The 133,592-nt window shown below is 55.3% G+C and overlaps 12 protein-coding genes across 17 annotated transcripts in view; 6 read left to right on the top strand and 6 right to left on the bottom strand.

Annotated features, from left to right (window-relative positions):
- LOC138732046 (trichohyalin-like) overlaps nt 1-5,580 on the top strand; it is a 13,858-nt gene extending 8,278 nt beyond the window's left edge. Inside the window, exon 4 of the mRNA XM_069878392.1 lies at nt 1-5,580. This exon is cut by the window's left edge and continues 633 nt beyond it. Coding sequence (XP_069734493.1) covers nt 1-5,484 — 5,484 coding nt within the window. The 3' untranslated portion in view covers nt 5,485-5,580.
- Nucleotides 5,581-8,600: 3,020 nt separating this feature from the next.
- S100A11 (S100 calcium binding protein A11) lies at nt 8,601-10,399 on the top strand. Its single transcript, XM_069878918.1, has 3 exons — nt 8,601-8,753; nt 9,734-9,871; nt 10,119-10,399. Exons 1-3 carry the CDS (start codon nt 8,751-8,753, stop codon nt 10,263-10,265), a joined length of 288 nt encoding a protein of 95 aa, XP_069735019.1. The 5' UTR covers nt 8,601-8,750; the 3' UTR covers nt 10,266-10,399.
- A 482-nt stretch (nt 10,400-10,881) lies between these two features.
- Nucleotides 10,882-33,924, bottom strand: COPA (COPI coat complex subunit alpha). The gene is made up of 33 exons (XM_069878705.1): nt 33,833-33,924; nt 33,571-33,684; nt 32,649-32,722; nt 31,774-31,854; nt 31,403-31,479; nt 30,695-30,804; nt 26,482-26,591; nt 25,838-25,937; nt 25,226-25,361; nt 24,711-24,793; nt 23,892-24,042; nt 23,411-23,477; nt 23,226-23,301; nt 21,145-21,227; nt 20,050-20,189; nt 19,117-19,202; nt 18,585-18,723; nt 18,128-18,290; nt 17,878-18,024; nt 17,157-17,346; nt 16,929-17,024; nt 16,496-16,584; nt 16,140-16,263; nt 15,703-15,792; nt 15,503-15,612; nt 15,236-15,313; nt 14,779-14,847; nt 14,429-14,565; nt 14,037-14,223; nt 13,846-13,956; nt 12,816-12,977; nt 12,521-12,715; nt 10,882-11,550 (listed from the first exon to the last, which is right to left on the bottom strand). The coding sequence occupies exons 1-33, from the start codon at nt 33,870-33,872 to the stop codon at nt 11,491-11,493; spliced, it is 3,675 nt and encodes a 1,224-aa protein (XP_069734806.1). The 5' UTR covers nt 33,873-33,924; the 3' UTR covers nt 10,882-11,490.
- A 164-nt stretch (nt 33,925-34,088) lies between these two features.
- Nucleotides 34,089-47,461, top strand: NCSTN (nicastrin). Its single transcript, XM_069878734.1, has 17 exons — nt 34,089-34,226; nt 34,528-34,632; nt 35,602-35,725; nt 36,651-36,769; nt 38,109-38,254; nt 38,529-38,679; nt 38,869-38,978; nt 39,729-39,881; nt 41,214-41,318; nt 41,461-41,538; nt 42,358-42,527; nt 43,728-43,830; nt 44,107-44,202; nt 44,702-44,789; nt 44,920-45,071; nt 46,075-46,287; nt 46,794-47,461. Exons 1-17 carry the CDS (start codon nt 34,112-34,114, stop codon nt 46,914-46,916), a joined length of 2,151 nt encoding a protein of 716 aa, XP_069734835.1. The 5' UTR covers nt 34,089-34,111; the 3' UTR covers nt 46,917-47,461.
- Nucleotides 47,462-60,576: 13,115 nt separating this feature from the next.
- Nucleotides 60,577-61,575, top strand: NHLH1 (nescient helix-loop-helix 1). The gene has a single exon (XM_069878474.1). It carries the CDS (start codon nt 60,634-60,636, stop codon nt 61,036-61,038), a length of 405 nt encoding a protein of 134 aa, XP_069734575.1. The 5' UTR covers nt 60,577-60,633; the 3' UTR covers nt 61,039-61,575.
- Nucleotides 61,576-70,230: 8,655 nt separating this feature from the next.
- Nucleotides 70,231-88,590, top strand: VANGL2 (VANGL planar cell polarity protein 2). Of its 3 annotated transcripts, none has more exons than XM_069878777.1 (9): nt 70,231-70,317; nt 78,695-78,869; nt 80,577-80,844; nt 80,941-81,061; nt 83,370-83,977; nt 85,078-85,214; nt 85,407-85,542; nt 86,254-86,485; nt 86,766-88,590. In XM_069878777.1, exons 3-9 carry the CDS (start codon nt 80,774-80,776, stop codon nt 87,024-87,026), a joined length of 1,566 nt encoding a protein of 521 aa, XP_069734878.1. In that variant the 5' UTR covers nt 70,231-70,317; nt 78,695-78,869; nt 80,577-80,773; the 3' UTR covers nt 87,027-88,590. The 3 variants fall into 3 exon arrangements, with proteins under 3 accessions (XP_069734878.1, XP_069734880.1, XP_069734879.1); XM_069878779.1 differs by lacking the exon at nt 70,231-70,317 and adding an exon at nt 72,112-72,240; XM_069878778.1 differs by lacking the exon at nt 70,231-70,317 and adding an exon at nt 72,309-72,481.
- Nucleotides 88,591-90,756: 2,166 nt separating this feature from the next.
- On the bottom strand, nt 90,757-93,847 carry LOC138732306 (uncharacterized). 2 transcript variants are annotated; one of them, XM_069878875.1, is made up of 7 exons: nt 93,761-93,847; nt 92,936-93,142; nt 92,705-92,806; nt 92,168-92,206; nt 91,921-91,982; nt 91,202-91,297; nt 90,757-91,082 (listed from the first exon to the last, which is right to left on the bottom strand). In XM_069878875.1, the coding sequence occupies exons 1-7, from the start codon at nt 93,819-93,821 to the stop codon at nt 91,023-91,025; spliced, it is 627 nt and encodes a 208-aa protein (XP_069734976.1). In that variant the 5' UTR covers nt 93,822-93,847; the 3' UTR covers nt 90,757-91,022. The 2 variants fall into 2 exon arrangements, with proteins under 2 accessions (XP_069734976.1, XP_069734977.1); XM_069878876.1 differs by lacking the exon at nt 92,168-92,206.
- A 1,247-nt stretch (nt 93,848-95,094) lies between these two features.
- LOC138732277 (SLAM family member 9-like) lies at nt 95,095-103,216 on the bottom strand. 2 transcript variants are annotated; one of them, XM_069878827.1, is made up of 9 exons: nt 103,030-103,216; nt 101,086-101,367; nt 100,116-100,367; nt 99,915-99,941; nt 99,149-99,250; nt 98,913-98,957; nt 97,537-97,589; nt 96,592-96,702; nt 95,095-96,346 (listed from the first exon to the last, which is right to left on the bottom strand). In XM_069878827.1, the coding sequence occupies exons 1-9, from the start codon at nt 103,118-103,120 to the stop codon at nt 96,266-96,268; spliced, it is 1,044 nt and encodes a 347-aa protein (XP_069734928.1). In that variant the 5' UTR covers nt 103,121-103,216; the 3' UTR covers nt 95,095-96,265. The 2 variants fall into 2 exon arrangements, with proteins under 2 accessions (XP_069734928.1, XP_069734930.1); XM_069878829.1 differs by lacking the exon at nt 99,915-99,941.
- A 1,792-nt stretch (nt 103,217-105,008) lies between these two features.
- Nucleotides 105,009-115,929, bottom strand: LOC138732274 (signaling lymphocytic activation molecule-like). Of its 2 annotated transcripts, none has more exons than XM_069878823.1 (8): nt 115,906-115,929; nt 112,293-112,548; nt 109,846-110,172; nt 108,899-109,180; nt 107,773-107,892; nt 107,088-107,188; nt 106,175-106,339; nt 105,009-106,053 (listed from the first exon to the last, which is right to left on the bottom strand). In XM_069878823.1, the coding sequence occupies exons 2-8, from the start codon at nt 112,381-112,383 to the stop codon at nt 105,997-105,999; spliced, it is 1,143 nt and encodes a 380-aa protein (XP_069734924.1). In that variant the 5' UTR covers nt 112,384-112,548; nt 115,906-115,929; the 3' UTR covers nt 105,009-105,996. The 2 variants fall into 2 exon arrangements, with proteins under 2 accessions (XP_069734924.1, XP_069734925.1); XM_069878824.1 differs by having other exon boundaries at nt 107,088-107,161; nt 115,906-115,928.
- LOC138732045 (CD48 antigen-like) lies at nt 114,445-115,951 on the bottom strand. The gene is made up of 4 exons (XM_069878391.1): nt 115,906-115,951; nt 115,107-115,421; nt 114,764-115,027; nt 114,445-114,539 (listed from the first exon to the last, which is right to left on the bottom strand). Exons 1-4 carry the CDS (start codon nt 115,949-115,951, stop codon nt 114,445-114,447), a joined length of 720 nt encoding a protein of 239 aa, XP_069734492.1.
- Nucleotides 115,952-120,581: 4,630 nt separating this feature from the next.
- CD244 (CD244 molecule) lies at nt 120,582-124,960 on the bottom strand. The gene is made up of 9 exons (XM_069878874.1): nt 124,792-124,960; nt 122,914-123,234; nt 122,401-122,679; nt 121,966-122,088; nt 121,405-121,478; nt 121,221-121,286; nt 121,018-121,080; nt 120,863-120,922; nt 120,582-120,760 (listed from the first exon to the last, which is right to left on the bottom strand). Exons 1-9 carry the CDS (start codon nt 124,868-124,870, stop codon nt 120,683-120,685), a joined length of 1,143 nt encoding a protein of 380 aa, XP_069734975.1. The 5' UTR covers nt 124,871-124,960; the 3' UTR covers nt 120,582-120,682.
- Nucleotides 124,961-126,383: 1,423 nt separating this feature from the next.
- On the top strand, nt 126,384-131,890 carry LOC138732043 (uncharacterized). Its single transcript, XM_069878390.1, has 4 exons — nt 126,384-126,425; nt 129,249-129,396; nt 130,321-130,650; nt 131,425-131,890. Exons 1-4 carry the CDS (start codon nt 126,384-126,386, stop codon nt 131,763-131,765), a joined length of 861 nt encoding a protein of 286 aa, XP_069734491.1. The 3' UTR covers nt 131,766-131,890.
- The last annotated feature ends 1,702 nt before the right edge of the window (nt 131,891-133,592 follow it).

Below are 133,592 nucleotides of genomic sequence, written 5' to 3'. Positions count from 1 at the left end.
AGTAGCCGTCAGCCGCAAGAGCCAGCAGGGCCAGCAAATGATCAAAGAAACCAGCGGCCACAAGAAGCAGATAGAGAAAGGAACAATGAGCCACATCAACGTGTATTAGTCAGAGAAGAGAGAAACCGCGACCAACTACGTGAGCTGGAACAAAAAGAAGTTGGATACAGCAGTTGGGAACCACGTGAGCCCGAATACCTCGACTGCAGGTGCTCACATCTGTCGAATCGACAAGAACCGCTAGAACGAGACCTCAGGTACAAAGACACCTGTGAGTCAGAAAGAGATGTCGATGAAGAAGAGAAGAACAAGGAAGAGGAGCTTGATTATCCAGAAAGTGAGAGAGAAATCCATCGGGTTCAGGACAGGGAAGAACGAGATGGCGGGAGGAGGAAAGGGCCCGTGCAGGAGAAGACCATCAGTCACCAACGAGAGCTGGACCTGGAGGTTGTTGAGACCTGCAGACACCAGACACGTGAAAGGGAAGAGCGAGGAGCCACCACTGACCAGAGAGAAGAACGTAAGACACGTGAACATGAAGCACGTGAGCCCCAACACGATGGAAGGAGACAACATGAGCCAGTGAGGTATGAAAGAACCCGAGAGACTGAAGTAGCAGCAGCAGAAGCTGATGAGAAGATTCGACGTGTGTCCCGGGAAGTGCAGCCACGTGAGGACATGGAAAGGAGGGATCATTGCCGGGAGAGGGGAGAACCAGAGGATGAGATAAGGATTTGCAGGAGAAGGGAGACGGAAGAGCCCATGAGGGACGGGACCAGCAGTCGCCAACAGGACCGGGTCCGGGAGGTCATTGAGAACCGCAGACACCAGGCTCGTGAAAGGGAAGAGCAAGAGGCCACCACTGACCTGAGAGAGACGCACGAGAGACGTGAATGTGAAGCACGTGAGCCTCAAGACGATGGAAGGAGAAAACGTGAGTCAGTGAGGTACGAGAGAACCCGAGAGACTGAAGTAGCAGCAGCAGAAGCTGATGAGAAGATCCGACGTGTGTCCCGGGAAGTGGAGCCACGTGAGGTTCTGGAAAGGAGGGATCGTTGCCGGGAGAGGGGAGAACGAGAGGATGAGATAAGGATTTGCAGGAGAAAGGAGACGGAAGAGCCCATGAGGGACGGGACCATCAGTCGCCAACAGGACCGGAACCTGGAGGTCATTGAGAACCGCAGACTCCAGACTCGTGAAAGGGAAGAGCAAGAGGACACCACTGACCAGAGAGAGACACACGAGAGACGTGAATGTGAAGCACGTGAGCCCCAACACGATGGAAGGAGAAAACATGAATCCGTGAAGTACGAGAGAACCCGAGAGATTGCAGTAGCAGTAGCAGAAGCTGACGAGAAGATCCGACGTGTGTCCCGGGAAGTGGAGCCACGTGAGGTTCTGGAAAGGAGGGATCGTTGCCGGGAGAGGGGAGAACGAGAGGATGAGAGGAGGATTTGCTGGGAAAGAGAGAGGGAAGAGCCCATGAGGGACGGGACCATCAGTCACCAACAAGACCGGGTCCGGGAGATCATTGAGAACCGCAGACACCAGACTCGTGAAAGGGAAGAGCAAGAGGCCACCACTGACCTGAGAGAGACACACGAGAGACGTGCAGATGAAACACGTGAGCCTCAACACGATGGAAGGAGAAAACGTGAATCCGTGAAGTACGAGAGAACCCGAGAGATTGCAGTAGCAGCAGCAGAAGCTGATGAGAAGATTCGACGTGTGTCCCGGGAAGTGGAGCCACGTGAGGACATGGAAAGGAGGGATCATTGCCGGGAGAGGGGAGAACCTGAGGACGAGATAAGGATTTGCAGGAGAAGGGAACAGGAAGAGCCCGTGCGGTACAGGGCCATCAGTCACCAACGAGAGCTGGACCTGGAGGTCATTGAGAGCTGCAGCAAGCAGATCTGTGAGAGACGTGCAGATGAAACACGTGGGAGTGAACCTGATAGAAGGGGACAACGCGAGTCAGTGGGGTACAAGAGAACCCAAGAGACTGAAGTAGTAGCAGCAGAAGCTGATGAGAAGATTCGACGTGTGTCCCGTGGAGTGGAGCCACGTGAGGACATGGAAAGGAGGGATCGTTGCCGGGAGAGGGGAGAACCAGAGAATGAGAGGAGGATTTGCCGGGAAAGAGAGAGGGAAGAGCCCATGAGGGACGGGACCAGCAGTCGCCAACAGGACCAGGACTTGGAGGTCATTGAGAACCGCAGACATCAGATTCGTGAAAGGGAAGAGCAAGAGGCCACCACTGACCTGAGAGAGACGCACGAGAGACGTGAATGTGAAGCACGTGAGCCCCAACACGATGGAAGGAGACAACGTGAGTCATTGAGGTATGAGAGAACCCGAGAGACTGAAGTAGCAGCAGCAGAAGCTGATGAGAAGATCCGACGTGTGTCCCGGGAAGTGGAGCCACGTGAGGACATGGAAAGGAGGGATCATTGCCGGGAGAGGGGAGAACGAGAGGATGAGAGGAGGATTTGCAGGAGAAGGGAACAGGAAGAGCCCATAAAGGACAGGGCCATCAGTCACCAACAAGAGCTGGACCTGGATGTCATTGAGAGCCACAGCAAGCAGACCCGTGAGAGACGTGCAGATGAAACACGTGAGCCCCAAGATGATGGAAGGAGACAATGTGAATCCGTGAAGTACGAGAGAACCCGAGAGATTGCAGTAGCAGCAGCAGAAGCTGATGAGAAGATCCGACGTGTGTCCCGGGAAGTGGAGCCACGTGAGGAAATGGAAAAGAGGGATCGTCGCTGTGAGAGGGGAGAACCAGAGGATGAGATAAGGATTTGCAGGAGAAAGGAGACGGAAGAGCCCATGAGGGACGGGACCATCAGTCGCCAACAGGACCGGGTCCGGGAGGTCATTGAGAACCGCAGACACCAGGCTCGTGAAAGGGAAGAGCAAGAGGCCACCACTGACCTGAGAGAGACACACGAGAGACGTGAATGGGAAGCACGTGAGCCCCAACACGATGGAAGGAGACAACGTGAGTCATTGAGGTACGAGAGAACCCGAGAGACTGAAGTAGCAGCAGCAGAAGCTGATGAAAAGATCCGACGTGTGTCCCGGGAAGTGGAGCCACGTGAGGACATGGAAAGGAGGGATCGTTGCCGGGAGAGGGGAGAACCAGAGGATGAGAGGAGGATTTGCAGGAGAAAGGAGAGGGAAGAGCCCGTGCGGTACAGGGCCATCAGTCACCAACGAGAGCTGGACTTGGACGTCATTGAGAGCCGCAGCACGCAGACCCGTGAGAGACGTGCAGATGAAACACGCGGGAGTGAACCTGATAGAAGGAGACAACGCGAGTCAGTGGGGTACGAGAGAACCCGAGAGACTGAAGTAGCAGCAGCAGAAGCTGACGTGAAGATTCGACGTGTGTCCCAGGAAGTGGAGCCACGTGAGGACATGGAAAGGAGGGATCATTGCCGGGAGAGGGGAGAACCAGAGGATGAGAGGAGGATTTGCCGGGAAAGAGAGAGGGAAGAGCCCATGAGGGATGGGACCATCAGTCACCAACAGGACCGGAACCTGGAGGTCATTGAGAACCGCAGACGCCAGACTCGTAAAAGGGAAGAGCAAGAGGCCACCACTGACCAGAGAGAGACGCACGAGAGATGTGAATGTGAAGCACGTGAGCCCCAACACGATGGAAGGAGAAAACGTGAATCCGTGAGGTACGAGAGAACCCGAGAGACTGAAATAGCAGTAGCAGAAGCTGACGAGAAGATCCAACGTGTGTCCCGGGAAGTGGAGCCACGTGAGGTTCTGGAAAGGAGGGATCGTTGCCGGGAGAGGGGAGAACCAGAGGATGAGAGGAGGATTTGCAGGAGAAAGGAGAGGGAAGAGCCCGTGCGGTACAGGGCCATCAGTCACCAACGAGAGCTGGACCTGGAGGTCATTGAGAGCTGCAGCAAGCAGACCCGTGAGAGACGTGCAGATGAAACACGCGGGAGTGAACCTGATAGAAGGGGACAACGCGAGTCAGTGGGGTACGAGAGAACCCGAGAGACTGAAGTAGCAGCAGCAGAAGCTGACGTGAAGATTCGACGTGTGTCCCGTGGAGTGGAGCCACGTGAGGACATGGAAAGGAGGGATCATTGCCGGGAGAGGGGAGAACAAGAGGACGAGGGCAGGTCTTACCAAGGAAGAGAGAGGGAAGAGCCGGTGCAGGAAAGCACCATCAGTTCCCAACAGGAGCAAGACCTGGAGGTCCTTGAGCACCGCAGCCAGCAGACACGCAAAAGGGAAGAGCGACACGGTGTTAGATCCCATGGAGAGGAACATGAGAGAAGCAACCTCCAGGTACTTGAAGAAGACGAGCAGAGAGAGATTCGGTACTGCCGTCAGGTAAACGAGGCACCACATGAGCCACGTGAGAGCACCCCACGTGGACCCTTAGAAGACCAAGAGGGCAAGAAGTACAGGATTTTACCTGAGGAAGAAATATGTGATCCAGACACGTGCCGTGTCCCCAGGGGTGAAGGATCGAGGCCCGAGAGGGGCCTCTACAAAACCGTGGAGGTAGATGACAGCGACCTCAGCCCTCCAGGAGAGGAGGCGTCTGTCTCCGACGTGAGGGTCCGTTACATCCCCGCGGAGCCCGACGTGCGGCCAGAGGTGCAGGTCCTCCCTCCACCCTGCAAGGCTGAGAACGTCGCGTACCTAATCCACGTGATCCAGAATTTGAAAGACTCTGAAGCAACCACCTATGAGATCGTCTGCCACCAGCCCAATGACCAGGGGCCGCCCATCTACGTGAAGAAGTGCTACGTGTCCCCCCAGCCGCTGGCCGTCCCGTGTGACAGAAGCAACGACCCAGAGCCACGACCTCAGAGGGATGAGAGAGAAGAAGGGGAGCCCAAAGCACCACGGGAAGGTGGTACCCCAGCTTCTAGCTTCAAGGAGAAGAGAGGGCTTCTTGATGAGATGAAGGAGAGGTCTGAAACGGAGGCGAAGGAAGGAGCTCAGCAGGCTTCTGCCTCCGAGCTGGATGGTGTTAAGGGTGACCCCAGCTTGGCAAAGACAAAGGAGGACAGGAGCGACGTCCAGCGCTCCAAGATGCCTGACCTGGAAGAGGAACATCAGCCCCAAGGAGATGGATCAGGAGCTGCCAGGGAGCACGTCCCACGGGAGCCTGAATCCAGATGCCTGGTGAGGGAGCATGAGGACAGGGAAATGAAGAGCTGCCCACCTCTGCCTCAGGCTCCGGAGCCTCGGGAAGCTGCAGAAAAGACCCGTCCTCAAATTCCCCAGAAAGATGAAGCCAGCCATGGGCCTGAGGATGCAGAACTTGCCCCACCAGAGAAGGGTCACCAGCTGCAGCAGGAGGAGATCACCAAGAGAAGATCCCAGCAAGTGAGTGATTCTCAGCCTCAGCACGAGGAGGAACCGCGTCGTCACACCCAGCAGGGTCCCCCTGCCCCCCAAGTCTCACAGGAGGCTAAGGATGAGGCCAAGGCATCCTAAGGGGAAGTCCTCTCCCTGGAGCTGGCGGAGCTCCCACAAGTCTTTTTGAGGATCCCTTCTACTCTCTCCTTTCAGTTTAGGATGTTACCGTGTGGTGGCACAAGTGTTCATCACAAAAGGTTTGTGAGGGTGTCAAGTGGGCTTGGGGGTCTTCTAACCAATCCTCGGCAGGTCGGCAGGCAGAGCCTCCACCCAGGATCTGCACCTTCTGCTTCCTGCATCCTGTCTACCCACCTCAACGCAGTATTTAGTCACTTTTCTGCTCTAATTGGATTCCTTGGATCTCTTGGTCCTTTATATCCTTGTCATCCCTAGTACCTTGCGGCACGACCACATCTCACTGCGCTCACATCTCCCTCGCCCCACGCCTGCTTCTCTTATCAGCTTCTGTTGTGCAACACAACTCATTCCAGGGCCTGAAAATCCTCAAGGCTGGAAAAAAAACCCACCTTTGATATTATTCCAGCCTTCTGCTCCCCTAAGAGCTGAGCAGAATCCCAGCTCCAGCCTCATGGAGACTTCGAAGCAGCTGAGCGATGCTGTGGTTACTGCAGGGTAAGGGTGGTGGTGGGTTGGGGGTTTCTTTCTTCTTCACATGGATGTATTGCATGAAAAAATCAGAATAAAGAGCTGATGATTGCACTGATCGCTGCCACGCTTCGTCCTTGAGCGCTCCCGCAGTCAGTTTGGAGACGACATCAAACCGGGTGGGAGTGGGGATCTGCTGGAGGGCAGGGAGGTGTTTCAGAAGGTTCTGGCTAGGCTGGATCCATGGGCTGAAGGACAGGAGGACTCTGCAGAGGCATCTGAGCAGGCTGGAGTGATGGCCAAGGCCAAGTTCCAGGTCCTGCACTTGGGTCACAACAACCCCAGGCTTGGGGAACAACAGCTGGAAAGCTCCCCAGTGGAAAAGGTCCTGGGGGTGCTGGGTGACAGCGGCTGAACATGAGCCAGCAGTGGCCCCGGTGGCCAAGAAGAAGGACTCTCCAAGTAGGAGAACGGTACAGCCAGCAAGAGCAGGGAATGGATCATCTCCCTAGAGTTGATGGGGTTGAGGCTACTCCTTGCATCCGGGGTTCAGTTTTGGGTCCCTCACTCCAAGAAAGACCTTGAGGAGCTGGAGCGTGTCTGGAGAAGGGAACGGAGCTGAGAAAAGGTCTGGAGTCCAGGGATTGGGGGAGCTGCTGAGGGCCCTGGGGCTGTTTAATCTGGAGAAGAGGAGGCTGAGAGGAGACCTCATCGCTCTCTGTAGCTCCTGGAAGGGAGGTTGGAGCCGGATGGGGGTCAAGCTCTGCTCCCAAGTGATGGGATGAGAGGAAATGTCCTCAAGTTGATCTAGAATGGACATTAGAGAAAATGTCTTTAGTGAAGGGAGGTGAAGCCCTGGGCAGGATGGTGGAGTCGCCACACCTAGAGGGGCTCAAACAACCTATAACTGTGGCACTTCAGGCCGTGGTTTAGAAGGTAGGATGGAACCAGTTCCCTCAGCAGCAGATGGGGCTGCAGCTCTGTGAGAAGATAGAGAGTAGGGAGGACAATCCCAGCACCGTCTGTGTTTTGCTCTTAAATGCAACCCACTGGCTGGTAATGGGAAGAACAGGAGCATCTCAGGTCCACACCGAACTCAAGGGGCAGCACCTCACCACAGCCACCGTCCTGGGATGCTTTGAACCTGGTGCCAGAGGGACTCGGAGGGGTCTGGTCCAGCCAGGGGCAGGGATGCTCGGGGCGATGCTCTCAGCGATGTCCTCATGGTGCACGTGACGGTCGCACGTCTTGGTGACCAACATATGGCAGCACAGATGGTCCGTCGGCAATCGGAGCCAGAGCCTTGGCTGGGAACACACACGCAGCAGCGAGAAACTGCAGAACAAACACACAAACAGCCCAGAAACCGAATGCAGGCCAGGCTGCATCCAAAACGGTGGGACCTGTGGGCGAGGGAGGGGATGCTGCCCCTCTGCTCTGCTGTGGTGAGACCCACCTGGGGTCCTGGGACCAGCTCTGGAGTCCTCAGCACAGGGAGGACATGGAGCTGTTGGAGCCCAGAGCAGGGGTGGCTGCCCCATCCCTGGAGGGGTTCAAGGCCAGGTTGGATGGGGCTTGGAGCCCCTGGTCCAGTGGGAGGTGTCCCTGCCCATGGCAGGGGTGGGACTGGATGGGCTTTGAGGTCCCTTCCACTCCAACCCAGTCTGTGATTCTAAGAAAAACAAACCTCCTCAAATTGCCTGCTGCAGCCAGGACCAGGCAGCTCCTCATTCCCTGGGGTAATCAACCTTTGCCCCTCTGACCGGCTCCTATTTTACTGTTCAGGGAGCACAGAGGAGCTTGCAAAACGCTGGTGACAGTGTAAAAATCCAAGGAGAAGAGCACAGGCTTCCTGCTCTCAGCTCCCAGGCTCGGAAAATCCCTTTGATTTACATGAAAGGGACTGTTTCCAGTTTGGGAGGAGCTGAATGGGAGGAGAAAAGTCCTTTTTCCCTAAAATATGGGGAGAAACGAGAGTGTGGAGGCAAGAAACTGGGGCAAGAGAGGAAAATAGATTTGAGACAGTTGCCCCCTGATTTCCTGCTTCTCTTTCTCCTGCTCCGTGTTGAGTCACAGTCTCCAGCAGGATTTCCTGAAGAGCTCCAGCGCTGGAAGCTGGTGCAGATTCCAGCACAAATCCTGGCTCCTGTGCAGCACCAGGGCAGCTCGTATCAACCTGAGCTGCCCCTGACGTTCTCTAGAGCTGGGAGTCACAGGGAAACCCAAGCAAATCAGTTCACGATTCTATCGGCTCCATCTAATCATATTCCTGTGATTCTATTGGCCTCAACTGAAAAGCTGAGGCAGCCCAAATCTCTTCATAGCAAAAGGAAAGGCTGAGGATGCTCCAGGTAGCAGCGAGGGAGCCCAAGGAGGGGGCTTAGTCCTGATCTTAGGGAAGAAATAAAGGGATGAGGAGCAAAGGACTGAGAGGAGAAAACAAATAAGGAGGAAATAGAAGCGTAAATAACTGCGAAGAATAATAGTCAGGAGGGAAAGGGATGGAGGGTCCCAGCACATTCCAGAGTCCGAGCTTGGGACCGCAGGCAGGTCTGGATTTGCCGTTAGAGCCGCGATTGCCCAACGCAGCCCAGAGGCTGAGTCAGGGCTGGGAAGGGCGGTGGCTGCGGGCTAAGGCTCAAAACCACTCGCTGAGGCTCAGACCCACTCTGCCTCTCGCCGTGCCACAGCGCAGCATCGCCCTGCCGAGGAGCGAGCCCTCTCCTCCCAGCCCAGCCATGGTGAGCCAGCCGGGACCCCGCGAGCGGGAGGGAGACGGGGGTCCCCAAGGGCAGAGGAGCTTCTCCCACAAGCTGATGGCAAGATGAGCTTCGGCTTGGGAAAGAGCAGCCGGTGCCAAGAACTGAGCTAAATCTGTGCCAGAGATGGGGCCTGGGTGGGGGAAGAGGGTGCGGAGTCAGAGGGGAGGGAAGAGGGTCCTGCAGGTGTAGAGGACCTGGGGGTGGCAGTTGGGGTGTTCCCACCACCCCATTTCTTCCCCTCCTTTCCTCCCACCGACGCCTCCATTGCCCCTTGTCAGGGTTGGGGCTGCAGCTCTGCCTCCACCACCCCATCCCCCTCATCCCCAGGGCAGGAGGGGGAAAGGAACCAAGAATTAAAGGCAGAAAGAACTCAGCTCCTCTCCTGCTAACCGAAAAAAGGCAGAAGGGAGCCCCAAGCAGGGCAGGGAAGGACAGATTCCTCCCAGCTCTCACTTTTCACCGGAGCCATGGGGTGGGAAAAGAGCCTCACATCCCTCTTGTCCATCCCCACTGGCTCCCTCCCTACCCCAAGGCAGCAGCGGGAGAGCCAACTCCGCCTGCATTTTCCTCTCATGACTCAGAGTTTGTTCTTTGTCCAGGCAGGCAGAGGGGTTTCCTTGCAGAGAAGCAGCCCCAGCCAGGCCAAGAGCATGGAAAAAAAAAACCTAACACTAGCTGTGGGTGCAGCACAAAGCTCTTGCCAGGCCACTCCTCTGCTGGGAGCTGACAGCTCCCCCAGGATTTTCCATGAACCACTCCCCTGGGTTTCCCACAGTGCTGTACAAGACACTAGAGAGATTAATACCAAAGAAAAATGCAGCTGGACAGGTTGGGCAGAAGACATTCTCCAAAAAACAGCAGAAGGTCCCCTCCTTTTCCTCCAGAAATAAAGTCAGGTTGCTCTCTCGGAAGCCTGGAGCTGCCTGCAGTGCTCACCTGAACTTGCTTTTGCTCCTCAGCCCACGGAGACCGAGCGCTGCATCGAGTCCCTGCTCGCTGTCTTCCAGCGCTACGCAGGACGCGAAGGGGACAACTGCACCCTCTCCAAGAGGGAGTTCGTGGCCTTCATGAACACCGAGCTGGCTGCCTTCACAAAGGTGAGTGAAATCCAGGCTGGAAGTGGCTCCTGGAGCACATTTGGCAGCTCTAGGAGAGCAATCAAAGCCTCTGACCCCACCAGCACCCTGGGGTGGGCAATGGGAAGAGCTTGGTCCTACCAGAAGCCTCCCTCTTGCCACCAAACCCTCTCCCTGGGAGCTGCAGTTACCCAGGACAAGTGGATAGAGCAAGAGGCACCTCTGCCTCGAGGTAGACATCAATCCTCATCTCTTTGGTCTCTTGCAGAACCAGAAGGACCCAGCCGTGGTGGATAGGATGATGAAGAAACTCGATTTGAACAGCGACGGAAAGCTCGACTTCCAGGAGTTCCTGAACCTCATCGGGGGCATCGCGGTGGCCTGCTACGATTCCCTGGTTGTTAAGAACCCTTAAGAGCCCAGCCCTGGCTGCTGCATCTCCCCCCACCACTGTGAACATTCCTCAAACAAGACCAAGCCCAAAGCAGCACCCTTAAGACAACCTCATTCCTCATTTTTATGTATAAAATAAAAGGTTTAAAAATCCTAGCATAAGGTATGGTTTTATTTCAGCAGTCAGAAAGCACTAGGAAAGCAAATAAGCCACAGAGGGAGCGGCATTGCAAGGTCCTACCCCTCTGCTTCGTCACTGATGCAAGAACAGGCACGTTCTCATCCTTCTCACCCCTGGAAACTACAATCTGGGGGGCTTTGGAGAGCCTCGAGCCTGTTACATATCACAGGGAAAGGAACAGTAATACTAAGAGGTACAGCTAGAGGGTACATACAGAGATGGAAGCATCACCAACAGGATAATTAGAGCACTGGCACAAACAACTACACATTAATAATTAGGAGAAGCAACCCCCACTGGCATGATAAATTAATTCAGGTCTACAGCCTCCAACTTCAAACCCTCCGAGTCTGGTAGCTTAAGAGTGTAGAAAGAGGGCGGAGGGGGAAGGTGAAAAGAGGAAATTAATCTCTCTTTTCTACCTCACTCAAACCAACGGAGCTGCAAAACAGGAAGATCAAGATATCGGTTTACTTTATTCACGAGAGAAGTGGATTAATGTTGAGAAATGTTGCTAGGACAACAAAACAAAAAGGCAACATCAGAGCCTGAATGCTGAGCTGCTCTCTTGCTGCTGAGGGGAGCGAGGACGTGCTGTGCACTGGCCCCGATTCCAGACAGAGCAGCACTCAGAGCACCAGGCTCGGCCCTTCGTGCTGTCCAGGCTCTTTGAGCTCTTCTTTCAGGAGCTCAACACTAAAGGATGGAAGAGGCAGCTGCTGCCTCTCAAGCAGCTTCCAGGGAGCGCACTGTGGGGTAGCCAGGGCTCTGCAAGCCACCCTTTTCCCTCTGGAAATGACCAGCCTTGAGACAACAGAACACAGCAACTTCACCTCAGCTGGAGCTGGGAAGAGAAGCACAAGTTACAACTACATGGAAGCAGCCAAGAATCTCACTACAGCATTTCTGGGAGGGGAAGAGCAGGGAAGACACCACAGCCCTGGCACAGCTGTGCTGAAAAGACTACGCTAAAAGCTGGAATGGTGGGAGGTGAACAGGTTTCACGCTGTGCTAGGAAATGAGACCATGTCCCTCTGATCTCACACCTCCCCAGGCCAGGCACGGCCTAGCGGAACTGGAGTGGGCTGATCCGCAGCCCGATGACGTCTTTGCCGATCTCTGTCACCTGAGGAATAAAAAGGAGATGATTAATGCCTAAAAGCAACTCAACGGCCCAACCCTACGTGCAGCACTAGGAGCTTCAAGAACACGTCTTGCCGCTCCTTGCAACGGTATCTGAAGGCAGCACCTAAACTACGCAGTATTCTGCAATTCCCAAACCACCTGACATGCCAAGCCCTCCAATGTTCAACTTGACCCAAAATCTACGCTAAGTCAGGGGGCAAGCAAGGGAAAAACTGCTGGAGGGGACTGGGGGATGATGTGATTGAAAGCTGCCCTGAGGAAAAGGACTTGAGGGTGCTGGTCGAGGAGAAGCTCGACATGAGCCAGCAACGTGTGCTTGCAGCCCAGAAACCAACCGTGTCCTGGGCTGCATCAAGAGAAGTGTGGTCAGCAGGGTGAGGGAGGGGATTCTGTCCCTGTTCCTCTGTGGTGAGGCCTCATCTGGAGGATTGTGTCCAGTTCTGAGCATAAGGAGGAGATGGAGCTGTTGGAACAGGTCCAGAGGAGGCTACAAGGATGATGTGAGGGCTGGACAACGTCCCATCAGAGGACAGGCTGAGACAGTTGGGGATGTTCAGCCTGGAGAAGGCTCCAAGGGGATCTCAGAGCGACCTTCCAGTACCTGAAGGGGCCACAAGAAAGCTGGGGAGGGGCTGTTCCCAAAGGCTTGTGGTGATAGGAGAAAGGGGAACGGGGATAAACTGGAGAGGGGCAGATTTAGGCTTAATATAAGGAAGAATTTCTTCACTCTGAGAGTGATGAGGCCCTGGAACAGGTTGCCCAGGGCAGTTGTGGCTGCTCCATCCCTGGAGGTGTCCAAGGCCAGGTTGGGACCTTGGGCAGCCTGATCCAGTGAGAGGTGGGGGGTTGGAACTAGATGATCCTTAAGGTCTCTTCCAACCCAAACAACCCAATCTATGGTATGATGATGGTTTTGGGGTAGGTCTAAACAGAGATGGAGGCTCCCTTACCGTGGTGACACGGCAGATCTGCCCATGGAACTCTGGGCAGTAGCAGGCCCCGCTGAGCGGACACTTCTCCACGGGTTTGCCACGATAGATGGGTCGGTAAGAGGCGGCGCAGATGTCGAAGGGGTTGTGCATGTCATAGTTGAGCTGGTAGGTGTCAGTGGGATTCTTCTCACACGCCGACAAGATCTTGCGAGTCTGCAAAGAGCAACCGTGTTGAGCAGAGAGGTAGGAAGGAATCAGCCCAAAGAGGGTCCATCACAGCAGGTATTGCTGCCCCTGCACCTTCCAGACGTACCTGCTGGGCCACCTCGGGCTTCGGACCCAGCTCCAGCAGCCGACGTGCAAAAGTAGCAGCGGTCTTGAAGTTTTTGAGTTTGAAGAAGAGGTTGAGAGCCGTCCGCAGCACCAAGATCATGTGGACGGGCTGCAGGTTGGAGTGGGTGAAATAGGCAGCCATCTGCGTGAGGGGGAAAGCAGGAAAGCAGGGAGACAATTACCAACCACGTGAGGAACTGGATACACTGAAAATGCTGCAAGAAACCCCTTCCAGGTAATCGCTGCCACACTTGCTCTTTAAAGGAGGAAAAGAGAACTGTTCTGGTTTAAGCTAAAATAGAACCTATTTTCTCACTTTAGCTCGATCATGTCTAACTAACTTTATTTTCTGATGGCTAACTGCATGGTTTTCAGGCAGCGTCTGTCTCTAGAAGTGATCACACAGGGCACTCGGATGCAGAAAGGCCATTGCTTATATTTATTCCTATGGAAAGCAAAACCATCCTCGAGCTGGTGGAGCCATAAGTCAAAGATGAAGAAGGGTGACACCCGCAGGGAGGGGCGGACAAGACAGGGGATCCCAGACTGACCAATCCCACCCCATTTGCATCATATAACTGAGAGATCATGAGGGTCTCGCTCTTCTTTGACGGTCGATGGCCAGTGAGGACCTTGTCTGTCTGCCCCACCAACACATTCCAAACTCCAGTTCCTGAGCCCAGCTCCTTCCTAGCCCGAACCTTTACCCTCATGTCTGCTCTGCAGTAACTGTGGTGACAGTCATCGAGAGGTGGGGGGACAATTTCATATATTTGATTATTTTTATTGCTATTTTTGTTAAAGCTATTTTAGTTCAGTTTTCAACCCACAAGTCTTTTTCCTCTCGTTTCCATTTCCCAGGAGGGAACTGGGAGCCCAACTGCCTGGTTTTAGCTGTTGAAATGAGCCAAAACCAGAGCTAAACTGTGACACGGAACTCAAGATTCCCAATGCCTTTTTGAACCCAAAGGCTACTTCTCCCTCACAGTGAAGGAATTCAGTTTCCATACCTCGCAGATTCGCTTCTGCTGCTCCAGGGTCTCTTTGGGCAGCTTCTTCCGCTCGATCTCCATGGAGAGTCCTACAATGTACTCCCGGCAAATGGCTATGAGCTGCTGGGCCTTTGAGGGGGAGACAAGAGTCAAGCATTCTGCCTCCTGCCCCAGGGGACAGGCAAAGGGCAGAAGAGTTTGCCTCTCACCTCAGCGATCTCCTGTTTGTTGTCCACCACCAGCAGGGGCACGCTGAGCAAGATGGAACGGAACTTCTCCACAGCTTCCTCAAACTTGCCAGCTGTGGTGAGCTGGTAGCACAGCTGCAGGCGCTGGATCAGGTCATTGAGTTTGAGTCCAACAGCAGGAAGGGCGTTCTTCAAGCCAGCTTCTTTCCTGGGGGCACCAAGAAAAGGGCTTGGAGCCCCTGATCCGGTGGGATGTGTCCCTGCCCATAGCAGAGGGTGGAACTAGATGGGCTTTAAGGTCCCTTCCAACCCAACCCAACCCGTTCTATGATTTCTGGCTAAAACTGTTGAGGAGTCTGGGAGGTCAACAGCACAGAGAAAAGAACAGAAAAGGATCTAATCCATTCGCTTACCAGTTGCGATGAGGGTATCCATACATGGTAGGGAGACATGGCAGGGCCTGGTAGGTCGTACGGCCACGGGCGTAGGTCTGCAGGAACAGCTGCTTGTAGGGTCCAAAATTTGTTACTCCTACCTGGTCATGGAGAAGCTGGAAGAGACAAATTGATCTGCTGAGATAAAGCTCTCCAAGGCTGTACAGGCATCACCCAGGCACACAGCAACTCTTATTTTATAACCAGAGAAAACAAGGCACAAAATTACTCACAAAAGGACAGAAAACAAAGCTTCAGACTAGATCAGAGACAAAAATCTATGGGGAGAAAGGACAATCTTTTCCCTAGAAGGTCCAGGGGAAACTTACTCTCATTGCTGTCTCAAAGGAGCCAGCCAGGATGTGGTCAACAGGAAGCTGAGAATTGTTACACCACACCTACAAGAACAGAGATAAGAGGAACTGAGCATATGCAGACATTTCTCTTGTGTATCCTCATCATTCCTAGTTCCCCATAACGAAGCTCCCGTGTTGTGCTCACAGATTGTGGAATCATAGAATGGTTTGGTCGGCAAGGACCTCAAAGCCCATCCAGTTCCACCCTACTGCCATGAGCAAGGACACCTCCCACTGGGTCAGGTTGCTCAAAGCCTCATCCAGCCTGGCCTTGAGCTCCTCCAGGAATGGGGCACCATGACATCTCTGGGCAACCTAGGCCACCACCTTCCCAGAAAACATTTCTTCCTAAGATTTCATCTAAATTGAACCCCAAAAACACACACTAAAGTAGAAAGGTTCTGAGAAAGTCAAAGACTTACGCAATTACCTGAGTTGGGCTGGTGCCCTTGGTGGGTGGTACAAAGAATCCATCCTCTGCTCCTCCTGCTGGACCAGCAGGAACATCCTGGGGGAACACACAGAGGAGTGATTAGGGTGGAAGTTTCCAGCACCCAGATGAAATCAGAGCTGGCCATAGCAGTGGCGACCAAGTCTCAGAAGAAGCACAGAACACATTTTCCTCCTCACCACCACAAGCTGCCACACCAAGTAACTATGAATGGGCTACTTCAGAAGCCCCTCAGAAGCCTCCTACCAGTTCAGGGGGAAGATCTAAGTCTTCTTCAACTTCCCATCCACCTCCTTCTTCCTGTCCTTTCCCTAGACCTTCCTCTCCAAAGCCTTCTCCAGCATCCACAAAGCCATCTGCATGAAAGAGGCAGGGCAGAAAGGGTCAGAGTTCTCACAAAGACACGGATTTACACTTCAGCGAGAAAAACTCTTAGATTCACCCACCTTCATCCAGCTGCAGCTCTGCATCTTCTCCCCAGCCTTCAGTGCCAACAGTGTCGATATCAATATCAGCAGCCAAGGCACCTCCTTTGCCTACAAAAACAGCAGGATCCTTCACTTAGTCATCTAATAGAACAGTTTGGGTTGGAAGGAACCTCAAACCCACCCCAGTTCCAGCCCTGCGATAGGCAGGGACACCTCCTGCTGCATCAGGGGCTCCAAGCCCCATCCAACCTGGCCTTAGTTCACAATAGAACTCGGGGCTCCAGGTTGGGTCTCCCCAGAGTGGAGCAGAGAGGCAGAATCCCCTCCATTGCCTTGTAGGTCCCACACAAACAAATCTGAGCTTAAACGCAACACAGTGCAGGAGCCATGGAAACAAGTATCTCCACATTCTGCATGCCCCAGCTTAATGCAATTTTTCTAGTCGAACGCAATACCTTTGCTAGCGATCGTTCCTTCAAAGAAGCCCTTGGAGACAGTCAGCAAGGGCCAGTTGGTATCCAGAGGCATGACAGGAGCAGGGGGCTGCAGCAGCTTTGCATTGTGATTGATTTCGGGAATCTGAGCAGAGAGGAGGAGAAAAGAGTTAAGGCCACATAAGGCAATTCCTAGTCTTTGACCCATCCACCTCCAGCCAGCAGAGTCTCAAGCCTAGTGGTGGTGACTGAAGCAAAGATAGCTCCTCCCTCCCAGAATGGAGCTGCCCAATAAGTCACAGAACCACCAGATCCTGCTGTTACGTCCTTCCCAACCTCTAGAGCTCTTGTAACAAAGCATCAGTCAGTTTGCTAACCGTTTCCTTTTCAGGATCAAAAGTCTCCTTCAGGCTTTCAGCTTCCTCATCCAGACCATGAGTTGCAGCGGTGAGATAGGCCAGGGACTCTGAAATGAGATACAATTAACACGAGTGTGTTAACAGCCAAGAGAAAGAGGACTTCTCATAGCAGCACCCATGGCCTCACTGTCACAAAGGAATGACTGGCAGTGCACCAGGGGGTAGAATCACAGCTTTAGGGGTGGCACTGGATTCAGGATTGACCATTTGAACATGTTCTACAGCTGATTTGGTCTCCTGGACGAGATTTTTGCTCCTTTCTGCTCATCCCATCCAGTTTCTTAGGTAAGGGATCACAGTGATGTGCCTCCAGAAATTACCGTTCACCCCCAACAACCCCTCGAGCTTCTCCCAAGCCCACAGAGATAAATCTTAGTTGGATAGTACTCACTTTGCCCGCAGTTCCTCAGGATCCTCACTCTCTCTGCCACATCTCCTAGATACAAGGCGTTCTGGTAGTGGCCACTCATATCTTTACGGATCTCAGCTAAACCAAACGAGAAACAAGTCACAATAGCTTTGCTGTTCTTGGCCTCCACTCTGATGCCACTCACTCCCTCTGGGAATGCCATTCAGATTCTCTTATCTCGTTCTTCTTTGCCACCACCCTGGCACTCACCTATCTTCATCATCTTCCGAAGTTTCTCCAGATTGCCAGTGATGAGATAGAGGAAGGAGAGCCTATCGAAGTTCTTGGTGCGCTGGTAGCACATCTCCACAATCTGGTGATTCCCTTGCAGCAACGCCACTTCTCCCAGTTTCTCCCAGCAATTCTTGTCATCCAGAGCTTTGGCTGCTTCCAGAGCAATCTAAAGAGAATCACCATGGTTACAAAGGCTTTGAAAAGAGCAGATTTCGCTGCAGGCTCCTGTTGATGACGCCCGTGATGGAAAGCAGAGCATTACAAGGATCACTGCACTAAATAATTCCACCAGCTGAGGGCCAGCACCTTAGCTCTGGGCAACCTGGGCCAGGGCCTCCCCAACCTCACACCAAAACATTTCTCCCTAAGATCTCATCTCAATCTCCTCTCTTTCTGCTCCAAACTGTTCCCCTTGTCCTGCCCCTGCACTCCCTGATCAAGAGCCTCCCGCCCGGCTTTCCTGGAGCCCCTTTCAGGCGTGGAAGCTGCTCTAAGGTCTCCCCATAGCCTTCTCTTCTCCAGGCTGAACCCAAACTCTCTCAGCCTGTCCTCATACGGGAGATGCTCCAGCCCTTAAATGACCTTCGAGGCCTCCTCTGGACTCACTCTAACACTTCTTCCACATACTCTTCTACTTTACCACAAAAAGTAAAGTTTCTGAGTGATGCCTTTCTCACAGCACCTCCTGCCAACTCACCTCAATGTTGCCACACTCCAGTGCCAGGCTGAAACGTGTCTTCTCATCCTTGACAAAGTGCAGGGCCACCTCGGGGTAGCCCTTCTTCTGCAGGTAGGCAATGATAGACTGCCCCACAAGCTTCGCGTTCCTCACCATGTGCAGCACCTGCAAAGAAAAGGCTCAGACATCAGAGCTGGCACCACAACTTGGAGAAACTTCCTTCGGGGATAGTTCAAGGAAGAGCGTGGGGTTCCTTGTGTCTCCTCACCTCATCATACTTTCTGTTGATCAACGCCAGCTTGAATTTGAACTCGGTGGGATCAATAGTGAGGACCCTGGGGCGGCACTCTCTGTCCAGGCAGTACACGTTATTCCCCTTCACGCGGGTGACGTAGATAGGGAGGTCCAGGGTGCGGATGATTCCATGATCCCTACACCAACACAGAGCACACTTGTGATGCATGAGCCAACACATCTGTACAAGCACAGCCTCCACAGGGAAGTTATTCTAGCCCGTGTTATAAAAATGGGGTCCAAGATAAAGAGTGCAGCCACCCAGCCCAGCAAGAAAATACCAGCAACCAAACATGAGACATTCAAGGCCAGGTTGGATGAGCCTTGGATCCACTGGAAGGTGTCTGGGCCCATGGTGGGTTGGGCTTTGAGGTCCAAATCATTCCACGACGCTACGATTCAAGGGCTCAGCAAATAAGCCCCAGACTCACCCGGTGGTGACAGCGTATTTGATGTGATTGCTGGTGGTATAGATGAAAACGCCGCTTTCATCCCAGGCACCGCTCTTGACGCGAATGTTTTCATGGATATTACACAGCGACTCCAGTTTTCTGTTGCAGATCATGATGGCTGGAGAGTAAAGCCAAAAGAAGTAGGGTTAGGGAACCCTCTACTGTTAAACATCTGCCTCTGAATTATGGTTTCTCTTCCAGCCTCAGCAACAGCAACTACATTCGGTGTCAGACACTATGGAGATGATGGCATCCACAACTAAATTATCACCATCTGCCTGTGTTTTATCAAACAGACTAGCTGGATCATTTTGAGGAGTACAAGCAGTTTTACAAGGTTACAGAAAGGTTCTGCTGAAGAGACAAAGGGGATGGGCCCACACAGTGACTGTTTTCAGCTGCACCCTCACTACCAGCCAAGAATTGGCTGGTTTCTCCCGCAGGAACCAAGCGAGGAAGGAGCTGGTGAGCACAAGATGCAGGTGAAACATCGCACCCCGCCACCGCTTACCGTGCTTAGCCAGCAGAGCTACGTGGGACATGTCAGCCGACCAGATGACGTATTTCACCTTGGAGATCTTCACAGAGGCCAGAGTTCTGGGGAAGAACAGCACCGACATCAGAGTCGAGCAAGACTGACAACAAAGGTGAGAACTACACCCTGAACCAAACTTGCAGATGTTCTTTTTGCAACTCTGGAGCTATAAAACCATGAGGCAGAACTGAGCGTCTCTGCAGTGCAGCCCAGCAAAACAAACCTCTCTCCATATATATGTCCTCAAATATATCTGAGTGATAACGGACCTCAAAATGTTTTTTGCCGAGAAGTTTTTAGGGATGGATTGACCAGAACAAGGGAAATGAGGTTATTTCTGAGCAGCATTTGCTCTGTTACATTTATTTGCAGCTTTCCCAGCAACAGGATAAAGACAAAGGCATAAAAATAAGGAAACAAAACTCATTCTGGGACTTGAACGATCAACATATTGATGATCCAGAACCTTCTCAAGCCTACAAAGACAGCCAAAAGCACCAACTCCTTGCATGTTTCTTTGTGGCTAGCAACACATAACCCAGCACAAAGAGTTTTTGGGCAGATATAAAGCATAAGGGAGAAGATATCTGGCAAGCTTAGCTTGACTGAGTTTGAGATTTTGGGTTCTTTCCACTTTTATTGCCCCCGATTCTGCAGTCACGGGATTCACTAGGGTATGGCTCGCATCACCCCGTGATCAATGGCACGATGCCTGCAGCATAAATTGCACCTTGGCTATGTTTACTCTCTGCTCTCCATAACAGTTGTTAGCCGTGGTTTGGATCGCTCTGACGCAGCCTGCAGCTGATGCTGAATTCTGGAGTGCATTAATAGCCATTAGCCATCCCCAGAGGGCACACGCCAGCAGGATTACGATATTAAAACTGCTCCCGGCAGGCTGGATCTCACCGCTTCTGCTGCACGTCAAAGAGGGTGATGGAGTCTGCATCTCTCAGCAGCAAGTTCCCCGTGCCAGCATAGAAAATCTCATCACAGTTCGGCACCTGCACCTTCTTCGTGATCTCATTCTTCAGGTTTTTGATGAGGATCTGACATATGACGTGAAGAAATGTAAGAGCACAAGGTAGTCAGGGAGACTCTACAAAAGAATTCAGGGTTGTTTTAACTCTGATTTTTTTTTGTGGAGCTAAACCTCAGTGACAAGAGGCCAAAATACAGGCTGCAGCCTTTCCTGAAGGAGGGAAAAACTTTCATCCTGCAAGAAAACCCAAACACAAGTTTGCCAGAGAGCAAACACACTGGTTTTGGTCCCACTGGTGTCACTATGAGCTGGCTGATCAGAGTTTACAAGCCCTTTCTACAATAAAGATACGAATGAAGTAAATATCAAGGAAAAGGGAGAGAGAACATAGTGCAGAAAGAGGAACTGGGGATGTTAAGAGAGGAGAACAGCAAGTGGAGAAGCGGAAGGGCAGATTTAAGAGGATAGGCATGAAAAAAGCTTGAATTTACTAAGGCAAAAATCATCCTGAAAGGAAAAAAAGAGAAACACGACACCCTGCACAGGGTAAAGAGCAAAGCTGTTCTTCCCCTTCCCGTCATGTGAATTCAAGCAGGGAAAACTTTACATGACTGTCTTTGCCCCTTTTTTCTCCTACTGCACCGCAGAAGGATAGGGAGCTTCATCACTAACCTGACCCATATTTTCACCATTTCCCCATTACTTTCACAGTAAAAGAGTGACCTGTGTGGCTTCACAGTCCCGTTCAGGTCAGCTTTCACTCCTGAACACACATCCTGTTCCAGGCTTCCAGCAACTGAGCTAAGATTTATGGTGAAAGGGCTTAAACAACATTTCAACCCATTACTTTTTCACTGCGTTCTACTTCTTCGTGTAGGCCTGCAGCCCACTCTCTGCTGACAACCAGTCTACGTGGATCTCCAATAATTCTGTTAACCCAATCTCCCTGCTCCCCATCCGCAGGCTTCCAATCGACAATGTGCCCTGTTAAAAAGATGCCCCTATTAAGTTTGTTCCCTTACCGAATGCATCCGATCCAGGACGGCGAAGCGGTTACGAGCTACCCACACAGCTGTCAGCCCGGAGGAACGCTTCCCTTCAGGGGCTGGGGAGAGCAAAAACGCAAGCAGTGAATAAAACCTCTGGCAGGCTTTTACGGCGACACGTTACTCAGTCTCGGTTGAGCCCGTCTTGGCTGTTGGAGCCGCTTCCTGCGAATTCATGTTTAACCTGAGGCGAGTACAGGGCTCGTTCCCTCCCTTGATGTCCTCTCCGAGCACGGCGTGGCCAGCGCCAGCCCCTTCTCTCCAGCCAAGGCACAAGACAAGCTGCTGGTTTCACCGCCAACGCCGCTGCCTGGCACTGGAGGGGCCATCCTGGACGACAGCGCCGTCTGTCAAGCTAACGAGCTGAGCCTCGCCGGCCAAACGAACCGAGCAGCGAGGGTCCCGGCTTCGATGGAAGCTCCCCCTCCTTCTCTCTCTCTCTCCCCTACAAACTGGTGTAACAAGCTGGAGGAGAAAGGCTGCGCTCTCCTCAGCATGCAGCTGCTCTCCTGGTTTTAAAATGCTAATACAAACAGAGCTCGGCGAGTCAGACAGCACGGAAAGAGCAGGACAGCAGGATGTGGAGAATTCTTTTTGCAAGAGGGAAGAGTGAAGCGAGAGAGCTGCTGCTGTTATGGTGAAATAACATTTTCTTCAGGTCCCAGAGCCTTTTTTCCCCACTCCTGCTGCTGAACACCAGCAGTTTTGGAGACTCGTGTACCAGACTAAGAGCATGATGCCATTTGTGGCAGTTCTGCATCCTAACAAACGATGATTTAAACCTGATTGCCTCATTCCTCAGCCCTCATTTACCACCCAACACAACACAGACCTGCCTGAACTCGATTCCCGGCTCCAATCTGGGTTTTCTGATGACAACTTCATCCATTCTTATTAATCCCCACAACTCAGCACCTTTACCGGCTTTAAGTCTTCAACGCTGACTGTAGGTCAGGTAGAAAGTGATTGGAATACATTACCCAGAAGACTGTAAAGTGATAAGGAAGCTCAGCTTCACGTGTAGGTCAGGTAAATTGTAGTGATAGGATGAGGAGCAGTGGGGATAAACTGGAGAGAGGGAGATTTAGACTAGATGTAAGGAAGAATTCCTTCACCATGAGAGTGGGGAGGCCCTGGAACAGGTTGTCCAGGGAAGCTGTGGCTGCTCCATCCCTGGAGGTGTCCAAGGCCAGGTTGGATGGGGCTTGGGGAGCCCGATCTAGTGGGATACATCCCCAGCCAACTCTGCTTTGAACGCCTCAAAGTGAACACTTGAAATCTATTCCAGCAACGTTTAATCTTTATAAAGTTACTCAAAAGTCTCCCCTCTCTCTTTGTCTCTTCAAATACTCCTGCTGACCAGACTGAACAAAGGAATCTTCTCTTCATTAGACCCAGAGAAACGCATAAATCTATGAACAAGCGAGCTCAATTCCTGTCTCTCTCATCCATCACTCCCACTCATTTCAAATCCTTTACTGCCATGACGACAGAGGCAGGGGGAACCAGCTGGAGTTTCAGATCCCAAATGGAATTCATAGTTCGGAGAAAGAACTCTCTTTTTTCGTTTCCCTAAATCATTTTTTGACTTGTAAATTGCCCAAAACTGATGTGGAATTTGCCGAGAGGAAGAACAGCTACTGGCATCACTGCGCTGTCACTTTTACAGCCACTTTTCAGAGCATAAAACCTCTTAGAACAAAACATTTCTGCTTAAAATCCATCTCTTTTGACAAGCCAGGAAGGCTGCCCGCTGCGCGGAACGGGAGAACCGAAAGTTCCTAATAACAAAATTATAAAATATATATTTGTAGCAGTAAAAGTTTGAGATGAACATGAATTTTTCAAGTCAATGTAGTGTGATATAGTGAGCAGGAAGCCTGCCAAATGCTGTGTGCTGCGGGGGCATTGGGAAACACAGCGAAAGAGTCCAACGCGAGAGGCTGAGAGAAATGAAGCTATTTTATATATACCATACACAGTGGGAGAGCGGAGGAGGGGACAGCTACAGCGTAATAAACACTCCGAAGGATTAATGTGAAATGAGAAATGCCTACCATCAGGATTCTGGGAGTCTGCGTCCTTGGGAATGGTGTAGAGGTCGTAAGTGCTGTTCTCTAAGTTGCTGGCTCTCTGCAGAGAAGTGGGGGAAAGACCCATTTTGAGAGAGGATTTCGCAGAAGCGACATCCACAGCCTCGTGGTCGAGTTCTGTAACGCACTCTGCAGCGAGACCGACTTACTGTACAGAGGAGGACAGCGTTCTCAGCTGGGTTGTACGACATGTTGAACACAGGGAACTTGGAACCGCTGAAGAAGAGTCACGAAGAAAAGAGAAAGTTAGAAGGGATCGTGATTATTTCTCCTAGAATCGCCCTCTGATAAATACTCTACGTGTTCTGAAATACCAAACAGCAGAAAAGCTCAGTTCAGATGAATTTCCTGAGGTAAAATCACTTGGAAATACTGCAAGAACAACAGTTTCATAAATGAAAAGAGCTAGGATGTCAGTTTGAAACTTGGAACTTAGAAGTTATAGCTATGCCCAGGTAAAAACAGACCTAAAAAACTGCTTGTAGGCTTTTTAAGTTCATCTGACAGAAGAGCCAGTTGAAACGGAGGTATGGAACACAACAATATCAACCTATACATAAACAAGAAACTAAAAAGGGATTCAGGGTACTTGCAACTCCACTCATATCATGATGAGCACCCGACTCTCACCTTCGCAGCTGCATGACAGCGACATCTTTGGAACTGTTGAAATCCAGCTGGCGGAGGAAGCGGTCCTTCACGTAATAGAGCATGTTCCCGTGCACAGCGTATGCAGGCCTCTCGCGCTCCAGTTTGAACACGATCATCCCGCCATCGTGGCCTGAGAAAAGGCAGAACAGAATTCAGATGTGAATTAAATCCTGTGTTATTTCTCTAGATAACTTTCCGATGCCCTTCAAACCAAGAATCACAGAACAGGTTGGAAGGGACCTCAAAGCCCATCCAGTCCCACCCCTGCCATGGGCAGGGACACCTCCCACTGCATCAGGGGCTCCAAGCCCCATCCAACCTGGCCTCGAACACCTCCAGAGATGGGGCAGCCACCCCTGCTCTGGGCAACCTGGGCCAGGGCCTCCCCACCCTCACAGCAAAATGTTTCTCCCCAAGATCTCATTTCAGCCTCCCCCCTTGCAGCTCAAAACCATCCCCCTTTTCCTCTTCCTGATCAAGAGCCAGACAGCACAGTGAGGCTGGGCTGATGCTTGGCCTCATCCAGAGCTTAGAGGCCTTTTCCAACCTTAATGATTGTAGGATTCTCAGCATTAGAGCATTTAGCTCACTAATGCAGAGCTTATCTTGTTCTCACTCCGAACTGCAGCTGATACAAGATCGCACTCCACTAAATCTCTACCCTACAATGCAGATGTTTTTATTAAATGTAAGTCATTGTGTTCTGCTTGAGAAGAGCAGATCCTTTATGTTTTGCTACATGGAATATGTATTTTCTTCACAGCAACCTGTCAGGCACTAAGTAGGAGCTTTTTTTACCTGCAGCAAAGAGGTTGAGGTTGGGATGAGCAGCCAATACCCAAAAGCGATCATGATCACGCCGGAAGGTCTGGACGCCCGTGCTAAATGTGCAACAGAAGGAATTAGGAATATCAGCAAAATGGAAATGTTGGTGTGAACTAAAGCTAAAAGGAACCTCCCAAGCTTTGCTAGAGACCCGCTGCATGGCATCGAGCACAAGGAGCCCACAGAGTTCACAACACAGCATTCCAAGCCTACTGTCAATTAATTCACTCATTTAAGGTATTTTCAGCAGCAATATCACTGAAAAGTCAGCCCTCTTCCACTGGCTTTTGGAGAATTAAAAGCCTTGCTCTTAACACACATCTCAAAGGGAAAGAAAACATGAATAACAGGACTTCTCACTCACAAATTATCAAACACCAGCCCTGATGTTTCAAGAACTACTAGGGTTTGGTTTAATAACTGTGGTTCTTCCCTAGGTGTAAAAGTTTCCATAATAAGACCAGGTCAGATGCTTGACAAGCACTCACCGTTTGGACATATCCCAGACACGGATGCTCTTGTCTTCTGAATTGCTGAGGATCAGCTCCTGCCGAGGGTGAAAGACGGCGCACGAGACATTGTTGTAATGTCCCCGGCAAGTGTCAACCTCCCAGGCCTTCGATTCTAACCACAAGTGGAAAAGAATGAGGAAAATAATGCTTAAAGAGGCTGAACTCTGCCATAGAAGCACAGCAAGTGCTCTATAACAAAGCAAACTGCATCACCCACTGGTTACTAGAGCATTCTCTGAACTGACATTAATGATCAACCCTTCCTGATGGAGGGCTTCTGGCTTTCAAATCATCTCCCCAAGTTCTCATTCCACCAGTCTATACTCAAACAAACTTCAAAGTCAAGTTGTTCTACTCCTAAAGCTTCTGCTCGGCAGCATGTGCAAAGTGAACAAAGCTGGAAGCGTTTGCTAGAGAAATGAGCTCTCAAACACCAAAGCAAACACTGTTGGAATTATTTACCACTCTATCATACAGAAGTGTTTGCAGAGTATAAATCGCCTCCAGGTTCAGCTTACAGATGTTCAAACACCCATTTCAACTCCTAACCCCCTTTTCAATGTGGACTCCCCTGGAGAATCCTCGTACCGTTCATCCTCCAGATCTTCACTTGCCGATCGTCAGCTCCCGACACAATTAGCGGCATCGTTGGGTGGAAGGCGGCCCAGTTCACCCCACGATCGTGGCCCTGCAGGCAACGAGAAAACAATGGCTTGAAGCAATTTGATGACTGAATAGAATCAGCAAAGGAAGGACTAAGTCTGCAGCCAGGCTTGCCAAGACGCAGCTTTCACTGGTTTTACACACCACACTGCTCATACTGAGCGATAACAGAGAGTAAGATTATAGATGCCTCAATAACAAGCTTTGCAGATACCGTTCTTCACCAGCAGAGCAAAGCTGAAGCCCAGCAGCGCTTCCCAGCTTTAACAAGCCGCTACAGAAGGCTGCCTCGCCCATAATCTCCTTGCCTGCTTCCAGGAACACAAGTTAATAACATCTGCTATTTAACTGGGCTTTTGGCTGTTCAGAACAAACAATTTATTTGGTGACAGCACAAACATCTCCAGATTCCAGGTTTTTATGTCTGAAAAAGTAACCCTGATCTACAAGAGCATTTAACTCTGCAGAGCTGAGTCGGGTGTTTCAACTCCTTTTATTTCTGCTGTTTCTCTGGGCTTTTAGAGGATCATTTGTGCCACAAAACTCAACAGGCTGTAGAGAAACGGTACCTCAAGAACGTGCTTCACAACCGCATCTGTTGTCCCAAACAAATCCACCCCCGTTATTCCTCTGACATCCGACTCCACAGCTCCAGGCGACAGGTTCTTCTTCCTTAGGCCTTGTGGAAGAAAGAGGAAGGAGAAGCAAAGGTGGAGGAAGCAAAAACTACATTATCAAGACAACATTTCTGATTTAACAACAAGCTGACCTCTTTCCTGTGCTGTCTACACACATCTTCAGGTGTGCAGCTTGAAAGAGGGTGAGAAACATCTAGGACTCCCTTTGGCTTCCTCCAAAAGCACCAGCTCAGATAGGGATAGCAAAAGGAAAGGCTGCAAGGCAGCACATGGTACTAAGGACATAGAGAACAGGTCCTAAGCAAAGAGGGATTTACATTTCCACTTATCCACTTTTCACTGCTCTGCTCACATGAGCTTGTGCCTTTCAGGGGACCTTCAGCCATGCCACCTTGATGGCCCTTGGTGACACTTGGACAACCTGCCTGGACACAACATGTTTTCAGAAGGTAAAACTGTATGTTAAAGCCTGTTCCTGACCCTGAGTTGGGGTTGTTCAGCCTGGAGAAGAGAAGAATCTGGGAAGAACTTATAATGGCCTTCTAGTACCTGAACACGGCCTACAAGAAAGCTAGAGAGGGACTTTTTACGAGGGCATGGAGAGATAGGATGAGGGGGGATGGTTCAGATTAGACATTAGGAAGAAATTCTTCATGAGGAGGGTGGGGAGACTCAGAGCAGTGGTGGCTGCCCCGTCCCTGGAGGGGTTCAAGGCCAGGTTGGATGGGGCTTGGAGCCCCTGATCCAGTGGGAGGTGTCCCTGCCCATGGCAGGGGTGGGACTGGATGGGCTTTGAGGTCCCTTCCAACCCAACCCGTTCTATGATTCTAAGTCATCCAAGTTCAAGCAGACCTCCGTCTGCTATCCTGCACTGAAACCCAACAGAATACAGCAGGGAAAGAATTCAAAAAAGTTTCTCCTCCAACGGGCTGCAAGGAAATGACTGAATATAGAACATTCTAAAACAAGATTAGAAAATAAGCTTTTCCATGTAAGATTGCTTGGCCCGAGGATGCTGTTATAAAATATATCAAGGATAAGAAAAACCTGTCTAGGATAAAAGTGGAATTACACTGGGATGGATGCCAGGAGTTTAAGACGAAAACATAATACTGAAGACAAAAGTTATTATTTCGATGTTGTAACTGTGATTCTTAAACTCCTCACAGATTAACAGCTCATCTCAGCTTCCTCTCTGTGAAGTTTGGCTAACGAACACAACGCATCAGGGAGCATCTCACCACAAAGCACAAACGCTGGGTGCACCAATAGGCTGGGTAAGCAGTGAAGGACTCGAACGGCTGAGCTGTTCTTTCTGCAAAGCAGACACAAAGCACCCCAAAAAGAGGAATAAAACCAGATAGAATCCAAGGAAGCTGCGTAAAGAACCATTGGAAGAGACGATCCTTGAGTCTTTGACAAGCTGGGGAAACAGGACTGAGACACAAGTGGAATATTTCTGGATAACTGCACAAACCGAGAGGAAGGGCAGGACGTTCCCAGACCATGTCTTGGCTGCTCAGGGCAGGGAGCGGGGATGGAAAAGGGGCTTGAAGTGAAAGGCAGACGTTAGGCATTGTGAGAGGAGCTGTTAAAGCTGGCAAGGAGCCTCAGCTCGACGTGCAAACGAGCACCCAGGAGAAGAGGTGTTAAAATAACCAGAGGAAAGAGGCAGCGTGCAAACTGTGAATGGCAAGTTGGGAGTTAGGAAAGGAGGAAGATGACATGTGGTCCACTGCAAATTTTTTTGCTCTGTTCTGTTCTTCAGTGGAAGCCGAGAAGGGCTCTCAGGTACGGATTCCTTCACTGCTGGGTCCAGGTTCCTCCCTGTCCCTGTAACTCATCCTCATTCAGCAGGCAGTTAGAGAAGCACAGAGGGGGCTGAAGTTGCACCAAGGGTTTCACAAGGATTAAAATGCATCCAGTGAGTCACGGGAGAGGCAGTCCGGGTCCACAGATGCTACCTGGGAACTCAGCTCAGGGCCCCTCAGCATTCCCAGCCCAAACCCTCAAGTGATCCTTGTTTAAACTGGTCACCCAGATCGAGCAAGCAGAGCCCTGACTGAATAAAGGAGCTTCCAGCCAAGCATCAGACACTGACGTTTGCCAGCAACAAGAAAGGCTAAACAGGAGCTGGTGTGTGATGTCAGAGTGCATACAGAAGCACCCCAATCAAAATAAGACTACTAATGCCTTCCTCAGCATTTAATGCTTATCAAGAGACAGGAAAACAGATTATTTTGTAGATCCTGCAGGTTAATACCAGCGTCATCAGCAAGGGCTTCATTCCACAGTGCAGGTGAATAACACAAAACATACTCATGCATTTTAATAGACAAACAAGCTTCTCCTGGCTGCATTCACACAGTCTCTCTCAGGAGATGAGCAGGAATCATATCCTTTCACCTCCAGCATGTTTCTTTCGCACTGAAGATCCTTTATCAGGTTCCAAACCAAGGAACACCATCTGTACAGGAATTACAACCAATTCTGGTGCCCAGGCCAGGTCACATTCCTCATCCTTCACGCTCTCTGCCGAGGCTGGCAGCGTGGGGAGGAGGAGTTTGGAATGTGACCTTTACACTCATTTAACTGAAAGCAACAAGGAACCAGGGCTCATAATCCTAAAATCTGCTGAAAAACAATTCCCACTGAGGTCAGCAGAAGCTGCGAGTTCAGAGCAGCATTTGGAAACGGAGTTAAAGCTCAACACCAAGCGATGCTCCCAGGATTATGTGCACGACAGCCATCAGGCAAAATAACCTTTCCCAGGAGACTGCTGGAACCAGAACAGGATCCTGCTAAAGACATCAGTCATCTGGGGGAAAAATTGGGAATGGAGTTACATTTTGAACCCTTTTCTTGCCTCTCTGCAGGTTTTCCCCCACACTGGAATGCTCAGTGTCGTGTCTGACTGGGGCGACAGCTGAGTCAATAATTCAGCGTCTCTCAAACCCCTCATCACCCATCAGCTGAGGGAGAAAAAAAAAAAAAAAAGCTTTTTATCATCTCCAAACCAATTTGGCAGCTGGAACTCTGCTGAGAGAGACTGTTTGTGGGAGAAGGCAGCAGCAAAGCTTGCTGGCAGAGTAGCTGTTAAACTCTTCGTGCTGGCAGCAGAGAGGACAGGTTTTAAATAACAGCGCTCTCCTGTCCCCAGCCCCTGCTGGTGACACAGCTGGTGACACAGCTGGCCACGGCTGAGCACGGACTGCAAAGAGCACAGCCCTGCCCAACCAAAACTGCAATGGCGAGAGCGGATGAAGTCTGTCCCTAGAAAAGCTTTGCTGTAACACCACCAGTCCCTTATTTCCATTTAATATTTCCTTTACTTCCAGCTTTTCACAAAGGGACCGTAGTAAACCTTGTGAAGTCACTCTGTGGCTAAGGGATAGCTGAGGTAGAGCCCTGTCCTTCCCACAGTCTAGAGACCTTTTTCTCTTTCTGTCAGAACAACTGACTTCTGGCTGCCTCCAAGAATTTTTCAAGGGGACAAAATGCTATCTAGAGGTTTCTAAAACCCTCCTACAAGTCTATAAAGTTGATCAGTTGACAACACCACGTCCCTTCCAACTACAATACTTGTGGGCTGTATTAGCTATCAAACCAGACAGAGATAAGGTTGTAGAACCTCCCTCTTTAGAGGTTTTCCTGGTTGCACAAAGCTGCAGCTCAACTCCTCTGCAGTCACAGAAGACTGACTTCAAGCAAAAGGCTGGAGATGACACCTAGAAGTCCTTTGCAGCCAACTTCCTACAACTTATCCTTTAGATTGGATATCAAGAATAAGTTTTTTTACAATGAAGGTGGTGAAACACTGGCACAGGTTGACCAGGGAGGCTGTAGAGGCCTCACACCTGGAGATGTTGAAGGCCAGGTTGGATGGGGCTTGGACCAACCTGATCCAGTGGGAAGTGTTCCTGCCCATGGCAGGGGTGGAACTGGATGATCTTTAAGGTCCCTTCCAACCTAAATCATTCCATGATTCTACGACTTCATGAAAACCGAGGGGATCAGGTTCTCATCCAAAGGCTGCTTGCCCTGCTCTCAGACCAAAACGCTCTTTCCCATCTCCCTGCGCTCTCAGGAATTGCAGTTTTGAGTGGGCTTGGCCACCGGGTCCCCCTCGGTCTGGGCAGCTCACCAGAAATATCCCACACGCGCACAGTCTGATCCAAGCTGGCTGACACTACCAGGTCCTCCGAGGGGTGAAACTGGGCACACATCACATAGTGGTTGTGTCCTGTCAGCACACTACAAGGAAAAGGATAGAAAACACCATTTAAACATAAGATACATTCACACACATCCCAGTTTGCACCACCAGCGGTGAGCTCAGTCTCAGGAAGGATGATGAGGAACACGGGATTGCAGCAGCACTTCCAGAGAGCATTTGGGGCTCAACTTCCTGACAGCTTGAACTTCACAGGCTTCTGCATCGACACTCAGTCTTAGGAAGGATGATGTGAAATACGGGATTGCTAAGTGCTGCTCCTGAAGAGTTAGCACAGCCGAGCGCATCAGCTCTTAAAGAGAGCATTTCTGACAGCAGAAACTTCACAGCCTTCTGTTCTGACATGGTTGGACTGGATGACCTCACAGGTCTTTCCCAACCTCCGTGACTCTTTGCAGTACGTTAACCTCAAAACACTTCCAACCAGCCAGTGCATGAAGCTATAAATACAACTCAAACAGCATTGGAATAAATGAGCAACAAACAAGGCTGAGGGAACCGTTCCTCAGTCCTCTTTGTCATTTCTAATCCTTCAACCAAGCACGGCTTCCACTGGAAAGCAGGAATGAAGCCAGCTTGCCCCCAAACCACATGGTTCTATAAAGCACACGACGTTACCAAACACAAGTTCTGGACTGCCAGTTCCAAACCCGGATGGTCTGGTCATCGGAAGCACTCAAAATCCAGGGATATTCCTAAAAACACAAAGCATTCTGTGTACACAGTAACACACACCCTAGATGCCCCCTCCCCACACAGAATTTTGCAATCGTCCCCTGGAATGATCCTTTTTAAATCTTATTTGACATCTTGGAGGCAGAATCTGTGCCTCTTGCAGCTCTCATAAAGCCACCATGTCTGGAGGACCCTCATAGGGTGTCCAGGACAATTCCTTCAGCAAAGAATCCCACACAGGAAAGCAAGAGATTTCCTTGCACGGAGAAAGGGAACAGACACCCAGTGCTGGGGTAAGCGTGAGAGGAACTTACGTGGTGGAAGAAGGTGGTGCGGATATAATCCAAGTGCCCAAGGAGTGTGAAGAGACAACGGCGCAGTTTGTAATTCCAGACCTGAATAGCATAGAAGCAGAGCCCTGAGGGTGTGTGCCACCACCTGCTTAGTGTTCGGGAGCTTCCTCTCACCTCAGTCCCCCTCCAAGCCTCTCTCTTCCATTCTAAAACACTTTAATGCAAGCTACAATGAGACTTCAACTGGCTGCACTGAACTCTGAATTACAAAATGGTTTGGGTTGGGAGGGACCTCAAACCCATCCAGGTCCAACCCACTATCATGGGCAGGGACACCTCCCACTGCATCAGGGGCTCCAAGCCCCATCCAACCTGGCCTTGAACCCCTCCAGGGATGGGGCAGCCACCCCTGCTCTAGGCAACTTGGGCCAGGACCTCCCCACCCTCACAGAAGAACATTGCTCCCCAAGATCTCATCTCAATCTCCCCTCTTGCAGCTCAAAACCGTTGCCCCTTGTCTTATCCCTGCACCTCCTGCTCAAGAGCCCCTTCCCAGTTGGTCTGGAGCCCCTTTCAGCACTGAAAACTGCTCTAAGGTCTCCCTAGAGCCTTCTCTTCTCCAGGCTGAACAACCCCAACTCTCTTGGTTTGGCGTCGCATAGGAAGTGCTCCAGTCCTCAGATCACCTCCATGGCCTCCTCTGGACTTGCTCTAACAGCTCCATGTCCTTCCTGTGCTGAGGACTCCAGAATCAAATGCAGTATAAACAGGAGAATTGCGATTCCCATACTCCGTTTCCCTCCCATACACCTTCATCTTTTATCTAGCTTCTTTACGCATTCCACTCCCTGGATGGCGCCTTTTAGAGAACGAAAGCGAAAAGGTTCAAATTATACCTTTATTTTGTAATCGTCACCTCCAGAAACAAAGAGGGGCTGCTGCTTGTGGAAATCAATTCCTCGAACAGGTCCTGCAGGTAGGAGAAGTGGGTTGGACACAGCAAGACAGAGCTGGAACAGCCCCTTCTAACACTTAAAGGCTACAGTTTGCCTTCCTCCTCGCTCCTGCTTTTACGGGTAAACCAAGACCTTTGTAGCAACAATAAATATCATGCAACAGTCCGAGATCCCATTCCAAAACCCATTTCTTTACATCATGACACATTGGAGCCCTAAATCACTACCTAGGGGTTCATTTTTACAGCAGCAACAAAACCAACCCCCCGCTTTATGCACGGGCAAGCAATGAACCAAGCCAGCAAAGTGACCACAAAGAAACACAGGCTGAAACAGAAGCTCTGAAGTCAAAGATCCTCCTCTTGCATCCAACTCTTTGTTCTACATCAGGGCCCAGCAGCTCCCCAGCAATCCTCCCTCACCCAGCAGCTCCCACTATCCCCCCCCCTCCAACAGCTCCCCAGCAATCCCCCCCCACCCCAGCCACTTCCCAATAAGCTCCCAGCACCCTGCTTGCCCAGCAACCCATTCCCAGTACCCCCCGACCCCAGCAGCTTCCCGCTAAGTCCCCCAGCACCCTCTCAACACCCCCTCCCAAGCAGCTCCCAGCAACCCCCTCCCAGTGTCCCCCTCCCCAGCAAATACCCCTTTCCAGCAGCTCTCTAATAAACCCCTCAGCACCCTCCTTCCCCAGCAAGCCCCACAAAAACCTCCCAACAACCCCCACCCCAGCAGCTCCACAGCAAGCCCCCCAGCCCCCTCCCAACACCCCCATCCCCAGCAGACCCCAGCGCCCCCCCCCAAACCCCAGCAACCCCTTCCCAGCGCCCCCCTCCCAGCACCCTCCCCCCTCCCTCCTGACCGTCGTGCTCATCGAACTTGTCGATGAGGGTGCACATCCTGTAATCCCACAGCTGGATGACTCCATTGTGGAGACTGGTGAGGATCCACGGCCGCTTAGGGTGAAAGCTGAGCCCTGCGGCAACACAGACGGAGCTGGGAGAGAGGCCTCTGGGCCCCGGGGAAGCCGCCCAGCCGCTCAGGAAGGGCAGGGGCGGTCGGCAGCTCTCAGTGGAGCCCCCCCAGGTCCCCGGTAGCGGTCCTGGTCCTAGTCCTGCCGTTACCTTTCACCCGCGCCGATTTAGTCTCGAACTTGGTCAACATCGCCCTCCGCCACCGCCCCGGCCTCCACGTCGGCGCCCCGGAAGTGCCGCCGACTTCCGCTTATAAGCACCTCCCCGAACCATAGAGTCTCACTCCTCCAATACCATAGAGTAGCAGTCGCCCCGCCCCCTCGCCCCGCCCCCATAGACTCTCGGTCGTCGCGCACCATAAAGCCGCGGTCCTCCCGCGGGCGTAGAGCGGCTTCCGGTCGCTCCCGTGAAACAGGAAGAGCTGAGAAAATGGCAGCGGGGGCGAGGGGAGCCCGGGGCAGCCGGGGGATGGAGGCCGCTGTCGGGAGCTGCCACGCTTGGCGGGGGCTGCTGAGGGGGCTGCTCCTCGCTCTGCTGGCAGCGGGTGAGGCGGGCAGGGAGTGAGCGGGGTGGGGAACGGCCGGGTCGGCCCTGGGTTGGAGCCGCGGTGGGGCTGAGGCGGGGGCGGGGGGGGCTCGCCTGGGCCCTGTGGGGTAGTGGGGCTGGAATCCTCATCTTTTCCTTCTCTGGGCTGGGGGCTTTCTTCCCTTTCTCCTTTCTTCTCCCCCAGCCCTGCTTAGGGAGGGGGCTTGTCTTTGCCCTTCTAAGCTGGGGAGAGCTTTTCAGTGTGGGGGGGTTTTCTGGTTTGGCTCCTTCTGAATGGGGGCGTCGTGTCTTCTCCGCAGGTTCCTGCCAAGGCAATTCTGTCGAGAGGAAGATCTACATCCCCCTGAACAAAACGGCGCCCTGCGTTCGCCTCCTGAACGCCACCCACCAGATCGGCTGCCAGTGTGAGTACAGCTGCAGGTCCTCGAGCTGCTCAGGGGGTGGTTGTGCCACGTTTGAGGAGCTCTAATGCCTAGAATTGTAGAATCATTAAGGTTGGAAGAGATTTCTAAACTCATCCAGTCCAATCATCACTCTGATCCCACTGTGTTTACTGAACCCTGTCCCAAAGTGCCACGGTGACGTGTGTTTTGAACCTCTCCAGAGATGGAGACTCCCCCACTGCCCTCGAGCCACTTCCTCGAGCGGACGCTGTCAGCTGCCACCCCAGGGCAGCCCCGCTGCGCTTAGTCCATCAGATAACAAAGGGTGCAAGGTTCTCTTGGCTCTTTTTCCTGCTCTGTGCGTGCTGGCATTCGAACAAACAGCATATGCAGTCCTGCCTACCCTCTCGCCGGTGTTTCTGGCTGGGGATGTTGACAAAGTTCTTGTTTTTATTATTACCCTTCATGTGAAAGTGCTTAGGTTTTCATCCATTTTTTTGTGGGATGGGGCAAAATGGACTCAATTTGATGTGATAACTTGATTGTTGTCACAATCTTTTGCCCCTTGTGCTCCTCAGTGCCTCCTGCTGAGCTGTCAGAGCCCTGTGGGGAGGAACAGCGCTGAGCTGTGATCCTCAGGGCTGGTCCTGTCTCCTCGGAGCACCTTCAGGCTCTGCTTCCCGCTTCCCTTCTTCATTCCTCTCAGTCACAAGACACTCAGTGTTTGATCAGCTGAAGATCCTTAAGTGCTTTGATGTAATTAAACAAAAGATGCTTTTAAAGCATGAGTGCTCATTTATTCTTCTGTACTGTTCAGGGCTTTTTTCCCCTAGCAAAGGCCTCTTCCTTGTTCTCTCCTGCTTCCAGCTCTCTAATCCCATGAGCTGTTCTAAAGCCCTCAGTAAGACACTGTCTTGCTGTCCCTGGAGATTGGGGTTGGGAAAGATGTAGATCACCATGAAACATGATGGATGTGTTGTCTTTCCACAGCCTCGATCAGTGGAGACACGGGCGTGATCCATGTGGTTGAGAAGGAGGAGGACCTGAAGTGGGTGCTCACTGATGGCCCGCACCCACCCTACATGGTTCTGCTGGATGGAAACCTCTTCAACAGGTCAGTCTCCGTCAGCTTTTATCTTTCCAGGGTGACTGGATCCCAGAAGGTCCCTAATTTGGTGATGAAAACAGCATTTTTCAAGTGACACCTGGCAGGATCAGCCCTGGCTGCAGTGCAGTACAGTGAGGTTGAAAAGCTTGAGGTTTTACTGTAGTTCTGTGCCTGAATTTATTTCTTCTGCAGTGGGCTGTTTTGCTGTGAGAAAAGCTGTGCTCTGTGTGAGTTCTTGTGCCATGTTCATCGCTGTTGCAGTTACTAAAGTTCATTAAACAGCGCAGTTAAGATTTGTCCTGGGCAGAACCATAGAACTATGGAGGCGTTTGGGTAGGAAGGGGCCTCCAAGCCCCATCCCACCTGGCTTTGAACATCTCCAGGGATGGAGCAGCCACTACTTCTCTGGATGACCTGGGCTGGGGCCTCCCCACCCTCACAGCAAAACATTTCTGCCTAAGATCTCCTCTCAATCAGCTGAAAACAAATCCCCCTCATTCTGTCCTTGCTCTCCCTGATCAAGAGCCCCTCCCCAGCTTTCTTGGAGCCCCTTTCAGCACTGGAAGCTGCTCTAAGGTCCCCCTGGAGCCTTCTCCAGGCTGAACAACCCCAACTCTCCTAGTCTGCCCTCATATGGGAAGTTCTTCAGCTGTTGGATCATCTTCATGGCCTCCTTGGCCTCTTCTGGACTTGCTCCAACAGATCCATGTCCCTCCTGTACTTCCAGAGCAGGAAAAAAGTAGCTGAAGTTCTCTGCTTGTTGCTGTGTGTGTAATCTTGTGCAGTTTTGAGAAGAGGAAGGGATATGTTGGTTATTTTGATCAAAAGCATTATTGCTTGCTCAGCTGTGATCTGTGAGCAATAACATGTCTTGAGTTGTAACTCTTCATTAATGAATTCGTCATTTCAGTCCTATTTTCTCTTTTTCCAGGAGGGTGATGCTGCAGCTGAAAGGAACCTCACGAGTGTCTGGACTTGCTGTGGCCGTTGCCAAACCGAACCCTCCCCAGGGCTTCTCCCCGGGTTTGAAGTGCCCCAATGATGGGTTTGGTAAGGAAATGTTCCATCTTTGTCCTTGTGGGGAAAAGGAACGATGCCTTCCCGCTCAGAGAAGTGTAGAATGGCTGAAACTGCGGCTACACGTCTATGCCAGCTGGTGTTTGGGATGACAGGCTCACTGTGTTCACAGAATGGTTTGGGTTGGAAGGGACCTCAAACCCATCCAGTCCCACCCCTGCCACGGGCAGGGACACCTCCCACTGCATCAGGGGCTCCAAGCCCCATCCAACCTGGCCTTGAACCCCTCCAGGGATGGGGCAGCCACCCCTGCTCTGGGCAACCTGGGCCAGGGTGTCCCCCCTCCTCACAGCAAAACATTTCTCCCCAAGATCTCATCTCAATCTCCCCTCTTTCAGTTTAAAGTCATTTCTCCTCATTCAATCCCTGCACTCCCTGATCAAGAGCCTCTCCCCAGCTTTCCTGGAGTCCCTTTCTGTACTGGAAGCTGCTCTAAGGTCTCCCCAGAACCTTTTCTTTTGACGTAGCTGGTCTGAGCTGGATCTTCATCGTTTCTTACCAAGGGCTGGGGCAGGGGTTGAGGGGAAGATTGAGATAAGCTGCCTAAACCAGCACTGACTCACTAAAGTGTTAAACCTGACCAAAGGCTGTTGTAATGTCTTTGTCTTTAACATTTGAAACTCCTTGTCCACCTGTGATCTTTCAAGTGCCTTGTGTTCACATAGATCATTTGGAATCTGTATTAACCTCTCTGTGGGCCAGTTGCTGCTTTCTAAAGCACCCCCCTGCCTGCCTGAGTTCCCCTTGGGGTTTCAGTTTAGGTTATTTGTGCAGCAAATTTCACGTGTTTTACCTTGAGAGGAGAAATTGCTGCTCCTTCTGCAGTCCACAAAAGCTTTCTGCTGCGAAGGACAGCGCGTACGCTCCTGGGATGAGTCTGATGTGTTGGCATTTGTCCTGTTCCTACCTTCCTGCTGCTTGCGCAGTGTTTAGGTGTTAAAATGATTGGTACTTACGGATCCTTAGGGGGCTTCCAGTACACAATAAGCTCAGAAAAAGCGCCTTTATGCCTTCTTCCTTTTTGAAGTGTAATTTTTCTCCGTGTGCCTTCTCTGCTCTCTCAGCATGTGATAAATGCTCGCTACCTGCTCGTGCCAGCCTCCTGGTGTGGAGTGGCTTTCAGCGTCCGTGTTTCTCATTCTTTCTGCCGCATGCAGTGACCAACTCCATCTCCACGCTTCTGTCAGCTGGTTCCTTGACCCATGATGGTGCTCGTTCTGTATTTGCTGCTATTTTCTCAGCAGGCTCTACCTCTCCCCCACTCTGATATTCTCTTGCAGGCTCAGATTTGCCCATTTCTTTCTCTTTCCAGGTGTATATTCCAAAGATTATGGCCCTGAGTTTGCACACTGCAATACGACTGTGTGGAATCCTATGGGGAGTGGCCTTTCCTATGAGGATTTTGACTTCCCTATTTTTCTCCTTGAAGATGCCAACGAGACTCAAGTTATTAAGCAGGTACTGCGTTTCCTTGACGAGTAGGAGCGGGAAGCCACAGCACAGTGGAGGAAAGAGGGCAGAAGTTTTGCTTTCTGCCAGCTCAGATGTTGAAATCCCACAATGATAGAATCATTGAGGTGGGAAAAGATTTCTGAGATCGTTGAGTCCAGCTATCAGCCTAACCCGACGGTGCTGAGTATGTGAAATCTATAATAAAAAAGCATGGTATGATTTTATATGTTCTACACAATGCAGTTAGAGTGAGTTTTGTAACGGTTTTGTTTCCATCCAGTGTTATCAGGACCATAATATCCCTCGGGATGGATCTGGCCCTGAGTACCCGCTCTGTGCCATGCAGCTTTTCTCCCACATGCACGCGGTCACCAGCACAGTGACGTGCATGAGGCGCAGTTCCCTCCAGAGCACCTTCAGCATTAATCCAGGTGAGCAGATTCCTCTTCCATTCTCATCTTTGAGGTCCCTTCCAGCTCAAAACATTCTGTTTCTATGACTTCATACCTGCTGAGCGTAAGTTTGATAGAACCACTGGTGGGCCCCAGCTGACGAGAAAGCTCGTTTCTCACCTGTTGCTGCTGTAGTCTCAACTCAGACACTGTTGTTTCTCTCCCTAGAGATTGTGTGTGATCCTCTTCTTGATTACAATGTGTGGAGCACCTTGCAACCTATCAATTCCTCTGGAAAGGTCGATCCGGATAAAGAAGTTATTATGGTCGCTACACGAGTAGGTACCTCGTAATCTCACTTTGCAGCATATGGAGTGAAAGGACTCCGGGAAGATGTGGAAATATACTCCTCAGATTTTCATTTATTGCCATGTTCCAAACCTTTTAGATCTTGTTGGCTCTTGTGAGCCTTTTAGTGGTAGGTTTATCTATTGTTTTACTACAAGGACATCTGCATTTTGTTTTGCTGTGTTATTAACGTGAGAGTTCCTTCAGCATATTCTTCTCTGCTAGAAATACACAAGTAAAAATAATGTCTGTTATGCTTTATGAAGATACTTCTCATCCTGGAAACGTTGCAGAGGGAGACTGCATGGTTGGCTCATCTGTGTTTTTGGGGGAAGGCTAAATCACATGGAGATTTTGGTGTGTGTCACACAGTGAGTCAGTGTCGGAGCTGACAAAGTTCGCTTCCCTGTCTAGCAGCCTGTTTTGCACTTTACACCTCCAGAGATGAAGTTTAAAACTTCATTTATCACTGTCTCAGAGGCCCATGCTGAACAGTGGTGTTAAAATTCAGGCACACTCGATAATCTGAGTTTTCGGGTCAGGGCAGCAAGGGGTGGTAGCAGAACTCTACAGCCTCAGCAATGCTGCTTGGTATTTTAGGTTTTGTTAAGCAGGGTGGTTTGGTCCTTCCCTTATCAGTAGGATGAGTGGGTTAGGATAGAGGTGCTAGATTTGCTTTCCCTATACAGTTTTCCCCCATCTGTGTGTGCGTTTCTTACCCCTCCTGTTTGGGCCTGCAGATTGACAGCCATTCCTTCTTCTGGAACATCGCACCTGGGGCAGAGAGCGCCGTCTCTTCTTTTGTGACCCACTTGGCTGCCGCTGAAGCCCTTCACAAAGCCTCAGATGTTCATCTACTGCAAAGGAATATCATGTTCACCTTCTTCCAAGGGGTAAGAGCGGCATCGCTCCACCATTTGGCATGTTCCAGGATAGCCAATCAGCTCTTGGCTCCCTGCAAATGAACTCTTTTTCCCTACTCTTTGTGTGGAGTCGTTTGTCTGCATCCCCACGCTGTGGTTTTCCTCCGCTCCCCTGGTGAGAACAGGATCTTAATTGCACTGGGATAACAGCAGCAGATGGAGCTTCCACTGGGACGACCCATATTCTGCCCTCCAGTTCAATGACTCAAACTTTGCCTACCCTCCTGTATCCCTGTCTGTGTGTCTGACTCTCTCACCCCCATTCGGATGAACGGCGATGGCCAGGCTTCAGATTCTCTGAAACAAAGCCCAGAAAAGGCTAGATTAAAAATATATGTGTTGACAGCAGCGAAATGTAGCTCATTGCTGACAGCTCAGCACTGGAGTTGGCAGCTGTGGAAGAGCAGAGCAAGCTTGGGGAGGGGGGACTGATGGCCAACAGCTGATGTTCCCCTCAAGGCATCTACATTGATGGCTTCTTTTGTGTGGCTTTGTGAAACTGTGTGATTCCTGTTTGATTCCCATCCTTCTCCCTCCTCAGCACAGACACCCCTGGTCGGAATTTCCCTGGGGGAGCTGGGCATACAGTGCCACGGAGTTTTTTGTCTTGCTCCCAGGATGTAGGAGGGATGATAAGACTTGGCTGTAAATGAGTCAAAGGGGAAGTCTGGTGGCTGGCAGACTTCATCACCCTTCTCTGTTGCAGGGATTCTCTTCTTAGGGGCACTGCGTCGTCCCCAGGCAATGCTTGGCTTCTTGCAGCTCCTGTGACAATCTTATTTCTGTCATCAGCCTTCCCTCACTGTTTTTCCCCGGGAAGCAGACACCTCTCCTTCCAGGAAAGCTGCTTACGTTTCATTCCTGGAATGGAGAATTGCCCTTTTCCCTCTCTTGCTGTCCTCCTTCATAATGACTTACGCGAGAATAGAGACTATTGCTACCTCTCTGCTGTTACTCGCTGTATCTTGCTAGATATCTGCGCTTACTTAGGTCTAACGTTGCCTCGGTGCCTTTCTTTCTTGTGGAAATTCACTAGCTGTCCCTTGGATTTTTTGCTCTTCGCCTCTTCTGTCCTTTCCTCCACACCTTCCCAGAATATCCTTGCCTTCAGAGCCAGGCACAATATAATATTTGCACTTTTCAGGTGTGCCAGGCTCTGCACAGCTTCAGAAATACTTGGTGCAAACAGTTGGCCCTGAAACTCTTGGTTTTGCTCGACCTCAGCCTCTCGGATATCACTGTTGGCTGTGCCAGGCAGCTCTCTGTATGCAGTTCATGTATGATTTTGTTTTGCTGTTGCAGGAGACTTTTGATTACATCGGCAGCTCACGAATGGTGTACGATATGGAAAAAGACAAGTTTCCTCTCCGTTTGGACAACATTCATTCATTTGTGGAGTTGAATCAGGTGGGGGATAAGTTAGGGGATCTTTTTTTCCCTCCTTTCTCTGTTGTTCTCCCAGTTTTGACTTTTCCCTGGACCTCCTTGCTCTGCAAAACTTAATGATGATCAGTCAGGTATTCACAGTGGGTTTATTTTTCTCTTGAAGGTGGCTCTAAGGAATGGCTCAGCTTTATGGATGCACACAGACCCTGTCTCTCGGATGAATGCTTCTGTTGGGGTGCAGGTAATGGAAAAAAATCTGTAGTCGTTCATCTAATCAAAATGCTGTGGATGATCAGGATGTTAAGGCTGAGGGCAAAGTCCTACACCTGGGTCAGGGCGATCCCAAGAATCCCAAGCACAGATCCAGAGAATGGATTGAGAGCAGCCCTGAGGAGAAGCATTTTAGGGGTGCTGGTGATGAGAAGCTTGCCATGAGCCAGCAGTGTGTGCTTGCAGCCCAGAAACCAGCCGTATCTTGGGCTGCATCCAAAGCACTGGGACCAGCAGGGCCAGGGAAAGGACTCTACCCCTCTGCTTCTGCCTGGTGAGACCCACCTTGGAGCCCTGTACAGTTCTGGAGCCCCCAGAACAGGAGGGACATGGAGCTGTTGGAGCGAGTCCAGAGGAGGCCATGGAGATGATTCCGAGGGCTGGAGAACCTCCTGTATGAGGCCAGGCTGGGAGAGTTGGGGTTGTTTGACCTTGAGAAGAGAAGGCTCCAGGGAGACCTTAGAGCAGTTTCCAGTGCTGAAAGGGGCTCCAGGCAAGCTAGGGAGGAGCTCTGGATCAGGGAAGGCAGGGATGGGATGAGGGGAATGGTTTTGAGCTGGAAGAGAGGAGCTTGAGGTGAGATCTTAGGAAGAAGTTGTTTCCTGCAAGGGTGGGGAGGCTCTGGCCCAGGTTGCCCAGAGCAGTGGTGGCTGCCCCATCCCTGGAGGTGTTGGAAGGCCTGGCTAGATGGACTTTGTTCCTTCCAACACAACCCATTCCATAATTCTATGATGTTAACCTGTCCAGAGAAATTACACATCCAAAACAGCGCTGGTTTTAATTCTTTCAGGTTAGAAACTTGCTGGATATTCTGAGTAGCAGCAGCGTGGGAGCAAACGTGACTTTGGAAGAAGTTGAATTTTCACAGCCTCTCCCCCCGTCATCCTTCCAGCGCTTCCTTCGGGCCCGGCACATCCCTGGGGTGGTCCTGACTGACCACCAGACTGCTTTCCAGAACAGGTACTTCTCCAGGTGCTGGCTGGGCCACAGCCGAAGGCGCCAGAGCCGGCAGAGGGCACCTGAGCTCCTGCAAGGGGTTCCTGCCCAACATACATGTGGAACGTGCTCTGGGGGGAGCAGAGGAAGCAGACATGTGCCATGTAATTGAACAAGCGCAACATAATTATTCTGACAACCGAAAGAAATCCAGTTTTGTACAGAAAATGTTCCCCACAGCTGGCTGGAAGCCAGAGGTGAGCAAATGGCAACTGAGCGTGCCTAAGCCTCATCTGTTCTTCCAGAAGCGAGCTGCATTTTCTTTTTTTTTTTTTTTTCTAATTCAGCTTTCTATTTGCGATGGCAGAAAGCCCCAGGCATTGGAAAGGGCACTTTAATTTACCCCACATGACCCCACTGCAGCATGTTCCTTGGGGATCCCCTGACCCTCTTCAACTTTGGAAGTGGAAATGTAGGGTAGAGGACAGTCATATGCTACTCCCCTCTTCCCTAAACTCTTCAAATGGTCTCTTTCTTTTCATTTTCTTCCTTTTCTGCTGTTTCCGAGAATCTCTGTAGCAATCAGGGGGGAAGTAGCTTCCCTTTCACCTCTAAATCTGCGCTGCTGTAAAGGGATGAGAAGAGCTGGGGTGGAGGAAGGCGACACTCAGTGCTGCGTGACCCATCTTTAGGCTGGAGGGATTAATCCCAGGGTGGCTGAGAGCGTCAGGTGCAGAGATCTCACACTGGGCTTTCCGCCCAGTTCCCAGTTCAGCTGCATGTGCTGCAGACTCCTCGCTGTAAATCTCTCCTAGAGTTCACTTGGAATTCCTCGCCACCTTCAAGATGAGGCATTAATCAAACCCACTGGCATGACTTGCATCAAAATCCCTCTTCCCGGGAGACCTTCAGCATTGGGTTGTCCTTGCCTCAGTTTCTCTGCCCATTTAATAAATTGGGCTGTCGCCCACCTGAAAGCTAATCACAGCTTGTAAATTGTGTGGAGATCCTCAGATGGGAGAAGCTGCGGAAGGGCCAAGTTAATTATAAAGCCTCATTAAATGGTTTAAGGAGCGTGTGGCAGGGCAGTGCTTTGGCAGGGCTGTGTCTTTGCTCCCAGGAGGCTGCTCCCACTGTTTGCTTTAGGCACAGTCTGAATTGAATTCCATGCCCTGTGGTTTCTTTTTGCCCCTCCCCAACCTCTGTTTGCCTCCTTCTTTTCAGATACTACCAGAGCATGTACGACACTCCAGAGAACATCCGGATGCAGTACCCCGAGGGGCTTAGCCCTGAGGAGACCTTGGAGTACGTCACAGACACCGCTAAGGTTCCTATTTTGTGTTTTCTTTAGCTGCTGTGTCTGGGGTGGATGGGGCTTTGGGTTGGGGCAGAAAGAAGCAGGAGAGAGAGAGAAGGGGCAAAGCTCTTTCCAAAAGGGGCAGGGAGAAGGTTGGGGTGCTTTGTGCGGTGACAAAGGCGATAGGCACTCGAATGCGAGCGCAATCTAAGTGTTTTGATGGATGTGTGGATTCTGGCTCGCTCTCCTTGCTTGTTTTGCTGGATCTGCCTATCTTGATTAACACAGAGCGCTCTTCCTTTGCAGTCCCTGGCAGACGTTGCCACAGTGGTCGCCCGTGCTCTCTACCGGCTTGCAGGGGGAGCCAACAACACCTCTGCTATTCAGGCAGATCCAAAAACGGTACGAGCAGATGGAATTGAGTCCCTGGCAGCTCTGATGAGCCCTCACGTACTTCCCTTCTGTCTCTGTTTATATGTGTTTACACAGCATGCTGTCCTGTCTGTCTCCGTGAGGGCTTTGCCTCCCCCCTTCTCTTTCCCCTCCAGCTGAATGAAAAACCTTTCACCCTTCTCTAGTTCCTTGCCTCTCGATCTCAGGACAGGCATTAAAGCTTCACGAGCCCCCTTCCAAATCAGAGCTCCTTCATCCTCATTCCACAAAGCAGAAACCAAGGTGAAACGACATTCTGTGCCACAGGATCAGCTAAGGAGGCAACAGAGCTGGAATCAAACCAAATTTTCACAGCTCAGTCCTGAATTATATGCGTTTGTGGCATAGAGCCTCTCTTTTTTGGTCCTTATAGTGGGAAACATCTGCCAGCCAAATAATGTTGAGAGTTGTAGCTGTTAAGATGGTGTTTTCGCTCCTTTTATAGAAACCAATTTCCATCTCTTTCCAGGTCACTCGGATGTTGTATGGCTTTCTGATTAAAATGAACAACTCCTGGTTTCAGTCTATCATCAAACCAGACTTAAAAGGAATTCTGGGTAAGAGCAACACAAGGAGGAAGAACACGGGAATGGGTTTGATCCCATGTGGCAGCATTCTGAAGTCCCCTGCTAACATTGTCTGCTCCTGGCCATCTCCTCACCGATCCCATTTCTCTGCCTGTTCCAGGTGATGTTCCCCAACACTACGTCGCCGTTTCCAGCCCTGTGAACACCACCTACCTTGTGCAGTTCGTTTTGGCCAACCTCACTGGCACGGTTGTTAACCTCACCAAGGAAGAGTGCCTGAACCCCGAGAAAACACCCAACGCTGAAAAAGAAGTAAGTATCATTGCTCTCTGCAACTCCCTGAGAGGAGGTTGTGGAGAGGAGGGAGCTGGGCTCTTCTCCCAAGGGACAGGGGACAGGACGAGAGGGAATGGCCTCAGCTCCACCAGGGGAGGGTCAGGCTGGACATTAGGAAAAAATTTTTCACGGAAAGGGTCACTGGGCAGTGTCCGAGGCTGCCCAGGGAGGGGGTTGAGTCCCCTTCCCTGGAGGGGTTTAAGGGCCGGGTGGACGAGGTGCCGAGGGACATGGGTTAGTGACTGATGGGAATGGTTGGACTCGATGATCTGATGGGTCTTTTCCAACCTGGTGATTCTATGATTCTATCCGTGAGAGTGGGATGATAGGCAAGGGCAGATCCGCTATTCAGTTTGCTGGTTTCCATGGAAAGCTGTTAGGAATGCTTTCTACTGCTCATAATGGACAGGCTGAGAGAGTTGGGGTTGTTCAGCCTGGAGAAGGGAAGACTGCGGTGAGACTTCAGAGCAGCTTTCAGTGCTGAAAGGGGCTCCAGAAAAGCTGGGAAGGGGCGCTTGATCAGGGAATGGTTTTGAACTAAGGGAAGGTAGATTTAGTGTGAATATAAGGAAGAAATGTTTTCCTGTGAGGGTGGGGAAGTACTGGCACAGGTTGCCTAGAGAGGTATCGGAGATACCATCCCTGGAGGTGTTCAAGGCCAGGTTGGAGGGGGCTCTGAGCAATCTGATCTGGTTAAAGATGCCCCTGTTCCTGCAGGGAGTTGGACTGGATGACCTGGAATGGTCCCTTCCAACCCAGAGCTTTCTATGGCTCAAATGGGAGAACTGGGAAAAACCAACAAGGGGGCATCTTAGCATCCAAGGGGAGTAGTGGAGTGGGCAAAAGGATCCTCTTGCAGTGAGAACAGTCCATAAAGCCTCTCTCTTTAGAGATACCGGTGAGGTTCTAGAACAAGGGGATAGCCTGGTTATTTCCTCGTGGCTATTTGCAGTCTCCTACTCTCCCATTTCCTTTGCAGATGTATGATTACGCCTGGGTGCAGGGTTCCCTGGACCCTAACTCAACCTCACGAGTCCCTTACTGCGTTCGGTCAACCGTTCACCTGAGCAAAGCGCTCTCTCCTGCCTTTGAGCTGAGGCAGTGGGGATCTACTGAATATTCCACATGGACAGAGAGCCGGTGGAAAGAGATCCGTGCCCGAATATTTCTGGTAGCGAGCAAGGAGCTGGAGGTGAGTCCCTTCTCATGGCAGGGGCTTGGAACTGGATGGGTTTTAAAGTCCCTTCCAACCCAAACCATGCCATGATTCTATGAAATAGAAGCAATTTAAGTGGCACAGAGCCTTTCTAACACTGTCAGGCAAGCACAGTGCACTGACTGTGTCTTGGTACTGGTGTCCTGGAGATGTGTAGCTTAATCCCAGCCATCCCTGAAGTGGTTACCCAATATAAAAATGTTCCAAGAGTGCTGTAGCGGCACGTGAGTGGATGGGGACTGCTCCAAGATGTCCAGGGAGATGGGGAACAGCAGCCCTACCATGCATGACGTGCTGACTGGAAGGAATCTAAGGCCTTAACCTGGTCTGGCACTTCAGGAGAGGTTCTGAGCAGGAGGTGATCTCAGTTACTCCAAAGCTACTGGCAAGCATGACCAAGCTCCCATTCAAGGCAAATTCTACGTGGTGCTGCAGGTCTGTGTTTGTAACAACAATGCTGAGTGTTTCTCATCCCTTCCTAGATCATCACGCTAGTTGTGGGCATCATCATTCTGGTCTTCTCTCTCCTCGCCACATACTTTATCAACGCCAAAGCAGACATCCTTTTCAGCATCCCGCGGGACCCCGGGGCTGTGGCTTACTGAAGATACTCTGTGGGCTGGAGAAGTTTTAGCCCTTGGATTACAGTTGTCAAAGATAAAACTACACTGGAATGCCCCTCTCTCTGCATAGGGACGCAAATGGTTCTCTCCAGAGCTTCCGTGCTTGGGTTCTGGGGGCTGAGCCATAAAACCTAAGAGACTTTCCCAGGAAACTGTGCCGACCGAGCCCTAAAGAAACCATGACTGAGAAGTTCCCAAAGCCTTTCTTTTTAATTTGTCCTTCTGAGCAGCTTGAGAGGATCAGCCACAGAGACAACAATGTGATGGAGGTGTTCCCTATGTGAAGGCAAAGGTGGAAAGGGTGAAGGTGTTTCTCTGGGATGTAGGTGGACCAGCAGATTTCCGTGGTGTCCGACAGCACAGGTTGCCTGTTCACATCCAACAGTTGTGAATCTGTGTATGCTACAAGCCAGGGAGGGCGAGGTGTGTTTGATGGCAAATGTCCTTTTTTTTAATGGTGCAATATTTTCTGGGGTTTGTACATATATAAATAGTTCTGTTTAATTAAAAAAATCTCCACTTACAAATGAGCCCATTGCCTGTTTGGTCTCGGTTGCTGCCAGAAGGACCACAACACTGGGTGTTGTGATACGGTTTGTTCTCGGGAGAGATAGAATTTGTCTCATTTGTGGCTTGATTTGTGTTGAAACATTGAATTCTTCCTACGGCTTGGCAGAAGAAAGGTAGGACAGGGAGTTAACTCAGCAATGTTTTAGCCTGTTAGCTCTCTGAGGATGGGATGGCTGAGCACACCAAACAGTGCTCTGTGCGCTGGGATCCTAATCTTGGCACTGGTATAATAAGCATGGGGTTTAACGAGGTTGCTGACACACTTTTCTTTCCTTCGATGTTATTGCTTTGTGCCCAGCAAGCCTGGGCTCTTCGGGCTGGTGACCGTGACTGTCTGGACACCTGGATACTCCTGGTTGTTGCTTGTGTGTGACAATTCCCTTGTTCTTCAGGATTTCAAGGTACAACGATGCTGTGGTCTGAAGTGAGGAGCTCAGAAATAGGTAGAGAGGATTAACAAAAGCAACAGGAGCTGAAAAGCACTAAAGCAGCCACTGCTTTCCCTTCCTGGAGCATGCTGTGGGCTTGTTTTGTTTCAATCTCTTCTCAAGTGGGCACAGACTGATGTTCTAAAGTAATTCATAGAATCAGAATGGGTTAGTTTGGAAGGAACCTTAAAAGCCCATCCCATTCCACCCCTGACAGGGGCAGGGGCACCTCCCACTCCATCAGGGGCTCCAAGCCCCATCCAACCTGGCCTTGGAAACCTCCAGGGATGGGGCAGCCACCCCTGCTCTGGGCAACCTGGGCCAGGGCCTCCCCACCCTCACAGAAAAACAATTTTTCCCAAGATCTCACCTCCATCTCCCCTCTTGCAGCTCAAAACCATTTCCCCCTCCCTTATCCCTGCACTCCCTGATCCAGAGCTCCTCCCAGCTTTCCTGGAGCCGCTTTCAGCACGAGAACCCCCCAAAGCTGGGGGTTTGGGTCCCTCAAACTGTCTTGGTGCCAGCAACGTTGCTGTGTGGAGAGGGAGAAGGAAAGGTGGCAGCTATGAGTGTTTTCAGCCCTCATGGGATGTTGCTGTGGTCAGTAAATTCGTTTTGTTCAGCAGCTTTGGATGGGGAGGCTTGTGCTGGGCAGATCTGAGCCTTTCCTCCTCTGGGGAATCGGGCCTGAGTGTTGGATGAAAGGGGGTGGGGGAGAAACAGGATTGTGGGATTCATCTGGGAAGTTAATGAGCTACAAGAGTCTGATTCCCTAGGTTTCTCTTCCCTGTCCTTCCCCAGACTGGCTGCAGCCGCTTCTCTTGCAGTGCCCTCTCTCCCTGGTGACATGGACCTTGCGTCCCAGGATGAGGGGATCCTCCTGAGAGCTCAGGGTGAACAGTGCATGGAGCACGACGGGGTTTTGTTAAGGGAAAAGTGATGTTGGTTCAAGGAGCTGCTCTGTCGTGGAGAATGAAATCCTATTTTATAGGGGGAGAAGACCACGCAAAAGGGTTTTCTGTCCACCTCCATCCCTCTCCAGATCATAAATGGGGGAAGTTAGGAGGAGCCAGGATCTCTGTGACCTATTCAGCCCTTTAGTCTCACTCCTGAGCGTCAAACAAAGAGCTGGCAGTGGATTTGGGAGCGCTCATTCCCCTCCGCTGGGACCAGGAAAGCCTTTGCTGCTTTGTGTACAGCAACTAAACCGCTGCCCCTCAGGGAGCTGCTGTCTGCTGCTTTAAGCCTGAGTTTGTGTCTCAGCCCCGGAAAGGCTCCCTCTTAAGCCGCCCTTTCCGTGCCTTCAGTCTGAGTCCAGCGTTCTGGTGTCCCCAGTTTGAAACTGGAACAGGCTTCACCCCTACTTTGTGATACACAGAAGCTGCTTTTGGTTTGGAGCCGAGTTGCATCTCCCGTTCCTCTGCCCATCCTGGTGTGACAGTGCCTGTCCTCAGCTGCACAAACCTTAAAGTTGATAAGTCCCCTGATACCCTTTTCTCCATCACTCCTGAGATTATGTGCATTAATTAGAGCATCCCTAATGCTAATAAGCAATGGGGGATAAGTGTCTTGTCAGTTAAATGGATGTGGAAAGTAGTTTGAGTGTTGGAATAGACGTAGATTTATTTTTATCTCTGCAATAGAAACAAAACTGCTGAGTTTGGAGGAGCAGCTGTGGGGATTCTGCTGTGTCCTGGCTAAATCAGGTAAGATAATAAATAAGGTCTAAGTTGTGCTGGGTGATGGTGCAAACCCAGTGGCCATAGAACGATGGAATGGGTTGGGTTGGAAGGGACCTCAAAGCCCGTCCAGGTAGGCTGACGTGAACAACAGAATTCCCCCCTTAAAACCTGTTCATTTGGATAATTAGAAAAGTTTGCATGGGAAATCATGCAAACATAAGGAAAACAAACAACTTTCCTGCTCCGTGTCTGGTTGCCTTTGAAGCTGCAGCTCAAATCAGAGAACCTTGGCTGGGTCTTGGTGTGGTGAAGGGGTGCAGCAAGCACCACTCACGTCTGCTATACCTGATCTGGGAGGATGCAATCCTGCTGGGAAACAATCCCCAGGGACTCTCGAGGGATATCGAGCCATTTTCTGGCTTTGATTTCTCCTGGGAAACCTTACTGCAGTGGTTTAGGATGCTCTCCCAGCTGACAGAGGCCACCATCTCTCTAGCAGGGTCAGCAGAGGAGACAAAGGCTCGATCCGGTTCAGTTCAATATCGCAGTCAAGTTCAGGTACCATGAAAAATAGTCTTATGACTCTTAGACTTTGGCTCGTTGCTCCAAAGCTTGAGTACTTGAATATCTTACAGATCTACTGCAGTTTGAGGTTGTTTTACATCATTCCTGGTCTAACTGGTTCTTCCTGGTGCTCATACGTGCTGGACGGCTTTGAGTTCTGTCCAAGCACTTAGCATCTTTTGGACACTGAGTTCAGCAGGCTGATTTCTCTGCTGGTTTAACAGAATGAGGGTTCTGCAGGCTCTCTCCCCTGCTCAATACCTGCCCAAAGAAACAGGGAAGAAAATAGAAAGTGCCTGAGCAGCCAAGGGCAAATCCACCCTCAAGGGATGGAGCCTGAAGCAGCAAGTTGTGCAGCCAGGGGAAAAAGAAGTGATGCAACTTCTAGCAAGTCTTGCTGAGCTGCTCCTCAAAATAAACAGGGTGTTAACACCAGTGAGGGCTGGGGCAGCTGCTCCCAGGGGCAGCTCCTGTCTGCACCTTGCATTCTGTTTTGCTCTTGAGGGTAAAGGCTGCAGCTCTGTGTCTGTTCCCATCTCCTTTCTGCACCCAGCTCCGCAGTGAGCTTGGTAGGACAGCCCTGGAGAAGATTGACTGGACACTGGAACCACCTTTCCTGTAGAGTTTAGAGAGAAATAATTCTCTTTTGGCTCCAGTATGCTGGGCCAGGAGCAGAAACACAGGCCTCTCTGCCTCACTTTTCTCCTGACTGTCCTCCAAAATCAGCCGCATCCCTGTACGATGCCTTGAAAAGATCCATGAGAAGTCCTGTCCTTACTCACAACCCCCAAGATTCTCCATGGAGCTCCCCCCCGATGCCACCGGTACTGAGATAGTGCTTGGATTACCCTAAGGTAACTACATAGAAAGATTTGGGTTAGAAGGGACTCCAAAGCCCATCCAGTCCCAGCCCTGCCATGGGCAGGGACACCTCCCACGGGATCAGGGGCTCCAAGCTCCATCCAACCTGGCTTTGAGCATCTCCAGGGATGGGGCAGCCACCCCTGCTCTGGGGAACCTGGGCCTCCCCACTCTCACAGGAGAACACTTCTTCCTAAAATCTCATCTCAATCCCCCTTTTTCAGCTTAAAACTGTTCCCCTCTTGTCCACTCCCTGATCCAGAGCCCCTCCCCAGCTTTCCTGGAGCCCCTTTCAGCACTGGAAGCTGCTCTAAGGTCTCCTTGGAGCCTTCTCTTCTCCAGGCTGAACAACCCCAACTCTCTCGAACAGCTCCGTGTCCTTCAAAGAGCGTGGGTCCCATCAAAGCCCAGTGTGGGGTTTGGGGCACCCCCAGCTCCTCTAGCCGAGGAGGGCAGCTGGCACACGCTGCCTCGGCCGCAGAGCCCCCAGGCAATTTGCTGAGACACACTCTCCCCCCTTCACATAATTTGCAAGCATCAATTTCCTCTCCCCTCTCCCCACGCGACCCTACCAGGGATTTCGGCACAAAAAGAAGATGCCACCGACTCTCTTGACCCCTGAACTCCGCTGCCTCCTGGGAGGACGAGGGCTGGGGCTGAGCCCAGAGAGGAGGGTTTGCAGCTGCCCCTGTGCCCTGAGGGGGGGACATATGGGGGTGACAGTCAATGCGAGAGGGAGAAAAGAGAGGAAATGTGTGTTTTCTTAGCGCCCGGCCTCCCAGCTCCTGGGAACTTTATGGCTCTGGAATATTAAGAGGCAGGAAAGTTAATTAATACTCAGAACAAAGCCCGGGCTGTTTGGCTTCTGGGAGAAGGAAGCAGTGGAGACAGGAAGAAAAGATTGGTGTCTTCTTAAATAATTTGTTCTTTACGTTCTATCAGCAGCTAAAAGAGATGAAGCTCAGGGCGCGGGGGTGAAGGAATTAATTTTTGGAGACCGAAGGAAGGAGAGTTTGTTGGGTGAGAGGTGGGAGCAGCCACCCTTGCCTTATTCACCTGGGGACTGAGTCTGGGACGTGGCAGAGCCGCTCCTGCGGTGCCAGCCTCTCTGCTATTTCTTTAAGTCCCTATTTCTCTTACATGAGGTGATGCTTCTATTCCCCTCGTAGCATCCTTCCTCTCCAGCCTGCCCACCTCCTGCTGCCTCTCTTGTCCCTGGCAGCAGATCCAGATGTAATGAAGGTTTTGTGTGATGCTGGTATCTAAAGGATAGAGAGTCCTGTGTCCCAGTCCGGTGCTCTGTCCCGTAGCCTGTGGTCACTGGTGCCAGGAGCTTTGACAACCGCTTTCTGTGTCCTCTCCTCGAGCAGCAGCGAGGTCCAGCTGAGGGAGGGCAGGCAGCTCAGCTCAGAGGAGCTATTGCAGCGAGCGAGGGCCGTTGGCCGGCACCCAGCAGGCATCTGGATCTAACATGTGTTTAAAATCAGGGTCTGACTACTACAAATAGGAGCGTAGGAACTGCCAGACTGGATCATACCCAGGGTCCATCTCTGCCGCTGCCCTTGTCTCCAACAGAGACCAAGGTGATGCTGCTGGGAAGGCACAGGAGACCCTGGAGTGACCCTGCGCTCCACATTCCCAATAAACTGGTACCCAGGCACCTGGTTCCCTCACTGGATCCCATCGCAGCCCTCTGCCCCGGCTCTCCTGGACTGTGTCTTCTCCCTGTGTGCAGCAAGAACACCTGGTCAGGTCTCCCCACCACACGCCTGCGCTGCTGTCCACCCCTCTGTCCATCGTCCAGCCAGTCCCGTGTGTTCCTGGAGGAAAATAGCAGGGCTGGAGAAAAAGGAAGGATGGTTTGGGGCGATACTGAGTCAAACTTGCTCTTCCCAGCCCCTGTGCTCCTGGCATCCCCTCCTTTTCTCTCCAGCCTTCTCTCCCCGGCTGTCCTGCGTGAGCTTGGAGGAGGCAGGGATGGAGGATGCTGCTTAGGACCTCCAGCTCTCTGCTACCCAGGTGATCTCTCCCCGGTGCCAGCGCAGCTTTCGCAGCGAGCTTTCTGGGGCTAATCAAGATCGACGTACAAACAAAACAGCATCTCTGCATCTCGCAGCCAGCAGAAAGGGAGAAGCAGATGGGCTAGAGGAGGCAGGGAGCTGCTGCTAAATGGATTGATGGAGAGGCCTTTAAGAGAGATGGATTGGAGAGGGAGCCGCTGGAGGAAAGGGCCGGGGCGGCCACGCTGCAAATGGGGCAGGGGCCCAGGGAGATGATGGGAAGGGAGAAAGGCCTGCAGATAACAGATGGATGGACACAAAGACTGGAAGGGAAGAGAGGGACAGATGGACAGGCAATAGAGAGAGTCAGGAGAAGAGAGGGATCTGAACGTAATTAGATTGGATCCGATTATGACAGACTCGATTAGAGCAATATTATGATCAGGAGCTTCTGTCGCTATTTGGCTTTTAGGGGGGAACAAAGCCAGGGAGCACGCGTGGAAGGGGGACGAGCAGAGGCGAAGGGAACGGGGAAGGATGAAAGGAAAGGGGCTCCTTGTGAAAGCTGTCAGGGGTGGTGGTGACAGATTGTCTGGTTATCGAGCACCAGGGCCGTCTGTCACCGACCGCTCACAAAACCTGCACTCAATAAAAGCCGGGGAGACAAAGGCGAGGAGAGGGGCGATCGGACCCCAGAGCTTCTGTCACGAGCCAGGCGAGCGTGGCCGGGGCGTGGAGAGAGCTGTGCCCATCAGCAGCCTTCTGTTGTAGCTCAAGTAAAGCTAAGCGTGCGCACAGACACACGTGCTGAGGGGTGCTGGACCCTTGCTCAGCCTCCCACCTACACGCACGTGCACCCAGTGACCCCAGTGTGCACACACACAGACACTGGTGCCCAAGCAGTTTGCACAAACAGCCTGCACGTGCATGTGAATTTGCATGCTCTAAAACACTTGTACAAAAACACCTTGAGCCCTGGTTTTGCAGGGCATCATCCCCCTGCGTGAAGGTGCACCGGCTGTCCAGGGGCTTCTCTAACACAGATCCAAACATCTCTGTTTCCTACTCACTCTCTACGAAGCCTGGTAGCTGGAGCACCACCTGGCTGAGCAAGACCTTGTGCCATCTGAACCCTCACAGGTGGCCTGAGCTGCGGCTGCTGGTTGCAAGAACGTGGCTGCAAACCAGATGTGGTGGAGTTGGAGCCTCCACAAACCTCATGTGTGCACGGCTGGACAGGACAGCACCAGCCGTGACCCCGGGGCCGCTGCGGGATCTCTGGTGGCTTCGCCGCAGGGAACAATCCAAACAGCCAGGGCTGCTGGAGAAGGCTTTGACAAGATTTTGCACCTACGGGCAAGCTGGGGAGGGGCTCTTGATCAGGGAGTGCAAGGAGAGAACGAGGGGAGTGGGTTTCAGCTGAAAGAGGGGAGATTGAGATGAGATCTTGGGGAGAAATGTTTTGCTGTGAAGGTTGGGAGGCCCTGGTTGCCCAGAGAAGGAGGCTGCTCCATCCCTGGAGGGGTTCAAGGCCAGGTTGGATGGGGCTTGGAGCCCCTGATGCAGTGGGAGGTGTCCCTGCCCATGGCAGGAGTGGGACTGGATGGGCTTTGAGGTCCCCTCCAACCCAATTCCATCATTCTATGATTTTATTAAATCCTCCCTCTTGACAGTGCAAAACGTGGGTGCTGACAGATGAAGGAGCCTTTGTAGCTCTCTGCCTGCTGGAGGAGGAAGGCTGGGAGTCTTCCTCATCCCAGGGCAAAGTCAAGGTTATGGGAAAGGGGCCTTGGGTGCTGGACACAGGCTCTGTGCTTGAGTCCCTGCGGCTGAGCAGAGGGGCTTGTCCCCCGTTAGTATCCCCAGGGGCTCCTTTTCCCCGCAGGGCACCCCAGGAGGATCTGGGACGGGAGGCTGGATCTGCCAATGCCTCAAATTGAGAGAAGGGCTTGAGCGGGAGCTGAAAGCTGGATGCTGCACGCGGCGATGGCCTCGAGGCCAACACAGCCCGGGCTTGGCCTCCCCAGCGAGGATGATGCTCCGGCAGCCAACTCAGCTCCTTCCCTCCTTCCCTCCGCGAGCCCAGCCCGGCAGGATGCCCGGAGCAGCCCAGCATCAGCTGTGGAAAGAGGTGGGGGCCCTGCTGGCGTCCTGGCAGGAGAAGACGAGCTGGCCCCGAGGGTGGGCAGGCGAGTCAGCGGAGGAGGAAGAGGGAGCGCAGAGCGAGAATAAACACAAACAACCCATCGGGCTCTCGGGGGAGCTGGGGGCAGCGCTGCAGCGAGGGAGGAGGGGGATGTGCGAGGGATCCGGGATGGACTCACGCACCCGTGGGGCTGGGGATGCTCTGCTCGTGTTTCCACGCATGAGACAGCAGCGATTCGTGCGCGGGGTGCGTGTGGGATGCCCGATGCGGGTTGCATCCCGTGCCTTATCCAGTCGTGCTGCGCACCGCGCGCGTCTTGCTCTCGGGGCGGAGGAAGCTCCTGCCACGAGCTCATTAGGCGAATCTTGTGTTCTAATCGGTGCCATAGCAATGGTGAGGCAGGCGTCGTGCTGCCACCTGATCCCTCTGCCTCGTCCGCCGCTCGCCCTGCGAACTCCAGGACCATCTGCTGAGCCGAGCCAGGGGCTGGAGGCCGCCCAGGTGCCCATGCCCAGCACCTGAGCTTCTGCAGCGCGTGGGGACAGGGAACCAGCCCCCCGCCAGCCGCAGGGGCCACAACCTCCAGCGCTCGGTGCAAGGAAGGTGGGAGATTCCAGCCAGCAAAGTGCAGGGAGGACTGGGAGGATGCACACGGCTAGAGGAGCTGCTGTGATCTCCAGAGCAGGGAGTTTTCGGATGAGGAGGACAAACTCAAGTGGATTTTTGCAAGGTGGAGTTGACAGAGGAATTGGAAAGCAGAGAAGGGTGAGAGGCAGAGAAAGTCGCGCCCACAACAGGGGCCGTTGTTTCACAGTTAAATAGAGCATCAGTGTTTCCAAGCAAGAATTCCATCCTCAGGGTACCTGCCTTCCACTTTCTTTCTCTTTTCTTACCAAACTTTCCTCCAGATGAATCTCAGGGCCAGCTCACAGGTAGAACTGGTGAGGCGGTGGCTGCGGCTGGTGGAACGTGGCTAGGAGAGGGTCTCCATGGTCCGGGCACCCTCCCCTCTTCACCCACCCCGCTCTCCCCTCCCTGGACACGTGCATCACGCGGCTGTGAGCACACGGACACGCGTGGATGCTGGCACAGCACGGACACCCAGCCCAGCTCCCACACGCACCCACACAGCGCTGGGAGCCGTGGGGCAGCTCTGCTGTTGGCCGCGCGTCTTCTTCTACAGACACTGCTCCTCGTCCCTGGACCTGCCTGCCTGTCTGCCTCTCCCTTTCCCCTTTTCCCTGCTCGCTCCCATCTCTCTATTTCTCCTTTATGAAATATGCATGGAGAACAGATGTCGCCTTCTCCCGGAGCACACCCACCCTCCTCTCTCCATCCCTCCCTCCCTCCCAGCCCACCACCTCCATCCACCCTCCAGGACCACATCCAACCTCCACCTCCCTCCTCTCCCGGGGGCTCCAACCTCCCACACAGCCAATGGCATCCCCTCTCTTGACTTTAATATTTATGAGGGGGGGAGCACCAGAATGGCCAATGAGGCGGCCGGGGTCGGAGCTGGTGTGCGAGGCTGGGGTGTATATATAGCGTGTGGGGCACATGCCTCCTTGGGGTGTCCATCTCAACGCGCGGCGACCCCCTCGTGCTCCTTCCCAGGGAGTAGCATGTCTGGGTCCCAAGGCTGCTGGGGCTCCCCCTGACCCCCCAGGTCCATCCCGTGGAGCGGGACACTAGGAAACTTTCTCCCACCTCAATGGATGGATGAGCCGAGCGGTTCCTCCCTCCCTGGATTACTTTGAGCTTCCTCCTGCTGGAAGAGAAAAGCTGGAGCCTGAGAATGGTCATCGGCTTGGGGGTAAGGGATGGGATGGGATGGGATGGGATGGGATGGGATGGGATGGGATGGGATGGGATGGGATGGGATGGGATGGGATGGGATGGGATGGGATGGGATGGGATGGGATGGGATGGGTGAGCAGCTCTCCTGGATGTCCCTGCGAGGTTTGATGCTGCCAAAACAGTAGCGTTGAAGTGGGGAAAGGGCCAGGGAGGTAAGCGGCATGGTCTGTGCGGGAAGGTAGCTGCACAAAAAGCCCCAGGAAGAGAGCTTGACCTCGGCACGAGGTTTAATGCACAAACCCATGTGCGCATCCTTCGCTTTGGGCTTGGCTGGTGGCACAGGGAATTCCAGATCAGGAAAGAGAGAAGGAACCTCGTTGAGATGGCCTGGAAGTGAGTCCCAGACACACTTTCCGCGGCCAGGGAGGCTTCTGAAATTGTTCCACTGCAGTCTGGAGTGCAAGGAAAAGGGCAAGAGAAGAGGTGGAAGAATTTCTTTCCATTGGAGGGTTTAACCTTCCTGGGGTTGTGCTGAAGGCAGGACTGGAGAAAATGTTGGCTTGAAAGAGCGACTGTAAAAGATGGAATTAGGAACGTGGCATTTTCTGGTTCCTCTGAAGGGAAGAGTCAAGTAGAGTCACTCAGAGCACAGGTCACCCACACGAAGGAAAAGCTGTTTGAGGACTGGGCTGACTCAGCAGAGGAGGAGTGAGAGAAGGAGTTTATTTGGGTCTAGGACAGAAACTTGTCTTCATGTCCATGGTCCAGCGTCTCCTTCCGATGTCCTGAAACTGAGATCCCATGCTTGCTACACCTTAAATTCACTGACGAGGAGCTGAGACAGCGACAGCAGCTTATCCCGCAGCCTGCGGGGTGGCAGAGCCGTGAGTGCTTCCCAGCTGCTCCTGGGACAGGTTTTCATCCCCGTCTTTCCCAGGAGAAGGAGGTTTTGCAGCCACCCCTCTTCCAAGATGAAGTGACATGCTCGTCCCTCAGTGCTGGGGTCTTAGGAGGGGACAGAAGATGCTTGTTGTCCCCCTCCCTGCCCTGGGCTGCAGCGATGGGGCTGGTAGCAGAGCAATTTCTCATCTGCACGCGGACTGAGCTTCCAGCACAGCCCCGGTCGGATGCGGCTGCACCTGAGTTTGCAGAGAGAGAGGAGAAGAGACCTGGATAAGGAGGCAGAAGAGCATCGAAGCCAGTATAAGAGATCCAACACGGTTCTCCATCCCTAAGAGCAGCGAGGAGGATATTTAAGGAGAAGCTGCACATGTGATCCTGGACATCCAGGCGGTGACTTCTCACTGTGGCCACAGGGATGAGCCTCAAGCTGGTCATGAAGGGTTGTCCAAGGCACCAGCCAGACGTGGACTTGCTCTGGGTGGTGTTCACATGGACACGCTGCTCCCTCAGCCACCGAGCACCAGAAAGGAGGTCCTGGGTCTGCAGAAAGTGGAGAAGAGCAGAAAGAGAGAAGAAATCAAAGCAGGAGAGGAAGGGAGAAGGTTAAACAAGGTGTAGAAGTCACAGCTACAGCAGACGTGGTAACTTCAGGAACTTGAGATCCACGCTCCCGCGTGGGCTGCAGTTCTTGGTCCCTGTCTCTGAAGCCAATCACAGGGAGAGTGAGTTAAACCCAAGCTCAGCCATGCTCCAAGAATGATGCAGCTTATCCCAAGCTCCAAGTAGGGAGGGAATCTCCACGCATCCCAAAAGCCACGTTTCCATCAGCCCTTCCATCACCTCCAGGCTAAGGGCTTCACAAGAGTGACTTTCTGTGCAGGATTTGGGTGGTTTGCTTGTACTCTGAAAGGTTTTGTGCTATGGAAAAGGAAGCCCAGGGTCATTTTTAAAGTGAGAATTGCATAGAGCAGTGCAGAGGTGAGTGTGTGCATGCGTGCGTGGTGCCCGACTTGGGGTAGATTTATCAGCGTGGGTGTAAATTATGGTGCATAAATGGATGTGGGACTCTCACAGAGGAGCTTTTGATGGGGAGCATCTGCACATAGGTGCTGGGAAACGTGTATGTGGACATGTGTGTTTGTGGAAGCATGCAGAGAGACAGCCACAGAGGTTTTGGGGGGCTCAGAGCGGCTCTGCAGATGCTTAGGGGGTTCCTTGTGTTCCGTGGGCAGCGCTTCTGTCAAAGCACATCAAGGGCTCTGCCCCCCGCCAGGCTTTTCAAACAGGACGTGGACTATTTCTTCCCAGCCATCACCTGTCCATATTCGTTTAGTTTCCATTTCTCACTCGTATGGCTCATTACAAGCTTGTCAGGCCTGAAGAGGGGTGATGTGTTGTACATCTCTGCCTGGCTCGCTTCCCAGCCGCTCTGCCGGCTCTTCCAGCGTTTCCCCATCTGAAGTTTATTCCCCAGCTCCTCTCCAACCCTTCCTACAAGAAAGCCTCCAGGAGAGGGGCTCTTGATCAAGGAGTGTAGGGATAGGATATGGAGGGAGGGTTTTCAGCTGCAAGAGGGGAGATTGAGGTGAGATCTTGGGGAGAAAGGTTTTGCTGTGAAGGTGGGGAGCCCAGGTTGCCCAAAGAAGAGGTGGCTGCCCCATCCCTGGAGGGGTTCAAGAAGGTTTTGGAGGGGCTTGGAGCCCCTGATGCAGTGGGAGGTGTCCCTGCCCATGGCAGGGGTGGGACTGGATGGGCTTTGAGGTCCCTTCCGACCCAACCCATTCCATCATTCTGATTCCCCTTCTTTGGAGGAGGGTGCACCTGCAGCAAGACCTGCCTTTCCCAGACCTGCTCCTGGGATGCTGGAGGCATCTGTGCGAGCCGGAGAGCCCCTCGTGCCGGAGCCGTGCAGGGGAGGCAGCGGGGGGAGGAGAAGGGAGAGGAGAGGCAGCTTTCCCAGCCGGCAGCGCAGCATCCCAGAGGGAACAGGGAGCCAGCGTCTATTTGGACACATCAAGCAAAGCAGCTGTGTTGGGTTCCATATGTCGGGGGTGCCAGGATCCATGACATACGGGCTCATTTAGTGCACAATAAGCCCCCCTTCCTCTCACCCCCACAGTCTGTTTTTCCCCTTCCCTCATCCACCACCTGTCATCTCTCCGGAGAGCCAGGAGAAACAGCTTCCACCTTCTCCCAGAGCAACCCCAGCACCTCCCTCTCCGCTGCCCACGAGCGGCAACCTGGAGCCCCATCCCAGCCTGTTCCCCATTCCCGTTGGACCCGATGCCGCAGGGCAGGGGGAGCAAATCCAGCTCCATCTCTCGTACCCACCACGAGCCCGGTAGCACTGAGAGTCCTTGTGCTTCTTCTCTTTTTCCAGAACGCGCAGGAGGAGTTTGAATCTGACCCTTGACACCTCCCAAAGTGGGTCCTGCACGGAAAAGCCCGTGGTCTCTGTGCTCAGGTGCTCGCAGAGGATATTTACTTATTTATTTATTTATTTATTTAATTTCTATGCCTCCTGCCACCGTCCTCACGTTATTTATCACGGAAGTTCTTCGGGGAAAAGGGAAAATTTTGAGATTCCCTTGTAGACACTGTGTGTGATGGGGAGGAAGAGGAAGAGAACAACCAGGGGTTCGCTGTGATCCAGAGATCTTCTCTATAAAGAGGAAAAAAAAATAAGTCTGTTCTCCTGTCTCACACCTGGGAAGCCCCCGTCTCTCCGTCCACCCCTCTCGCGCAGAGATGATGCTCAATTCAGATCAGACAGAGATCGACCTCCCCCCGACGCACTCCGAATCTGAATCCGTCTTCAGCGACTGCGGCGGCGGCCGCACGGGCAGCACCGAGGACGCCAGCGGCATCGGCTTGTGCGCTCAGTCCCGCGTCGCCGAGCCCAGCGACGCCGTGAAGAAAGATCTTCAGCACCTGAGCCGGGAGGAACGGAGGCGCCGGCGACGCGCCACGGCCAAGTACCGGACAGCCCACGCCACGCGGGAGCGAATCCGCGTCGAAGCCTTCAACATGGCCTTCGCGGAGCTGCGGAAGCTGCTGCCGACCCTGCCGCCCGACAAGAAGCTCTCCAAGATCGAGATCCTCCGCTTGGCCATCTGCTACATCTCCTACCTGAACCACGTGCTGGATGTCTGAGGCGCCCAGCCCGCATCCGTCTGTCTGTCTGCTACATCTCCTACCTGAACCACGTGCTGGATGTCTGAGGCGCCCAGCCCGCATCTGTCTGTCTGTCTGCCACCTCTCCTACCTGACCATGTGCTGGGCATCTGAGCCAAGAGCTCGAGTCCATCTGTCCTTCTACGAACCGAACCATGTGTTGGGCATCCAAAACACTGTGCCCGTCTTCATCCGTCTGCTCAAAAGGACCAAGACCCCAGCTGTCTGCTCTACCCCCTGTCTGAACTCTGTTCTGTATTTCTCCACCACCAAACCCATGTCCGTCTGTCTTTCCATCCCGCCTGAGTCAGGCTGGATGTTTGGTCCATCAGCCATCTGTCCGTCCTGCTGGATCTGCTGCCTGCAGCCCGTGCTGGCTCTGAACGCTCCCATCTTCTCTCCACCCATCTGCTGCGCATCCCACCTACACCACCCGCGGGATCCTGAGCCGTCAGTCTGTCTCCTATGTCTGCTCCACAGCAGGAGCCACTGAGCCTGAGTCTGTCTTGTCTGTCTGTCTGTCTGCCTGTACCTTCTGCCACCAGCCACCCCACCAGCACGGCCAGTCTGGGGGTTTTGTCTCCTGGCTGCTGCTCTGCCCCTGGTGTCGTGCTGGGCACTGCAAGGTCCCCATTGGTCCCATCGTCTCCGCGGAGGGAGCTCAGCCAGGAGCATCCCTGGGTGTGGGGCAGCTCCTCTGCGTTCTCCCTGGATTTTCACCCCCCTAAGGAAGCACAAAGCGTGGGGCAGACCTGGCAGGACCCAGCAGATTCCCCTTGAGATGGAGCAGAGAGGGGCGTTTGCTCCCTGTGCTGCCCTCACGGTGCCCACAGCAGCGCTGGCGGTGGGTGCAGAGACCCCCCCAGACTCAGGTTGCCCCCAAAGGTGGGTGCTTGGGGGTGAAGGAGCTGAGGAAGGTGATAACACAGCTCGTTGCAGCTCTCAGCCATGGGCTGGGGCACGGCCACGCCGGTTTTTGGTGGGCACAGGTCGTAGCAAGACATCTTTGGGTGAGAGACATGAGCCTGAAAGCCGCAAGGAGCAGAGTGATGAGCCAGAGGAGAACCTGCCCGAGCCCCTGGGGCTGCCCTGGAGCTGGAGCAGCACCCGGTGCCTCCCCAAGCCTCTCCGTTGCACATCTGGTGACCCCACAGCTCATCTCTCCAGCCTTCTCTGCCCAGCCCTCCTTTGCACTAGCGTACGAGCGTGAGCTCCGCTGGCTCTCACTGCACCCCCAGCCGCGACCACCCCTGGGTACCAGGGATCCCCGTGCAGCCTTCATCCCTCCCTACTGCAGCCTGGGGTCAGTTGTGGGCCCCTCCCCACAAGAAGGATGTTGAGGCTCTGGAGCGAGTCCAGAGAAGAGCAACGAAGCTGGGGAGGGGGCTGGAGAAGAAGAGGAGCGGCTGAGAGAGCTGGGGGGGTTTAGCCTGGAGAAGAGGAGGCTGAGGGGAGACCTCATTGCTCTCTGCAACTCCCTGAGAGGAGGTTGTGGAGAGGAGGGAGCTGGGCTCTTCTCCCAAGGGCCAGGGGACAGGACGAGAGGGAATGGCCTCAAGCTCCACCAGGGGAGGGTCAGGATGGACATTAGGAAAGAATATTTCACGGAAAGGGTCCTTGGACACTGGCAGAGGCTGCCCAGGGAGGGGGTTGAGTCCCCTTCCCTGGAGGGGTTTAAGGGCCGGGTGGTCGAGGTGCTGAGGGACATGGGTTAGTGATTGATGGGAACGGTTGGACTCGATGATCTGGTGGGTCTCTTCCAACGTGGTTATTCTGTGATTCTATGATTCTATGATTCTACTCTTCCTCCCTCTCCATTTCCCTGCCCTGAGTGGGGTCACAAGCCGCATCCCAGCTCGTGCTGCCGGGGCTCATGCGCAAAGAGGCTTCGCCCTGGGATGCCGCAGGCCTCCCCGTTTACACCAGTTCAGCACTGGTGCAGCTCTGCTGGGGTAAACTGCACTTTACTTGGCTTGCAGAGGGGAGGAGGCAGGAATGGCCCCTTGGCTCAGCTTCCAGCAGCCGGGGCTCTTCCCGACCCCCCCAGATCAGCACTTTGGGAGCAGGGAGGGAAATCAGAGTTGAGCAGCGTCTTCTCCAGCAAGATCACGCTGAGCCTGGGGAAAGCTCATTGCAAGAGTGAATGTTTTGCCTTGTTTTCTGGGTGTTTCTTTGTTTTAAGGGTTTATTTTGCACTTGGTGGTGGCAAGAGCACAAGCAGAGCCGGGGCTGGGGACGAGGACCACACGGAGCCACCGGCTGCGCCCAGAGCCGACGCTCCGGGTGGGAGCAGAGCCACGGGGAATGAGATGGGGATGCTCCTCGTTGAGTCTCGCCACGAGATCTGCAGGGTGGGTGCTCAGGAGATGGACTCTGGTGAGCCAGAGATGAACCGTTCCTGGTGAAGGGGACGATGCGATGTCCTATGAGCCCTCAGAGCCAGAGCAGAGGTCTCAGCAGCATCCACCATGCTCAACTGTCTGGGTTTCCACTCCTCTTCATACCCTCCTGAGATGTTGGCTGCTCCCCATGCTGAGCATCTGAGCTCCATGAGCCCCACATGGGCACCCCAGGACCTCCCAGCTCCATCCCAGCCCTGTCTTTGCCACCGGCTCCCAGCAGCGCCTCGCTCCGTACCTCATTTTCCCCTCCTCCCTGTAAAAGCAGGGAGAACGATCGCTACCTCTGCCTCAAAAGGACTCACCAGGGAATGTGGGAGCCCTGAGGACCGGAGCAACGGATCCCATCGCCGGCTCCCCTGTCACCAGCAGAGCCAGAGCAGAGCAGCCCCCCCTTCCCTCCTGCCCCCAGCCCCGTCTCTGTGCCACAAGGATATTTATTGAATTAATTTATTGAGAAATGTTATTATTTATTTGCTGTGTTGTGCACTTTTGGGAAAGGAAAAACTTAGAAAACAAACAATAATAATAATAATAATAATAATCACGGCGGAAAAATCAACCCACCCACCCCCGTGCCCCAGCGCGTGTTTGTCTTGGCTGGTCAGACCGTGGAGGGTTTATTATTTATGAGTTCTCAAGGGGAGGGGGAAATGAATTAAACTGCCAGCAAAAAGAGAGATCTTGAACTTGGAGTCCCCAGCTTTCCCTTTTATTCTTTCATATATTACTTAATCTTGTTTTCAATCGTCTTTTCCTTGCCGTGGAAGATTGGAAGGAGGAGGTGGGAAGGAAACCATCACCCTGGCCAAGGGGCTGAGATGTGTCCTCTTGGCACTCAAAGAATCCCACCAGCTTGCTCAGAGCCAGGGTGGACGTTGCGTCTCGGGCTTTGCAGGATCTGCAGGCACCGTTTGAGCCCAGCTGGGTTTTGCTGGGATGAACAGACCTCAAACAACCCAGTCCCAGCAGAGAGAAGAGGATGCCTGGTCCAGACATCAGCACCCTAGTAGGTATCTTGGTGCTGTGTTGATGGTTGGACTTGATTATCAAAGAATCGTGGACTGGTTTGGGTTGGAAGGGACCTTAAAGATCATCCAGTGCCACCCCTGCCATGGGCAGGGACACCTCCCACTGGATCAGGGGCTCCAAGCTCCATCCAACCTGGCCTTGAACCCTCCAGGGATGGAGAAACCACCCCTGCTCTGGGCAACTAGGGCCTCCCCACCCTCAGAGAAACACATTTCTTCCTAACATCTCACTTCAACCTTACCTTAGAGGTCTTTTCCAGCCTTACTGATTCCATGATCTCCAAACACACCCAATAAACCACCTTTCCTCTCCCACACATCCCTGGGAAACCAGTGCGGACCCAGCTCCAAAGTCACCATTGCCCGACAGAGCCCTCGTGGTCTCCTTCTCCGTGTCCCCCATCCCTCTCCCCTCCGAGCAACCCACGTTCTCGCTGTTTCCTCAGCCCGATCTCCAGCTACGCGGGGAAGCAAGTTTGCGGCTCATCTCCTTTGTCTGCACCGCTCGGGTGCCTCCCGGGGGGCCAGGATGCAGCTGTTCGCCGACTTGCTCCAAATTTCTTCATATAATCAATTGGCCTCGGCTGCCGCGCGGCGGAGATGCAGCAAAGGGGAAATAATAAACAGGGGGAGGGAGAGTTTGGACCACGCTGCAGGGGCGAGAGCGGCTGGTGGGGCCAAGGAGGGACCCTCCGAAGGTTTCGGTGATGCTTTTATGTCCCAGCTCAGGGATTTCTCACCGGTGTTTGCACCTTGGGATGCTCAGCATCCCTGCTGCCTGCAGCCAGACCCAGCTCCTCCAAGGTGGGCACAGAATCCCAGAATCACCAGGTTGGAAGAGACCCCCCGGATCATCGAGTCCAACCACAGCAGCAGCTCCATCCCGGCCCCGCACGCTCCGGGAGGTGGGAATCGGGTTATGGAAACGTGAACGTTGGCGGCTCCCAAACCTCTGCGGGGCCCGTTGTTGTTCCCGGCTGCCAACCCCAGTCCCTGACATATGGTCCTCATTGTGCCTCGCACAATGGAAACACTTCATGCTAATTTAGATGCTGGTTCTGGCCTCGCCGGCATCCCCGTCATCTCGACAGATTGGGTCCCTCGCCTGCTCTTTGTGCTCGTGGGCAGGAGGGTATCGGAGAGCTGGGGGGGTTCAGCCTGGAGAAGAGGAGGCTGAGGGGAGACCTCATTGCTCTCTGCAACTCCCTGAGAGGAGGTTGTGGAGAGGAGGGAGCTGGGCTCTTCTCCCAAGGGACAGGGGACAGGACGAGAGGGAATGGCCTCAAGCTCCACCAGGGGAGGGTCAGGATGGACATCAGGAAGAATTTTTTCATGGGAAGGGTCACTGGGCAGTGTCCGAGGCTGCCCAGGGAGGGGGTTGAGTCCCCTTCCCTGGAGGGGTTTAAGGGCCAGGTGGACGAGGTGCTGAGGGACATGGGTTAGTGATTGATGGGAATGGTTGGACTCGATGATCCGGTGGGTCTTTTCCAACCTGGTGTTCTATGATTCTCCTCCTGGGCGTTATCCTAGGCACTTCCCAGCTCTTTCCCTCTTCCCACGGCTCATCCCTTCCCTCTCTCTCCTTCCCCATCATCTCCACCCCTCCTTTAGCCTCTGGAGGCTGTTGGTCCTGGTTCTCAGGGAGGTTCGAGCATGAAGAGTGCCTTTTCATTGGAAAAATACCCACAGAAAACAGTCCTGAAGGTGCAGATAAAGGGGCCTGTGTCGAACCACTCAGCTCCTGCTTCGCGGTGGCTTTTCTGTGTCCCTGCCCCAGGGATAACGAGGTGGGGGTGGCTGCTGGCCCTATTCTGCATCGCCTCCTCGCCTCAAAAAGGAGCAGCCAGGGTGGGATGCAAGCCCCGGGTTTGGGAAGAGGGAAGGAGCCCCCTTGTCTCATCCTCTATGTGCCCAAGTCCCCCTTGGATGTCACCGTGGGCAGCTGTGGTGTCCCCAGCTCACGAGGCAGCAGTGCCATCTGCTGGGTCCCCACAACAGAGCCCTGCACCCCCCAGCCCGGGCACCTGGGGGCAAACAGCACCTGAACAGGAGCCAGAGGTGGCCCAGGTGGCCAAGGAGGCCACCAGCATCCTGGCTTGGGTCAGCCATGGGGCGGCCAGTGGGAGCAGGGAAGGGATCGTCCCGCTGGACTCGGCACTGGGGAGGCTGCATCCCGAATCCTGGGTTCAGTTTTGGGTCCCTCACTCCAAGAAAGACCTTGAGGGGCTGGAGGGTGTCCGGAGCTGGGGAAGGGGCTGGAGAACAGGGATTCTGGGAGCAGTGAGGGCCCTGGGGCTGCTTGGTCTGGAGAAGAGGAGGATGAGGGGAGACCTCATTGTTCTGCGGCTCCTGGAAAGGAGGTTGGAGCCAGGTGAGTCTCCCAAGTGATGGGATGAGAGGAAACGGCCTCAAGTTGCATCAGGGGAGGAAAAGAAGGCTGGGAAGGACTGGCTTGATCTCATCACCAGCAGCCTGGAGCTGCAGGGCTTGCAGACAGGTCAGACAAACCCTGCAGGGACAGGGCAGGTGCTGCTGCTCCTGCCTGGGGCACAGAGAGGCTGTCACCCTGCTCCCTGCTTTCTAGGACTCCTTATCTCCAGAGTTATTCCTCTCTGCGGAGCGGGAAGCCAGGCTGGGACACCTCGGGACCTACCTGGGGTCTGGATGTTTGTGTGCAGGGTCCTGGGGCAGCTCTGGGGCAAGGAGAGGGGTTTGCGGAGCGTGAGGGGACACAGGGGCAGGTCATGAGGACCCCACAAGCCCCCTGGGCCAGACAGAGACGGGTCTGGGGATTCCTTCATCCCCAGGAGATGGGTGGGAAGCACCCACTGATCCTGGGTGCTCCGCGCGGGACACCTCGCAGAGCCAGGCGGGTTCTTCTGTCCGGAGAGCAGGGTGCGGAGGGAGGGAGGGAGGGAGGGGAGCGTCCCTATAAATCACAAGGTGGAACAATGCAGCCCTTCCCAGCTGGCAAGGAGACTCCGGCAACCCCAGCTGGCCAGGAATGAGCTTTGTGGGGTCATTAATCACTCCCAGAGCTGGAGAAAGAGGGAGAGGACAGCCCGGGGCAGCTGGCTGCAGGGAGAAGGGGGAGCAGAGGGAGCCCCACACTCCCAGCGCTCCCCGAGCCCAGCTGGGCCACCAGGACCCAAACTTGGCCACAGCTCCCATCACCCTCTGCCCTATCGCCCCCTGCTCCTGTCTGCATCCCACTGTCCCTGTCCCATCACCCCTGCCTCCTTGTCCCCTTCTGTGCCCCATCACCCCCTGCCCCACCACCCCCTGCCCCTGCCCCATGGTCTCTCACCCCATCAGCCCCTGTCCCTGCCCCACAGACCCTGCTCCATCAACTCCTGCCCTTGCCCCATCGCCTCTTGCCCTACCGCCCCCTCTCTCTGCCCCATCGACCCCTATCCTTGCCCCATCGACCCCATCTCCCCTGCCCCATCGACCCCCGTCCCTGCCCCACTGACCCTCGCCCCATCACCCCCTGTCCCTGCCCCATTGACCCTCGCCCCATCACCCCCTGTCCCTGCCCCATCGACCCCTGTCCCTGCCCCATCGACCCCTGTCCCTGCCCCATCGACCCTCGCCCCATCGACCCCTGTCCCTGCCCCATTGACCCCCATCCCTGCCCCATTGACCCTCGCTCCATCGCCCCCTGCCCCATCGCCCCCACCCCACCGCGCTCCGCCCCATTCATTGCAAACAAGCCATTTGAATCCAGCCAATAGTGCGCTGCGGGCGGGGGGCGCCGCTCGCCATTGGTCAGCGAGGCGGGGGCTCCGCTCGCCATTGGTCGGCGGGCCGGGGGGGCGGGGCCAGCGCGTTCCCAGCCCCGTTCATTGAGAGAGAGAGAGAGCGCCCGGCGCGCCCCGGCTGTTCCGGGCAGGGGGCGCTCCCCCCTCCGCAGGGTCCCTATATTTAGGGGTCCCACGGCTCCTACCGCCCCCCAGCCAGGGGAGGGTTTGGCTTTACAAAGAGCTCTACGGGGGGGTCCCTGATTCTTTTTAGGGGGGCGGCAGGACCCCTAAATGTGGGGAGGTGGGGGTAGAGGTGATTGGAGGGGGAGCAGGTTGGGGTGCTGGGTGCCCCCCCCCCATGAGCACCTCTTTCCCACGCCCCCCCCCGGTGAGGGGATGGGGCTGCTCCAAATTGCCCTGCCCCCCCCCCCATAAGGGACCCATGTGGGGTGCAGGGTCTTATATGCAGCTCCATCCTTCCCCCCCTCCCCAACAACCCCCCCTTTAAGGGGCTTTGGGGGCACCTCTGCGCCCCCCCCCCCCCCCCAATGGCAACGTTCAGGTACATGGGGCACTTGGGGGTCACCCTGACCCCCCCAGGTATGAGGGTCTTGTGGGCTCTGTGTCACCCCACAGAATTTGGGGGGGGGGGGTCCAATAGGGGCTAACCCACCCTTTCCCACCACTGCGATCCCCATCCCCACAGGAAAAAGAGCGGGGACCCCCTCCAATTCCAAGAAACCCCCTTCCTCCCCCCCACCCCAGTCCTGCAGGGATGAGGATGCTGGGGGTGGGAAACGGGGGGGTCCTGAAGTTGGGGGGGGGGGGGTGAGGTGGTGGGAAATGGAGCTTCAGGAGGGGAAAGGGGGGACCTTGGGAGGGAGGTGGGGGTGGGAAAGGGGGTCCTGGGGGTGGGAAATGGGGGGTCTTGGAGATGGGGGGGGGCAGGAGGGGGTGGGAAATGGAGGTCCTGGGGGTGAGGAAGGGGGAGTCCGACCCGGGGGGGGAACACACACATGGAGGTCCTGGGGGTGGGGAAAAAGGGGGGTCCTGGGCGGGGGGGATGCAGGGGTGGGAAAGGAGGGGAGGGGGGCAGGAGGGGATGGGAAAGGGGGGGGTCCTGGTGGTGGGAATAGGGGGGTCTTGTGGGAGGGGAAGGGATGCGGGGGGGGGAAGGGGGGGTCTTGGGGGGGATGCAATGATGGGAAAAGGGGCTTGGGGGGGGGGATGTGGGGTGGGGAAGGAGGGGAGGGGGGCAGGGGGGGCAGGAGGTGGTGGGAAAGGGGGATCTTGGAGTGGAGGGGGGGGGATGCAAGGGTGGGAAAAGGGGGGGTCCTGATGGTGGGAATAGGGGGGGTCTTGGGTCTTGTGGGAGGGGAAGGGATGCGGGGGGGGAAGGGGGTTCTTGGGGGGGATGCAAGGGTGGGAAAAGGGGCTCTGGGGGGGGATGTGGGGGTAGGAAAGGAGGGGGGGCAGGAGGTGGTGGGAAAGGGGGGGTCTTGGGGAGGAAAGGGGGATCTTCGGGGGGATGCAAGGGGAGGAAAGGGGGGTCTTGGGGGGATGTGGGGGTGGGAAAGGAGGGGAGGGGGGCAGGAGGTGGTGGGAAAGGGGGGTCTTGGAGTGGAGGGGGGGATGCAAGGGTGGGAAAGGGGGGGCCTGGGGGGGATGTGGGGGTGGGAAAGGAGGGGTCTGGGGGGGGGGAGGGGAGGAAAGGGGGGTCTTGGGAGGGGATGTGGGGGTGGGAAAGGAGGAAGGGGGGGGTCGGAAGCCAAGGTCTCTCCCCCCCCCCCATAGACAATGGGTCCCGCAGGGGCTCCGGGAACGCGGATCGGAGACAATGGGCGGAGGGCGGGGGGGGGGCTGCGGGCACCGGGGCTGCGACTGGGGGGGGGGGGGGAAGAGCCGGGGTTCGGGTTTGTCTCCTCCTCCTCCTCTTCCTCCTCCTCCTCCTCTTCCTCCTCCTCCTCCTCCTCCTCCTCCTCCTGCGCCGCAGGAACAGCAGCGACCTCGGGATTTCGGTGCTGGAGGAGGGGGGGGTTGAAAAAAAGAGAGGTGGAAACGTTCACAAAGGTGTTGGAGGCGATGGTGAGTGCTGGGGGGGGGATTAGGGGGGCTGGGGGGGGACTGGGATGCGGAGAGAGGGATTGGGGGGAGGTGGGGATTGGGGGGACTGGGATGTGGGGCAACCCCAGATTGGGGGGGGTGGGGGTGGGGAAGAGGGATGGGGGGGCTGTGGGGGGGCTGGGATGCAGGGAAGCCTTGAGAGAGGGGGGACTGGAGGGGTTTGGGGTGTTGAGGGGGGGTGTGGAGAGGATTGGGATGGGGGGGACACACTGGAGGGGTTTGGGGTGCAGGGAAAGCCCAGAGAGAAGGGGGAATGGGGGGGGTGGGGGGGGGGATGCTTGGGGAGACCGGGATGCAGGGCAGCCCTGGAGATTTGGGGGGGGGGGGGGTATCATGGGGATGGGGGGGTGGGGGACAGGGATGCAGGAACCGGTCCCGGAGCTCAGGGCCTGGGAAGCCGGGGACTTTCCTGGCCCGGCAGCCTGGGAGGAGTGAGAGGCCTCTGGGAGAGCCCTGGGCCCGGGGGTCCCGCTGGGGGGAAGGGGGGGGGGGGGAAGACAGGGTTCTGACCCCCAAACCTGAAGCTGATGGGGGTCCCTGGATGCTGAGGATGCTGAGTTTCTGACCCCCTCTCCCTTCCCCCCAAAGCCTGAAGCTGGTGGGGGTCCCTGGGTGCTGATGCTGCTGAGTTTCTGCCCCCCAAAACCTGAAGCTGGTGGGGGTCCCTGGATGCTGAGGGGGACAGGTTTCTGCCCCCCAGATGTGAAGCTGATGGGGGGTCCCTGGGTGCTGATTCTTCTGGGTTTCTGCCCCCCAAAACCTGAAGCTGGTGGGGGTCTCTGTCTGCTGAGGAGGCTGGATTTGTGCCCCCTCCCCCCCTTCCCGATGTGAAGCTGGTTGGGGGTCCCCAAGTGCTGAGGATGGCAGATTTCTCCAGCTGCCCCCCAAATATGAAGCTGTTCGGGGTGGTGCTGATTCTCCTGGGTTTCTGCCCCCCAAATCTGAAGCTGGTGGGGGTCTCTGTGTGCTCAAGATGCTGGGTTTCTGCTCCCCCAAAACGTGAAACTGGTAGGGGGGTCCTTGAGTGCTGAGGATGTTCAGTTTTTGACCTCAGATGTGAGGCTGGTGGGGGTCCCTGGGTGCTGATTCTCCTGGGTTTCTGCCCCCCAGATGTGAAGCTGATGGGGGGTCCCTGGGTGCTGATTCTCCTGGGTTTCTGACCCCCCAAAGCTGAAGCTGGTGGGGGTCCCTGGGTGCTGATTCTCCTGGGTTCCTGCCCCCTAAACACTGAAGCTGGTGGGGGTCCCTGGATGCTGAGGATGACGGGTTTTTGCTCCCAGATGTGAAGCTGATGGGGGGTCTCTGGGTGCTGATTCTCCTGGGTTCCTGCCCCCTAAACACTGAAGCTGGTGGGGGTCACTGGATGCTGATTCTCCTGGGTTTCTCCCGCTGAAGCTGGTGGGGGTCTCTGGGTACTGATTCTCCTGGGTTTCTCCCCCTGAAGCTGGTGGGGGTCTCTGGGTGCTGATTCTCCTGGGTTCCTGCCCCCCAAACCCTGAAGCTGGTGGGGGTCTCTGGGTGCTGATTCTCCTGGGTTTCTCCCCCTGAAGCTGGTGGGGGTCTCTGGGTGCAAGCCCAGGGCTTTCTCCTCGCCTGCAAGCGATGGGGTGACCGCAGCGGTGGCTGGGGGGACGAGGGTGTCCCCCTCTGGGGTGTCCCCCGCGGTGTCCCCCCTGTGCCAGGCTGCTTTGTGGACGGGGAGGTGCCGAGAGCCGATGCTCCCACAGGACCAGCGAGGCAGGATCCAACCAGCACCCTCACCTGCTTCTGGGAGAGACCTGGCTGGATCCTGATCCGGTTTATCTTGGTCCCATCCTGGCTCAGCGCCCTGAACCGACAGGGAGTTCCCTCCGCTCCACACCGGCTGCGAGCTCAGACATCGGGGTGAGAGGCTTTATTTCCTTGGGAGAGGGCGTAGAGTCTGTTCTCCCTCCTCCAGGCCTTGGTATAATAACTGAGGCGGAGGTTTAAAGGCAAGAAAAAAAAAAAGAATTAAATATTATCTTCCCGGAGCCTCTGGAACGGCTGTTGCTTAATCACAGCAACTGGGATTGTGTTGGGACCAAACTGGGCTCGGAGGCAGCCTGAGTCAGACGTGATCTCTGCGCAGCCGGGCTTCTCCTGGGTATTTACGCTGTCTTTGTGCTTGGAGGGAGAGAACTCTGATTTAATTAGCAGACGACTTCGTTGGAGCCGGGCAACGGCTCCTCGTGGTTGTTTGGGGGTCACGGGTCGGTGGGTCCCGCGGGCAGAGATGCGGCTCGGAGGATGGATCTGGGGGCACCTCCCTGGGCACCTTCTGGGCTCCGTTTGGATGATCAGATGTGGCTTTAGTGTTTGATGGGGAGGTTGGACTCGATGATCCGGTGGGTCTCTTCCAACCTGGTGATTCTGTGATTCTTGTTTTCATCTGCTCACAGACAATGGGGTTGGGGTGGAAGCTGAGGAGCCCATCTCCATGGTGTCAGGCTCGGCCCCAGGTCTTTGGTCCCCCTTAATTTTGGATTTTTGAGGGCTGGTGCAGTTGGTAGATGATTAATGGTTTTATTGTTCAGCCAGGATGCTTGGGAGGGGATTCAGAGCAAAGCCTGAGCCTTCAGTGCCCATCGCTGTCTGCATCCAGAGTGCTCAGGACCTGTGGGCATCGTTCTGCGGAGACCTTAGAGCAGCTTCCAGCGCTGAAAGGGGCTCCAGGAAAGCTGGGGAGGGGCTCTGGAGCAGGGAGAGGACAAGGGAAATGGTTTTGAGCTGCAAGAGGGAAGATTGAGATGAGATCTTAAGGAGAAATGTTCTTCTGTGAGGTTGGAGACGCCCTGGCCCAGGTTGTCCAGAGCAGTGGTGGCTGCCCCATCCCTGGAGGGGTTCAAGGAGGTTTGGGATGGGGCTTGGAGCCCCTGATCCAGTGGGAGGTGTCCTTGCCCATCATGGGAGGTGGAACTGGATGGGCTTGGAGGTCCTTTCCAACTCAACCCGTTCCACGATCAGTGGTTGAATGTCTGTGCTTTGCTCCTTGTCTGCACCCAGATGGATCCCGTCTCTCCGCTGCTTTTCCAGGCTCCGAGATGCGGATAATGCTGTCTGCCCACCGCAGCCTGGCAGGATTTAGTAGGGTTAGGTATTAGGCACCAGGAGCTGATGGAGCAGATCTAAAAGCGCAGTTGTTTATGTGGCGTGTGTCCCTTTTGGGGTCAGAAGGGGTCTTTTGGGGTGTCACTGCAGCACCCTGGGGACACAGCTTCTGATGATGCTCTTGGAGAACGTGCTGGAATCCCAGTAATGGCTTGAAGTGTGAGCCTCGACCCCTGCACTCTCTGATCCTGCCCTGTCTGAGCATCCTAGGACACTGCTTGGATGACCACTGGACTCTGGTGGTTGTATCCTTCTGTGTCCCGAGGTGACTGTAGGTTTGTCACTTGTCATGGTGGCAGCAGGAGGGGACTGGGAGATGCGATTTGGGTGTCTGGAGGGAGATCTGGTGGCTGCAGCTCCTCACTGTGGTGCCGTCGCTGTGCTGGGTGTCCAGATGCCATCCCAGTGCCATCCCGGCTCCTCCTGGACCCGGCACCAGAAGCTGTGAAGGCAAAGCTGCTGCAGGAGCAGACAGGAGCCCCGAGTGCTCCCCGTGAGCTCGCAGACAGAGGCTGCAAGGATTCAGGGTGCAGGATGAGCTTCTCTGCTGGGTCCTGAGCCCTGGGAAGGCAGAGACGGAGCAGGGAAGCGTCCGGTGGGCGTCTGGGAACGCTGCTGCTGGCTGTGGGGCTGCAGTTAGGATCCCTTGGTGCCAGCAGGTTTTGCAATGCAAATACCGTTCTCCTTGCCTCCAGCACCGTTCTCGTGCAAATCCCTGCTGGGTTCTGTACATTTTTGGTCTCCCTGTGGTTCCAGATCCCAGCGTGGTCATTTTTTACCTATGTGGAGGCAGCCAGTGCATCCCCACCAGGTGATGCAGCTGCAACCTCCATCGCTCCCAGACACGCAACGGGATTGAGATGCTGGGTTTTGTCCCATCTTGGGACGTCCCCGCCAGAGGAAACTTGGTGGGGACCCAGCGCTGGACGGCCTGGACGTTCCTGTGGATATTGTAACAATCCCGAGTGATCGTAATTAAAGCTGGCAGTTTGGAAGGGATATTAAACCTTCCGCATCCAAGCTGACGCTGAGCAATTTGAGAGCAGAATGAGACCCCATGGGGGAGTTCGATTAAGCCGCTCAGGCTTCCCGGGGGCTTTTCCCGCGTCCATCTGAAGCTCCTGGTCGGGCCAAAGAGCTGGAAGTTTGGGGGTTCCTCCCAGCAGTGGCATCTCCTGGTGCTGGGGTGGCTGCTTTCCCAGGCTGACATGGGTGGATTTGGATGTGGAAGGGAGCGGAGAAGCCTCTGGGTTGAGGGGCGCGCTGGGAGCTTGTGAAGCCTCAGCTCCACCAGCCGAGGTGCAGGGCTGGATGTGGCCCAGGGAGAAAGGAAGGAAGATTGTTGGTGTTGGTGCCTCTGGAGATGGGGTGGATATAATGAGTTGCTGTTGTGGCTTCCCCCAGCTCTTTGGTAGATGATGCTTGGCCATCTTTGGGGTTTGGATAGCTCAAAGCATTCCCAGCTCCTGCCTGGGGAGCTGGTTGCACCTGATCCAAGCAGGAGCATCCTTGGGGTTCTCCTAACCGTGCACCTATCTTCTACGCTTTGTGGGTTTCACCTATGGGCTCGCGGTGCCCGCAGCCTCCTCCGTCCTCTGGGATGTGGATGAAATACAGAGACTGTTCCATTCCCAGCTCCTCAGAGCTCGTGGGGCTGGTGGCCAGCAGGGGAGCACGGTGGTGGCCGCCCAAGGGAAGGCGCCTATTGTGCGGAGGCAGCAAGGCGTGTTTGTGTAGCCAAGCAAGCAAATGTGCTGGGCGCTCGGCTCCGTAAAGCCGTGTGCCGGGGCCAGGAGGTGCCTCCTGTTCCCAGGCTGCTCCGGGAGGCGTTGCCGGCAGCGTCCCCACCGTGAGCATCACCGCTCAGGGGGTCCCCAGGGCAACCTCCCAGCTAGGACAACCTTCCAGGAGTGAAAGGGGCTCCAGGAAAGCTGGGGAGGGGCTCTTGGTCAGGGAGGGCAGGGAGAGGACGATGGGGAACAGTTTTGAGCTGCAAGAGGGGAGATTGAGATGAGATCTTAGGCAGAAATGTTCTCCTGGGAGGGTGGGGAGGCCCTGGCTCAGGTTGCTCCATCCCTGGAGGGGTTCAAGGCCAGGTTGGATGCGGCTTGGAGCCCCTGATTCCATGGGAAGTGCCCCTGCCCATGCCAGGAGTGGAACTGGATGGCTTTGAGGTCCCTTCTAACCCAACTCATTCCATGATTGTATGAGCAATTACAGTGTGAGGCAGGGCTGTGTCTCACATTGGGTTTTCCACCTCTCCAGCTCGCGTTGTGCCTCAGTTTCCCCAGCTCAGTTGTGGGCAGAGCCATGATTCCAACCCTTCTGGGCTTATTGGGAGCATAAACAGGAGTGGAATCATGCCTCAGGAATCCAAGACCCAGGGGGTCCTCTTGGCCCGCTCTGTGCCTCAGTTTCCCAGTCGCTGTGATGCTTGTTGGGTTGAGCAGGAAAACACCTGCCCAGATGTGCCCACATTGATGTTTCCTCCATTTACGTCCCTCTCAGAGCCACCTGAGAGCATCTGGACTTAGCGCTGGTATTTAATGAATTGTTCTAGATCATTAATGCTGGAAAAAGGGTCCTGGTGGGGTAAATCCTTGGGCTCTGACGTGGAAGCAGGTGGATGCAGCCAATCCACGCCAGGGCGAATGCAACCACATCAGTTCCAACTTTCTTGACCAGGAAAGGAGTTATTTGGCCACTGATTTCTCCCTCTGTCCTTTGCTCAGAACAGTTTTTTGTCCAGCAAGCCTCCTGCAAGGTTTTGGCACTGAATAAACCCACGCGGCGTGGGTTTGTGACCTGATCTGAGGGCCACGCTGCACCAGGGATGCGAGGAGATGATTTTCCTTGGAATTTGACCAGGAGGTGTTTGAAATATGAAAGCTTTCTCCTCTAGAATCTTAATTTTTTTTTTTTGAGCATTTGAATGCAAAAGCTGGTTCGTGTTTGAAGGTTCATGGGCTCAAAGGCAGGAGAGACGGCGGCAGCGGCTTTTCTGACCGCCCCGAAGCCCCAGCCTGGCTCTCTCTGCTTTGAACCCTCTGATGTGCTCCAGCAACATCCCGAGAAACCATCCAGTCTGGACTTGAAGATGTCAAGAGATGGCAAATCCTCTCCTCCCCTGGGGAGGTTGTTCTGATGGTTAATCGCCTTGCTATTAGAAATGTGAGTTTTCCTCCTCGTTTGCATGCATCTGGCTCTCCCTCCAAGCCCTCGCGGTTCCTCGGCGTCTCCGCAGGCTCAGGGAGAAGCTGTTTCTCCTGCTGGAGACAAAGCATCCACTTCCAGTCTCTCCACCTGAGCACCTCGTGCTGCTGAACCGGCTTTCCCCACTCTGCTGGGCAAGCCATCAAAAAACCAAATCCCTTTCTTCCCTGCTGGAGCAGCCAGGTTGCTCCACCAGCATTGGAGTGGCCGTGGGACGGGAGGATGAGGAGCTCCAGCGACCTGCAGGATGGCTGCTTGCTTTACAAATTATCTTGTAAAACAACTGGCTTGGGGATTATTCCCCTCCCTGCCAACCCTTGCTGGGGATGAAAACTCGGCTGGTTTGATGTAGGCAAGACAGGGTTCTCATCTCCTGGATGTCTGGATGCAGAGGTGGCCCATGGTTCTTCATGGATGTAGCTGGAGCCCTGAAAACAGGGAGGAGCTGTTGGAGCGAGGCCAGAGGAGGCCACGGAGATGATGCGAGGGCTTGAGAACCTCCTGTATGAGGACAGGCTGAGAGTTGAGGTTGTTCAGCCTGGAGAAGAGAAGGCTGTGAGGAGACCTTAGAGCAGCTTCCAGTGCTGAAAGGGGCTCCAGGAAAGCTGGATCAGGGAGTGCAGGGAGAGGATGAGGGGAACGGTTTTGAGCTCAAAGAGGGGGAGATTGAGATGAGATCTTGGGGAGAAATGTTTTGCTGTGAGGCTGATGAGGTCCTGGCCCAGAGCAGGGGTGGCTGCCCCATCCCTGGAGGGGTTCAAGGCCAGGCTGGATGGGGCTTGGAGCCCCTGATGCAGTGGGAGGTGTCCCTGCTCATGGCAGGGGTGGAACTGGGTGGGCTTTGAAGTTCCTTCCAACCCAAACCATTCTATGATCATGCTGGAGCACCCTGGGAAAGGCCCTCAGTGCCTCTGCCCATAACCTCTGCCCCATGGCCAGTCTGGGGTTGAAGGGCTGGGCTCGCTCTCTGCAACCGTTTCCATGGCTCATCACTCACTCGCCTTGCTTGGACTTGATGATCTCAAAGGTCTTTTCCAACCTAGTGATTCTATGAAATGCCTTGTTCTCCCTCTGAATGGATTGAACTTCATCTCCCAGCTGTTGCTTTGCCTTTGGGAGCTGGGTGGACCCGGGGTCCATGTGCCGCCTCGGGGTGGATTTGAAGTGTGGCTGCTTGCTGTAGGATTGTGGTGGCTGAGGAGCCTTTAAATTCATGGGCTGGTTGCCTCGAATCATAGCATCATGGAAAGGTTTGGGTTGGATGGGACCTTAAAGCCCATCCAGTTCCACCCCTGCCATGGGCAGGGACACCTCCCACGGGATCAGGGGCTCCAGGTCCCATCCAACCTGGCCTTGAACCCCTCCAGGGATGGGGCAGCCATCACTTCATGGCCGTGTGGTGCCAAGGCATGGTTCGCCCTCGCCTTCCTCCCATGCCCATCCTCTCAGGAGGAGGGAGCTGGGCTCTTCTCCCAAGGGCCAGGGGACAGGACGAGAGGGAATGGCCTCAAGCTCCACCAGGGGAGGGTCAGGCTGGACATTAGGAAAAAAAATTTTCACAGAAAGAGTGATTGGGCACTGGAACTGCCCAGGGAGGGGGTTGAGTCCTCTTCCCTGGAGGGGTTTAAGGGCTGGGTGGACGAGGTGCTGAGGGACATGGGTTAGTGACTGATGGGAATGGTTGGACTCGATGATCCAGTGGGTCTCTTCCAACCTGGTGCTTCTATGATTCTCTCCTTGGGTGCTCCCTGGGGCCGAGACCAAGCGAGGAGCTCCCTTGGGTGGGAAGTTCCTGGAGAAACCTGGAAGGGGTTGACCAGCAGGACAAGGACCTTGTCTGGCGGTGCCCGGCGTGACGCGCTGCGGCTCGAACACGTGGCTGGGTGGCTGCTGCGGCACACGCGTGATCCCGCTCGCCGGGGAGGGGATGCCGTGGAGCATCCTTGTGCGTCAGGGATTCCTGTCTTCTAATTCCTTTCTCCCTTGCTTCCCACAGCTCCAGCGCAGACCCCCGGCGCGGCCGCCCGTCCCCTGAGCAGCCCCCGATGCGCAGCCCCCTCTGGCCCCCGCCAGCTGGATGCCGTCCCCGCCGGAGCCTCGGGATGCTCCAAGTGCCTCGGTGACCGCTGGGACGGGGAACAGCAGCCGCTCGCCGCCGCCTCGCCCCACCGGTGAGTCCTCAGCTCCATCCCCTGTCCCCCAGTATCCAACTGGGAACGGTGGCGATGGACTGGACTGGGAACCAACCGGTCCTCAGCCCCCTGTGCTTCCATGGAGGCTCCGGCATTGTTCCCAGCAGAAACCCGATCCCTGCCTGCAAACAAAGCCCAGAAGAGGGGGACAGGCAGGAGGTTGGGGGGGACACAGGGGGGTCCTTTCTCTCCCAGCCCCTTCCCCCATCGCTCGCTGGGGATGCCGGGACGAGCTCCCGGCCCCAGTCCCATCTCCTAGACAACCGGCATGGGGGGGGCTTTGGTTTCCATAGTGATAAATGTGTGAGCATCCAGCATCTGGGACAAAAGGACAGCCCCCCCTTTTTCCCCTTCTCGACCCCATCTCCCCCTCTCAGAGGCTTTAGAAAAGAGGCCAAAAGACATTTGGGTTTTATTTGGTTGCGATGACATTCCCGTGGTAACCCGGCACAGGCCAAGCCCCAGACGCAGCCGGCGTGGCCGCCGGGGCTGGCTGGGAGCGGGGACTTGCGGCTCTGGGGGTCCCCAATGCCTGCAGCCCCCCAACCCTCTTAGGCAGGACCCCTCTGGTGGGATCTGGTGTCCCCAAATGGGTCAAGCAAGCAATGTCCTCTCTGCCTCCTCATCTCTGTCCAGATCCCCTCCGCGATGGGATCACGGATCCAGGAAAATCAGCACAGAACCTACTCTGGGGCTGCAAGCGGCTTGGGAGTCCCCAAAACCAGTGGGGTGACCCAAGCTGGGACCCTGGGAGACCCCAGCCCCTGCCTCTACAGAATGATGGGATGATTTGAGTTGGAAGGGATCTCAAAGCCCATCCAGTCCCACCCCTGCCATGAGCAGGGACACCTCCCGCTGGATCTGGGAGCTCCAAGCCTCATCCAACCTGGCCTTGAACATCCCCTTTTGAATTTAAAGCCGTTCCCCTCGTCCCATCGCTCCAGACCCTTGGAAAAAAAGCTTCCCCAGCTTCTCTGGAGCCCCTTTCAGCACTGGAAGCTGCTCTAAGGTCTCCCTGGAGCCTTCTCCAGGCTGAACAACCCCAGCTCTCAGCCTGTCCTCGTACAGGAGGTTCTCAAGCCCTTGGATCATCTCTGTGGCCTCCTCTGGATCCTTTCCAACATTTCCATCCCCTTCTTCTGTTGGGGATTCCAGAACCGGCCGCAGGACTCTAGGTGGGGGCTCACGAGGTCTCCCTGGCTCCGGCTGCTGCTGGGAGCTGGTGCGAAGCGGTTCTCCTTGGCGCAGACCAGGGCTCCTGAGCTGATCTGGGTGTGAGATCCCAGCTCTGAGCTGGGAAACGTGTCCAGGCAGAGCCCCGCGCGGCGAGATGGGCCTGAAATGTTGCCTGCACCCAATTATTCATTCCTTTTTTCACTTTGGCCCCCACCCTAGGCTCTCTTTTGGCAGTTAAAATAAAGATCGTGGTATTAATTGAAGTGTAAATCACCGAAAACAGAAGCGAATCATGCTGTGTCGTTAATAAAGGGGGAGTTGGCCAGCCTGGGCACGGGATCAAATAGAAAATACCTCAAAATGACCCACATTCCCTTTTCCTACTGAATTCCCGTCCCCATTTCCCACTGGGGCTGGAGCCGCGGTGGGACGGGGATGGGGTGGGTGGTAGGTGAGATGATCCCCAGCGACCAGGATGCTGCTGCTGACCCTTCGCTTTCCTCTCGGCAGGCGGGCGAGCCGTTTTCTCCTGAGACGAGCCCAGCCAGGTGATCAAAATAGAGTCCCTCAAGGTGACGGTCGACTTCTTGAAGGTGCCTCTGGGCCTGAAGAAGCCCCCTCTGAAGGAGGCCCTGGCTGCCATCCCGGGGCCGGGGAGAACCAAGCCCTTTGGTCTGGAGCGGCACAAGTCCCGGCGCTCCGACAACATGGACAATGAGTCGCAGTACTCGGGATATTCCTACAAATCCGGGCATTCCCGCAGCTCCCGCAAGCACCGGTGAGGGACCAGCATGTGCTGGGGGGGTGTTCCTTGGCCTGACTGGGTGCTGCCACCGAAAAGCACCCATCTTACTCCCTTCTTACTCCTTTCTAGGGACCGACGGGACCGGCATCGCTCCAAAAGCCGGGATGGGAGCCGCGGGGACAAGTCGGTGACCATCCAAGCGCCAGGAGAGCCCTTGTTGGACAACGAGTCGACGCGGGGGGATGAGAGGGTGAGCTGGGCATCTCCGCGCCGCCGTCGGGGCGCAGGGGGGTTCCCGGCAGGCCTGGCGCTTCCCGGTGGAGCGGTCGAGCCGGTTGGGCTGCCGGCTGGGCTCCTGCAGCGCCGGCGGGGAGGGAGGGTGGGTGGCGTGGGTGGAAATGAAAGGGGGGGCCCGGCTGTCGAGGGACCTTGGGGAAGCAGCCGAGGTGGGTATGGGCTGCCCAGGGTGGAAACCAGCCCTGGGGATCCATTCCCTAGGGATCCACTCCTTGGAGATCCTAGAGATTAGCTCCTCGCTCGGTGCCAGCTCAGCCGTGCCAAGGCATCTTGGCTTGGATCAGACCCGGCGTGGCCAGCAGGGCCAGGGAGGTTCTTCTCCCTCTGGCCTCGGCCCTGGGGAGACCGCTCCTCGAATCCTGGGGTCAGTTGTGGGCCCCTCCCCACAAGAAGGATGTTGAGGCTCTGGAGCGAGTGCAGAGAAGAGCAACGAAGCTGGGGAGGGGGCTGGAGGTGGTTGAGTCCCCTTCCCTGGAGGGGTTTAAGGAACGGGTGGACGAGGCGCTGAGGGACATGGGTTAGTGGTTGATGGGAATGGTTGGACTTGATGACCTGATGGGTCTCTTCCAACCTGGTTATTCTATGACTCTATGATTCTATGATAACCCCAGCCTGGCTTCTGGTTGGTGCGAGCAGCTTGGTCTGAGGGTGCTCCAGGTCATCCCTCGCCCCCATGAGGGTCTCTCGGTGTGAGCAGCATGGTTGTGCCCCTCATCCTAGATGCCGGTGCTCCTCTAGCCCCCCCCGAGCCTGATCCTTGGCTTTAATCATCTCCCAGCCGCCTACGCAGGCGGCTCCAGCTCTTTTCATCTTCCCCCATCAAGAAGTCGGCACCAGGCAGGGTTTGCAGCGAAGCCGTGGCCAGAGCGGGCCGGTAGCCACGTGGTTTCACCTGGGGATGGGTTGGGATATGGACTGGTCTTCCTGGATGGAGCAAGTCTAGAGGAGGCCACGGAGATGATCCGAGGGCTGGAGAACCTCCTATAGGAGAACAGGCTGGGAAAGTTGGGCTTGTTCAGCCTGGAGAAGAGAAGGCTCCATGGAGACCTTAGAGCAGCTTCAAGTGCTGAAAGGGGCTCCAGGAAAGCTGAGGAGGGGCTCTGGATCAGGGAGAGGGCAAGGGAGAATGGTTTTGAGCTGAAAGAGGGGAGATTGAGATGAGATATCAGGAAGAAATGTTTTCTTGTGAGGTTAGGGAAGCCCTGGCCCAGGTTGCCCAGAGCAGGGGTGGCTGCCCCATCCCTGGAGGGGTTCAAGGCCAGGTTGGATGGGGCTTGGAGCCCCTGATGCAGCGCGAGGTGTCCCTGCCCATGGCAGAGGTGGGTCTGGATGGGCTTGGAGGTCCTTTCCAACCCCAGTCATTCCATACTTCAAACCCGGGCCGGAGGAGGGCTTTCTGGAGCTGATGGGAGAACCGTCTGGATTGCTGGTGACTTTGTCTTCTCTGTCTTGGTGCTGGAGGAGGCAGCAGCCACCCGCGCGGCGAGGCTGTGTTGGGACGGAGCCGGGCGTGTTCCTTCTGGCCCCACTAATGAGGGGGTTTGCCTGGGAGCTGGGTGCTTCCCACTTCCAAAGCTGCTCTCGCCGGTGCCGGAGAGGTGGAACGTGGCAGCACGGAGCTGCACATGGGGGTTTCCTAGAAGGTCCCAGCCCAGTCGTTGTCCCCGCACTTAAGGCTGAGGTTTCCACCGTCTAAATGGGAGTGATGGCACCAGGCAGCACGCCGGGCTTGGAGGTTTGGAGGATGGGAGATGCTGGAGTTTGGGTAGGATGGGAAAGCTTTGTGGCTGGCAGCTCCCCAGGACATGAAGGGGCTGGAGAACAGGCCTTATGAGGAGCGGCTGAGAGAGCTGGGGGGGTTTAACCTGGAGAAGAGGAGGCTGAGGGGAGACCTCATTGCTCTCTGCAACTCCCTGAGAGGAGGTTGTGGAGAGGAGGGAGCTGGGCTCTTCTCCCAAGGGCCAGGGGACAGGATGAGAGGGAATGGCCTCAAGCTCCACCAGGGGAGGGTCAGGATGGACATCAGGAAAAAATTTTTCACAGCAAGGGTGATTGGGCAGTGTCCGAGGCTGCCCAGGGAGGGGGTTGATTCCCCTTCCCTGGAGGGGTTTAAGGGCCGGGTGGACGAGGTGCTGAGGGACATGGGTTAGTGATTGATGGGAATGGTTGGACTCGATGATCCAGTGGGTCTCTTCCAACCTGGTGATTCCATGATTCGATGAAGCCTCACCCCGCGTAACCTTTCCTCCCACCGTTCCCAGGACGACAACTGGGGCGAGACCACCACGGTGGTGACGGGGACGTCGGAGCACAGCATCTCGCACGATGACATCACCCGCATCACCAAGGACATGGAGGACAGCGCCCACCTGGACTGCTCGCGGCACCTGGGGGTCGTGCTGGCCGGGGCGCTGGCGCTGCTCGCCTTCCTCACCCCCGTCGCCTTCATGCTCCTGCCCCAACTGCTGTGGCGGGAGGAGCTGGAGCCCTGCGGGACGCCCTGCGAGGGGCTTTTCATCTCTGTGGCCTTCAAACTCCTCATCCTGCTGCTGGGCAGCTGGGCTCTCTTCTTCCGTCGCCCCAAAGCCTTCTTCCCTCGCGTCTTCGTCTTCCGAGCGTTGCTCATGGTGCTCGTCTTCCTCCTCATCGTCTCCTACTGGCTCTTCTACGGCGTGCGGATCCTGGATTCGCGGGACCGCAACTACCAGGGGGTGGTGCAGTACGCTGTCTCGCTGGTGGACGCCCTGCTCTTCGTGCACTACTTGGCCGTGGTGCTTCTGGAGCTGCGGCAGCTCCAGCCCCAGTTCACCCTCAAGGCCGTCCGCTCCGCCGATGGGGCCAGCCGCTTCTACAACGTTGGCCACCTCAGGTATGGAGGTTCTGGGAGGGGGTTCTTGTGTTTGTGGGTGTCCTGTGTGCATTCATAGGTGATTTGGGGTTGGAAAAGTCCTTAAAGATCATCCAATGTGAATGGATAGAGAGCAGCCCCAAAGAGAAGGGCTTGAGGTGCTGGTGAAGAATCATAGAATGACCAGGTTGGAAAAGATCCACCGGATCATCGAGTCCAACCATTCCCATCAGTCACTAACCCATGTCCCTCAGCACCTCGTCCACCCGGCCCTTAAACTCAACCCCCTCCCTGGGCAGCCTCTGCCACTGCCCAATGACCCTTTCTGTGAAACATTTTTCCCTGATGTCCATCCTGACCCTCCCCTGGTGGAGCTTGAGGCCATTCCCTCTCGTCCTGTCCCCTGGCCCTTGGGAGAAGAGCCCAGCTCCCTCCTCTCCACAACCTCCTCTCAGGGAGTTGCAGAGAGCAATGAGGTCTCCCCTCAGCCTCCTCTTCTCCAGGCTAAACCCCCCCAGCTCTCTCAGCCGCTCCTCTTCTTCTCCAGCCCCCTCCCCAGCTTCGTTGCTCTTCTCTGCACTCGCTCCAGAGCCTCAACATCCTTCTTGTGGGGAGGGGCCCACAACTGACCCCAGGATTCGAGGAGCGGTCTCCCCAGGGCCGAGGCCAGAGGGAGAAGAACCTCCCTGGCCCTGCTGGCCACGCCGTGGCTGATCCAAGCCAAGATGCCCTTGGCCTTCTTGGCCCCCTGGGCCCCTGCTGGCTCCTGTTCAACCAACCCCCCCAGGTCCTTCTCCTCCAGGCAGTTTCCAGCCAGACTTCTCCTAGGCTGGAGCTGCTCAGGGTTGTTGTGCCCCAAGTGTAGGACCCGCCATTTGGCCTTGTTAAACCTCATCCCGTTGGAGTCAGAAGCTCCACGTGAGCTGGCAACGTGTGCTCACAGCCCAGAAACCGTGTCCTGGGCTGCGTCCAAAGGTGTAGGAGCAGCAGGGAGGGAGGGGATCCTGCCCCTCTGCTCCCCACAGTGCCGTGTTCCACCCTCCCCTCCTCGTCCTGCCCGGCTCGGTGTGGTGCTAACCGTCTCCCTGTGCCTCCCCATCCCCTGCCGTGTCTCCTTGCAGCATCCAGCGAGCGGCCGTGTGGATCCTGGAGAACTATTACCATGATTTCCCGGTCTACAACCCTGCCCTCCTCAACCTGCCAAAATCCGTCCTGTCCAAGAAAATGTCCGGGTTTAAAGTCTATTCCCTCGGCGAGGGTGAGCTCCCCTTCCCTTGGCTTCTCCTCTTGTTCTCTCTTCCCTTCTCCATCCCTCTGGTTTCCTCTCCGGAGGCTCCTCGACTCCGGAGAGCCTGGAGCAGCGTCGCCGCAGCCTGGTCGTGGGGCAGGGGGAGCATCGGGCACCTCGTGTCCCCAAAAACCCTTCAAACTTCACTCCTTCTTCCTGCAGAAAACACAACGAACAACTCCACAGGGCAGTCCCGGGCTGTCATCGCAGCGGCTGCGCGGCGGCGCGACAACAGCCACAACGAGTACTACTATGAGGAGGCGGAACACGAGCGCAGGGTGCGGAAACGCCGTGCCAGGTACGGGGCTAGTGGGGGGACCAGGATCCCTGTGGTGTCCCGTCCCGGGTTCCCTGTGAGGTTCCTGTTCTGAGGTCACCACGAGGTTCCCACCTCAGGACACCCATGAGGTTCTCGTCTCTGGACACCCATGAGGTTCCCATCCCGAGATCCCCATGAGGTTCCCACCTCAGGACACCCATGAGGTTCCCCATCCCGCGATCTCCATGAGGTTCCCCATCCCACGATCTCCATGAGGTTCCCCATCCCGCGATCTCCATGAGGTTCCCCATCCCGCGATCTCCATGAGGTTCCCCATCCCGCGATCTCCATGAGGTTCCCATCCCGCGATCTCCATGAGGTTCCCATCCCGCGATCTCCATGAGGTTCCCATCCCGAGATCCCCGTGAGGTTCCCATCCCGCGATCTCCATGAGGTTCCCATCCCGAGATCCCCGTGAGGTTCCCATCTCAGGACACCCGTGAGGACCTGGGCTGTGCTGGCAGGAGAGAGGGTGACTCCTGGGGTCTCCTCCAGCCCCCCAGGATGAGATGGGCTCTTGGGAAGTGTTCCCCAAGCCTGGCTTTTGTGAGGCACAGCCAGATCTTCCCCAAAACTGTCCCCAAACCCATCCCTAGGTGGGCAGGTGCCTCTCCCCAGCCCCAGGGGATCTCCTGCCCGTGGCCACGCGTTCTCCTGCTGCAGCCACATCCCTGGTTTTCCTCCTGGCAGGCTGGTGGTGGCGGTGGAAGAAGCCTTCACCCACATCAAGCGGCTGCAGGAGGAGGACCAGAAGAACCCGCGGGAGATCATGGACCCGCGGGAAGCGGCTCAGGCCATCTTCGCCTCCATGGCCCGGGCCATGCAGAAGTACCTACGCACCACCAAGCAGCAGCCCTACCACACCATGGAGAGCATCCTGCAGCACCTCGAGTTCTGCATCACCCACGACATGACACCCAAGGTGTGCGGGGGGCACCGTGAGGTGGGATGGACCTCCAGGTTTGGTCCAGAGGGTGAGGAATTGGGTGGAGTTTTTTTTTCCACATCCCCTCAGGAGGACGAGGGTTTGGGGAACGGAGCCAGCAGGGTGGGTGGAACCTCAAGAGACCAACATACAGCGATAGGAACCGGCCATGTGGGGATGTTTTTCCTGCAGGACCTGCCGAGCAGCATGAAGGTTCAAAAAAAATAGGTTGAGCTGTAGGATGGTGATGTTCACGTTGTCCTTTCCCTCCTCCAAGGCGTTTCTTGAGCGGTACCTGACGGCCGGACCCACCATCCAGTACCACAAGGACCGCTGGCTGGCCAAGCAGTGGACGCTGGTCAGCGAGGAGCCGGTGACAAACGGCCTGAAGGACGGGGTGGTCTTCGTGCTGAAGCGCCATGACTTCAGCCTGGTGGTGAGCACCAAGAAGATCCCTTTCTTCAAGCTCTCGGAGGAGTTTGTGGACCCCAAGTCGCACAAGTTCGTCATGAGGCTGCAGTCGGAGACCTCTGTGTGAGCTGAAGAGGGATGGAGAGGGGCTGGGGGGGAAGAAGCCCTCTCCAGACCCCTCCATCTCGTCCTCCTCGTCTCCACTGGGGCTCAGGGAGGCCACGGCTTGAGGGAAGAACTGCGATGGGTGCCCAGCTCCATCGCCTACCTGTGACCACTCGCCCTCCGCCTTGGCTTGGCCCCCGTTGGGGTGGGCTGAGCTCCTTCCTCTTCCTCCTCCTCCTCCTCCTGCTCCCTGAAACCCAGGTCTGTGTAGCATCTTCCCAGAAGGCTCAGCCGGTGGAGGACAGCGGCTTTGGTGCCATAACTCAAGGGCTAACTCAACGTGTTCTTCACCAGCGTCTTCAAGCACCACCAGGTCCCAAGGACCTTCTGCGCTCGCCTATTTTCTACCTGGCGACTGTCCCAGCTCTGGCCTTAAACCACCGCCCGCCCTCTGGGGCTGGTTTTTAATCCTAGACGTTTTTTTAGGGGATGGGGAGTATTTTGCAAACACCTCCATAATCCGTGGCTGCTATGGAAACATCTCCCAGCATCCGAGACACCGGAACGGTGACGCTTCTGGTCGTGGGAATGTCCTCCTTGCCTCTCTGCTGATGGTTTCTGTGCTCGGCGTGGAACAAAAGTGAAAAATCTGGGTTTAAAGAGAAGCAGAGGGGGGGTTTTGAAGTGGTTGCCCTGCTCCCGAGGTGGCATCTCCATGGGTTTCCCTGTGCTGGATGGAGCTCTGGCCGGGGGTTGCAGACAGAGCAGCTTAAAACAGCTCTCAGGGTCCAATCCTGGACCTGGAGCCAACGAGGGGGGATGAAACGAGGGGTGATGAAATGAGGGGTTCCCGGTGAGGGCGATGAGTGCTTGTGGCTCAGTGATGTCCTTAATTACTGTCCCATGGTGGCCCCAGAGCAAGTTCTGCTTCGCCATCAGGGACACAAAACCTTTTGCCTTCCCTCGGTTTTTGTTACGGTCACAAATACCTCATGGATTTATTTGAATTATCTCCTTTTTTCCCCCCCTCTGCCTCCCCTTCCTGGGGTCGAGGGGCTCGGAGGGTCCCACCAGGCTGGGTTTGGGGTTGGTTTGGTCTCTGGAGCTGCTGAATTCCACCCCGGTGAGGTGGGTCTTGGCTTTGGTTTCAATTTATTTTCTCCTAAGCACTAAAGGGCTGCAAGTTCAGGGCGCGCAACGATGCTGCTGGCCACATGGGCCACCCCAGTACATCCCAGTAGCACCAGTACGATGCTGGAGGGGGCCACTGCGCTGCTCAGGGCTGGTGTTCCCTGTTCCCAGCTTTCCCACCCAACCCCACCAGTGCTGCTGCCGCTGGGAGCCCAGTTTGGGGGGTTTAACTGCAAAAAAAAGCGACTTTAGAGAGCGTGAGCGGTTGCGTTGCTGAGGGAGGGAAGATTTTCCACTTGGAATTTAAGAATAAACCCTTTTTCATTCATTTTTTGGGGGGGTTTGTTGTCAGTTGGGTTGGTTTTTTTTCCACAGAGCCGAGCCCTTGTGCATGCGTGTAGAAAATTGTAAAGTGTAAAATTGTTTTTTAATATATAAAAAAGCTTGTTTGTTTGTTTTTTTTTTTTTGGTTTGGTTTTTCCAGTTTGCAGTGGATCAAAGCAGTGCAGCAGTGGTAGGAAGTTTGTTTGGGTTTCTGCTTTTCATAGAGGGACTAAAATTGTACAAATTTTTTTTTATATATATAAAATAAACCCATTTTGACTTTTTTTTCCTTTCCTTCACTCCCCTGCAGCTGCTGCTTTGGGGTGAGGAGCAGTTTTAGGTCAAGGATGATGCTGCAATGCAAGGTGCGACCTCGAGGGAGCACTCGGAGAGAAACTCATCTTGCTCTTGGAGGATGCTCGGGGCTCGTGGGGTCGTGGATTTAGGGTCTTTGGGGCCAAGGGTTTGGAGATGATGGAGTCCAAAGCTTGGGGGTTGAGGGCCAAGGGTTTGTGGTTTATAAGACCAAGGGTTTGGGCTTTGTGGGGCCAAGGGTTTGGAGTTTGTGGGGGTCAAGGATTTGGGGTTATGGGTCCAAGGAATTAGAGATGAGGGGGTCAAAGGCTTGGGGGTTGAGGTCCAAGGTTTTGGAGTTTGTGGGGTCAAGGATTTGGGGTTATGGGTCCAAGAAATTGGAGATGAGGGGGTCAAAGGCCTGGGGTGTGAGGGCCAAGGGTTTGTGATCCATAGGACAAAGAACTTGGAGTCTGTGGGGCCAAGATTTTGGGGATTACGGGGCCAAGGGTCTGGATTTTATGGCGTCCAAGGGCTTGGGATTTATGGAGCCAAGGGTTTGGGATCTGGGAGGTCAAGGAATAGGAATTTGATGGGAATGGTTGGACTCCATGATCCAGTGGGTCTTTTCGAACCTGGTGATTCTATGATTCTAAGGTTTTGGAGCTTGTTGAGACTGAGGATTTGGGATTTATGGGGCACAAACAGGTTGGAGTCTAATGGGGCCAAGGGTTTGGGGTCTGTGGGGACAAGGATTTAGGGGGTTAGGGAGTCCAAGGGTTTGAAGTTTAAGGGCTCCGAGGGCTTGGGTTTTGAGGGCCAAGGGTTTGGGGTCTGTGGGACCGAGGGTTTGGAGTTGTGAGGTCAAGATTTTGGGGTCTGTGAGCCAAGGTTCTGGGGTTCATGGAGCCAAGAATTTGGGGATTAGGGGGCCAAGGGTGTGGAGTTTATGGGGGCCAAGGATTTAGGGTCTGTGGAACAAAGAGTTGGGGGGTTGGAGCAGCAAGGGTTTGGGGTTTGGGGAACAAACAACTTGGAGTCTAAAGTGACTGAGAGTTTGGGGTTCATGGGGGCCAAGGTTTGGGATCTGGGGGGCCAAGGCTTTGGGCTTCATAAAGCAAGAATTTTGAATTTATGGGGGCCAAGGGCTTGGGGGACCAAAGGATTTGGGGTTTATGGGGGCGAAGGCCCTGGGTTTTTATGATGCCAGAGGCTGGGGCTGAGCAGGGGCTGCTCTCCCTCCCCTCAGTGCAGCTTGGGGGGGCCAAATCCCCCCCCTTTTTTGCACCCCCAGCTCGTGGGGGGCCCTGCAGAGCCTCCCTGCCCCCCAGGCTGTGGCTTGCGGTCTCCTCGCTGCGACAGCGGATGCGTCGGCACCTGCACCCCCCTGCCTGCACCCCCCCAAGCCAACCCAGGGTGCTGCACCCCAGCTTGGGTCCCCCCCCCACTTCTCTCCCCCCCCCCAGCCCTGATTCACTGGAACCCAGCGTTGGTGTTTCCTTCTGGTTTTTACGCCCTTCTCACCCCCCCTGCCCCCTCCTCGCGCTGCGTTTTGCTCCTTGCACCTCTTTGCTGTGCGTGGGGGGAACACAGAGAGGGGAAACTGAGGCAGGAGCGTGCACAGAGTGGCTTGCCCCCCGCTCTGCTCCGCTGGGACTCCAGACCCCCCCTCAGGCTCCTCTTTTACCAGGAGACTTGCTCTTCCCAGGGGTTTTGGGGCTCCCTGGGGTTGTTTCCAGCCCTGGGATGAGTTCACCAGTCATCTGATGAGCTGCTGGGAGCGAGGGGGGGGGTTGGGGGCAGGTTATTCCAGTCCTATGTAATTTTTTCCCCCCGCCTCTGTGACTAACCGAGCAACTCAACCTCCTTCCCTCAGCCTCCTCGGTGCGTTGGCCCACCGGCCACGTCTGCTCCGCTTCAAGACGCAGGGAAAAAGTGATGGGTGGCCTTGGCAAGGGGGGGGGGGGCAGCTGTCCCCCCTGAGAGATCTGATTCTGGGGTGGAATCCTGCTTTATTGGCTCAGCCGTGCGCAGAGCAGGCTCCCCGGATCTTTGCACACGTGGCCACGTCCCCCGTGGGTCCCTGTCCCACACGGGTCCTCGTTCCCATGGGATTTGGGTACCCCTTCCAGCATCCATGGGAAGGGCCAAGGGGGTGGTCGTGGTCCCCAACCGCCGCGTGGCTCCTGGGTGGGAGCATCGTCCCAGTTCGGTCCCCATCAAGGTGGCCTCGTGCTCCTTGGGGGTCTGGAAGCTCCTGGGAGATCCCTCAGTCGGCACCGGGTTTCTCGGAGCAGCCGGGAGCTGCGGTGGCTGCAGGGGGATCAGGCTGAGGAGAAGAAAATTGGGGGCTGAGGGGGCTCCAAACCCTCCTCTGGGACCCCAGGGGGCTGGGGTTCAGCTGGTGGCACCCCCAGAGCTGTGGCTCGGGGCAGGGGGGCGAAATACCTGGGGCAGCAGCAGCTGGGGTGGGGGGTCCGGCTCGGAGAAGGTGGTTTCAGTGTGGTCTGTGGCTGAGGGTTTCTCTGACCCCTTCCTCTCCTCCTGCATGAGAAGCAGTGGCTGAACATCCTCATCATCCACCACTGCTCCACTGAGCATCTTCATCACCATCCAGCACTGCACCAAGCATCTTCATCACCATCAACTGCTCCACCAAGCATCCTCATCATCATCCACAACTGCATCGAGCATCTTCATCACCATCCACAGCTCCACGGAGCATCCTCATCACCATCCACAGCTCCACGGAGCATCCTCATCACCATCCACAGCTCCACGGAGCATCCTCATCACCATCCACAGCTCCACGGAGCATCTTCATCACCATCCACAGCTCCACGGAGCATCCTCATCATCCACCACTGCTCCACCAAGCATCTTCATCACCATCTACTGCTCTTCCAAGCATCTTCATCACCATCCACTGCTCCACCAAGTATTCTCATCACCATCCACTGCTCCACCAAACATCCTCATCACCCACTATCACTCCACTGAGCATCTTCATCACCATCCACTGTTCCACCGAGCATCCTCCTCATCCCACTCTCTGCACCCCATGGCTGAAGGGGAAACTGAGGCACGGATCGGGGTTTGCCCAACGTCACGTGAGGGCCGGGAAGCAGCTCTCAGGTGTTGCCCTCAAGAGGAACCCCTGGGCTCACCTGGGGCCTGGGGATGATGGGAGCGGTGTCCTGGATGGGGAGGTGGTCCAAGTCTCCCAGATCTGCAATGCAAGGAGCTGGGATGTGATTTACGGCACCAAGACCAGATCAGCAACGGGATAAGGAGATGCTGGGGCCTTGTCAGGCTCCCGTGGTGGGATAAGGAGATGCCACAGCTTCAAGAGGCTTGAACGATGAGATAACAAGATGCCGCAGCTCCATCAGGCTTGGGCTGACTGTGTCTCACCTGAGGAGTTGCTGTCAGGGGCAGCTTGATCCCGGCTCCCTGTGGGCCAGAGCAGATACGGGCTTTACAAAAGCAAAGCTCGAAGGGCAAAAAGCCCAGTGAGATCCTCCTGGTAAGAGGACAGTGGAGTTTTGCTTTGCAGGAGGGGAAAAAGCCTCAAGTCTGAAGTTTGTGTTCAAGCCGCGGTGGAAAAACCCCAGCAGAAAGGGCAGAGGTGGCACTGAGAGGTGCAAAAGTGAGCAGAAAAGAGAGTTATGGGTGAAGCTTCTGGACTTGTAAGGTTCTCAGCAAGAGGGAACCCTCACCATGAGGCTAAAGAGTGGCCAGAGGGGTTTCTGGGGACAACCTGATCCTGCCCCCCCCCCAACACGAAGCCAGGTTCCCCCCCTCTCCGAGCTTCACCAGAATAACTGATGTTTTGTGGTGCTGCTTGATGCTTTGAGGATGTGGCTGCGAGGCGGCTGCCACCCTTTCCTGCTCCCCCGGGGTGTGGTGGAGCAAAGCGGGGGACGCCGGTGCCCCCGGGGAGGAGCTCACCTTCCCCCTTGGTCCTCCGGTAGGTGAAGAACAGCACGAGGAGAGCAACCAGCACGAAAATGACGGGGGACCAGTACCTGATGGGAACAGCCGACGCGTGATCTAGGGAAAGAGACAGGAGCTGGGGGCATGTTGCCCACGAAAAGGGGGTCCCAGGCACTGAGGGGGCTCCAGGCGGGGTGCAGGACCCTCCAGGATGGGGCACATCTCTTCTTTCTCCATGGGACTCACGTGTTTTGTTCCCAGTGGCACCTGCTTGTGTCACCAGGGCAGTGGAGACGGGGTCTGTGCTCCATGGAGAGCTTGGAGAGGCTGTTGGCCACGTCGTCAGCCGGTCCACATCCTCGGTGGTTGTAGTGGAATCGCCTGTGGGGTCTGGGGTGTTATCGTGCTGTGTGATGTTTTGGTGTCCTGGCTCCTCTTCTTGAAGGACGAGAGCTGTGGGTGAGGGTCATTAATTCATATTATAGAACCGTAGAATGGGTTGGGTTGGAAGGGACCTCCAAGCCCATCCAGTCCCACCCCAGCCATGGGCAGGGACACCTCCCAGTGGATCAAGCTCCATCCAACCTGGCCTTGGACACCTCCAGGGATGGGGCAGCCACCACTTCTCTTGGCTTTGAGGTCCCTTCCAACCCAAACCAAGGCCACACTTGGCCAGCAAAGGTCTTGGTAGGACCTGAGGAGCATAGAGCATGGGTTTGAAGGCCACCAAAGGGCTTAGTAGGAGTTGAGGAGCACAGGGCATGGGTTTGAAGGCCAGCAAAGGGTTTGGTAGGAGTTGAAGAGCACAGGGCATGGGTTTGAAGGCCAGGTCAGTGCTAGGAGAGCCCAGGAGCCCCCAGTCCTGCACATGAGCAAGACCCAAGCCAAGCATTAAAGCAGGAACCCTGAGCTTTGCCCCCATGAAACAGCCAGGTGAGCATCCTACCCTGCTGCAAAGAGTCCCCAGGAAGGCATCACATCTCCTGCCTTCGCATCACCTCTTCCTCCTCCTCCTCCTCCAGAGACAAGGGGACACCCCAGACCTCCCAGCACCTCCCAGTCCCCACTCACCAGCTCCAGAGCAGAGGACCACGATGCAGAGCCAGCCCATCCCGACCCCTCTCGGCCCCATCCTCCTCTGACCCACCAAGCCCTCCAGCACCGCTCCCTCTCTTGCAATATCTTCCTTCCCCTTTCTGCCCAGCCAAGAGCTTCCTGTGAGCTCAAAGGTGCTGGCGCAGAAATAGGGTGATTAACGGCCAGAAAACATCCTGGGGGGTCATTTCTGGGGTTGGGTCAAGGGATGGAGCCCCAGGAGCGTGGGTGAAGGAGGAGGTGATGCTTCAGCCCTGCCCTGGCTCCCACCGAGGCCGTTTCTGGTGGTTTATGCTCTGTCCAGGCTGGGGATGCGAGTTAGAAGTTCAGATTTGGTGCCACGTGGATGAATTCAGCCGTGCAAACATCATGAATCATAGAATCTTAGAATCACCAGCTTGGAAAAGACCCTTTGGATCATGGAGTCCAACCATGAGGTTCAACAAGGCCAAGTGCAAGGTCCTACACCTGCACAATTACAGGTTGGGCAGAGAATGGATTGGGAGCAGCCCTGAGGAGGAAGACTTGGGGTGCTGGTGGATGAAAAACTCAATATAAGCCAGGGACGTGTGCTCACAGACCAGAAACCAACCGTGTCCTGGGCTGCATCCAGAATAGTGGGACCAGCTGGACCAAGGATGGGATTCTGCCCCTTTGCTCTGCTCTGGTGAGACCCACCTGGAGCCCCGAGTCCAGCTCTGGAGTCCTCAGCACAGGGAGGGCACGGAGCTGTTGGAGCGAGTCCAGAGGAGGCCACGGAGATGATCCAAGGGCTGACGAGGAGGACAGGCTGGGAGAGTTGGGGTTATTCAGCCTGGAGAAGGCTCCACGGAGACCTTAGAGCAGCTTCAAGTGCTGAAAGGGGCTCCAGGAAAGCTGGGGAGGGGCTCTGGATCAGGGAGGACAGGGACAGGACGATGGGGATCAGTTTTTGAGCTGAAAGAGGGGAGATTGAGGTGAAATCTTGGGGAGAAATATTTTCCTGTGAGGGTGGGGAGGCCCTGGCCAAGGTTGCCCAGAGCAGGGGTGGCTGCCCCATCCCTGGAGGGGTTCAAGGCCAGGCTGGATGGGGCTTGGAGCCCCTGATCCAGTGGGAGTCCCTGCCCATGATATTGGGTGGGAACTGGATGGGCTTTGAGATCCCTTCTGACTCAAACCATTCCATGATTCCTTAGTAAGCCTCGTCACCCACTGAGGGAGATATTTTTAATTGATCAGCATGAATTTGAGGGATGCGAACCCAAGCCCGTCCCACACTGTGAAAATGCAGAGAACAAACAAATCACTCCACGGGCTCGCCGCTAATGGACTGTTTTCACCCCAAATAATATGCAGACAGAAATTGAGCTCGGATGTGCCTCGCATTTTTATTCCGGTAGCTCCTAGAGGGCTCTCCTGCGCCAGGCACTTCAAAGAAATCTCCAGTTTCATCCCTGAATAATTTACTTTCTGCACAGACAAGACAAAGAGCAGGGGAAGCGGCGCACGGGAGGAGAATTCCCAGCATGGGAGGCGTTTGTCTGGCTGGCAGCGCTGGGAAATCGCTGCCAAAGTGAGTGTTTTGCCGGCTCTGAGGGATTTTGGGGAGCAGGGAGGGTGGGGAGGTGCCCTGTGCTCCCCTCGCTGGGCACCCAGGTCCCTCTAAGCTTGGGGTGAAGCTGCTGGGGGACACGCAGCCCGGTGGGACGCAGCCACATCCCAGCATCGCTCAGGGCTCGGGAAAGTGTTCTGGTTCCTAAAGCTCTGCTGAGAAGCTGCCTGACAGCGCAGACACAGCACTTCACGCACAAATATTTAATCCATGCATCAAACCTTATCTAGAAACACATCAAAGGGTGGAGCAGAACAGCACCAGCCGCCTCCCTTGTCCTGTTTTCTCCCCAGCCTGGACCACCTCCTGCCCCTGGACCCCAGCATCTCAAACGATGTCAAGCGATGCTGAGCACGGTTGCTCTGAGGTTTGGAAGGACCTTGGAAGCCCCAGAGGAGCCTCAAAGCACTGAGGAAGCACCCAGCAGCCTGGGTGTAGATGCACGTGGTTCCTTCTTCAGCTTTCAACCGCAAAGTGTTATTTTTTGCCTTCCCTTGGTGGCACAACCGAACGAAGCAGCCAACGTAGTCGCCAAGTTTAAAGGTAAAGCAGAAATTAAGGCAATGAGAAGGCTTGAAGATGCTCCTCAAGCTTCCCTGCCCTCTCATCCTGAGGCTCCGCACCATGAGGAGCATCCCAGGAGCATCAGCTCGTGTCCTTGCACCAGTTTTTAATCCGTGCTCCTTGGTTTGGTTGGAGAGGGCAGGAAAAGGAACCTGAAGCCCACGTGGATGCCAAAACACAAGCAGAGCTCCTGCACTTAGAGGTGCTTCCATCTGTGTGTTGGTGGCCAGGAATCGCTGCCGATGGGTGGATCAGGGAAGGTGGAGATGCTGCAACCTGCTCGGAGCAGGCTCATGGGTTCACCAGAGCCGTGCCGGGGGGTCTGGTTAGCTGACTGATGAGTAGAGGGATTTCTCCTCCTGTTCCTGGCTCCCCAGCAAACCTTTACCCATCTTCTCATTGTCCGTCTGCAATTGCAAAGGGAGAAAAGATTTGCTTCAGCTCCTGGGAGCCGATCCCTCTGTTGGTGAGAGGGAGGGGACTTGAAGTTCTGGACCCCAGAAAAGCCCAGTGAAGACCCCTCTGTCCATGCCCCTTGCTCCAGGGGCTCCGACTCTCATCCAGGGGTCACATCTCTCATCCTGGGGTCTTGTTGATCCCCTTTCTTGGTGCTGGAGCCTCTCTGGGAGATTCAGCCACAGCACCAACTCACCTCGGCCAAAGCCTGGACGGTGAGATATATGGTTTTGGAGGTCTCTGTCTCAGGGGGCAGTTTCTTCTTTGGGTCACCTTGCTGTGCATCCGTGAGAGTCTGCAGATGGACCTGGGGAAAACGTTTTAAAGACTCTTTCGAGGGCCCAGAGCAACGGGAACTCATAGAATTGTTAAGGTTGGAAAAGACCTCCAAGATCATCCAGTCCAACCACCAGCCCAGCACCACAGTAGCTGCTAAACCACGTCACTAGGTGCCACCTCTATGCATTTTTTTTAACTTCTCCAGGGTTTGGGACTCCCCCACTGCCCTAAGCAGCCTCTGCCAGGGCTTCACCACTCTGTCAGTGAAGACTTTTTCCCAGTATCCAATCTAAACCTCCCCTGGAGCAATTGGAGGACCATTCCTCTTGTCCCATATGTGTTACTTTGAGAAGAGACCAACTCCCTCCTCATTCTGGCCTCCTTCCCAGAAGCTGCAGAGCATGATGAGGTCTCACTCAGCCTCCTCTTCTCCAGACTAAGCAACCCCAGGTCCCTCAGCTGCTCCCACAACCCCTGTTCTCCAGCTCCATTCCCTTCTCTGGACGCGCTCCAGCCCCTCAAGGTCTTTCTTGGAGTGAGGGGCCCGAAAGTGAACTGAGCCCAAGCATCCAGGTTTTGTGGGGCTGGGGACGCTGATGATGCACCGAGAAGTTCAAGCAGGTGGCCGTGCTGCTCTCGGGAAGCCCCGATGCTGCTATGTCCCCCTCCAGCTTCCCAGGAGGATCTAACGGGCAGACCCCGGGGCTGCCCAGCTCCCGCGCTTCCTCCCCGTCCCCACGACGTGGTCCCTGGGTCACCCCCCATCGCTCACACCCAGCTCCCCGTGAGCCTGAGGTGAACCCTGCAGACCCCGCTGGGGGACACGTGAGAGGAGGAGGGGGTTGAGCCCCCACAAACTCACCTGCTGGGAAGGGCCAACCTCGGCGTACACCGTCAGGTACTCTGCTTCGGCTTCTGCAAGGAGAAAAAGAAGAGGATGGTGAGCGAGGGAGCCGGCTGTGAGAGAGGAAGGGGCTGCACTGGATCCCCTGGCGTGACCCACAGGGCCACCAAGATGCTCCTCGCCGAGGGGTGGAGGGAATCCTGGCTTAAAGCACACCTGGCTCAGGTAGGAACCCTGAGCTGCAGCTCCTTGGAGCTGCTGGAGGTGGCTGCTGGGAGGCTGGGTCGAGGTGAGCATCATTTCTCATCTCACTGTCCCTCCTGCCCCAGCCACTGTGGGAGTGGGGCACTTGCTTCCAGCTCAAACATCGGCATTGGAGGGTCTTGCTAGTGAAAAATCATCTTGTTTTTACTTAGATACAACATTCTCGGCTGGTTTTGGAGGGCCACGTGCGTTTGTCTCTCCTTCACACACGTTGCCACCGGTGCAGCAAGCTTTGAAGTCCTTTAGCTCCTTGAACAGGGTGGGTAGAGAGGATTTAAATCCTTCATAATCCCTTTTATGGGTCAAAATTTCAGCGCCTTTCATTTGAAGAGCTGCTGCCAGCCCCGCAGAGGAACAGCCCGTGCAGAGAGGAGCACTTTGGAGAGGGATTTTGCCCGTGATTCCCGATAGAAGACCTGGATCCAAGTGATCAGCCAGCAGGAGCCCATGGTCCTGGCTCTGGGTGCGCCCCGATGTCCCACTTGGCCACACGCAAAGGCAAAACACGAGGCAGGGACCCCCCCTGGTTGGTGTCAGCTTTATTTCAGCTTACGGAAACAACAAAACCCCTGAAAAGGAGAGTCAGTGAGATCTCTGCTGGGCGTTGGCTCAGTTATAGCAGCGATGGACACAACACATCCCGTCCAAAAGGTCCTTGAACATCACGGAGAGGAGATCGGAGCTGGTCCAGTCGTCTCTTCTTCCACTGAGTTTGGAGTCGCACTCTAGCAGAGCTGACCCCGAAGCGATGCCAAGGATGTTCTTCACTCCCTGTGGCTGCTGACGTGCTGCTCCACCTCTCCCCTCGTTGTCCCATCTCTTAGCTTTCCCCCAAACCCCTCTTGCTTTGGTGACCTCCCAGCTGTGCTCCCAACTCCTTCTTGGCTGGTCAGCACAATGTTTTCCAGCAAGGCACTGGGGGAAGGTGCAGATTGAGCCACCGCAGCATCGCCTGGCATCGTCCTCTTGCTCTCACCTTTGTGTGCAGGGCGAGGAGGCACCAGGGTCCCACGAGCTGGGGTATCAAGCCACAGTGCTGCAGGATTTCCCTCCTGGTCTTAAGCATGACCAGGCTGTTCCCACCAAGGAAAAGGAGGAGAGAAATGCCTGAGGGAGCCTCAAAGTCCTACCTGTGTTTGTAGTCTTGGTTGCAGGCAAAGGGAAGGTTTTCCAGCCTGGGAAGGAAGAAAAATGAGGCTCCTATCAGTAGTGAAAACCAAAGAGAGCTCCATACAGCATCCTCAGCTCTGTTTGCTGCATCCAGCAGGAGACCAAACACCAGATCTGCCTGTGTCCTCCCTTCCCAGGTCCCATCTCCCACCAGCTGGGTCTGCAGGGACATTTACCTTCAGAGGAAGCCTCTCACCTTTGGATCTCCAGCAGATCACGAAGAAAATCACTGCGAAAAGCACTGCAGCTCCGGCCACCGCTGCGGCCACGATACCAGCCTGCCTGTTGGAGTAGTTGCCTTGAAAGAGAAAAGGGTCCGGTAGCCACGGCCCCAAGCAGGGTCAGAGCAGGGGGAAACGGGCACGTCCCTGCTCTAACACCCCCTCGAGCCCTTCCCTGCGTCACAGGGACCCTGATCTCACGATAACACGGTCCAACACGGAAAGGAGACAACATGCTGCACGAGGACGGGTGGCTTTGCGGACAGAGCAGAGGCAGAGAAGCTCCCACCCCAGCCCCCCTGGGACCCCCATGGTCCCCACTGGTGGCTCTTTGCACTCTGGGGACCTTGCTGGTGGCTTTTGGAGTCGAAAACCCCGTGAGGGCTGGTGAACACACTCCCACCTCCAGCGCATCCTGAGTTCTGGCTCTCTGCATTAATTGATTTGATGCCCCCATCCCAAGCTGGGACTTTTGGAGGGGGATGATCTAGGAATGGGGACCCTACCTCCCCTCCCCAAGTGATGAAGACAATGCATGGATGCTAAGAGCACTCCCAGGAAAGCCTGGATGTCCTCCAGGAGCTGTTTTGGGAGGAGATGGGCTGTGCTGGCCTTGGGTTCCCCATCTCCTCCCTCCACAGGAGCCGAGTCCGGGGTGGCCGGACACTGTTAGCCAGATGGGTGCACTTAGACACTTAAGAGCGAGGTCGGACACGGACAAGTGGTTTGGCAGCTGCTCACCAGTGGTGGGAGGGTGGGTTGTGTTTTCTGGTGGCCCAGGCAGCGTGACCAGGGGAGAGAACAGGGAGAGAGGTAAATGCCCCTGCGGGGAATCGCATCTTTCCCTTTGCACTTCAAGGCTCAGCTCAGGGGGAAGCTGGAGCAACTGGGAGCAGGATACGACCCATCCCAGTCACCCACCCATCGTTCCATCCCTGTTACCTGCACAGAGAGCAGCGAGCGAGGCGACGGTGACGTTGCGGCTGCTGACAGGGTTTTGCGCTGTGCAGGTCAGCGGGGATTCCTCTGAGGGCGATTCCTCCACCAGGACCGTGGACCCCTCGAACCCAGAGCTCCAGCTGTAGGAGACGTTGCCAGAGCCGGGTCTCGCTGCGGTGCAGTGCAAGGTGTACTGGCAGATGCTGGCTGAGCAGTTCTGCACCGTGCAGGTCACCGTTGGCAACTCCAGTTCCCCTGTGGGAAGGTGGAGCTGTCAGGAAACCCCCAACCCAGCCATGAAATGGTTTGGGTTGGGAGAAACCTCAAACCCATCCAGTTGCACCCCTGCTATGGGCAGGGACACCTCCCACTGGATCAGGGGCTCCAAGCCCCATCCAACCTGGCCTTGAACCCCTCCAGGGATGGGGCAGCCACCACGGCTCTGCGCAACCTGGAGACACATCATAACAATTTTCTCCCTAATATTTTATCTGAATCTTCTCCCTTCCCATTTAAAGCTGTTCCCCCTCATCCTATCCCTCCGTGGCCTTGGGAAAAGCCCCTCCCCAGCTTTCCTGGAGCCCCTTTCAGCACTGGAAGATGCTCTAAGGTCTCCATGGAGCCTTCTCTAGGCTAAACAACCCCAACTCTCCCAGCTTGTCCTCATACAGGAGGTTCTCCAGCCCTTGGATCATCTCCGTGGCCTCCTCTGGGCTTGCTCCAACAGCTCCTTGTCCTTCTTACACTGGGGACTCCAAAGCAGAGCAAGGGGGCAGAATCCCCTCCTTCCCTGCTGCTCCCACTGCTTTGGACGCAGCCCAGGACACAGTTGGTTTCTGGGCTGCAGGTGCACGTTGCTGGCTCATGTGGAGCTTCTCATCCAAGTCCTTCTCCTCAGGGCTGCTCTCAATCACCCAATTAGCACAAAGCATTAAAAAAAGTGAGCCCCCGAGCAGCACTACAAGGCACTTACTATATACACGTAGGGTGAATTCGGTCGTCCCGGAGGGGGTCATTGCAGTGTAGTGACCGGCGTCCTCCATCCTCAGCTGGGAGATGGTGAGCACTCTGCCGTTCTCCGGGAAGGCCAAGCGTGGCTCGTAGGACTTGTTATAAAACATCACTCTGGGAGGATTCCCAAATTCCACAGTCACTATGAGTCTGTTGTGGAAGTTCCAGGCTGCGTGTTTGTCACCCAGGCTCTGGATGTGGAAGCTGACAGAGCTGCCTACGGCTCTGGTCACCTCTATCCCACCTGGGGAGAGAAGCCAGGCTTGAAGGCAGCGTGCCAAGGGAGAGAGGAGGCACCACGAGCCTTGGGGAAGGGTTACGAGCCAACAACGAGCCTTGGTAGCCAAGGGAAAACCATGTCCAGAGGTGCATCCAGCACGTCATTGCCCGCTGGCTGAGGGAGGGGATTGTCCTTGAGCCCTGGTTGTAGTTTTGGATGCCAACAGGATAAAAAAGGTCTAAAGTTACTGGAAAGCATCCAAAGGAAGAGCTGGTGAAGGGTTTAGAGGGGAAGCCATATGAGGAGATATGAGGAGTGGTTGAAATCACTTGGTCTGGTCAGCTTGGAGAAGAGGAGACAGAGGAGAGACCTCATTGTGGTCACCAGCATCCTCACAAGGGCAGGAGGAGGAGCAGGTGCTGAGCTCTTCTCTCTGACCCAATGGAATGGCAGGAAGATGTGCCAGAGCACGGTTAGGTTGGACTTCAGGAGAAGGTTCTTCCCCCAGAGGGTGATGGAGCACGGGAACAGCTCCCCAGGGAAGCTGGAGATGAGGATGCTCCGTCCAGAGTGACTGCAGGAATTCAGGGATTCCCTTTTACACCAAATACATTCCCTCTGAGGCTCCAGGATAAGGTCCCTCAGCACCCACATCCCCCAAGGGCTCAAGAAGCGAGCAGCACCAGGTTCTCGTGCAGCCCTGGGACACCCACACTGCTTCCCACGCGCAAAGAGGGTGCGAGGAACAGAGCCCCAAGGTGTGAAATGAAAGTGCAACGAGGAGTCTCCAGTGACTCAAAAAGCTCAGGCAGGTTCCCATTTATCATGAGACTGAAAGGCGAAGCTCACCTACACGAGCAGGCGAGAAGATGGGTCGCCTCTTCCCCAAGCATGTAGCTGCTTCTCCCCTCTTCTGAGAAGGAGGAAGATGATTCCTTCTTATTTCGGGCTGCTTTCCAGTTTTAAAATCTGTGCTGCCCAGACGGGGCTTTGTCACCAGAACTTAGAAAGGGAGCTGGTCCTGGCTCAGACCCTGAGGTTGTCACCTCTCCCCAGGGCTCTGCATTTCCCGGCTCCCCCTGCATGGAGGGGACGCAGAAAACACCCATCTCCAGCTGCGAGGAAGGAAGCGCTGCTCGGGGAGATAACGAAGGAAGTTCTGCTGAAACAGCAGAGAGGGCAGCTGGAGGGCTTATCCAGCAGCAAAACCCTCCTTGAGGTCGTGGGGAAGGGTGTGGGGCAGAGCTAACGACTTTGTGTACCTCCCCTTGCTTGAAAACAGCCAGAAAGTGTCTCCTGTGCCCACCAGCCCTAGATATTCCACAGTGAAACCACGAAAAGTGTAGAAAACTCAAAGACAACACGCAAGGAACAGAGTCCAAACATAGAGCAGAAGGGCAAACTCGGTGGCCGGTGCACGTCTGGATGGAGACCAGGTCAGAACTGAGACCTGATGCGTTCGTTCGTTAGCAGAGTCACGGCTACGTGAGGGGCCAGCGCTGGGCTGGGATCTCTCACTCCAACAGCTTTGAGACAAACTCCATCTTTCAGAGCTGCCCCCAGAGCTGATGGTCCTGCAGGTGACAGCCCTGTCCCCGCTCTCCTAGGAGCCACAAAACCACCCCGACCCCGCCGTGGGCTCCTTCCCTTCCACCACCAAGGGCAACATGAGCATCTGGCACTTACTTGCTTGTGGGAGGAGGAGAGCGAGTGACAGGCACCACAAAGCATCCATCGAGCCGTGACCAGCGGAGAAGGGTCTTCCGTGCCTGAGCATCTGCTCTAAGTTGTGGTGGCAAGAAGAAGAGGAAGACGCATGCGTCCCATGGCCGTATGGGTGGAGAAAAACGTGAAGTGCCACCCAATGGGGCAAGTCAGGAGGAAGGTCCCACAGCAAGTGCATAATGGAACCTGGAGCTGAAGAGCCCAGTCCAATCCAAGCCCCATCCAATCTGGCCTTGGACGCCTCCAGGGATGGAGAAGCCACCACTGCTCTGGGCAACCTGGGCCAGGGCCTCCCCACCCTCACAGCAAAACATTTCTGCCTAAGATCTCATCAATCTCCCTTCTTGCAGCTTCAAACCGTTCCCCTCGTCCCATCCCAGCACTCTCTGATCAAAAGCCCCCTCCCCAGCTTTCCTGGAGCCCCTTTCAGGCACTGGAATGTCACCGGAAGGTCTCCATGGAGCCTTCTCTTCTCCAGCCTGAACAACCCCAACTCTCTCAGCCTGTCCTCACACAGGAGGTTTTCCAGCCCTCAGATCATCTCCGTGACCTCCTCTGGACAGTCCCTCCTGTGCTGAGGACTCCAGAACTGGACACAGGGCTCCAGGTGGGTCTCACCAGATTGAAGCAGAGGGGTAGAATCCCCTCCCTCCCTGCTGGTCCCACTATTTTGGATGCAGCCCAGCACACGTTTGGCTTCTGGGCTGCAAGCACAGCACACAGCAGTGTGACAACGTGTGACAAGTGTCCCAGCCTCAGGGTGTCATGAGGAGCATCGTGGCTCAGAGCATCATGGTGCCCACGGACCAAAGTCACCAGTGCATCCGTCATGAGGGATGCTGATATCCAATCTCTCCATCCCCTCTAGCTCCATCCCCTCCAGACAGGACTGACTAACAGCAGCAAGGAAAGCAGACGCTTCCTTAATTTAGACTATTATGGGAAGTAGCGTGGTGTTGGCATCATACTGAAATGTAGTGGGAGGAAGCGCTCTGGACCCGTTGGAGATGTTGGGCTTTAAAATAGCCCTGCTGAGGCTGCTGCTGCCCTTCAGTGGGAGGGTGGACCAAGAGGCTGGGCAGGGTGATGGGTCACAGAGATCAGCATCGTTGCTTAATACAGAAACACTGAAAATAAAAAAGAAACCGCTGAAATAAACCCGGCTCCTCTTTTGCAACACCTTGAAGTGGGGTGAGATGAGAGGCATGATAGGACACCATGGGGACTGAGCCCCCCTGCAGCCTCCCACCATCACGTAGGAGCTGGGGGGCCCGTAGCATCGTGGCTCAGAGCTCTGTCCCTCTCCAGTTTATCCCCATTCCCCCTTGTCCTATCACTCCAAGCCTTTGTGAACACCCCCTCCCCAGCTTTCTTGTAGCCCCTTCAGGTTCTGGAAGCTGCTCCAAGGTCTCCTCGGAGCCTTCTCTTCTCCAGGCTGAACAACCCCAACTCTCTCAGCCTGTCCTCACACAGGAGGTTCTCCAGCCCTCACATCATCCTTGTAGCCTCCTCTGGACCCGCTCCAACAGCTCCATCTCCTTCTTCTGTTGAGGATTCCAGAACTGGACACAATCCTCCAGATGAGGTCTCACCAGAGAGGCTGCAATGCACACCAGGAGGACACATCACGGGGTCACTCATCTTCCCCATCCTTCTGCAAGGACCAAGAGCAGTTGGGCTCCACTCTGCACCAAGCACAGGAATCAGGGATTTTGCACCGTTTTAGAAGCACGAGGGCCAGCGTGACCTTGCCATTCCCGGGACCTCCTCATGCTCCCGGGGGAAGTGGTTGCTTTGTGGCTAGACTTTTCCAAACAAGCAGCTCAGTTGATTTTCTGTAGTAATGAAAGAAGGAAGCTTGCAGAAGCACAAAGCCTCTTCCCACCCCTCTCCAAAGCCTGATCCAGCCCCGGACACATTCCTCCAGCAAACCTCTCCAATAGGCTTTACTATACATTTATTTTCCTTTCCCTTAGCAGCAGCACACGAGATCAGACCCGCTGTACGCATTGAGGTATGTTGGGATTATAAAATAACTCGGAAGGAGGGCAGCTGGATAGACTTTACAGCCCTGATCCCTCTTCCATGCCACCTCCAGCATCCCCGTGCGGATATTCCTGCAGGGAAGATGCTGCGGGCAGGGAGGGGGCCGGGCTCTGGGCAGGGTTTGCACTCCCCCTACTCTCTTTGGAATGAAGATCCTCACCTGTTCCCATAGTCATCGGTGGAAAAGGTCGGGGATGGAAAAGTGAGGTGGGACACGGTGGCTTCCCCAGGGCTGGAAGTGTCCCTGGTGCAGGAGAGGGGTCATGCTGGGGCTCAGCCCGAGAGGATTGCAAAACCATCTTCTTGAGTAGAGAGATCAGGCGTTTCGTAACCAATTACAGAGCAGAAGTCAAGAAAAAAAACATCATTTCTGGTTGTTTGTTTTTTTTTTCACATGGCTGTTGAACTCACATCCCTGCGTGTCACCAGTGTCACCACGAGCTGGGGGCTCCATCTAGCGCAGACGGGGTGCAGGATGAGGCCACGGGGTGAAAAAACCCAGTAGGCAGGGATGAAGTTGGGTGCAAACCTGCTCCACTCACGCTCCCCAGAGCTGCATCGCGGTGCTGGTGGGTTGGACCCTTCTCTTCCAAGGTGCTCTTTCTCTCTCCATCACTCACGCCCAGCGTTAGGGTCGTATCCAGAGCCTCTCAACCCTCTCCTGGTGCTTTGGCATCTCCCCAGGTTGCCCTTAGCCGCAGCCTGGGAAGATTTCTTGCCTTGCTCTTTGCTCCGCAGCTATCGCAACCCCAGCTCTGCTAGAGGTGGGGTTTTCTCCCAATTCCACAAGGATAAGAGGGGTTTCCTCCAGCCAGGAAGGTGGATGTCGGTGCCTGGATGAGCAGAAGCCAAGCTGGGCTGCTGCCCACTCCCTGGAGAGGCTCAGGCCGTGGGCATCATCACGCTGGCATAAACCGTCGTGGGCTCCTTGTCAGAGCTCTGCAGCAAAGAGTAAGGAATCAAAGGGGTTGGTGAGGAGCCTGAGCTGGAAGAAGATGTGGGGCTGTCCCACAGTGATGCCCACGTACAACGAGGGCTCGGGAGGTGCCACCACCCTTACCTGGGAGAGAGGAGAGTGCTGCAGGGTGGGTGGTATCGTCGGGGCGCTGCGGGGTGGGCGCTGGGCTCTTCTGGGCACCGAAGCCGTGTCCGGGGGCAAGCCAGTGGCTGCAGCATAGATGGTGGTGCAGGAGGGCTGCTCGCCCGCAGGGACCCCTCTCGGCTTCTGCACGGAGGGTGGAGGATGAGCAGCACCACACGGGGCTTCGCTCCCTTCACCCCAGCGGATCGGCCGCCTCCTCCCCAGTTTGTGCATAGAAAGACTTGGGCAGGCAGGAAAAATGCACATTCTCACCCCAAAACCCCCCCGGGATGCTGGGGAAGCAGCAGCACCCAGCGTTATTCCCATCAATTCTCAGATTAATGATGTCCAGGTTGAATCATAGAATGGGATAGGTTGGAAGGGGCCTCAAAGCCCATTCGGTTCCAACCTCATGCCATGGGCAGGGACACCTCCCACTGCATCAGGGGCTCCAAGCCCCATCCAGCCTGGCCTTGAACCCCTCCAGGGATGGAACAGCCACTATTTCTTTAAGCAACCTGGGCCAGGGCGTCCCCACCCTCATGTTGACTCCTATAAGAGCAAGAATGAGGGACCCCAAGGAACCACAGCCACCCCAGTCCCCAGTGGCCACAATTTGATGCCCTTCCTTGCCAGCTGTGGGGTTGTGTTGACCCTCAGCAGACAAAGCTGGTCACAGAGGGTGGTGAAGACCTGCAAGGAGGCACCCAGCAATGACCTGGGGCTTTGGGTGCTGCTCCCATTGAGATTTCCCCACCCAAGAAACTCTGTCAGGGTTGTGTCCGTGCTCCCCACCAGCAGCAGCGCTTGGGGACCTGTTGCTAAAGGAGCATTTCCATGGCTAAAAGAGCATTTTCCCCACACATCAAGGGTGGTTTGGGTCATGGCTCACCTCCACGCGCTGCACCTGGGAGTAGATGGTGTGCACCGTGCTGTCCTTAGTGAGCCGGGAGTGTTCCTGGGTGGCTGTGGGGGGACAAGGAAATCTCCAAGCTGTGAGGAGAGTAGAGACTGAGGGAGACCCTGGTGCTTTGCAAGCCAAAGAGAATCATACAATGGGTTGGGTTGGAAGGGATCTCAAAGCCCATCCAGTTCCACCCCGGCCACGGGCAGGGACACCTCCCACTGATCAGGGGCTCCAAGATCCATCCAACCTGGCCTTGAACCCCTCCAGGGATGGGGCAACCACCTCTTCTCTAGGCAACCTGTGCTGAGGTCTCTCCTCTTCTCCAGCCTAAACAAAACTCTTGAATCTGGTCTAGGATCATTCAGTTCCCCTCGAGACCAGCCAAGATGATCTCAACAGCTCACCACCCAGGTAAAGCATTGGAGGCCACATGAATTCACATTTCCTTTTTTTTTTCTTCTTTCTTTTTTATATCTTTTTTTTTTCTTAGCTGGTTTCCTCCCTGCCTTTCTTCAAGAGAAACACATTTCGCTCCTTCCCAAAGGCCAGGGACCTCTCAAGCCAAGATGCTGAGAAGGATCAAGCCCCTTGGGGCTGGTTGAGGGCAGCTTCTGCCACCTCTACGAGCATCTCCTACCCTCAGGTTGCACAGGATCCTCTCAACACTCACCTCTGTGCAAGCTCGAATGCAGAGACGTGGACCTCACAGAGAGGACAATCGCAATGATGATGATGATAACAGGCACCACCACCACCAGCACGAGATGCTCCGTCCTCAGCCCGGCGCTGCCTAGGTTGGGGGACAGAGAGGGGAGGAGGTCACCTGCCATCCCTGGAGCTCAGGGGTGCCCAGAGCCGAGTAGAATGGGTTGCTAAACTCTTTTTCTTCATCTTAGCACCCGGTTTTGGGATGGTGGTGTTGGTAGAACAGGAAACAGGGGGCAGGAAATGCTTCCCTTGTGCAGAGATCTCGCTAATCTCCTCCAAACTGCAACAGTCAGTGAAAAAAACACCTGCTGAGGGGAGCAGATTGGGGCCAGATAAAGCCCTAAACACTTCTCTGGTGGCTTTGAAGAGGCTGGGGCGGGAGCAGCCCCTTTGTACAACACGCTCGCATCACAGTCGTGTGAAAAACCCTGGGAGAGAACTCAGCAGCTCCAGCCACCAGCTGGGCTCTCACCCAGGGTAGCTCCTGGACCACTAACGGTGACACCAGGCAGGGTTGACCCACGGATTTGGGGGTGTGGGGCTAAGAAGCAACCCCCAAACCCCTCCTGGAGCATCTCATTTCAACAGCCTAAGCAAGCATCCCGAGTGGTTTTCCCACGGGGCTGTTTTCTCAGCAGAGGTGACTGCGAGAGCCTCAGCAGAGCTGTGGCTTCACCTCCACGTCCCCAGAGCATCCACCACGCTGCCCAGCCCCAGTGAAAGTCCCCGTGTCACAAGGGACAGCTAGAAAACCCTGCGACTTTTGCCCTGAAAGCCTCCGAAGGGGAAGTTGTCACTGAGGTTTTTACCCTCCTCAAACCAGCTGGCGTACAAGCTTCATGCATTTAAAATAAGCCGCGAGCACCAGGGCATGGCGAGCGCGGTGGCCGGGAAGGCAGGTGGGACCCACAGCTCCGTGACTGGCGTTTACGGGAAGGACCGGGTCAACCTACACCAGATGACGTAGCAGCTGCTTTTCTTGCAAAAGATCCCTTCGAGGCTGCTAAAAGCAGCGTGAAAAATGTCCCCTGCAAAGCAAAATCAGGACCAGGAGTATGGAGAGACCCAGGTTGGCCACTGGGAGTTACCTCCTTGCTCGGAGCTGCACTCAGAGGAGTTGAAGATGACAACCTGGCTGCTGACGGGGTTGCTGGCTGTGCAGGTGCAGGTGATGCTTGCATTGTGGAGGGGGTAGGAGAGATGCAGGATGCTGCTGTTGTGGGAGCAGAGCCCTGAGGTGTTGGTGTTCCGGCTGCCCCAGCTGTAGGAGACGTTGTCCCCTCGCTCCGCCGAGCAGCTCAGGGTGACGGTGCAGCTGCTGCCGGCCAGAGTCCGGTTAAGGATCTGGATCCTGGGATTGGAAACTGGCTCTGGAGAGGGAGGGAAGGGTCAAGGGTTTGTGTTTGGGGAAGGATGCAAACATTGCCTTGGCCCATGCCTGCGAAACCCTGGTTGCCTCTCATAAATCTTTTGAGAGCAACCGATCTGGCCCCAGATCTGCTGCAAACAGAGTTAGAGAGGGGAGACCTCACTGGTCTCTCCAACTCCCTGAGAGGAGGTTGTGGAGAGGAGGGAGCTGGGCTCTTCTCCCAAGGGACAGGGGACAGGACGAGAGGGAATGGCCTCAAGCTCCACCAGGGGAGGGTCAGGATGGACATTAGGAAAAAATATTTCCCAGGAAGGGTGATTGGTCCCTGGCAGAGGCTGCCCAGGGAGGGGGTTGAGTCCCCTTCCCTGGAGGGGTTTAAGGGCCGGGTGGACGAGGTGCTGAGGGACATGGGTTAGTGATTGATGGGAATGGTTGGACTTGATGATCCTGTGGGTCTTTTCCAACCTGGTGATTCCATGATTCTATGGTCTTCACACACCCAAAAAATCCTCAGGTTACCCAGATGGGGCTGCAAGAGGGTTCTGGATTCACTCCAGCATCAGGGTTGGCATCTCTCACCCTCCTTGACCACCTCCCAGACCTGCTCCTAGCACCTCAGGAGGCTGAGAGCATCCAACAAGAACCTCTCAAAGCAACATGTCTCACCGTACACTTCCAGCTTTATCTGCCAGAATTTCTCCACTGGCCCCCTGCTGACAATGTACTCGTAGACCTGCCGGTCCTGGCGGCTGGTGTTCAGGATCTCCAGGGAGAAGTTCAGCTTGTGGAATCGAGCCCGTCCCTCCATGTAGTTGGTGCAGTTGCCCTCTGAGTACTTGAGCAGGATGAGCTTGCTCTGCGGGTCCTCCGTGTGCCGCTTCCAGGCAGCTGCCCCGAAGCGCCGGGTGAGGTCCTGGAGCTCACGGGGAATCCACAAGATCGTCACCTTCCCCAGGGTGCCCAGCACCGTCTCCCTCACCCCATGGCCCCTGCCTGGGAGGAGAGCAGAGAGAAACATGGAATCATGGAATCCTTAGGGTTAGAAAAGCCCTTTCAGCTCATCCAAACCTCAGCTCAATCCCGCTGCGCTGAACAAACGCTGAGCTCTTTGATTGAGAACCTCTCCGACTGAGAACCTCTCCTTAGCTTTCGTGGAGCCCCTTTTGGTCCTAGGAGGCTGCTGTGAAGTCTCCTCATTTCTTGACGTCCACGCTTCTCACAAGGAGGACCAGGGATGGTAGAAGAGAAAGATTTGGGCCACCTACCCCTCCCGAAGCGTCTCAACCTCTCCTGGAGCGCGCACGTGAGGACCTTCTCCCCTAACCTCTTTCCTGTGTTGGGTTCTTAGCTGGTGATTCATATTTTCCCACAGCCCCACACAACCAGGTTTGTTTTGTAGGAAACAATGTGGGGAAAGATGCCAGGGGCACCACCGCGTCACCCCCAGGTTTTCAATTTCCATCAGGGAGAACCTTTGCATCAGAATGGAAAGGAAAACAGGGGAAGATACCCCAGAGGAAGAGATCTAGGGAGGTTCAGATAAGCCCAGCATCAGCTTCTCCTGAAGCTCGTATGGTTCCAGTAAAAACCACAGAGCAAATTCTCACCCATCGCTTAGATTTTCCCCCTCCGTGGCACAAACCACATCGATTTCTGAGCTGTCCCTGTGGATTCTAACTCCCCAGCATCGAAGCAGCAACGCGGACACAGCTGCCACCCTGTAGAAACCCAGTTAACCCAGTGCCTCATGTATTTTTTGCTGACACACTTCCTGCAAAGCCCAGAACGCAGGCGGATGCTGCATTTTCTCTGGTTTTGAAGCACGGTGGTAATGCTCCTCGTTAATTACCAAATGGAAAAGCCCTTTTGACATCATGTTAGAAAAACCCTCGGCCCCAGCAAGGAGCATCTCCTTTCCAGGGAAGATGCAAGGCTACAGGAGGAGGGATGTAAAGAGGTCGAGCTCTGTTTAGTGGTGCCCAGTGACAGGAGAAGGGGCAACAGGTATAAACTGGAGCTCAGGAAGGACCAGATCAACGTTCCTCAGCACAGGGGGGACATGGAGCTGTTGGAGCGAGTCCAGAGGAGGCCACGGAGATGATGCAAGGGCTGGAGAACCTCCTGTACAAGGACAGGCTGGGAGACTTGGGGTTGTTCAGCCTGGAGAAGGCTCCATGGAGAACTTAGAGCATCTCCCAGTGCTGAAAGGGGCTCCAGGAAAGCTGAGGAAGGGTTCTTGAGTGCAGAGAGAGGATGAAGGGAATGATTTTGAGCTGCAAGAGGGGAGATTGAGATGAGATCTTAGGCAGAAGGAGATCTTAGATGGAGGGGCTGGAGGGATCTGCACCAGCACAGTGCGAGGTCCTGAGCAGCCCTCACATCAGGTGTTGGGCTGGTGGGACTTTCGGTGTGAAGACCAGGCAGGAAAACCCAGGGGGATTTCAAATGTAGGTAATTCTAGTAAGAGTGAGCCAGCAGAGCCGAGGAGAAACCCGTCCTCTGGCAAAGGACCCAAGAGTCCTTAGGGGTCCAGGTGGTCTTTGCTCCATGGTCTAGGGGGAGGATTTGGACCCATTCAGGGCACCGTCTTCCCCAGGACACCACCCACAGCCAATCAGGGCTCCCCGGGCACCCAGAAAACAGGCACTGATCCCTTTCCACTCGCCTCATACACGTCTCATGGCTTGGGTACCACCTCCTAGTCCACCAGCTCCTCAAACCAAGACACCTGGTGTCACAGAGAGTTAGACAATCCATCAAAAACCTTCATCTCAAGTGCCCCAGCTCACATCTGGCACAAAGTTAATTGCTCCGTGCTATTAATTCCAAATAACTTACAGTAGAATGCTTCACTCTTGCAGCTACGCTTTGTCCATCACCACCTCTGCTCATTCATCATCTTTTCTGCTCTCCTCCTTCAGACTCCCAAGTAGGAGAGTACTGGGGATGCATCACGCATCCACCTTGGAGCTGCAAACCGTTTATCTCCTCTAGGAATATTTCTACTCAATCAGCTCGTCCACCCGGTATATAACTCGCGCTTTCTAAAGAGCTTCATATCTACCCGAAACACCTTCAAAGTGAATATTTCCAGGAGAGAAAAACGTACGTACCCCAAATGCAGCCGAGAGAGATGAGGAGGCAGAGACACGCGCTACCACCCATGCCTTGGTTCACGGGGCTGTGCTGAAGTAGAGTCAACATCGACTGCCGGGCTTGTTATAAGGACAGATGTGCTCAAATCAGAGATGTAGCCCTGGGTCATGTGTTTCCTGTTGTTGCCTGAATGATTTTTTCTTTCTTGAGTGGAAAGTATTCAAAGCATTGAGCATCGCTGCATGACACTTCGCTGGAAACAACACAGGAGACCTGCAGGAAGAAGAGCATCGACTTAGAGTTTGGAGCGGAACTGCATCATCCGGCTACAGGTCCTTAAGCCATAACCACCCCCACCCCACCCCCACCCCGAAAATAAAGAAGGAAATTAAAAGTAAGAATATCGCTTCACGGAGAATAACGGCTTCACTGCGCTGCTTATCATCCCCTTCCATCCCAGCCCAAAGGCTGCTGCGAGATCCCAGCGATGTGGGGCTGGAACTCAGCCCAAGCACGCCCAGAGAGTGCACACGCACTGGGGCTCACGCCCACAGCGTCCAAATATTCTGGTACGAACCCACTCCTCCTGCTTTAGGCTCCACAGCGAGGAGAAATCATAGAATTGTTCGGTTGGAAAAGACCTCTAAGGTCATCGAGTCCGGCTGCGCCTGTCCACTAATGAACAAGGTGTCTGTCCACCCAGCTTTAAAAATCCCTCCAGGGATGGAAACTCCACCCCAGGGCCTGAGAACCTTTTTGGTGAAGAAATATCTCCTCCTACCTAGTCTGAACCTGCCCTGGTGCAACTTGAGGCTGTAGGTGGTCAACAAAACCCACCAAGAAAAGCTCAATCCTTGTTTTCAGGCTGAGTCCTCAGGGAGGGGACCTGGACCTCAACCTGTTCCTGCTCAACGTCATCCCCAGAGCAGGAGATCAGTGATGGGGACGGTTCCCACTCCGCTGGGTGGGGACGGAGCAGGGATTGCAGCATCTCGCACTCAGCGGAAAGTGGGGATGGAGAAAACACTTCTCACTTGTTCCACTGCTGGAAAGAGCTGAGAAACATTGATTGTTTTTGTGGGTTTGGGGAATGCCTTATTCATCTCCATCAGAACCCAGACAATGCAGCTTTAAAAGGGAGGGGAGATTGAGATGAGATCTTGGGGAGAAATGTTTTTCTGTGAGGTTGGAGACGCCCTGGCCCAGGTTGCCCAGAGCAGTGGTGGCTGCCCCATCCCTGGAGGGGTTCAAGGCCAGGTTGGATGGGGCTTGGAGCCCCTGATCCAGTGGGAGGTGTCCCTGCTAGGCTGCTCCTTCCCTCTCCAGAAACATCTGACTTCGAAGAAACAAAGCCATTTCCCAGTAATCAAGGGTTCGTCAAAGGGAAGAGTTCAACAGAGTGGTAAAAAAAGGATGAGGAAGAGCAGCCACAAGCGCTGCGTCGAGGACTCCAGGTCATTCCATCATGACCCCGGTCCCCAAGCGCCTGCTGCAGATGGAGAACAGGCGCCTAAAAATGCAGAGTTTATGGTTAAAATTAATTTAATTGTACACTCAGACTGACATTTCCAAAGGCAACGATCGTAGTCGCCCTGCCAGACCCTTCCTTGCAGAGAAGGATGAGGGGGCCACCTTAGTGCTGCCTCCTGGAGATGCTCCACTGGCTCCAGACCTGGAAGAGGTTGGGCAGCATCCACGCTGGTGTCACTGGTCTCAGGCTAAATGCACTGGGCACCATCCCACCCTGCTCCTCGGATCCACAAAGGGCATAGGTGACAGCCAAGGAAACCCCAAGTCCATGGGGGCCACAGCAAAGGCTCGGTTTGGGTCTCCCTGCAGATTCCAGAGTCGGAAAGAGGAGGATTTCTCAGCAGTTAATGATAAATCCAGTTATTTAAGTCCAAGATCCTCAAAACATCTTTGTGAGAAACCTGGGGAACGTGGCTTCTGGCTAAAGCAAAGCAAGGAAGGTGAGGAGGGAAACTGAGGCACGGAGCTACCATGGAGGGGAGCAGGCAGTGTGGAAGAGTTGAGGTAGGTAACGGATGCTGGTTGTAATTTCCTTGAGCAACCCGAGCTTCCTGAATCCAGCCAGCTTGGGGGGCTTCATCCAGGCGCTGGTCCCACAGCGGAGGTGACGAGATGAGAGGTGTCACCCCCAGAGTGTCCTCAGGCAACACTGAGGAGGAGGAGGAGGAGCAGGAGGTGTCCCAGGGCCATCAGCACCGTGATGGTTGCGCGGGATGCAGCGGTGGAGGACTCGCCTGGAGACAGAGGGAGACCTGGGGTGTGAGGGGGGCCTGATTCTCTCCCCAGTGGGTTCCTGCAACCCACCAGCCCATGGGACAGGAGGAAAAGGAACCCGGCCATCCAGCTTTGCAGGAACCTGCTGCCCTCAACCATTTCTCCTCCAGGAGAACCTCCAAAGCCACCTTGCCTCCCATCCCACCCGGTTTCTTCCACCTCCCGCGTGCACCGTGAGCGTTACCTGTCCAGGAGCAGGGGTGCCTGTAGGTCAACGAGGCATTGTTGGAGGAGACAGGGTTGCTGACTTTGCAGGTGTAGGTTTCCACCGATGGGTTGAAAGAAACGTGCTGCTCCGAGGCTCCTGCTGCCTCCGGCGGGAGCCGGCTGGAGGGGATCCACTCGTAGGTCACCCCTTCGAGTCCCACCGAGCACTCCAAGGTGGCTTCGCACTGCGCCGGGTCATCCTTGATCACCTTGGCATTCACGCTGGGCTTCGGGACCAGGTCTGCAAAAAACCACAGGACCTCACAGCATCCTCGTCTCCCCCTGAGGACACTGGGACAGCCCCCAGACCCCCAGCTCACCGTACACCTCCAGCAGGACGCCCTCAACGTGCTCCTTGCCCACCTCGTCCTCCAGGTACACCTGGTACATGCTGCTGTCGTTTTTCTGCAGGGAGCTGATCTTCAAGGTGTTGTTGGGGAAGAGCTCCAGGCGCCCCTTGTAGGGGCTGTTGGGGTACTGGACCTTCTCCTCGCTGTCCCGGCTGGCGATCTTCACCGAGTTGTCGCGCCGCCAGTGGATTTGGTGGTAGGGGATCTGGGTTTGCAGGCTGGGACTGAGATAGGCCACCCCGCCGACGGCTCCCACCACCTTCGATGGAGCGTGGCGTGACCGGGCTGCCAAGGAAATGGAAACTAGTGCTGCTTGAGGACCTCGATTCCTCCCAAACACGTGGTAAGTTCAAATAACCCATTTGCTTAGTAATTCTCAACACCTCTGCGCTCTCTTGGGCTTGGAGGCGCGTCGCTGGGACAAGCCCCATAGCGGCTGTTGGGACTTCCACCTCCTCGCCCGGAGCGCGGCACCTCCCAGAACCCTGGTAAAGCTCTTTCTCTCTTTTTCTTTCATTTTTGGGGTCTTCTTCCCCCTCCAGGCTCACCCCAAGCGGTGCCTCCACCCCAGCTCCATGGCGGCGATGCCAGGACCTTCCGTGGGAAGGGGGTTGGTGGGGTTGTACCTCAGGCATAGGGAAATGCCGCGGAAAAGAGGGGGGACAGGGAGGATTAACCCATGGGAACATCCTGAAGGTCCCCCCCCATCCCCAAAGCCACCTCCCCCCACATTCAGCACCCTCGGCTCCATGGGAACCCACCACCATACCTCGCGCGATAGAGAGGAGGAATAGAACTGTCGTGAACCGCGCCATCTTATCACTTCCTCTACAGGAGGATGTTCTTTGTTCTTTGTTCTTCCTTCTCGCTTCTGGGCACTACCGTACGACGAAGAAAACGTCATAAGCAGTTGCCTCAAGCCTCCCCGTGGACACCCCACATGGACCACAACCCCTCATCAGAGTCATCCCACCAGAGAAGCATTAAGGGTGGAAAACCCCCTCTTGGCCCCATCCCACTGCACTGACCCTGTCTCGAACAGTCACAAGGTATTTGAGCCCGTCCAGGGATGGAAACTCCAATAAATTCCCATGCGGCCTCTTCCAGTGCTGGACAACCCATCCAAGGAAGATTTTTTTTTCCTGATATCCAAGCTAAACACCCCCTGGTGCAAATTGAGGCCGATTTGTTCTTGTCCCATCACTTGGAAGAAGAAACCAACACTCACCTGACTCCAACCTCCTTTCCAGGAGCTGCAGAGAGCGACGAGGTGTCTCTTCAGCCTTCTCTTCTCCAGACTAAGCAGCCCCAGAACCCCTGATCTCCATCTCCATTCGCTTCTCCAAATGCTTCAGCCCCTTCAGGGCTTTCTTGGAGTGAGGGGCCCCAAACCGAGCTAAGAATTCGAGGTGCAGCCTCACCAGCACCGAGTCCAGGAGGACAATCCCATCCCTACTACATCACCTACATGCTGGCCGCCCCATGGTTGATCCAAGCCAGGATGCTGGTGGCCTTCTTGGCCACCTGGGCCACTGCTGGCTCATGTTCATAGAATCATAGAATCACCAGGTCGGAAAAGACCCATCGGATCATCGAGTCCAACCATTCCTATCAAATACTCGACCATGTCCCTCAGCACCTCGTCCACCCTTAAACCCCTCCAGCGAAGGTGACTCCACCATCTCTCTGGACATTCAGCTGCTGTCAACCAGCACCCCCAGCTGATGGTACATGAAATACAGACCCAGGGATCCTCTCACCTTTCCAGCTGCCGTAACCAACCCACAGCTTTCTCAGTTCTCCATCTGCAGACCCAGGGCAGTGTCCTCACCAAGTTCTGGGCCCTGGATGTGCCACCGTACCGGCCCAGCTTGAGCGGGGACCCCCGGTACTGGAATTTAGGGTGTCCCCGTGAGCCCAGATGTCAGTACAGGTGGGAAAGAGATGGAAGGGAGGATCTGCTGGACCCTCTGCACTTTAGATCCAACAAAGCTGGGCATCCTCACACCTAGAGCTTTGCAAAGCCTGAAGCTGGAGCAGCTCAGGCTGCGCTGGCTGCACCAGGAGAGGGCAAAGCGGGTGGCTCTGCAGGTGCCCTCGGAGCGGGGCTCGCTGCTCCCACCACTTGCTCAGAAGCAAAGCCCAGCGGGGGCTGCGGGACGAGCTCCTGGGGGCTGACGCTCGCCCTGGGCCCAGGTGGGTGGTTGCACGTGGGGCTGGATGGTGCAAAGTCCTCCCCACGGCTGATGCTGCCCTGACCACACGCAGCCCGGAGGAAGCCGTGCAGCTCGGTGCACGCTCAGCCACGGCCGCTCGTTTCTTTTAGGGGCTTTTTTTTATCTCACCTCTGCCAGAGCCCTTGACATCCGGGGCTGCCCTGAAAAGAAGGGGGGCGAGGGCAGAAAGTCAAGAAAGAAAGGTCCAGCGGGGAAAACTCCTGCTGCTCCTCAGGCTGGGGGGCCAAGGATGGAGCTGGGACACGAATGAGCAACCAGACGCTGTGCTAAGAGGGTCTGCAAGGATGAGCACCTGGAACATGTGGCCAAAGCAGCAGATGAAGCGATGAGCCCATATCCAAGTCTCTGGGAGCAGTGGCTCCCCTGCCTCAGTTTCCCCAGCTGAGAAAAGCCAAGACCACTCTAATAAAGCCCCTCAAGGTTGAGAGGTGAAGCCCAAATTCCTTCTCTGTTGCACAAGGAGCAGCCCCACCTGAGCTTCATCACCTGCAGGCTCCATAACTTGTACCAGTCCAAGCACACGTCACCATCTAATCCCAAATCCTCCCTGCTAGCAACCTGGGGTTGTTCTCCGTGTCTTGAGTCCACCAAGAACCATTGGAAGAGGCTGCCCAAGGCAGTGGTGGAATCTCCATCCCTGGAGAGGTTCAAAGAACACGTAGATGTGGCACTTAGTTCAGTTGACATGGTGAGGTTGGACTGATGGTTGGACTGGGTGAGCCGAGAGGGTTTTTTCCAACCTTAATGAGTCCACGGAAGGGGCAGCAAAACCAACACAACCCCCATCACGGGAGCAAACGGCTGCCGGCATCTTCCCACGCGCCACCCGGGCCGTGAGCGAGGAGGGATGGAGTTGACCCTGGTCACGAACAAAGGGCGACGGCGGCACCCGCTGAGCCTTGACCCAGTTTAATTGCAGCCCCGCGCGGTCCCCGGCTGTCGGGATCCGATGTCAGCGCCGGGAGATGTTGGGATGACAACAGCAGCCGCCACGCGATGCTGCTCTGGCTGGATCTCCGGCACGGATCCAGTTGCACAACGATGCTGAGCACCCGCTGCCTTGTCCCCAGCACCCGATTCCACCAGGCTGATAGAAAACAGAGGAGATGGGAAAGAAAACTTCCCCAGCAGGGAGCAAAGTGCTGCCTCAGCGCTTGCAGCGAGCGTTGCAAATTATCTCCAATATGCACAAGCAGGTCATTAGCATAAATTACAGCGCCGAGATGGAGCGTGGCTTCAACAGGAGACGCGCTGATGGATGTGGCAGCCCCCGGGCTCTGCGCTGTCGCCTTCCAGCATTTCCACTCATCAGGAGCGCTGAGATCCAGCCTTTTCGCCTGGGAAGGGGCTGAGATGCAGCTCCTGCTTTACCTCCTGCTCCGAAGCAGCAGCCAGAGCCCAGCGAGGACCATGACCGCTTCCCCAGAGCCTGTGTAGAAGGATTTTTAAGCAGAAAGTGGGGAGATTGAGCTGAGATCTTAGGAAAAAACATTTTCCTGTGAGGATCAGAAGGCCCTGGCCCAGGTTGCCCAGAGCAGAGGTGGCTGCCCCATCCCTGGAGGGGTTCAAGGCCAGGTTGGATGGGGCTTAGAGCCCCTGATCCAGTGGGAGGTGTCCCTACCCACGGCAGGGGTGGGACTGGAGGGGCTTTGAGGTCCTTTTCAATGCAAATCTTTCACACCTGCACATTGTGCCAAGCAGAGGATGGGAGTAAGGGTGGTGTAAACTATCCCAGCTGCAGCAGCATCACCTGAGCCCCATCAGTGCCAGCCCAGCCCCCTAAATTCCCCCCTTGGGGCAGCCAGACCCCTTCCTTCCTCCCTGTTAATGATCCCAATTAATGCTCTGTTCACAAGGAGCAGCCACAAAGCTATTTTGATCCGGGGATTCGGGCAGGAGGGGAGGGTTGCGGAGCTGCCGCCGCTTCCCGTGCTGCCATCAAAGTGCCACATTTCATTTTCATCACGAAGAAAAGCTCTTGATCTCGCCTTCGGGAAGATCTTTGAAGCCAGAGCTCCTCTTTCTCCACCTCCTTCTCCCAGGGCCACTCGTGCTGTAGGAGCACAGGATAACGTTGATGGGAAGGGATGTGGCAGCGTCTCAAATCTCCTCTCCCCACGGGGCACTGGGGTCACGTCCATCCCAATGGGTGCAGGGTCCATCCTGCTCGAAGCCGATGCCCGTGGCCACCTCTCCCCTACCCAACACGCAACTGAAACCTTGCTAAGTGCATCTCTGCACAAGACCCCGTTCTCCTCAGAGGCTCCCAAACCACAAATAAGGCGATTCCCACTCCCTCCTCGCACCCAAGGTACATTCCAGCCTATAAAACAGCCAATTAAGCTAATTAAACCGGCACCACAACTGCCTCATGCAGTTCAGCTGATATTCACACCTAGAAATCAATTCTCGAGGTGTAGCCAACCTGTCAAGACCTAAAAGAACCCACAAGAACTTTTTATGCTTTCACTAAACACATGCACAAAGCACAGAACCTCTTCCCCACAACCCCACCTGTCCAAATCACATCCATCTACTCCAAAGATGAGTTTCCATCACTGAGTCTTCCCCCAGGAAAGCCTCCAAGGCACAGCTGAGGTTTGTATCCTTGCAAAAACCCACGTTTGGACGTTCCCTGGGTGCCAGAGGTCTCTGAGTGCTCCAGGAGATGAGGTCCATAGGCAGGGTGGTGTGGTTGGAGCTAAAGCAGAACGAATTTTCTCACCTCAGCTCAGCTTTGTCTGAGTAACTTCATTTTCTGACAGCTAACTGCATGGTTTTCAGGCAGTGTTTGTCTCTAGAAGAACACTGGGATGCAGAAAGGCTGTCGCTGATCCTTATTCCTACAGAAGTCGAGGTGATCCTGGAGCTGGTGGAGCTGTAAGTCAAAGATGAGGAAGGGTGGCACCTGCAGGAAGGGCTGGACACGAGCGGTGACCCCAAACTGACCAGTTCTATCCCATATAGGTCATAAAACTGAGAGTTCATGAGAGTTTCACTCTGTGATGGCCGATGTTCAGTGAGGAGCTCATCTGTTTGCTGGTGCTCCTGGATCCATGTGCTCCTGGATCCAATTCCTGAGCCTTGCTCCCTCCTAGCCTGGACCCTTCCCCATTCCTGCTCTGCAGCATCCGTGGCGTGATATAATATGTACAAATAGATGAAATTTTCTTATGAATAGTATTTTCTTCATTATTATTAATGCCGTTTTAGTTCTAGTTCCCAACCCGCAAATCTTTTTCTTCTCGTTTCATTGGGTTGGGGTTAAATCATGACGGAAGGGAAGGTCTCGTTGAGGCAGCCGGAGCTCTAGGAGAGGTGGTGGCTGGCAGGTGCCGGGGGCAAGGTCTGCGAAAGAGGACACCAGCGTCTAGAACCTCCCGTAGCCTACGAGGAAAAGAGTAGGGGTTGGAACATCGTGGCCCCAGTGAGCTGATGGGCTTTGGAGATACCCAGGGCTCATCTCCCCACCACTTCGGTGCCCGTTACCTCCGTGTAGGCAGTGGAAACCAAAGCTGGGTCCAACCTCTTCCTCTTGAGAGAAGGACTCTGTGGAGTAGAGCAAGAACCTGTCGTGAGGCAGGGCACGAGCGGGATGGTGAAGCAGGGACCTGGGTTTGTGTGAGAGGTTGGGGCAACCTCACCTTTCTGGGCTGAACCATGGAGTAGATGGTGCTGCTTTGGATCTCCTGAGGGTGCCTGGGTACCTGCCAGGCAAAAAAAACAGACAAGATGCTCAAAAGAGAAGCAAATCTGGGGCTAAAGGAGTGGGTTTGGCAGCTGCCATGGGTTCATCCAGCTGCGCAGCCCATGGGGCATCTCCCCACCAGCACAGGGCTGACCCTACCAGTCTTTGGGGGCAGATAGCAGCGTAGATGGTGTTTCCTCCCACAGTGGCCTCGCTGTTCTCATTCTGGGGAAGAAAGCAACCCCAGAGCGGTTAAAGGGTGCAACCTGACCCTTCCAAAGAGAGGTCCCATCCCTCCAGGCAGCGTGGGGAAGGGATGCCCAGGACCAGCCCTGGCACTTACAGGGGTTTGGCTGGTTCGGACCTTGCCCACCTCCTCGTAGATGGTCATCATCTGCTCAGCATGTTCTGGGGGAGCTGGAAGGGTCAGTGTGAGGCTGCGTTAGAGCCTCCAGACTGAGGGGTTCAGCCCTCAAGCAAAGCAGAGGGAGAAAAAGGTCTCTCGGCTACTGGGGTGGAGAGTTTAGCTTGTTGGCATCTGGCAGGGGATGGGGAGGGATGAATACCCCAACCCGGATGATGCTCCAGACCCCATGGACAAGGCCTCTGGGTTCAGACACACATGCTGGGGTTGCTTCATCCAGCTCATCAACCTAGACCACCCCACATCAGCAGGGACGGGTAAAGACTCAGTGCTCTACGCGGCACCTGGAGCAGGACACCTTGGACAGGTTGAAACAGCACCTGGTGGTTTATCCTGCATCAGCCCAGGAGGAGGGAGAACCCCAGAGCCAACACGGAGAGCGCTGGGAGCATCACAGCAGCCAGGAGGAGGTCAGGGGCTCACATAAAAACCCCACAGCTGCCCATCCCGTGAGCTACCGCGCCAAAACTGGGGACAAACCTCTCTGAGAGTCCTTTTTTCGCTTCCTCCACCAGTAGCATGTGACAACGAGGGCTACGGAGATGGCCAACGCCAGCCCCAGGAACGTGGCCACAACCCACCATAGCGTGGTCTTAAAAAACCCTGAGGAGGAAGGAGAGGACGAGACCTTCGATGTGGGGCAGAGCCTCCAGCTGATTCTGGGCTCCCACTCCATCCCAGCCCACCAAGGAGAGTCCCAAGCAGGAAACCTCAGCCCGGTTACGCCGCCCAAGCTGGGATGTCACATCTCCCTTCCCAGGAGGGGAAGCTGGGCACATTTTGACGTCAGCGTGACGTCCTCCACGGTTTCACTGACCCAGGAAGGGATACAAAGGGCCCCAAGGGGGGGGACTAGAAGCAGTGCAGGTGGTGTACCCCGTAATTTCTGCTTTTCTAGAGCTGAAAGGGAGTTACCTGGGGCTGCAGCGTGACAGGCTGCCGCGGTGTCGATGCTGGCCGTGCTCCAGCTCACCCAGTTGCTCAAGTTGCAGCAGCAGACGGTGGGGTTGGCGTCTCCACGGACCCAGAGGTGCAGCCAGGGCTGGGGCTCCAGGTCTCCCAGGGGATCCCCAGTGCAGGACCAGCTGTAGGAGACGTTGCCAGCACCCAGCGCCGTGCAGACCAGAGAAAGGTTGCACCCGCTTGGCTCCCAGTGCAGGATCCGTGCCTCCAGCTGTGGCAGGGGGACAGGATCTGTGGGGACAAAGCCAGCGAGAAGGGATGGAGGGACAGGTTGCCCAAAAAAGCTGGGGCTGCTACATCCCTGGAGGGGTTCAAGGCCAGGTTGGGTGGGGCTTGGAACCCCCTGGTCCAGTGGGAGGTGTCCCTGCCCATGGCAGGGGTGGAACTGGATGGGCTTTGAGGTCCGTTCCAACCCAAACTATCCCATGACATGGTGATGGGGGAGATGGAGACCCTGCTACTCACCCCACACTGATACATGGAAGCACTGGGTGCTGAGAGAGCCCGATGTGTCCTCAAACTCTGCTTTATAGACCCCGCTGTCTGCCCTGCTAACAGTGCTGATCTGCAGTGAGAGGGTCTCCTGCTGGAAAAAAGCTCTCCCGGTAAAAGGACCCTTGTGGGATGCAGCATCTTTATTCTTCTCAGCTGTCAGGATCCGATGCTGGTCTCCTGAATCCAACGTCACTCTCCAGCTGACCTTTATCCATCCCTGCCCGGTTTTCCACAGCCACAGCTGCAGCTCTCCGCCAGCAGCCACAGCTTGTTCCAGGCACTCCGGGGGTCCTAAGGCAGAGAAAGATGAACAAGAGCCCTAGAAGATGCTGTATGGATGAAGAGAATCAGCCCACCCATGCCAAAGACCCTCAGCCCCCAGCACAGACCCTCCTACTCCCTGGGGAGAGCTCAGCCTGGTTCCCCATCACCAGCCCCATCCTGGGGGTCCCAATCTCCCTGCACCCTCCTGCATCTCTGCACCCGCTGCTCTGGCCACATGTTCCAGATGCTCATCCTTGCAGACCCTCTTAGCACAGCGTCTGGTTGCTCATTCGTGTCCCAGCTCCATCCTTGCCCCCCCAGCCTGAGGAGCAGCAGGAGTTTTCCCCGCTGGACCTTTTTTTCTTGACTTTCTGCCCTCGCCCCCCTTCTTTTCAGGGCAGCCCCGGATGTCAAGGGCTCTGGCAGAGGTGAGATAAAAAAAAGCCCCTAAAAGAAACGAGCGGCCGTGGCTGAGCGTGCACCGAGCTGCACGGCTTCCTCCGGGCTGCGTGTGGTCAGGGCAGCGTCAGCCGTGGGGAGGACTTTGCACCATCCAGCCCCACGTGCAACCACCCACCTGGGCCCAGGGCGAGCGTCAGCCCCCAGGAGCTCGTCCCGCAGCCCCCGCTGGGCTTTGCTTCTGTGCAAGTGATGGGAGCAGCGAGCCCCGCTCCGAGGGCACCTGCAGAGCCACCCGCTTTGCCCTCTCCTGGTGCAGCCAGCGCACCCTGAGATGCTCCAGCTTCAAGCTTTGCAAAGCTCTAGGTGTGAGGATGCCCAGCTTTGTTGGATCTAGAGTGCAGAGGGTCCATCCCGATGTCCAGCAGATGCAGGAATGGGAGAGCAAGCAGAGACAACCCCACCCTGCCCAAGGAATTAAAGAGGGAGGTTTGGGAGCTGGTGTTATTTATCCATTTCCATCCAGTCCTGTCCCCTGTCCCTTGGGAGAAGAGACCAGCTCCCTCCTCTCCACAACCTCCTCTCAGGGAGTTGGAGAGAGCAATGAGGTCTCCCCTCAGCCTCCTCTTCTCCAGGCTAAACACCCCCAGATGTGGCTGGGAGATGCTCCTGGCGAGGACCTGGCCTCCAAACCTCAGTGTTTCTTTTCTCACCTCGCTCAGAAGTGCCTGTTTTTAGGAAGAAGACCCTCAGCCACCACCAGCTCATGGGGAAAAGGTGTTGTGTTTGTTGAGTGGAGAGACCCAGCCTCGGAAAGCTGCATTTCTGGGCACAGGAAAGCTCAGAGCCAGCTTGGATGCTGCTCAGGCAAGAAAGTCACTTCTTTTGGCAAACCTTGGCGTGCTGCAGGCAGCGACGCTGCCCACAGAGGGGAACCGGCTCTGAGTGAGAGCTGCCCCGACTCTACCAGCTCTGGAAACAACCTATGTGAAAATCCAGCCCTGCTCCAGCTCCCCAGAGCCCCCGAGCCCTGCTCTCTGCCATCCCTCAGCGCCCACCCTCCCGCGCCGGCAGCAGCATCGCATCCCTCCTTTCTGCAGCCGCTGCAGCCCCAGTGCAGGCAGCCAGACCCCCCTCTGCCCCGCGAGGACGAGCACCCAGCCCAGCACCGTGGTCCCTCCTCACCTCGGCCACCGGCCGTGGTCACCGGGCACAGCAGCACCAACAGCGCCAACGCGCAGCGGGGACCCTCGTGCCGCGGCATCTCCAGGTGGCATCCGAGCCAGGTGGCTGCAGCCAGAGAGGTGCAAAACCCCTCGGAGCCAGCGGCTGGCCAGCAGGGACTTCCTCTCCTGCCTGCGGTTCCTTTGCACCCTCCTCTTCTGCGCGATCTCCTCTGCGCTGCTGCTCTCGCCCTCGATGTCCGCCTCTCCAAGTCCAAGCTTGGGGTGGATGCTCAGGTGGATGCGAGGTTGGGTCCCCAGAGGATAGAGCTCAGTGGGGAAAAATCCACTGCTGGCTGCCCCGGAGAACTCGGCTGCTGGGCTGGGTGGTTGCAAAACTCAGAGGAAGCCAATTTTAATCACGAGAGGGGTGGTTTTAGGGAGTTTTGCTTTCCCTTTGCAGCTTGCTCTAATAGAAGGGTCACCGGCCACTGCACGGCAGCAGTTTGTAACATGCAGATGCATCCAGCACCCCAAACACAGGCCAGGGACAGCCCCAAAAAGCAGGATTCGGCTCATTGGGGAGCAATGTCCAAAGCTTTCCATGCCTTGGGGGCAAGGAGTTGACCTTAAGGGTTCCAAGTCCCCAATGGGAGCAGCCCAGCCCAGCTGGAGAGCTCCCGGGAGGCAGAGGATGCAGAGCTGGGGCTGTTCCCCTCATCTCCCACCCTAGTTCCAATCTTTCCTTTCAACAGCCATGGAGCATCCTTCTCCTCCTCCTCCTCCTCCTCTTCTTCCTCTGCTGAGCCCATGGTAAGCGCAGGAGGGCAGGACCCAGCAGGAGCTGCAATGAGTTGTGTCCAGCCTCTGCACCGACCAACCACATGGAGCTGGCAAGTTCAGCTTCTACAAAGACCTCCTGGGTCAGGACTTGGCTCAGGGTTGGGTTTGGGGTGTTTTTTCCTCATGCAAACAGCTCATTGTGCGATTAGAGCAGTCTCTTGTGTTGTTGGGTGAGAAAAGAAAACCTCCCCAACCGAAGTGGAAAGCAAAAGGCGCTTTTTGAGGGTCAGAAAGCCTAAGGGTATCGCTTAAAGTGAGCCATTAAGAAGGTATTATTGCAAAAAAAAATGTTGTTTCTTTTAAGGAAAGGCTGTTCATCTAGGAAAAAAGCAGCTCTGCTTGTGAGGGTTTGACTTGCAGGAGGCACAGAGGTAAAAAGAGAGATTGTCAGAGGTTCCTTTGTCTTTGGAAAATCATAGAATGATGGAATGGTTTGAGGTGGAAGGGACCTCAAACCCAGCCAGTCCCACCCCTGCCACGGGCAGGGATCCCACTGGATCAGGGGCTCCAAGCCCCATCCAACATGGCCTTGAACCCCTCCAGGGATGGGGCAGCCACAACTTCACTGAGCAACCTCTTCCAGCCTCGCCAAGGGGAACCAGGCTGAACGGAAGCGATGCCGGAGGCTTTGAGACCCAGATCCCCAGGGATGCGCAGAGCGGGGCTGATGCCCTCTCGTCCCCATCTCCTCTCTCTCCATTTGCTGATGTTTCATGGTCCTGAGCAGCCTGGTTGCAGCCGTAGCCCTCGTTCAATTCCTCACCTTCCAGCATGGATCCCATTCCCACGGTGCCCCCAGATCTTTGGGCACAGGTAGGGTCCCCCCAAGGGAGGAGGGTGGATCACAGCCACCTGCCCCATCAAAACACCCCAACAAATGAGCTGCTCTTAACCCTGGTGAGCTATTAACTCGCCTGAGCACAGATTAAAGAAAATCTTCCTCCTTCTCCTGCACAGAATTCTATATTTTGAGGTTTCGTGCAAATTCTGGGCTGTTCTATGGGGGGGAAGGGGGGTAAATCAAACAGGTTGCAGTGGTTTTCACCCTAAATGACGAGGCTTCATCCCCCACCCCAGGACAGACCCCCAGGACAAAGTCCTTCCTCGGATTTGGAGTAAACAGGGATGTGTTCCACCACCCTGCATCCCGACAGACCCCCTGGATGGAGCCAACCCAACAACATCAGGAATTCAGGGACCAAAAAGCATCCCCCCCGCCCCAGCTCTTCTCCCCAGCCTTGCTTTAACTCTCCTCCCCATCCTTTAACGAAGCAGCTTGGCGTGTCGCTCACTCATAGCCGGAGGTTTTTTCCCCTCTTCTCCTAACTATCTTCGCTCCAGATCTGCTGCATTTAGATCAACCCCGGATAGAGCACCGCGCGGAAGGAGCATCGTGTTATCTGGGCGCAGCAGCAATGTGCTGGTCCCTTATCTATCCCAGACCCACAGATACCGCCTCGTTAAATCACTGGGAGATATTAATGAGCTTGTCCTGGGAGCGGGTTTGCTACGATCCAGCTTTTCCTGCAATGACAGGGGTGCCCAAAAGTCCAGTCCAGCCCCGCTGAGGAACCCCACGTCCACGCTGTCCCCTGCCTGGTGGCATCATCTGGGGCCCGTGGGTCGCGGGCAGCTGCAGCCGCTGGAAGAGAGCAAGAGGCGCCAGGGCCAGCGGCCCCTAATCCGATCTCCCCACCGTCTGCTTCTGCCCTCTGATCCCTGCACTAATCACCTTATGATAAGCTCATTGCCTCTGCGGCGGCTCCGAGCCAGATCCCAACCCCGCGGTCTGGTTGGAAATCATAGCTGGGAACTGGGGGATGCACGGGATGGGGTGGGGAGCAGGGGCCACCCCAAGCAGGGGCCGCTGGCTGGGAGCTGGAAAAATGAGTGGGAAAGGGGCAGATTCCCAGCAAACGCGTTGGAAAAAAGCTTGTGATGTGAGGAGCGGAGAGGAATGGTGTCGGCTCAACCACTCTGGAAGCTGAAGTGGGTTTCCTGCAAGCCTGAAACCCACCGGCTTGCCTAGACACGCGCATCCAAGGATGCTCAAGCCCACAGATCTCCTCTCCATCTCCTGGCAGCCACCAGGGAGCCACAGCTCCCACCCCACCAGAGGGGGAAACTGAGGCACGGCCTCAGAGTACAAACACAGGCAGAGTTGGCTGGAGGATCTCCAACGTCTTTCCCTCCCCGCGCGGTGCCCCGGCGGCGACGTGGGCCACGCCGGCTCCCACGGCCCCATCCTCCCCCCGGAAAGCAGAGGAGCAAAAAACTAATTAAGGCTACAAAGGGAAACGCGGCGTTTTGCAAGGTTGGAAACGTCGGCTCCGGAGAAGGGGCCGAGTCGATTAATTAGAGCTTTTGTCTGCAGCTTCATTCAACATGTAGGGAACAATTTACATCAAGGGGACCTTCCTTGGGCTGGAAGAGCTTTGCCCAGGGAGCTCGAACCATGGGAGAGAGGGGAGGGGGAAAGAAAGGGAAGGGAATCAAAGGGAAACATTTACCACATTTCATGGAGCACGTTGAAGGAGGAAGGGAAGACGCCACAGACTTCAAGCACCGCATTGCGGAGGGTGTTTTTATTCAGCGCATCACCCGCAATTTCTCATTCCCCCCTTCCAGCTAAATTTGGCCCCGGAGATGCGCAGGCGAGGAGGGCGGCGGGGGGCTTGGGGGGCTCTGATCGCACAGCGCGCCACGGCTCGGGGATGCGGGGATGCTCTCCTAGCTCTGACCTCGCTCCGGTGTTTGGGCACGGGGCAGGTGAAGCCGCAGGATGGGAATGGGAAGAGGGGAAACCATCCCGCACGAGGCTCGCATGGGGATGCTGCCATCAGGTTCCCCACGGGGACCCCCACATCGTTCTCAGGCAGGCGGCTTATCCAACTCTTTGCTGATTTAATGGGCCTGAAGCCCATCCCCGCAGCATCCCACCTGCGCTCCGCTCATAAACCATGGAAGGAGGAAAAGCCACATGGTTTTAACCAAGCGCCTCTGCCCGGGAGGTGGCAGCAGGCGACCGCGCTCAGGGGCTCCTGGGCTGGATTTGGCCCCGAGGTCCCCGTTTGGCCCCGGGGGGGGGGGTCCCTACACCCCCTCCCCGTGTCCATCCTGCGGGAGCTGAGTCCTGGTTCCCTGCTCCCTCCTTAATTGCTTGGGGAAGCGATAACTGGATGGGCTTTGGGTGGGACAGGGATGGAGAAGGGGTCAAGCGAGGACCGCATCACCCAGAGCATCTTATAAAGATCTGAGCCTCCCTCATCCCCAGCTAAAATTCACCCACGCCCGCATTCCCAGCTGGTTCTGATGAGAAAAGGGCTGGGAGGATCCCAGCTCCACTCTGCCTGCGCCCCGTGGCCGCTTGCACCCCACCAGCAGGATCTGAACCCTCCTGCATCCCCCCTGCCACCCATCCCATTGCTTCTGCTGGCTTACTCATCATCCACCCAAGACACCTTTGGAGTGGGAGCTGCCTCCTCTTTCCGGGCCCATCCCGGCACGGAATCAGGTCCTGGCGTGTCCTGGCAAACCCCAACAGCCACTGGTTCCTCCTCGAGGCCCGTCCCACCCGCCAAGTCACCCCGGGAGCGCCCACATCCTGGACAGCCTTGTGCAATCCCCCTCTGACAGCACCGCCACGAGTCCCCACGAGTTTCCTGCCCCTGTGGGGCTCAAGCTCAGCATCCACTCAGCGCCTCCGGTCAGCTCCCTGCAGGAGAGGACACGGCTGGAGCCAAGGTCATGATTCTCTGCTATGTGCTGCTAGCAGCAGCTGGGGGTAAGGCTGCTCCTGGGGGTAAAGGATGGATGCTCCTGGGGGTAAAGGATGCTCCCTGGGGGTAAGGATGCTCCTGGGGGTAAGGATGGATGCTCCTGGGGGTAAAGGATGCTCCCTGGGGGTAAAGGATGCTTCCTGGGGGTAAGGATGCTCCTAGGGGCAAGGATGGATGCTCCTGGGGGTAAAGGATGCTCCCTGGGGGTAAGGATGGATGCTCCTGAGGGTAAAGGATGCTTCCTGGGGGTGAGGATGCTCCTGGGGGTAAAGGATGCTCCTGGGGGTAAAGGGTGTTCCTGGGGGTAAAGGATGCTCCCTGGGGGTAAAGGATGGATGCTCCTGGGGGTAAAGGATGCTCCCTGGGGGTAAGGGTGCTCCTGGGGGTAAAGGATGGATGCTCCTGGGGGTAAAGGATGGATGCTCCTGGGGGTAAAGGATGCTCCTGGGGTGAGGATGCTCCTGGGGGTAAAGGATGCTCCTGGGGTGAGGATGCTCCTGGGGGTAAAGGATGCTTCTGGGGGTAAGGATGGATGTTCCTGAGGGTAAAGGATGCTCCCTGGGGATAAAGGATGCTCCTGCGGGTAAGGATGCTCCTAGGGGCAAGGATGGATGCTCCTGAGGGTAAAGGATGCTCCCTGGGGGTGAGGATGCTCCTGGGGGTAAAGGGTGTTCCTGGGGGTAAAGGATGCTCCCTGGGGGTAAAGGATGGATGTTCCTGGGGGTAAAGGATGCTCCTAGGGGTAAGGATACTCCTGGGGCTGGGATGCCAGGGCAGGGAGGCTGGAGCATCCCGGCTGCACCAGCATCCATCTCTTGGGATGCTTTCAGGTGCTTTTGGAGGGGGAAATCTGAGGCCACCCTTGCCCCCTGGCATCACCACCGCCCTGGTCCCCTCCTGAGCACCTCCTGGCACCCGGTGCCTTGCAGGTTTGCGTCTCTGCTGCGGCCTCATGATGCTGAAGGGGCTGAAGGGACAGTCCTTGGCCTTCCCAAGCCTGTGTCCCATGTCTGCGGACATCGCGCGGGTCACCTGGAGGTCCCAGGGGACTCACATCGCCGAGGCCAAGCCCAGGGAGATGAAGTTCACCGTTAACTACCTGCCCAGCTTCCACAACCGGCTCTTCATCCACCTCACCAACCTCACCCTGGAGATCAGACCCCTGAGGCTGGAAGACAGAGGGAGGTACGAGGTGGTCGTGGACACCTTGTCTGATCCCACCCGCCCAAAGACCTTTTCCTACATCTTGGAGGTTTACGGTGAGTCCAAGGATGGAGGGAGGAGGGTGGTGGGGACCAGGCTTGGGTTTTGTCCACCTCAGACAGGTCCCCGTGCTGGTCCTGAGAACCCCCATCTCACCGTGTAGAGGAGCCTGGACAGGAGCGTGACTGGTGGAGAAATTCCCCTTCCTCTTTCAGTGTCTGTGCTCAGCCACTGCACCCACTTCATCCTGACGTGGTGGCACCCAGAATCCCTCTGGAGCTGCACCCACTGCACCCAGAACCCCCTAGGAGCTGCACCCACTGCACCCAGAACCCCCCAGGAGCTGCACCCACTGCACCCAGAACCCCCCAGGAGCTGCACCCACTGCACCCAGAACCCCCCAGGAGCTGCACCCAGTCCTGGTGGCACCCAGAACCCCCCAGGAGCTGCACCCACTGCACCCAGAACCCCCCAGGAGCTGCACCCACTGCACTCAGAATCCCCCTGGAGCTGCACCCACTGCAACCAGAAGCCCCCAGGAGCTGCACCCATTGCACTCAGAACCCTCCTGGAGCTGCACCCAGTCCCGGTGGCTCTCAGAACCCTCCCTAGGAACCACACACACTGCACCCAATCCTGGTGGCACCTGGAAACACCCCAAGAGCTGCTCCCATTGCACCCAGAGCCCCCTTGGAGCTGCACCCAGCCTTGGTGGCACCCAGAAGCCCCCAGGATTTTCATCCACTGCACCCAGAACCTCCCTGGGGGCTGCACCCAGACCCCAAAAGAGCTGCTGGCCCCACGGCTCACACCGCACCCCACGCTCACAGGTGACCCACCTGATGATGACGATGCAGAAGGACCCAGCGGGGGCACGATGGGACCCTGGAGAGTGACTGAGCCCCAAGGAGGAGACACCACCACACGGAGCATGGATGGGGGCGGCAGCGGGGGCCCCGCGGGGTGTGGGGTGCAGGACAACTACTGTGTGGTGAAGGGGTATCTCGTGGCTGCTGTCGTCGGGTCATTGCTGGTGCTGGTGGCCTCCATCCACATTGTGACCAGGGACAAAGCCACCGAGACAGGGAATGAGGTCTCACCAGGGCCAGGATGGGGGTCTGAGCCCTTTGGAATCTCTGTTCCACAGGGAGCGTCCCTGTGGCAGCGATGAGCCTGTACCCCAGTAGCTCCCCTGCCTCAGTTTCCCCAGCTGAGAAAAGCTAAGACCGCTCTAATAAATCCCTTTGCGTTTGTGAAGTGAAATGCAGCTTCCTCCTCTGTCACACAAGCAGCTGTCCCCCCTCCCCAAAATAAACCTGTAAAGGGAAATAGAGAATCAGCTCCAGCTTAAATCTTGCCTTTGCAGAGCTGCAGGAGTGAGGATGCTCCCTCTTCCTAGATCCTGAGGCGCAGAGGGGACATCCCCCTATTCAGCACAGCAAGAAGGAGAGAGCAAGGAGAGGCAAAACCACCTCCCTAGGGAAAGAAAGGAGCCACTGATCCATGAGAGGTGTCCCTGCCCATGGCAGGGGTGGGACTGGATGGGCTTTGAGGTCCCTTCCAACCCAACCCATCTCATAGTTCCATGATTCTCACTTGACATCAACCAGAACCCCCAGATCCCATCCCTGGAGGGGTTCAAGGCCAGGCTGGATGGGGCTTGGAGCCCCTGATGCAGCGGGAGGTGTCCCTGCCCGTGGCAGGAGTGGGACTGGATGGGTTTGAGGTCCCTTCCAACCCAACCTATTCTGTGATTCTATGAAAATGCAGCAGCTCCTCTTCCTCCCGGAGGAGACCCAGCAGGACCTAAAGACTCTCCAGCACGACCCTTGCCCCAAGCAGGTCCCAGCACACCTGATCCAGGGCCACCTCCGTTACCGGGACATCATCGCTTTCCTATTTACAGCCCCGAATCTGGTATGAGATAATAATTCAGCGCCTCATAAAACCTTCTATAGTTTATAATAAGTGAATTATTTACTGGTGACCCTGACTAAATGCCGCGTGGCATAAATTATTGAGTGGCAGATCTGTCAAAAAGTTCTCATAAATAAGTTATCTGGGGCTGTCTTAATGTTCCCAGTAAATTACTCATTCAATCTCCCGTCTAAACGCTCTCCTGGGGAAATTACTCACGCCTGCTGATTTATGAATTAGGCCTGGGCAAATAAGGACGATTAGGAAGGAGAGTCCTGCCAGGACACCTGAGGGGTTTTGCTTCTCCGTGACGTTTCATCCTGAGTGCACCCCCGGTGCTGCAACGTCCCGAAGACGCTGGGTACGAGCCATCCTGGTCTCCCCTGTGGTCTCAGGGGGATTGTCCCCACGCTGGGATGCTCAGCACCCTCCTTCCAGCCATGGGCACCTCCAGGGATCCCAGGGATCCTGAGATCAGGCAGGGATCCTGGGGTCAAGTGGTGATCCCAAGGCCAGTGACCACCTGAGAACCTTTCCAGTGAAGGATTTTTCCCCCATATCCAATCTAAACCTCCCCTGATGCAACTTGAGGCTGTTTCCTCTCATCCCATCCCTTGTTCCTTGGGAGCAGAGCCTGACCCCTGCCTGGCTCCAACCTCCTTTCCTGTGAACCATGGAGAGCGATGAGGTCTCCCCTCAGCCTCCTCTTCTCCAGACTAAGTAGCCCCAGGTCCCTCAGCCGCTCCACAACCCCTGTTCTCCAGCCCCTTCCCAGCTCCGTTCCCTTCTCTGAACACACTCCAGCCCCTCAAGGTCCTTCTTGGAGTGAGGAGCCTAAAACTGAACCCAGGATTCGAGGATTCCTTCTCCTGCTGGCCACCCCATGGCTGATCCAAGCCAGGATGCTGGTGTCCTCCTTGGCCACCTGGGCCACCCCTGGCTCCTGTTCAGCCCCTGTTGACCAGCACACCAAGGTCCTTTCCCACCAGGCAGCTTTCCAGCTGCAATTCCTCAAGCCTGGAGCTTCACAGGGTTGTTGTGACCCAAGTGCATGACCTGGCACTTGGCTGTGTTGAACCCC

This window comes from Phaenicophaeus curvirostris, chromosome 29 (genome assembly GCF_032191515.1).
Source record: "Phaenicophaeus curvirostris isolate KB17595 chromosome 29, BPBGC_Pcur_1.0, whole genome shotgun sequence".
Classification (NCBI taxonomy): Eukaryota; Metazoa; Chordata; class Aves; order Cuculiformes; family Cuculidae; genus Phaenicophaeus; species Phaenicophaeus curvirostris.
This window is presented reverse-complemented; position numbering and strand designations above follow the sequence as displayed.

Coding starts and splice junctions, on each gene's coding strand:
- CD244 (XM_069878874.1), bottom strand. CDS start 124,870: ATGCCGCGGCACGAGGGTCCCCGCTGCGCGTTGGCGCTGTTGGTGCTG. Junction 122,680..122,913: donor CTTCCATGTATCAGTGTGGG/GTGAGTAGCAGG, acceptor TTGTCCCCACAG/ATCCTGTCCCCCTGCCACAG. Junction 121,287..121,404: donor TCCGAACCAGCCAAACCCCT/GTAAGTGCCAGG, acceptor TTTCTTCCCCAG/AATGAGAACAGCGAGGCCAC.
- NCSTN (XM_069878734.1), top strand. CDS start 34,112: ATGGCAGCGGGGGCGAGGGGAGCCCGGGGCAGCCGGGGGATGGAGGCC. Junction 36,770..38,108: donor GTGCCCCAATGATGGGTTTG/GTAAGGAAATGT, acceptor TTCTCTTTCCAG/GTGTATATTCCAAAGATTAT. Junction 38,680..38,868: donor CACCTTCAGCATTAATCCAG/GTGAGCAGATTC, acceptor TTCTCTCCCTAG/AGATTGTGTGTGATCCTCTT.
- VANGL2 (XM_069878777.1), top strand. CDS start 80,774: ATGGACAATGAGTCGCAGTACTCGGGATATTCCTACAAATCCGGGCAT. Junction 85,543..86,253: donor GTGCGGAAACGCCGTGCCAG/GTACGGGGCTAG, acceptor TCCTCCTGGCAG/GCTGGTGGTGGCGGTGGAAG. Junction 86,486..86,765: donor CCCACGACATGACACCCAAG/GTGTGCGGGGGG, acceptor CCCTCCTCCAAG/GCGTTTCTTGAGCGGTACCT.
- LOC138732043 (XM_069878390.1), top strand. CDS start 126,384: ATGGATCCCATTCCCACGGTGCCCCCAGATCTTTGGGCACAG. Junction 126,426..129,248: donor CCCCAGATCTTTGGGCACAG/GTAGGGTCCCCC, acceptor CCCCTCTGACAG/CACCGCCACGAGTCCCCACG. Junction 129,397..130,320: donor GCTGCTAGCAGCAGCTGGGG/GTAAGGCTGCTC, acceptor GGTGCCTTGCAG/GTTTGCGTCTCTGCTGCGGC.
- S100A11 (XM_069878918.1), top strand. Junction 9,872..10,118: donor AGCTGGCTGCCTTCACAAAG/GTGAGTGAAATC, acceptor GGTCTCTTGCAG/AACCAGAAGGACCCAGCCGT.
- NHLH1 (XM_069878474.1), top strand. CDS start 60,634: ATGATGCTCAATTCAGATCAGACAGAGATCGACCTCCCCCCGACGCAC.
- LOC138732277 (XM_069878827.1), bottom strand. CDS start 103,120: ATGCTCAGGCACGGAAGACCCTTCTCCGCTGGTCACGGCTCGATGGAT. Junction 100,368..101,085: donor ATTCACCCTACGTGTATATA/GTAAGTGCCTTG, acceptor ACCTTCCCACAG/GGGAACTGGAGTTGCCAACG. Junction 99,251..99,914: donor AACCCACCCTCCCACCACTG/GTGAGCAGCTGC, acceptor TTCTCTTTCAAG/GCAACTACTCCAACAGGCAG.
- LOC138732306 (XM_069878875.1), bottom strand. CDS start 93,821: ATGGGGCCGAGAGGGGTCGGGATGGGCTGGCTCTGCATCGTGGTCCTC. Junction 92,207..92,704: donor CCGGAGGACCAAGGGGGAAG/GTGAGCTCCTCC, acceptor TCTGGCCCACAG/GGAGCCGGGATCAAGCTGCC. Junction 91,083..91,201: donor CCCAGCTGCTGCTGCCCCAG/GTATTTCGCCCC, acceptor TCTTCTCCTCAG/CCTGATCCCCCTGCAGCCAC.
- COPA (XM_069878705.1), bottom strand. CDS start 33,872: ATGTTGACCAAGTTCGAGACTAAATCGGCGCGGGTGAAAG. Junction 16,585..16,928: donor CCTGAGGAACTGCGGGCAAA/GTGAGTACTATC, acceptor ATCTCATTTCAG/AGTCCCTGGCCTATCTCACC. Junction 15,314..15,502: donor TAGATCTTCCCCCTGAACTG/GTAGGAGGCTTC, acceptor GTGTTCCCCCAG/GATGTTCCTGCTGGTCCAGC.
- LOC138732274 (XM_069878823.1), bottom strand. CDS start 112,383: ATGTTGACTCTACTTCAGCACAGCCCCGTGAACCAAGGCATGGGTGGT. Junction 110,173..112,292: donor CTCTCTCGGCTGCATTTGGG/GTACGTACGTTT, acceptor CTCTCCTCCCAG/GCAGGGGCCATGGGGTGAGG. Junction 106,054..106,174: donor AGCACTCTCCTCTCTCCCAG/GTAAGGGTGGTG, acceptor TCTTTGCTGCAG/AGCTCTGACAAGGAGCCCAC.
- LOC138732045 (XM_069878391.1), bottom strand. CDS start 115,951: ATGGCGCGGTTCACGACAGTTCTATTCCTCCTCTCTATCGCGCGAG. Junction 115,028..115,106: donor CGTCCTGCTGGAGGTGTACG/GTGAGCTGGGGG, acceptor GGTTTTTTGCAG/ACCTGGTCCCGAAGCCCAGC. Junction 114,540..114,763: donor GCACCCCTGCTCCTGGACAG/GTAACGCTCACG, acceptor CTCTGTCTCCAG/GCGAGTCCTCCACCGCTGCA.